This window comes from Bos javanicus, chromosome 13 (assembly GCF_032452875.1).
Source record: "Bos javanicus breed banteng chromosome 13, ARS-OSU_banteng_1.0, whole genome shotgun sequence".
NCBI classification, from domain to species: domain Eukaryota; kingdom Metazoa; phylum Chordata; class Mammalia; order Artiodactyla; family Bovidae; genus Bos; species Bos javanicus.
The window spans coordinates 53,165,244-53,308,375 of record NC_083880.1 but is presented as its reverse complement, the minus strand read 5'-3'; the positions used below and the strand labels follow the sequence as shown (position 1 = coordinate 53,308,375).

General features: G+C 49.1%; 2 protein-coding genes and 1 long non-coding RNA gene across 9 annotated transcripts in view; 1 reads left to right on the top strand and 2 right to left on the bottom strand.

Moving 5' to 3' along the window:
• The first annotated feature begins 38,978 nt into the window (after positions 1-38,978).
• Positions 38,979-82,510, top strand: SIRPA (signal regulatory protein alpha). 6 transcript variants are annotated; one of them, XM_061436773.1, is made up of 9 exons: positions 38,979-39,151; positions 40,190-40,277; positions 58,367-58,723; positions 64,625-64,945; positions 65,507-65,836; positions 67,617-67,730; positions 71,095-71,119; positions 77,480-77,531; positions 79,990-82,510. In XM_061436773.1, the coding sequence occupies exons 2-9, from the start codon at positions 40,199-40,201 to the stop codon at positions 80,242-80,244; spliced, it is 1,533 nt and encodes a 510-aa protein (XP_061292757.1). In that variant the 5' UTR covers positions 38,979-39,151; positions 40,190-40,198; the 3' UTR covers positions 80,245-82,510. The 6 variants fall into 6 exon arrangements, with proteins under 6 accessions (XP_061292757.1, XP_061292756.1, XP_061292755.1 ...); XM_061436772.1 differs by lacking the exon at positions 38,979-39,151 and adding an exon at positions 39,171-39,326; XM_061436771.1 differs by lacking the exon at positions 38,979-39,151 and adding an exon at positions 39,343-39,573 and having other exon boundaries at positions 77,480-77,519.
• On the bottom strand, positions 54,456-56,558 carry LOC133259372 (uncharacterized). Its single transcript, XR_009740378.1, has 2 exons — positions 55,591-56,558; positions 54,456-55,503 (listed from the first exon to the last, which is right to left on the bottom strand). It is a non-coding gene; the product is annotated as an uncharacterized LOC133259372 (long non-coding RNA).
• Positions 82,511-130,662: 48,152 nt separating the features above from the next.
• Positions 130,663-143,132, bottom strand: part of PDYN (prodynorphin) — a 21,095-nt gene continuing 8,625 nt past the window's right edge. For both annotated transcript variants that reach the window (XM_061436765.1, XM_061436764.1), the window contains 2 exons: positions 134,212-134,359; positions 130,663-132,907 (listed from right to left, as the gene is read on the bottom strand). In XM_061436765.1, the coding sequence (XP_061292749.1) occupies positions 132,260-132,907; positions 134,212-134,340 (777 nt within the window). In that variant the 5' untranslated portion in view covers positions 134,341-134,359 and the 3' untranslated portion in view covers positions 130,663-132,259. The remainder of the gene's footprint in view (positions 132,908-134,211; positions 134,360-143,132) is intronic.

Sequence of the window (143,132 nt, the reverse complement as noted above, 5' to 3'; positions counted from 1 at the left end):
CCCTCACCACACCTGTGGTTTAGGTAAGAGGAGCATCTCTACTTTGCAGGTGTATCAAATGGAGGTCACAGAGGGATCAGCCAACTCCAAAGCTGTGGTGTCTGTGACCAGGCTAGGCAGCCCTGGGGGAAAAAGACAGCTCCGAGGGGGTCAGTCCTTGATGGGGAAGAGAGGAAGGGAGAAGAGAGATGCAGGCTGCTGGGGGCCCAAGGACTACAAAGGTCCAGAACCCCTGGATGCGATGCCATTAGACTTGCAGGTGCCATGCACACCCTGACCTTGCTCCTCACCTGACCTTGGTGCTCTCTGCACCCTCTGCCTGGAACACCCTCCCTTGGTACACCTCCTCAGTCAGCTTTCCACTCCTGTTGCTGCTGCCACGCTTCAGTTGTGTCTGATTCTGTGCGACCCCATAGACGGCAGCCTACCAGGCTCCTCCGTCCCTGAGATTCTCCAGGCAAGAACACTGGAGTAGGTTGCCATTTCCTTCTCCAATGCATGCTAGTGGAAAGTGAAAGTGAAGTTGCTCAGTCACATCCAACTCTCAGCGACCCCATGGACTGCAGTCCACCAGGCTCCTCCGTCCATGGGATTTTCCAGGCAAGAGTACTGGAGTGGGGTGCCATTGCCTTCTCCTTCCATTCCTAGGTCACCTTATTAGAGGGGCCTCCACTGATTACTCTATCTAAAAGAGCATCACCTGCCTGTCTCTGCCACCCACAAAACCTACACCCTGCCCTGCTTGGAGTCTCCTTATAGCACTTACACCTCTCTGACTTATATATTTGTTATGGCAGGAAGATGTGCTTCATGGGAGTAAGTTTAGCTTTTGGGTTCACTTCTGTGTTTCTAACACCTGGTACATATGTGATGTTCAAGGCATATGTGTCCAATAAATTAATGAACAAATAATGAATGAGTGAACAAATCTCAGTTGCCCTATGAGCAAGCTGCACAACTTCAGACAATGACCCAAACAATAATAATAACCTTGTTATTAATGGTACATTATTATTGTAACTACCATTTGTAAGGACATATTTCTACATTCCTTTCCTCATTGAAGCCCCACATCAATGATCCAAGGCAGGAAATATAATTATTCCCATTAGACACCTGCAGAGACTGAGGCTCCAAAAGGTCAGGAAAACTGCCCAGAATCAGAGAGAGTAACCAGCAGAGCCAGGTCTTGAATCAAGCCTGTCTTATGCTAGAACATGCTTCTCTATGCACCGCATGGTGCTCCAGGTGGACGCCACCCAGTGAGAGGGCAGGTGCTACTGTTGTGTTATTCATCACTGTATTCCTCATGCCTGGCATGGAGTAATTTGCCCTGGATGCAACTGCTGCTGCTTAGTAACTTCAGTCATGTCCAACTCTGAGTGACTCTATGGACTGTAGCCCGCCAAGCTCCTCTGTCCATGGAATTCTCTAGGCAAGAGTACTAGAGTGGGAACCTGTTGGAAACATTAGTTCTCGGGTCCCACACAATTCAGTTGTTCAGTCCTGTCCGACTCTTTGCCACCCCATGGACTGCAGCGTACCAGGTTTCCCTGTCCATCACCAACTCCCAGAGCTTGCTCAAACTCATGTCCATTGAGTCGGTGATGCCATCCAACCATCTCATCCTCTGTCATCCCCTCTCCTGCCTTCAATCTTTCCCAGCATCAGGGTCTTTTTCAATGAGTCAGTTCTTCTCATCAAGTGGCCAAAGTATTGGAGTTTCAGCATCAGTTCTTTTAATGAATATTCAGAACTGATTTCCTTTAGGATTGACAGCTTTGATCTCCCTGCAGTCCAAGGGACTCTGAAGAGTCTTCTCCAACACCACAGTTCAAAACCATCAATTCTTCAGCGCTCAGCTTTCTTTATGATCCAACTCTCACATCCATACATGACTACTGGAAAAACCATAGCTTTGACTAGACAGACCTTTGTCAGCAAAGTAATGTCTCTGCTTTCTAATATGCTGTCTAGGTTGGTCATAGCTTTTCTTCCAAGGAGAAAGCATCTTTTAATTTCAGGACTGCAGTCACCATGTACAGAGATTTTGGAGCCCAAGAAAATGAAGTCTGTCACTGTTTCCATCGTTTCCCCATCTATTTGCCATGAAGTGATGGGACCAGATGCCATGATCTTCGTTTTCTGAATGTTGAGTTTTAAGCCAGGTTTTCACTCTCCTCTTTCACTTTCATCAAGAGGCTCCTTTAGTTCCTCTTCACTTTCTGCCATAAGGGTGGTGTCATCTGCATATCTCTCAGCAATCTTGATTCCAGCTTGTGCTTCTTCCAGCCTGGCATTTCGCATGATGTACTCTGCAAATAATTTAAATAAGCAATATACAGCCTTAACATACTCCTTTCCCAATTTGGAACCAGTCTGTTGTTCCATGTCCAGTTCTAAGTGTTGCTTGCTTCTTGACCTGCATACAGATTTCTCAGGAGGCAGGGAAGGTGGTCTGGTATTCCCATCTCTTTCAGAATTTTCCAGAGTTTGTTGTGATCCACACAGCCAAAGGCGTTGGCATAGTCAATAAAGCAGAAATAGATGTTTTTCTGGAATTCTCTTGCTTTTTCTATGATCCAACAGATGTTGGCAATTTGATCTCTGGTTCCTCTGCTTTTTCTAAATCCAGCTTGAACATCTGGAAGTTCTCCATTCACATACTGTTGAAGCCTGGCTTGGAGAATTTTGAGCATTACTTTGCTAGCATGTGAGATGAGTACAATTGTGTGGTAGTTTAAACATTCTTTGGCATTGCCTTTCTTTGGGATTGGAATGAAAACTGACCTTTTCCAGTCCTGTGGCCACTGCTGAGTTTTCCAAATTTGCTGCAGGGTTCCAGTGCAGACTCCTGAATCACACCAGTGTACACTGGAATGTGAGAACCACAGGGATAAATGAGTAAGAGCCTGCAACAAATTGCCCTATCCCTAAAGCAGGGCTCATCATCCAGTGGAGTCATTGTGAGGCTAAAACGAAAACCTCACCCAGCCCTGGATCTGGCAGGGCTTCAAGCTCTCCTGATTCCTTCCCACACACAACTGGAGGAAAAGTTTTCGGCTCTAATTTCAGGCCTTTGATTTCGGCCTCATCTGGTTGAGAAGATGCCAGCTTGTCAGAAGGAGCAGGGAGCCGGGAGTGCTCCGAGTTCGAGCAGAAGGATCTATTATTAATTGCCATGTAACATTGATTAAGAGCCCACAGGGCACTACATCTGTGAGGAGCTTGGGAGAAACTCCACTCCTGCCTGGAGGGGAAAATGATTAGCCACATTATGAAAGGAAACATTCATCCTGTAGCAGCCTTGAGCAAACACCTCCAGGGGTGGGGAACTTTCCTCTCCCAGGATCTCTCTTCCGGGAGCAAGGAGCTGCTTCCAGGGTTTGGGGCAGGCTTGCTGGCTGGGGCAGGAGGATGGACCATCTGACCTCTGACTCACCTGCAGGCCTGGGGTGGATGGATGAACTAGAGAGCATACGCTCCTCCACCCAGTTCCAGGGGGCAGAGATGCCCAGCTTGGCCTCTTGAGACAGCCAAGATCAAGGTGCCGAGATCTTTCTGAGAGATACAGGCAAACTGAATTTAGATGTGTCAAATCTCCCAATTTTTAATCAAATTGGACAAATTCTGGGTAGGCAACTTTTCTAGCTACTCAGCTGCCAGTGTCAGACTTAATCCTTTCAATAACCCCATCTCTAGCCTCTCTCTGATAAAAGTGAGGCTCATGGCTCACCACCAAGTTTGTGGAGAGCCTGGGATCCAAGACCACCTGTGCTTCCTGAGCCCTTGCTTTCTCCGCTAGACCACTCAGACACCCTGCTCTTTCGTCCCTCATCCCCTAAAAATATTTCAGAAAGTCTGTTTTTGCCCAGTCCAGGCTATACCGGCCCAAACTGTGTCTCACACCAGATACAGTATAGAAACCCCTAGTCAGACAACACATCTAGGTGTTTGGATTTGAACACCTGGCCATGCCATCTATACTATGTTCCTGGAGATAATTCCCTGATCCTCCCAGAAACAATATGACCACGAACCAGCTATACCCTCTCATGGGGTCTGCTTCTGACCTTTGACCCCACGTTACCAAGAGCGTCAGGTGAGACTGACCAATAACCTCTCACTGTGCACTGCGGAACTCTATTCTCTCTGGCCACTGACTAGGCTCAAGCTTTAAGCAAGACCACTCTTCTCTGGTACTCAATTTCTTCTCTATGCCAAAGAGAATTCTTGGGCTTAGACCCAAGAATGAAGTTTCTGACCTCATTAATTGTACAATTAAGCCACTAACCAAATCATTACTAAACTCTGGAGTGAGAAGATAGACTTCATATGTGGTGATGATGATACTGATGATGACACCAAGTACTAACATTGTTTTGATGCTACCTGTGTGTCAGGCACTTAACATGGATTATCTTATTTAATCCTCATGCCAGCTCTATGAATAAAGTGGTATTATAAGTGCCATTTCAGAGAAGATGAGGTTAAGGCTGAGAATGGGAAAATATTCCAGAGCTCAGAAGCTCTGAGCCACAACCCTAATGTCCTCCTCTCCCATCACCCCAAAGCCACAGGCTTGTTGGCCCCTCTAAATTCCTCCATCTATGGTCCAGACCACACCAGGTCCCTGGGGCTGAGCAAGCTGCTCTGTTTCCCAGGAAACCATTTGGAGCCCCTAGGACTTATTAAGGAGCCCATGAGTTTGGGGATGAGATTTCAAACTGGTACAGTTGACTACAGATCCCCAGAGAAGGAACGAGTTCCCCATCCCTGCAAGTGTACAAGCTGAGAACAGGCAATGAATTTGGGAGAAGTTGCAACAGGGATTCCCACATCAGATGGGACGCAGAGAGGATGAGCTAAATCAATAGCATTCTGGGAGAAAACAGTAGTGAAGAGCAAGCTGCCTGGGTTCAGATCCTACTTTCTTTGCTGTGTGACCTTGGGCAAGTTACCAAACTTCTCTTTGCTCAATATCCTTAGTTTTAAAACGGAATTAGTAAATAGGCCCTGCTTCCCTGCATTGCTGTAAGATTACACAAATTAACGTGTCTGAAACATCTAGCAGAGAGCCTAACACATGGTAAACCTATAAAGCGTCAGCTCTTACTTTCAAACTTTTAATTTTAACTTTGGAGCGCTCTTCCAGTCAAAACTCCAGTGGATGCCAACACAAGAAATAGATCAAAGAAAGCTGCCTGCCTGAGGAGATGGGGGCTGGTGGCACAGGAGCCCTGTTGAAACCACGCCCTGCCCTCCCACAATAGTATCAGCACTACATCAAGGGTCTGCAGGGCCAAGGGGACAGGCGACAACCACGACCTGTGCCACCGCACGTCCTCCACCCAGAGGCTCAGAAAAGTTCCCTGCCTCTCAAAAACCATTGCATTCAACTGCCATACTTCACAGATGAGGTAACAGAGTCCCGGAGAGGAATGGGAACTTGCTGAGGTCACAAGTATGTATTACATACAAGTATGTATTACCGCGGGAGGGCAGAGGGGCTTCCCAGCCCCTTTGTCAGCAAAAGCAAACACCAGGTCACAGAGGGACCCTGGGGAGCCTCTTCAGCACACTCTCCCCAGTGCAGGGCCTCCCACTGTAGGAAGCTGGCTGGCTGACGGTCAGTGCTGGCTGGGATGTCAGCAAGAGGAAGTAAGTTTTGGAGAAGGAAGGAAGGGTGGCAGGAGCCTGAGAGAGGGAGGGTGAGGAGCCGAGGGTGGGGCAGTTCAGGCCTCCCAGAAGCAGGGGGGCCTCCACCAGTGCCAGACACTGAGCTGGTGGGGAGGGACCTGGAGTCAGCACACCCAGCAAAGCCCCCACATTCACCAAGATTCCCCTCCCAGGACCCTGCAACTTTTCACAACAAGACCCAGTTTCAAGGAAGGGACGATCACAGGCGGCCTGACGTGTGGTGTCTGAGTCCCATCAGGGGAAGCCTGCAGCAACCCTCAGGTTCCAGACCCTCTTTATACAGAGGGGACTCCAGCCCAGAGAGGGGCAGAGGCTTACCCAAAGTTACACAGCAAGTAGGGGCAGAGCTAGGACCACCCCACAGACATTGGGTCCTCATTGTTTTCACTGGCATCCAAGCCTTATCCTAGGAACCATAGTCATAATAATAACAACAACAATTTAAGGGCCACATTTTTTGAATGCCTACTATATAGGGCAGGTGCAATTCTAAGTCCTGATGAAACAAACCCATGGGGAAGGACCATGATCCCCATGAGGCACATCAAGATAACACAATCTGCCTGAAACCACACAGTTGGTACTCAGTGGAGCAGTAATTACACAACCCACATCTTGATCAACACTGTGTTCGTGGGACAGGATCTTTCTGGAAGTTCAAGCATTGGTGCACATGTGTACAGGGAACTTCAGGGTTTGGGGAACCATTCTAGAGCTGTTGAAACCATTTATGGGCATGGCCAGCTCCTTTCCACACAGACAACAGCTCTTCTCACACTGGCTACCAAAAACAAAAAAGAAAGAAAAATAGAAACCCAGAAAACTAGTTTTCCCTGCTTCCTTTTTGGCCAGCAGCAGTATGTGACAATGATCTGGCCAATTGCTTTAGGAAAAGCCCAGAGACAGCATTCCTCCACAATTAGAAAGTCCTTTCCTTTGAACTTATCACTTCGCCTTCATCCTACATGGCACAAAGAGGCAATGTCTGAGTCGTGGCAGTCATCCTGGAACCATGAGATACCGGAAATGAGGACAAAGGGCTACACGTTAAAGATGGCAGAACCTGGCCGACAGCAGCAAGAGCCACGCTGGTCCCAGTGACCTTCCATGGACTTCTTGCCATACAGGGCAACAAGCACCCACTGGGTTATACCTAATAGTAGGGTTTCTGTTATATGTGGTTGAGTATGTCTCTACCTTTCCTAATGATGGAAATGAGATGGATGACCCCAGACCACACTCTGGCCTTGGGTTCACACTGCCTCCAGGCGATACTCTTCCTCCCTGTTTCACTAAATGCTGGGCTCAGAAAACTGAGCAACCGCCTCTCAGGCCACATTGCCACCAGCCACCAGGCCACCGATCTAAACCTAGTTGGGAATTATGAGGAACAGACTGGGGGTCCTGCCTGAAAATTACAGGGTACCAAATACCCAGCAAATTGAATTTCCAAGCAGCACATTGACTCGGCCCACAGTGACCACCTGCACTCACATGCATTCCACTGTTAAACAAATATGTATGGAAGGCAGGCTGAGTTCCTGATGCTCCAGGGTGAACATACCAGTCAAGTCCCCACCATCAGATCTGACGTCAGAGGCAGACAGTAAGCAAGTGAATGACAGGTTCTCCTGAATGCCACCCTCACCTCTACAAGGCACTTTACAGTTTACATTATCTAACTTCATCCCCTCAACAACCCTGCAAAATAGGGACCATTTTACAGATGAAACAAAGGCACCAAATGGGAACTAAGAAGAGACTTCCCGAAGAGCACCAGCATGTCTGAGAGGCAGCAGGATTTGAGCCCAGCTCTGTCTGGCTGCAACTGCCCTCCCCAAGCTGTGCCCTCTGTCCACCAGAACAAACAGGCCCCTGTGCTGACCCGAAATGAAGTCAGGCTGGGATGCAGTGTTGCCAGCTACACAGCAACCCCCTGGCCAAGCTGTTGGTGCCTGATGGTGCTTTAATTATTCATCCCATTCATCCCGGCTGAATGCGCAGGCTCGGAGCTTCAGCCACACTTTTCAGAGCTCGTCCGTAGGGCAGCTGGGTAATGAGTCCAGGCCTGTCAGGAAGTTTGGAATCTGTCTGCCCACAGAATGTTCCCCGGTCTTCCCACAGCAGCCCCGTCAGGCACGGTGCAGGGTGACAAAAAACCAGGACGCTTCAAAGACACCAGGGCCCAGGGTGGGCTGCAGTTTTGATGGCCTGATTTCCATTCCTTCCAGGGCAAGGTCCTTCAGACTGACTAAGCAGACTGTCAGGCAAGTTGAGAGGGTTGGTGAGCGGAGAGGGTGGGAATGTCATTTCTTCAGGGGAATGGGTGGGATACAGTGACTCAAAGAAGCATCAGGCAAGGAGATCTCCTTTCTCAGCATGGACAGAGCCAAATAATGTTGGCTTAAATGTTGACTCTGTTACTTGCTAGCTGTGCGTCCTTGGATGAGTTACTCATCCTTTCTGATCAGTTCAGTTCAGTTCAGTCACTCAGTCGTGTCCGACTCTTTTTGACCCCATGAATCTCAGCACGCCAGGCCTCCCTGTCCATCACCAACTCCCGGAGTTCACTCAGACTGACGTCTATCGAGTCAGTGATGCCATCCAGCCATCTCATCCTCTGTCATCCCCTTCTCCTCCTGCCCCCAATCCCTCCCAGCATCAGAGGCTTTTCCAATGAGTCAACTCTTTGCATGAGGTGGCCAAAGTACTGGAGTTTCAGCTTTAGCATCATTCCTTCCAAAGAAATCCCAGGGCTGATCTCCTTCAGAATGGACTGGTTGGATCTCCTTGCAGTCCAAGGGACTCTCAAGAGTCTTCTCCAACACCACAGTTCAAAAGCATCAATTCTTCAGTGCTCAGCTTTCTTTACAGTCCAACTCTCACATCCATACATGACCACTGGAAAAACCACGGCCTTGACTAGACGGACCTTTGTTGGCAAAGTAATGTCTCTGCTTTTGAATATGCTATCTAGGTTGGTCATAACTTTCCTTCCAAGGAGTAAGTGCCTTTTAATTTCATGGCTGCAGTCACCATCTGCAGTGATTTTGGAGCCCCCAAAAATAAAGTCTGACGCTGTTTCCACTGTTTCCCCATCTATTTCCCATGAAATGATGGGACCAGATGCCATGATCTTAGTTTTCTGAATGTTGAGCTTTAAGCCAACTTTTTCACTCTCCACTTTCACTTTCATCAAGAGGCTTTTTAGGTCCTCTTTACTTTCTGCCATAAGGGTGGTGTCATCTGCATATCTGAGGTTATTGAGATTTCTCCCGGCAATCTTGATTCCAGCTATGTTTCTTCCAGTCCAGCGTTTCTCATGATGTACTCTACACAGAAGTTAAATAAGCAGGGTGACAATATACAGCCTTGATGTACTCCTTTTCCTGTTTGGAACCAGTCTGTTGTTCCATGTCCAGTTCTAACTGTTGCTTCCCGACCTGCATACAGGTTTCTCAAGAGGCAGGTCAGGTGGTCTGGTATTCCCATCTCTTTCAGACATTTCCAGTTTATTGTAATCCACACAGTCAAAGGCTTTGGCATAGTCAATAAAGCAGAAATAGATGTTTTTCTGGAACTCTCTTGCTTTTTCCATGATCCAGCGGATGTTGGCAATTTGATCTCTGGTTCCTCTGCCTTTTCTAAAACCAGATTGAACATCAGAAAGCTCATGGTTCATGTATTGCTGAAGCCTGGCTTGGAGAATTTTGAGCATTACTTTACTAGCATGTGAGATGAGTGCAATTGTGCGGTAGTTTGAGCATTCTTTGGCATTGCCTTTCTTTGGGATTGGAATGAAAACTGACCTTTTCCAGTCCTGTGGCCACTGCTGAGTTTTCCAAATTTGCTGGCATATTGAGTGCAGCACTTTCACAGCATCATCTTTCAGGATTTGAAATAGCTCAACTGGAATTCCATCACCTCCACTAGCTTTGTTTGTAGTGATGCTTTCTAAGGCCCACTTGACTTCACATTCCAGGATGTCTGGCTCTAGGTCAGTGATCACACCATTGTGATCACAGGCACCTTGAATATAAAATGGAAAGTCACTCATGTCATAAGTGAGTAATAGACCCCTAATATGTCCCAGGGACTTCCCAGGTGGCGCTAGTGGTAAAGAGTCCGCCTGCTGATGCAGGAGACATAAGAGACGTGGGTTCGATCCCTGGGTTGGGAAGATCCCCTGGAGGAAGCCATGGCACCCCACTCCAGTACTCATGTCTGGAGAATCCCCATGGACAGAGGAGCCTGGCAGGCTACAGGCCATAGGGTTGCAAAGAACCGGACACAACTGAAGCAACTTAGCAGACATAATATGTGCCAGGCACTGGGGATACAGCAGTGAGGGTGACAGTCCCTGACCTCAGAGTGGGCCTTTTGTAAAGGTCACAGTTCATATGTCTAAAGCATTATGTCCCATACATAATAAGGACTCAATGCATGGTCATTATGACTACTTTTACTATTATAGAAAATATAGATTTAATGTATACAATTATTTTCTCTAATTTATCCTGTATTGTCATTTTTACCACAACAGAAAAGAATCCCCCTTATGCCACAAGCACACATACATCCACACACACCCCACAACACACACACCACCCATTTTGAAGGAATTTATTTCATCTTTGAAAGTTGCCTCTGACATTCATTTCTCCTAGCCTGTGAGTTTTTTGCTCCATTCATTTCCCGTAAGTCCTAACCTAGTCTAACTTGTCCTAACCTAACCTGACATTTAGCAGGGAACAAAAAATGTTTTCTTCACTCACTCATTCATTCATTCATTCATTTGACAAACATTTATTAAGTCCTACAGTGTGCCAGACCCTGCCATGATCAAGACAGATGGAGTCGCTGCTCTCCTGGAGTTTACATCCTCTAAGGGAAGACAGACGGCACAGAGACAGAAAGCACACTGCATCCCGAGGCACAGAAGAGAGGGGAGTGGACGGGTTCTTTCGGCTTGACTGGTGAGTGAAGGTCTGGATGAGAAGGTAACATCTGAGGGTAGACCTGGGTGGGGTGGAGAAGGCGGCCTTGTGCACTCCCGGGGAAAGAGAGCTCCAGGCAGAGGGAACAGGAGGTGTCAAGGTCTAAGGCAGACAGAAGGCTGGCAAGGACAGGGAGCCTATTGGCAGCTGCCCTGGGTTTCCATGCTGCCGCAGTGCATGGTCAGGCAGAAGCACAAAACTAGGCACCAGTGATGCCTGGCAACCCTTTAGACTCACTGATTAGTGAGTCTTGGAATGGGGACCTGAGGGGATCCCAGACTCCAAACCCTTCCTGATGAATTGGGAGAACGGGAACCAGAGAGGGAAGGAGTTTCCCAAAGTCACACAGCCAGCAATGGCTGGTTGGACCCAGGTTTCATATGTCCTAACTCCAGCCAGTGTTGCCTCCACAAAACCTCTCGTTTTCTTTCTGGCTGTTAAATTAGGGGTTCTGGTAAGATCTCAGGAGACATAGGGGGTCACAGAGTTTCAGAGACAGACAGGATAAAGATAAACTCAGCCTGCCTCACCCCCAGTGGTGCTTGTCCTCCTGCTCAGAGAACCGCGGGAAACCAAGAGAGATGAGCCCTCATCCTGGCTCTGCATCTGGGAACCATGGTTACAGCTGCCTTTTGATTGGCAGGGGGTCTGGAACGCCTTCGAGCCACCCCTCAGTTCCTAGATGTTGTGTCAGAAGCAGGAACAAGGGCCAGGGGACAGGCGGAGGGTCACCAGTTGCCCTGGGATACCATTCACTTCACCTTCCCCTCCGAGCCGTTCATCCGGGCACCTTGCACCACCGCGAAATCTTTTTTGGAGCTCTGAATTAAAAATAAATTTGCAAGCACACAACCAGATGTTACATGGGGAAAAGATAAATAACTCTGCCTGTCAAGGAACTGCCTCATCTCAGTCAACCCTCTCTCTTTCACAAGGTTTTAATTTTTAATTTCACAGCGGTAACTATAGCAACCTGCAAAAATAATATATTCCAAAGCAAAACAACTTTCTTGGCTCTGGCTCGGCATCTCTGTGTTCCCTCCTTCCCTCCTCTCTACCAACTTCACGCAGGTCTGTGCCCAGAGTTGATGAATGCTCTCAACTTTGAACTCTCTCAATCATTAAGCCATTAATTTATTCACATACAGGTATCTCTAGCCACCCACACCCATTCCACTCCTCAGTTCAAGGGGCGGGATGCTGGACAACAAATCAGGATCTCAAGGACCAGAATGCTATTTTCATCCATTTGGTTAATAAATTTTGAGTAAATAGGAGCAAGAGTTTGGTTAGCAAGGGATACCTGTATCCACAGGAAACCTAATTTGTTTCAGGGACAATGCTGGACATAGAGGAGAGACAGCTGAGGAGGGACTGAGCCCACTTCCAAGGGGAGACAGACATTTAAGCAGATGATTATAAAAAGCTAAGACAAGTCTTGGTTAAAAGAGGTGAATAGTGTACAAAGGAGCACAAAAGAAGGGAGAGTTATCGATAGCTAGGATGGTCTAGAAGGCTTCAGAGAGGAGGTGACAGCTGAGATATGTCTTGCTGGATGAGCAGAAGTTTTCTGAGTGACAAAAATAGGAAAGGGCATGCCAGGCAGATGGAACCACCAGTGCAAAGGCAAAGACATGAGAGACAGATGCACTGAGTCCAAGCACAAGGTGAGCGTGGTGCCTGGAAGGGATGCTGGAGGGACTGATGGAGCAGGAACACAGAGAGGCTGGGATGCTGTGCTGGGACTTTGCTTAGAAGCAAGGGGAAATCAGCGAAGTAGTGGGATGGACAAAACATATCTTTAGAAGGTGTCTTTGGGGACAAGTATGGACTTCCCAGGTGGCGCTAGCGGTAAAGAACCTGCCTGCCAATGCTGGAGACTCAGGTTCAATTCCTGGGTCAGGAAGATCCCCTAGAGAAGGGCACGGCAACCCACTCCAGTATTCTTGCCTGGAGAATCCCACGGACAGAGGAGCCTGGCAGATTATAGTTCATGGGGTCACAAAGAGTCGGGCAGGACAAGCAATTTAGCACGCACGCACGCATGGAAAATGGATTGGAGAGGATAGAGACAGACCTTGGGGAATGCGAGTGGCCAGAATGGGTGGTGCTACAGGGAAGAAGAGGAGGGTAGATGTCTTAGTTTGAGTTCCAGGAGAAGCAGACCCTGAGCCAAGGATTTGAGTTGACGTGGGAGGAGATCCCAGGAAGCGCTGATGGGGGCTGGGGCAGTGAGACAGGGGAGGGAAGGAAGCAAATGAGTGGTTATTGCTAAGTGAGTTTCCACCTGGCCAGCTGGGGCTGAGCCCTGCCGGGGAGTTCAGGGAGCCAGTGCCCAGGGCGCCTCAGAGTCATGCCCCCTGAGGGCGAAGGAGCTGGAGTATTTAAATGCCCATTACTACATTAATTGGTTGAGGGCTGCTCCCAGGAGACATTAATTCTCTGGCGCTTCTGACCTGCCATGCAGGTTAGAGAGGAGAGCAGGCTCCGGGGCCAGAGAAAGTGCCAGCAGACTCCAGTGCTAGCAGCTCGACAAAGGCCAGTGTGCCGTAAAACAGGAAGAAAGGCCCAGGGGCCAAGGGTGAAGCCTCCCCAGCTTCTGCCCCAGTGAGTGTGCACGGTGAACAAGCCCAGTGTCTGGAAGGGTGGGCAGGCACAGGGGCACATACAGCCAGGTACGGGGACAAGGCAATATGCCCAAGGAAGGATGGACCCAGGGCCATGGTGGATGGGGCTGACTCGGGCTGGTCATGTGGAAACTGACCAGTGCTGGGAAGCAGGTCTGATGCAACCCTCAGGACCCTTAAAGCGTGGGCCAAACATTTCCAAACAGAGAGTCCTGTCTCAGCCAAGCAGAGATGTCCCCTCAGTCCCTGATTAAATGTGGAATGTGGCAAGAAAACGTATCGAGTGAGAGTTTGGCATTTTGCGTGTTCAAGGATGTGTTTCTGCAGAAACATATCAGGGATGTGTGACCTCAGGGGAGGGACATCTCCTCTCCTGGCCTCATTTTCCTTGTCTGTAATAAGATGTGGTTCCCAGAAGCACCTGCTGCATAGGCTTGTCATGAGGATGCAATTAGGTGATGTGCTGTGATGCCTAGAAGTCCCCTAATAAATATTACCTGTTATTATTGTTTTTTTTCAACAGTATTTTTTGAGCATGGTACACATGCGAGGCCCTGGGGGCACGGCGTTTATCCAAGAGACACAGTTCCTACCCCACTCTCATGCTGCCTACGGCCTCATGGACGTGCTGAAATGCTTTATATAGAATGTTAAAGAAAGCAGGATAGGAAATTATGCATAAAGCATGAGTCTAATTTTGTTTAAACACACACACTCACAAAGGCCCGAGGGATATACACTAGTAACGACAGTTAACACTAGATGGTGGAATTGAAAGTGGCTTGCATTTTTACAATTCTTTTCTGTTTTTTGTCTTTTAAAATTTCACAGTGGGTTGTATTATCTGAATAGTCATTTTCTGAAAAGAAACGAAAACAAATATGCTTCTTTCTCTGACTCCCTGTCCCTCACAAATTTCATCTGCTTCTAAGGGAAGTAGGAGCTCCCCCCATTAGGGGGCACTTGGTGGTACTTCCCAGGGTCCCAGGGCCTGGCCTTCCCTCCACTTCGGTGCACTGATGGGAATGGGCTGGGGGCCACCACGAGAGCCACAAGCCTGTATCAGTGAGTGGAGAGCGGGAGTTGAACTCCCCATCCTCCTGCCCTCAGGGTCTGAGGACAGCGGTCTGTGCTTGTCTGTCTACCTGTGACAGGTGAGGCAAGCTGTCCAGTGCTGAGGGTGGGCGCTGACACCTCCATCTGCCTGCAGGCCCAGTTCACATTTGCTTATCTCTCGCCTAATGTGTCTCCTTCTATTGATCCCGAACTTAAGCGAGGGAAAAATAAAGGTCATGTTGACACCACAAAATCACCTGGCTCCTAGAAATTGCCTTCTAATAAGGATATTAATTAGTTACTGATTTTTCTCAAATTTCCTGTCCACTTTTTGCATCTAGGACACTGTGATAGGCTCAGTGCTCTTGGAAAGTTCTAGTAAGGTCCTATTTAGTGGACTTGTCGGTATTATCTGTCTGGGTCCCTTTTGAGAAAATGAGACCTCCCCTGTACCATGTGGGCTTCCATCAAGATCAACCAAACAAGGGTGGTCACAGGTCCCTGGCAGGACCTAAATGGTTTTCTGGGCTTGATATACAGACATCCATGTGAATATACAACGTGTGAGGAAAGGAACCCTCTCTTCTGCCAGGCTACTGACATTGGGGCACATGGGCCTGGGCCCCCCTGTGACTGGCCATCCTCCCCACCACACTCTGAGAGCCTGCTTGTAGGGTAAGGCCAAGCCGAAAAGATGAGTGTGTTGAGTCTCTCTGTCCAGCCATTCCTGAAAACACCTTTCTCAACCAGAGCCAAAACGTTCTTTTTTGTGTGTGTGTGAGTTCAAATTGGGCTTTTATTAATATCAATTGACTCCAAAAGAATCTTGATCATGGGGTGGACATCTATTGATGAGAAGCTTGTGACCACCCCCAAATCCTCACTCCCTTCCTAACCATCCTCATTGTTTAGGAAAATGGTCTCTCCAACATTAAAAACTATAGAGGAATGTCTAGATGCTGACACCACACCTCCTTCACTTCTAGAGCTCTACCACGATCCCCAAACAGAGTGGGTGAGTTGGTCATAAGTCCCCTACAGGCCTGCCCTCCTGCATGGCCTTCCACACTCTGCCCTTTCCTCTCCTCTGCTGGGATGACTCAGAAAAGAATCCTAGACCCTAGAGGAGGAAAGAGGCACCAGAGGGAAGGGCCTGGACCCCTGAGTAACTGTGAAGGCTTGACCCATGTTGGACTGATATGAGCGAGAATAAGCACTATGGTGTTAAGTCACTAAGATCTGGCAGCTGCTATTACAGCAGCTGCCCTGTCCTGATCAATACGGCATGGTGGCACTTGGAGATCGTATCTGAGAGCTATGATGCTTCAAGAGACTCAAAGCTTTTCAACTACAAATATATATTCAGCTCCTATTTCTGCGCTTGTGTAGCCCCTGTGTTTCTCTTTATTCGACCCACAATTGCCTCCTTCCTCATCTGTCCTCTCCACCTGAACCATAAGCTCCCCAAGAGCCAGGTCCTCCTCTGCCCTCTTCCTCTATTCTGGGTCCCAAGGACCTAGTTTAGTGCCAGGCTTGATAGATATTGATTGATTGGCTTTGCAAAATGACCAGCTGCCCAAAACTGACATGAGGCTCAAGTGAGATTCTGATGGTAATGCTATACAACACTCAGTAGGTCCTCAGCAAACAGCCCCAGAGCAGAAAAGAGCTAAATAAAGACACATGTGTTCTGGCGAAGGCTTCAGAGGGAATGCTGGGACTCATCCCACCCCACACACTCCAGAGTCAGTGCTCTCTGGTCCCTGGCTGGCCCCAGACTCTGTACACACAGCAGGGCTGGAGAGGGGACCCACTGCTTCTCTAAGGGAGCCCCAGTCCCAGAGGGTTTGCACTTTGATAGGGTGAGGTGACACTTCAGAAAATCATATTCCAAAGGCTTTTGCTGTGCGAGCAGACTTCTCACCCTTGCCTTGGTATAGAGGTGGGTGTGGGATGCCTGATACAATTCTGGGGTAAAGCTTGAAATCTCATCTCAGGAAAGGTTAACTCCTTGTACTCAGTCCTACTTACCAGAGACAGGCTCTGGGGATCTAGAAGAAGACTCCTGGAATAACATCCAAACTGCACGACAGGGCGGGGATGAAGGCGGGCGTCCAAGCAGCAAAATGTAGCATTAATGGCTCATTAGCGAACTCTGGACCAGAACTCCTGGGTTCCAATCCCACCTCTGGCTACTTATTAGCTGTGAGATTTTGGACTATTTAGATTATATGAGTCTCAGTTTTCTCATCTAAGAAGTGAGATGACAGTAATAGTAAACACACTAGAAGGTTGTTGGGAAAATTAAATGAGCTGATACATGGCAGGTGCATGACACCTTATAACCACCGGGGCTTCCTCTGGTGGTGGTGGTGGGCGGTGTGAATTTCATGTCTTTATTCTATGACAGTGCAAACCAATTAAAAACTCTGATTTTATTAACCCTGTGATTGCCCTGTGCTTCACTGTGAATCTCTGCGATTACACGTTTGGATCTTTATGGCTATACCTACTATGTCCCAAAAGCCAGGCAGTAAATCCTCCTTTCCTGGGGGGGGGGGCAGCTGGACACCCACCGCGTTCCTCTACTTGCTCTGTGACCTGCTTTCTCTAAGCCTCAATTTCCTCATCAGCAAAATAGGGAAAATGACTTTGGAGGGGTGATGAGGATAATGTGAGATCATTGTTGCCATTCGTATTGATTTGACACTTGTTCTTGTTGAGCACTCACTATGTGCCGGGCGTTGTTCCAGGCTCCAGGGATAGAGCAGTAAACAAAACAGACAAGAGCCCAGTCCTGATGAAATTGACATCATCACAGGGGCCACCAGACGCTAAACAAATGCACAAAATTACGTAGCATATCAGATGGTGATAATTGTTGTGAAAAAGTAATAATTAAGCCAAGAAGGGGAACAGAGTGAGGTGAAGGGGCAGTGCCATTTTAAATAGGATGTCCAGGGATGGCCTTGCGGAAAGGAATTTGGCAAGGCAAGGAGGCCACGTCCGTGTCTCAGGGATGAGGTTTGCAGGAGGCAAGGTCAGAGGAGTGGCAGGGGTCAATGGGACAGGGCCTTGCAGCCACCCCAGGGACTGTGGCTTTTCTCCACCTGCCCTGGGAGCCACTAGAGTGTCCTGAGCAGAGGTGGGTGTGACCTCACTGTCATCTGCTAACAGAGCTGAACCCATGTGACCAGATGAGATTGCAGCTATCATCTCCCCTCTGCGGAATAACCCCGAGCCCTGTCCGCCAGACCAGATGCTCTGCCCACTCTGCCCTCCAGCCCTCTTGAGCCATGAACAAGCCCGTGCTCACTCCCCATGCCCTTGGCCTGGGACTCTGGCCAAACTCCCCTCTCCTATTTCTCCATCTTGACTTTTGTTTGTCTTCTGGAGTAGGCCATACCCACCTCCTCTGGGAACCCAGCCCAGAGCCCTAACCTGCCTTCATCCCTCCCTTCCCAGAGAAACAACAAGAAGGATCAGGGACAGGTCTGGGCATTGAAACACAAGGTTCAAATCCTCCCTACTTAAAATTCGTATGCCCCAGTGCTGTTCATCTAGAAAACGGAGGTAATAATAACAGATTCGCCCTCATCTTAGAGGAATCCCAAAGGTTCAGTCACATGACATGAAGCACATAGAGCCATAGAGCCATAGAGCTAGTGAACATCAGAGTTAGCTGGCCCGTGCTGCCATAAGAGTTAAGACATGGAACTCCCACTGCCCACCACCCCCCAAGGTTCATTTCCTAACCTTCCCACTTGCCTCCCACTCAACTCAGGACTGTCCACACTTAAGAACAGGTGCTAGACCAAGGCAGGCTGCCCCTCACCAGTCAAATTATGCTCACCACCCGTGGAGGCGGGTAATGGGCCCATATGTGACACACCCTTGGGGGTGGGCCTGGCATGTTTGGTGAGTGTCAGCTGCGCATCACACCTCATGGGAAGGCCCTCCTTCCTCCTCAGCTTGACTTCAACCTGTGAGAGAAATGCAGATAATGACCACGTGTATCACCAATGCCTGGTATACAGCAAGAACTCAATAAATGCTCCTTGGAGGAAACAAGGGCACAGCTAGAGGTGAGTGTTTGGCCTGGGGCAAAACTCTGAGCTTCCACTTCCTCCTCTGTAAAATGGGAGGACTCGCTCCTCCCAGTGAAGTGAGTGGGGCACCGCCAGGGCTCATGTGCCTCAGCTGTGCACTTCACCAAGGTACCCAGAGGATCTCTGGCAGGGGCCCAGTGGATCCGGTGATCCGCCAGAGCCAGCATCCAGGCAGAGAAGATGGTGTGAGCTCTCAGGAGTCACAGGTGGGGCTCCAGATAAGACCCGGTGAGGCTCACTGGAGTTGGGGGGCTGCAGCAACAGGTGGGGGCGTGAGCGAGTCCTTGTTCCTGCTCTATCAAGGATTCTGGGTTTGGTAGGTTTTCTCTGGGATCAGAGAAGAGCAAGACTCACTGGGATCCTCTCTCCCTCCATTGAACCAGTTTAGGGCAAAAGCCCCAAGAAATACCCTGTTAGTGAGGACTTTCTGTATGGACCCCAGGCTCCTAGATAATTCCTAGCAGCTAACTTACTGACTGCAGGGGACAGTAACTGAGCACATATTGGCAGAAGGTCTGCTCTGGGCACATCTCACATGAGGCCTCACATAGCCCTTTGAGCTCAGTCTTACTAGCATCTCCAGGGCCACACAGGTAGTCATTGCTGGAGCCAATTTTGGGCCCATGGCTGACCCCTACTCTGTCCACCTGGAGGGGAACTGAAAGCACGCAGGCCACCAGCCTGTGGCTCCCTGCTTCGCAGTGGCCTTGGGACTGGGAACTCCGCTGCCGCTAGGAGCAGAAACCTGACCCTCCATCTGGTTCCTCCCCCGCCACAGAAGCTTTCTGCTGGGAGCAACCCGGTCTAACGGTTAGAGCCATGACCTCTTCCAAAGCCAGGCACCAGGGTGCAAAGCCTGGCTCTGCCCTCTGTTCTCAGGCCTCAGTTTACTCGTCTACAATGGGAAGACCTGTCTCATTGGACTGTTGTGAGGGTCGAGCAAGGGCTGTGTTTAGAGTAATAGACAGTCCATGGTTAGATCTCGGTCCCACTGGATCACCTTCTTCGCTTAGTCTGCGGACTCCCTGCCACATGTCTCCTCTTGCCTTATTCCTCTCTTGCTCTCTGCCTTCTCTTCATATGAGGCATATCTGTCTTGCTTTGAAAAGCTTCTCTTTGTCACTCTCCTCTCTTTCTCACTCCCTTCTGGGTCCTAAATCCTGGCTCTCTATGGGCTGCTGCATAAATTTAAGCAGAGGGCAGAGCAGCCGTCCTGACAGGGGACACCTCAAACTTTGCTCTCTAGAAAATTCTCCTGGGGCATTCACTAAATGCAGGTTCCTGCCCCATTTCAGAGATTCTGACTCCATAAGTCCAGGGTGAGCCAGGGAACCCTCATATTAAACAGCACCTTCTTCTGCCACCTTCTGCATGAGATAGGGTGGCTCCTGGGCTACACTGTGAGCAGCACAGCAGCTGCCCTGTTTCTACAGTTTCATCTGTAAAATGGTATCAACAGAACCCACCTCCCAAGGCTGTAAAGATGAAGTGATTTGTCTGGAAGAGAAGGCATGCACCTTCATTTTTTTCTGTCATAGCTTTTGTAGGATTTCTTTTGTCTCGTCTTTCCCATCCTCTGTTTCTGGCGTTTACATATACCTTTCTCTCTCCTCTCTCCCTACCCTCTGCCTGAAAGTGAACCCGACTCCAGAGCCAAAGTGGAAAAATTAAAAAAGAGTGACCGTTCTGTAGGAGCTGGGGGCCCCAAGCCCATCCAAAGGATCTGTCAGTTCCTCCTTGCCTGGCACTCTGGCTGTCCCCAAAACAGAGCATCTCCCGCCCCTGCAGCCCCCACAGAGGCGGCAGCAGAGCCCAGGGAAGATGGGGGGAGCCATTGTGCAGGAATGGCCCTGCTGCTATGGAAACCAGTGCTTAGGAACCGCTCAGAGCAGATCCATTCGGGGAGCAGCCCGGCCTTGGGGGAGGGGGAGAGGCCAAACTGCACCTTGGACTCTGCCCTCCCCATTACCCGCCCTATGATGCTGGGCAAGTCACTTAACCTCTCTGAGCCCTTTCTCCCGCACCAGCCTGGGGAGCAGCAGCCCCCATTAACGATGGGTGATAACGGCCGCAATGACTGAACGCCGCTGCGGCTTTCAAGCCTAAAGACACGTCAAATTGCCGTTTGCTTTCATTACTGCGAGCTCGAAATATTCTAGTGCCAGCTTGCTGTGCGACCTTGTGCCACCCGAGGGCTACCCAAACGATTTCCATGATAGAATTTTGTCTCACAGAGGCGCAGGTCCACTCTGAGTCACCCTCGAACACACAAGCACACAAACCAGCCACCGAGCTAAGCTGCCCAAACGTCCTGTGACCCCAGTTGAGAGGAAGGGAAGAAATGACTCCATCTGCAGCCACAGTGCCCGGCCCCTATCTAAGGGTGTGTGGCCCCTTCTCCCTCCTCCCCAGCACCCTGGGCTCCTCAGGCCTCCAGCCCTAAGTCTGAGAGCATCAGCCTGAGGCCCCAAGCACCGGCCTGAGAGGTTGCCCTGTCCCCCTGCTCCACGGCATCACACCCTGAACTTGGTTCACAGAGAGGTGGGAACTGCCTGCCCTTCCCCCACTGAGAGGCATGAGGCCAGGGCTTCCCCTATCTATGCCTTAACTTCCTCATACACAACCCAGTGCAGGGCCAGCCCAGCCCCACGGATGTCTGGCCATCCCCTGAACAAGCCTCCTTGCCTTAGCACACATTCCTCCAGAACTCTCTGGGATCCTCTGCATGCCACCCTTCTTCACTGACCTACCTAGTCTTCCAGAGGACACTGTGACTTGCCCAAGATCACACAAGAAGCATGTGACTCAAGAGCCTGTGTCAAATCCCAGACCTCGGGGGGACACTGAGTCCAGCTGCTCCAAAGAGCATCCATGCATTCATTCAGCCAGCCAGGCGTCTGTTTGTTTGTTTTCCCAGCAAACATTTATTACGCCCCAGGCAGGCTGCTCAGTGCTGGGGACCCAGCCACAAACAAGGCCAGTAGAGAAAGCGTGCAGCTCAGAGAAGCAGACAGATGCTAAACAAGTAATTACAAGTGTGGTGGATGCCACAAAGGAAAAGCAAGCAGAGCTCTGAGAGGGGACCAGGAGGGGCCACGGACGTCTCCCATTTGTACAAGGTTTTACCCCAGGCGTGGTCCTCCAGCCCCTTGCATCCACACCTCTGGGTAGCCTGTTTCAGTCCCCCAGGCCTGCAGACCAGCATCCCCAGGGAGAGATGCTATCTCCTGAACACGCACCCAGGGAAGGCTGCTCTGAGGTGTGAGGACCACAGCTTAAGGGGCCTGGATGGAGTGGGGGGGTGGGTACATGTTTTCTAATCACCCAGCATGTCCTGAGCTCATCTGTCTCTTGCTAGGCCTCTGAGATAGAGAGAATAGCCTCAGTTTACAGAAAAGTTGAGACCCAGAAAAACCCAGTGACTAGTGAGTGCAGAGCAAGGATAACAACCCAGGCCTGTCAGACCCTAGATCTCCAGAAGGCTCCTCAGAGATGGGCCTGCTCCTGGACGCCTAGCACACAGCCCTGCTGAATGTGAAAGAGAAAACAACCACCCCCCAGTGAGGCCCAGATAACTGATTACAAGGCGCTACCTGTACTTCACAATCAAGTATTTGTGTAACACGGTGATAAAAGGCTCCGGCACCAGGACAAGTGAGTATTTGATCAGCTGCCTCTGTTTACCAGCTTTGTGGCCCTAGGCACGTTGCCTAACTTCCCTGAGCTCAATTACCCCATCTGTAAGATGGAGATGATGATGGCGGGGCTGCCTGCAGGATGGTTGTAAGGAGCCTCAGCCCTCTGGCTCCATCACCCTCCCTCTCTCTCTCCATCCCTCCACTCCAGCTGCTCTGACCTGCAGGCTCTTGCCAGACATGCCAGGCCCTCTCCTTGCTCAGAAGCTGTGCACATGGTATTCCCTTCACCTGAGCACTCTTCCTCTAGATACCCACGTCTTGCTCACTCCACGGCACCCGCTGGGTCTCTGCTTAAGTGTCATCTTTTCAGAGACACCCGCTCATCCTTCCAGTAAAAACAGCCCCTGCACCATCACCTGTGTCCCCCCATGCCACTTTATTTTTCTCCCTTAGGCTGTCTCCAGCTTTTACATCTCCCTGCACAAGAAAATAGGCTGCACAGGGGCGGAGACACTGTCTTGTTCACTGCTGTTTCCCCAACCAAGACACTTGACCAGTGCCATCCAAGTTACACAGCCTCAGGCATCCCCATGGCCTGCGCAAACCCTGAGAGCCCAGCGCTCCACCTTTAGCCTGGCAGACAGTAAGGCCCAGGCAGAACATGTCCGCTGCTCTGCAAACCTGCTCAGGCCTCCTCAACCACAGCTAAGGCTCTGGGGACAGGAGCAGTGCATCCCCCGGGGCCCCCTCCCTGAGTGCCCTGGAACCAGCAGGCAGTGGAAAACCAGGCTCAGGCTTGGCAGGGGATTGGCCAGGGCTCAGTGCCGAGGGGCAAGGACCTGCCAACCTCACTCCCCAAACAGCAACTGATTGTCCCAGCAGCTCCCAAGTCCCCTGAAGACCTCCCAGTGGCCACTCTCTCACAGGGACACTTGCTCTGAAAGGGGCCGGCCTCCTGGCTGCTTCTGGCCACAGAAGGGGCATGGTGGTCCCAGCCTCGCGGGAGATCCTGGGACTTCCGGGCCTGCTGGGAACTCACAGCCTGGTGCCTGGCAGAGAGCAGGCGAGGACAGATTCCGGGGCCCGCTGGCCTCTTGGCATTTGTATGCAGGTGCTGGTCCTGTACATGAGCCGGAATCCATCACCAGAAAATAAAACACTCAGGGAGAGCAGGCCTCAGAAGACAAACGGCAGCCGGGTGAAGTTAACACCCGCCCTGGCTTGCTGAGCCCTCACTGTGTCTCTCTCAGGGGGCCTCTGGATGGAGAGAAGCCTCCAACCCTATCAACAGGGAGGTGGGATCCAGCATCTTCCAGAGAAGGTACTGGGGCACAGAGAGCAGAGGCCACTGGCCCAGAAGAAGGAAGCCAGGATTAGAACCCAGGCCTCCTGTCTCAGAGGAGGGCTTTGACTTCTCTGCCACTTCCCAAACTTCCCTGCTGGTGCAGTGGAGTGGGGTGAAGAGAGGCTGGTTATGGGAGTGTTTCCATGGCAAAGCTCTCCTTTATGCCCCTGTGGAGCAGTGGGTTTGTGTTTGGCCTCAGACCACCTATATCAGAACAGAATGCAGGGAACTTGCTAAAAAGCTTATTCCCAGGCCTACCCCAAACCTGCTGGGCTGACTAATCTGTCTTTCTTACACAATTAATTCTGATGCTCATCTGAGTTTGGGAACCAGTGACTTAGAAATAATTCTGACCTAGACAGAACTAGCCTCTTATTTCTTAGATGAATAGACCTTTAAAAATGTAGTTTATGTGGAATGTAGATAATAAGAGTTACTATTTATTGAGCATTTACTATGTGCCAGGTAATTTTCTAGGTGCTTTATGTTCATTTCACTCTCAAAACAACCCCACTGAGGAGGTAATATGATTATTTTACCCATTTTACAGATGAAAAAGGTGAGGCCCAGGGAATGTAAGTTCTGTTATACAATGTTGCCCTGCTAGAAAGTGGCAGAGATAGGATCTGAACCCAGATCCACGCAGGAGGGGGCTCCAGAGCCTGTCCTCTTACTGCTAAGCTAAAGTCAGGCTTTTATCTTCAACTGCCACCCCACCCCCAACCCCAGCCTTGTCCTGAAGCCCAGGTCTGTTGGAAAAGGAAGAAGCAGGCACAAGTTGCCAAAGTCAAGGGGATGTTCACTAATGGAGGGGGATACATGGGCTGGGGAAGCACACGAACGGACTCCAACCCAAGACGGGGAGCTTGTTGGAAAAGCCTCCTTAGAGGAGGATCTGACCGATGAGTAGGAGTTTGCCAGGCAGAAAGGTGCTCTTACACAAAGACAGGGAGGCATATTCAGAGAAGTACCACGACAGACACATGGTCCTGGGGCAGCACTTGATGACTTAGGCCTTCAAGTCCTGATTATGGAGTTGGACTGCACCCCAAGGACACCTGAAGTGTTCCTGAAGGGTGGAGGATGAGCACCACATTCAGAAAGCCTGGCCTATGGCATGGAGAGGCGGGACTGAAGTCGAAGAGTCTGCAGGCAGGAAGACCCTTGGCTCAGGGAGCAGGTGGGGCTGAGCTGGAGCAGCCACAGTGAGAATGGGGCAGATGGACTGACTGGAGAAACACCTCTGAGACAGACCAAGTAGGGGGTGGCTATGGAGAGGAAAGGAGGTCAAACAAAGGGTGTGTGAATGTTCTGGAAACTGGGAGTTCAAAGACACAGGAGAAAAGCAGGAAGGGGAGATGGTGAGGTCCTTTACAGGCACTTTGAGTCCGAGGGGCACCAGGAGGGGCATTCAGGAAGAAGGTGGGGATACTTGAGTGGGAGTTGTCAGAGTGGGCAGAGCTTCAAGGCTGATAATGGGTGAGGTCACCTACTGCGAGATGAAGTGAAGTAGGGGGAGACTTCACCTACATGGGGTGTCCCACCCAGACTAGACCTCTCCCTGCATAGTCTCACACCCTTTTTATCCCTACATTTTTGACTGGAGAAGGGTAGGGGAGATGGATAGGAGGGGGAGACATCACTTGTCCTGCTGTCTGTCCTCTGAGACTCACACCATCATTTGGAGGAGATCTGTCGTCTTCTCTCTGGTGAAGTTCCAGGTGTCTTGTACATGCTTGAGGCACTAAACGTGAAATAGAACAGCTGATTCTGGTGGTGTGGGGTCATGAGATGGAAGTTTCCAAGGGAGCAAACTCTGGGGCCTCTCCTACCCCCACTGCACCCCCACATTCATATGTCTACCCTCCTGGGCTCCCCAGCAAGGGCAGAGTCTCACTTAGCATCAGTGAGCAAGTTGCCTCCTCATCTTCATCTATACACAGATGAAGCACCAAATAGAGAAACAGGGTCTAAAGAGATCACACAGATGAAGCCCTTCCCAATGGGAGATGGAGTCAAACTGTGGAGTGCATGTCCAGACAGACTTTAACTGGACACCTGTTTGAGGGCAACACAGACTTCTGTCTCCCACGTCTGCACAACGCAGGTCGGAATTGCACACAATCATCTGAAAGTTGAAAATGCAAAAGACCAGCATGCAGTGGGCTCATCGTATGGTAGCTAGAAGAAGGGTTGGTGCCTGTCTTTCTGGACCCAAGCACTGGAGGGACTTCTGCTGGGGGGATTCCCCCAACCTGGTTTCAGCTGGAGACTGAAGCGGGAGGCTCGTGGACTAGGTAGCAGAGATGAGCTGCGGGGAGCTGGCACTGGCAACAAAAGGTATTTGCATCAGATAATGGGTAAAGTGTCTTGTTATTCCATTAACTTGTGTAGCAACGACTGCGGCAGAGAGAAGGGAGTGTTGGAAACCCACAGGGTGGGCAGGAGCTGAGATCGCTAATCAGCAATCAGACTGGGGGCTTCCAGGGGGGCTGAGCAGCCTCAACAGAAGCTGCAGCAGGTGGCCTTTGGACAGAAGGGTACGGGCAGAGCTGGGCTTCATCCTAGACCCTCAAGACTGCTTCAAGGCTGGAGACCCAGCTGGAGGCAAAGTCGAGAAGCACATCCTTGGTACCACTGCACCAGCCGTCAGGGGCACGTCTCAGGGAAAGGGAAGAGCAAGCACAGAGCCCCAGGCTGGACTGGACCAACATGTTCAACGACAGGAGCAGGCCAGTGTGGCTGTAGCATGGTGGGCAGTGAGTGGTCCCACCTCATGATGGAGAGGATGGAGGGACAAGGTACATTGAGCAGGGTCAGTTGTAGGACTTGGGTTTGATTTTAAGCACCATGGCAGGCCCTGGAGGTTCAAAAGCAGGGAAGAGACATAATCCTATTTAGATTATTCAAAGGCCTCCTGGAGGCTAGTTGGAGATGGATTGCAGGGACCAAAGCTTCAGAACAGAATAGCTGAGAGGAGGATGGTACAGTGTCTGGGTGTGAGCAGATGGTGGGCAGTAAGAGTCGTCCTAGGGGAGGTGGAAAGAGGCAAATGGACCAGAACTGGGTTTTAAAGGTCAACAGGACTTGTAAATGGACAAGGGGGTGAGGCAAAGAGGGGACAGGGATGACAGGGATGAAATGAGATTATGGATGTGGGTAAAGGGTTTATTTAGCATGGCACCTTGTACACAGTAAGTGCTCAGTAGATACTGCCCATCATAAGAGCCAAACGTTCTGCACCAAGCCTAGCCTGCCACCCAAACCCGCTCTGCCAACTCTGCAGGTAGAGTCTCTGCTTGGTTTCCTGGGCTGGGTCAGACAACCTCTAAGAAAAGGAAGACTCCCCTCGCTGGCAGGGGTCAGGCACTAATGCTAAGTAGTAAGTGCAGTGCATGTGTGAACACCAGGCAGGGGCTTCCCCGGGTCACTAGGCTTGACAGAGGCAGAGAAAGCCCTGGAAACCAAGTCTCCTGACCCTGGAAATCCCCTCTGGAATCTGGAAAGTCAATGACGCCTAGGCATGAATTCCCAGCAGCACCTTCCCCCAGCATCCGCTGAGACACTGGCTCTGAAGTCTGTTTCCTGACTCTTCTCTGGACCGCAGTGGTTCTAGCAGCCCAGCCTCAGGGACTTTGCACTTGCTGCTCCCTCCTCCTGAACCTTCCCATGACTACTCCTCTCTCTCGCCCCAGCAACCTTGCAGAGGTCTGCCTGCGGAGGGAGCTGGCCTCACAGCCTGCAGGATTTCCCAGGACTAGGCAGCTGCTTGGGCAAACCCAAAAGTCAGGTCATTATCATTGCCTCATCCTCTTCCACAGCCCACTTGGAAGGACTCCCCAGCCCTATGCCAGGAGAGGCCAGCACAGCTGCCAACACCCACTCCGTGGCGCCACCAGCCCCCACGTGGACTGGCCCTGGACTGTGGGGGCGGAGCTATACAGGATAGACCCACCTTTCCTGCTGGGACACAGCCCAGGCAGAATCCCCCTTTCTTCCTTCTTGCCCAGCTAGAATATGAGTCAGAGAAGGTCCCATTGACATTTTTCCTCTCTCCTCCTTCCCAGCCCACGAGGACATGAGCAGGCACAGCCCTACATGGCAGGGAAGGGAGGTGGAGCCAGCTGGAGTCAGTGCTCAACCTGCCTTGCCTCGTAAGGTCATTCAGGAGCTTCAACCCAGTGGGCAGTCCCTTCTCCTGTCTCTGAGGCTACTGCCTTATGTTGGCTCCAAACTCAGGATACGGGCTTTACACTTAACCCCAGAGCAGTCCCTGCCTCACTCAGGGCCAAGTTCAGACAAGAGGCAATCAGGGGCTTAAGTAGATGCCAGAGAAGGCCAGCCGCCTAGTTATTAAATATTTAGTGGCAAGCGCCTAGGAACGTATAATTGCAAATAAGACTTTGAAGCAGATGTTGCCAATGGCTTGGACCGGCGCTCACAGTTTGGACCAACAGGGGATTGCAAGTCACCAAGCTTGGCTGCTGGCAACTGCCCTGTGTTTTCTGGGCACCTGCTGGGTGTCGGGCTCTGAATTGGATGTTGCAGGTAAAGGTTAACCAGACATGATCTCAGCTTCAAGGGGTCTAGTAAGGAGACAATGTAAGCAAAGACCCACAGCCTCAGGTGGTAAGGGTTGAAGAACAGAGAATTATTTTTCCAAATGGTATAGGATACTTTCAAGTATTTGTTGAATACCTACTGTGTGCCAAACATTGTTGTAGATTCTGGGAAATCAAGTATTAAATAAGTCAAACTTTTTCCTTCATGGCACTTACAATTGAGTGGGAGCTTACATTCCACAGATAAATGAATGCGCGCCATGAAGAAGAGGCAGAGGGGAACAAGCCTATGCAAAGATTTGGAGGCATGAAGATGTAACATAGATTCAAGGCGAGTAGGGAGTTCAGTGCAGCTGGTTGCATGTGGGAGGGAGAGATGAGATGGTTAGTAGTTGGGGCCTGAAAAGCCGCCATGCCAAAGAATTTGAGTCCTGGAGTTCAAAGTAAGTGAAGTGAGCTCCCTCAGGACCATCCATGGCTCCCAGGATCACTGGGATAGGGCATAATCTGACCTTTGAAGCTGTCGTCTTGAGAAGAGTGGAGTGGAAGGAGACACCTCAGTGGACATCCTGGGGTGGGAAGTAGCTGCCTTGTTGGTGACCACTCCAGTTTCCACTGCCCAGCCTTCAGAGGAGCCCTGCCACTTGGTTCTCCTCACACCTGCAGCCTGTTACACCAGTTCCTGAAGGGCTGAAAACATAGCCTGAGAACATAGGCGCCTTTGTCTCAGTCCCTGCAGAAGGTGAAGGGGTAATATGAGCCCAGACCATTCAGGAGACAACTCCTTGCTAAAGGAAGATTCCAGTTCAACATCCCCAAGAATGTCCCAGTTGACTGAGCCTCTCTCTCCACTGCCCTGCCCTGATCAGGGTGAAGTGGAGGTCTAGGTGGACGAGATGAACCTTCAAAGTCATTCCCTGGCCATGATTCTATACAAAGAAAGGCGAGAGAAGAATGACCTTTGAAGATGCTAATCCAAGAGGATTAGAGTTCTTGAATACACTTCTGAGAGTCTAGAGTTGCATAAGGCTGAGGTTCTAGAATTCTGCAGATGGAAAATTCTAGGATTCTAGGATCCTGTGATTCTAAGCTGCTAGCTTGATTAGGGAAAGGAAAAATCAGCCATCATAGCCTCTTAATAAAAATTATGCATCTGGAGAGAACCTCAAACTAACACTGAAGCCAAGGAGGCTTGTTTTCTCCCTTTCTGCCTTTAAATTGTCTTCTCACTCCTCCTCGGTGTCTGCTCATCTGCATACCCCCACCACAGTCCCTCCTCCAAGCCTGGCAGCCACACATTTGCCATCTGCATATAACCCAGTGATTAGCGCAGCCGAGCAGGAGAGGAGGGGTGTGAAACCCTTGCTGCCTGCCAGTCAGGCGGCCTGAAGTCGACCAGGCTGCAGGGAGTCACTCAGCTCCCTGAAAACGGCTGAGCCGGGGAGGAGAGACACACTCGCGCAGACACACACCAAAGAGCAAAACACACCAAGAAAGGCCCCAGATACACAGACACACAGAGACAGAGACATGCGCACCACACGTGGACATCTGCAGACAGCACACACACGTGCAGCACACACACACAAACAAACCAAAGGAAGGCACACAACCCTACAAGTGACACATTCCTGAATACACAGACATGCAAAGCTTCAGCGAAAAACATGTACCCCACACAGGGATATTTGCAGTACAACACTCACATGCACACACACACACACATCCACAGGGACATGGCCACAGTAGCAAAACACAGGGGCACTCACACAAACACCTGTGTACAGACAAGCACATGAAAACAAGTGCAAACAGAAGCATACTATATAGGTGGATACACGACCAGGAGGACACAGTACCGAGTTGTTAGTGAACTCTCCAAATGAGGAATGACAGGAAAGTCACCCTTCCCATCCCCTTCTCATCCCTCCCCTCTCCCTCTCATTCATGGGACATTATTGAAGGCATCCTATGCACACAGCCTGGCTTAGGGCCCTTGGGAGACTGCAGAGCTATTATGCGTGAAGTGGGAGGGAGCAGTTCAGTTAGACTGTGGGAGCTCAGAGTGGCTGAAATACAAGTAGGCACTGAGTTTAAGAAACTGTTCCCAGAACTGCAATGGGATTGCCCAGAAAGGTAGTGAGCTCCCCACTGCTGGAGGCAATCTAATGTAACAGAGAGATTTGCACATCAAATGAGAGAGGGAATGATGGGGGAACTGAAGGCCTTTGAAATTCCTTCCAGATCTAATATTCTCTCCCAATTTCACCAGGCTTAAAAATCAGTCATGTTTTAAAATGTTTTAATCATATTCCCATCAGTAAAAACATTTTAAATATGCACCCTAATGTACATTTGTTTATTTTATAAATGTGCTATATACTTTTAGACTAATATGTACTTCATAGAACAGACACGAAAATAGAAAAACTTGAACTAATAAGATGAAAATACTTCTGATTATGCACCTTAAAGAACAGGCAGAAATGGAGGGGGTGATGTAACATTTATTGAGTACCTCCTGTGTGCCAGACTTGTTATACATATTATTTCTTTACATCTTCAAAATAGCCCTCTAAAACGGGGCAGTAATTTTTCCTTTTTACAGATGAGAAACTGAACATGAGAGGCAAAGTCCCTTTCCTGAAGGCACGTGACCTGCAGCTGGCAAGGCTTGAATGTGGACCCCAGAAGGCTGGTTCCAGAGTCCACTCCTCCCACATCATGCAGGCAAGGGGTGGGGCTTGCACAGAAGGGAAAGACCCACTGGTTCTTGTGGACAACGGGCCCACAGGTTCAAAGGGCACCGTAATGATTTCGGCTGAAAACTGAACAACAGGTAGGATTCTCAGGCCATGGGCACGGCTGGGCACCTGCTACTCAAAGTGTGGTCTGTGGACAAACAACTACAGCTTCACCCAGGAGCTTGTGAGAAATATAGGATCTCAAGTCCCGTTGGGACCTACTGAGTCAGAATCTACATTTAACTGGGTTAAAATCTGGGAAGCCTTGGTGACGTTAAACTCCCCTGGTCTGTGATTCCGTCCACTGGAATGAGGAGAAACAAGTTTACCCTTGGTCGCTCTAGGGGCTTCCTTCTCTCAAGAGTTTGCTCAGTTCCAGAGTATTAGAGAGGTGGCTTCCAGAAATCTGTCTACACTGCTTTCCCTCTAGTTCCAAGTAAAAACCCAGGGCTTGGCCTTGCCTGTGAGACTGTGAGCCCTACTTCCTGTCCAAGCTTGCCTCCCCACCACTTCCTCTGCTATAGTGTCCTGGCTGCCCATGTCCTTGACCTTGCCACCCCAGGGCCTTTGCACTGGCTGCTCCTTTCATTGTGTGGCTCTCCCTCTCATATCCACCAGGAAACTCCATTATCTGAGCAAGACCTTCACTGCCATCCTGCACAGAGAGCAGCACCCCCTCCCACCATCAGTCTGTGTCCCTCACCCTGCTTCCTTTTTCTCGGCAGCTATCACTGCTCACATGACATGCAGTGTATTTCAAAATTCACACATTCATTTTTCCACCTCTTGCACTAGAATGTGAATGCCTCCAGCACCCAACACACCCCAGCCCATAGTAGGTGCTCCATAAATATCTATTGAATGAATGCAGGCCGTGCCTTGTCCCACCCCAATGGCCCCACTGGCTCAGCTGTGCTGTGGGGCTGCAGGATCTGTGAGGAGACCGGAGGCCTTGGTCAGCCTTCCTGGGGCCACCAGGAAGCCTGCCCTGAGGTCTTGCCCTGCCCCCGCCATCCTGCTGGGGGTAGGGCAGCATCCTCTCCTGTCTGGGACCTGCCAGCGGCCAAGTCCAGTACATCTGTCTCCCTCCAGCCTCTCCCACTCTTCTCTGGCAATTTCTTCAGTTTCAGACTTTACAAAAACCAAGGCCTTACTCTGGGTACCCTTCTGCAAAATCCCTACAACTCCTGTTTACTAAACCCAAATATTTGCTTTAAACTGGGGAGCAGAAACACTAGGAGAACAACACAGACCAATATCGTCCAGTTTGGCCAGCCAGGCATCTAGGGGGAGACTTTGGGCCACCCCATTTCTCTCTTTGCCCCTCAGTCCCCTTATGCATTCCATGGGGACTGTTACTACTTTCCTCCTGGTCAGGGAAGAGACTGGACTGGAGATAAAGATGAGGAGTAAAGGATTTGGTATCATAAGATCGGGGTTCACCATCTTACATCCACTGGCCCAGCAGTCTCTGCCTCTCCTGAAGCCTCAGTTTGTTCATCTGTACAAATGGGTAGACGTAAGTGGAACAAATTCCAGCCAGGTGAGGCTGACATCCAAGCCCAGTCTTTGCACAGCATGACTGTGAGGCTCCCATGAGGTAAGAGGCTGAGGAGCTCTGGAAATGAGCTCTGGGGGTCCTCCAGCCCACCACCCTCCTTGCTCCAGTAGCATGGCACCAGCATGGCCACCTGCCACCTGAAGCCACAGTGCCAACTCCTCAGAAGCTGGGAGCAGAGAGTGGTATGGGTTGCTTTGGCTTCCCCTGAGAGCCAGGCCAGTTCCTGCCTGGGGACAAATACTTCCTCCTGGGAACAGGAATGAGGCCAACTGGAGTCCTGGCCTCCCAGCCAAGGAAGGAAACCCAGGTTCAAGGAAGACATCTGTTTCTTGGGGACACCCAGGCCAAGCAGGGGCAGGGGCAGAGGAACCTGCGCCGCCCGGTGGAGCCGGCAGCACGTTGTGGACAGAGCTGCTCCCTGCCTGGCTCCCTTCACTCTGTGGGCAGCCACTCTGTGCAGCACAGCTCCAGGTGCTAGAGAGCAAACACAGAGCCCGGGTGGAGCTCGAGTCAGGTAGGCAAATCTCCAGCAACCGAAGAGGGTGTCATATTTACATGCTACCAGGAAAAATAAGAAACAATAGGAGACTTTTAAAAAGAGTGGTCAGGACAGGCTTCTCTCAGGAGGGGACACCTGAGCAGAGGCAGAATGAGGCTGGTGGCTGGCTGGGAAGAGTAGGTTCTAGGCACAGGGAGCAGCAAGTGCAAAAGCCCTGAGGTGGGCACCTGCTGGGTGGATTCCTTGAATTTAGAGAAGATGAATATGGCTGGACTAGAGTGAGCTGGGGGTGAGGTGGTAGGTGAGATCAGAGAGGGGGCAGTGGGTGAGATCATGAGGGGCCTTTAGGGTTTATTCCTCTTTCCCTCTCTCATTCCCTTTTACCCATTAATCCTGACCTCAACCTGTTTCCAGAAGAGGAAATGGAGGCTGAGATCCACCCAAGATCACACAGCTAGTGAGGGGCAGAGCCTGAGTTGAAAGCATGCCTCTCAGCCACTGATCAGTATTGTCCCATCACAACTGGAAAGTCAGACTTATCTGCTGATTCTTTATTTCATTCACCAGATACTTTCATTCCCACGACACATCAGCAGGCCTGGTGCTCAGCACCAGGGCCTAGAAGTCAGCAAGCCCCTTGGTGTGATGGAGACCCTGAGAGGGCACTCTGGGGCCTCCAAACTCACAGAAAAGTAGAAGGCAGAATGTGCAGAGGTGAGGAACAGGGGTTGGGGGATGATAACTCCTGGATTCAAAGCCTAACTCTGCAACTCACAGGCTATGTGTTCTTGCACAAACCCCTTAAACTCTCTGAGCCTCAGTTTTCCCATCTGTGAAATGGGGATAAGAATTGTGTCCACATAAGAGAATTGAGTGAGAAGCATGAGAGAATCCACTGAAATCCTTCAGGCCTGGGGCTTAGTAAGCAGTCCTAATATTTTAGCTATGATTCGTGTTATCATTGGGCTGAGTCAGCACTCGAACTCAGGTCCCCCAGTGCATGCTGAGTCAATCAACTCTGTCCTGATGCCATCCTTGCACCCTTCCACCCTGCAGGGGACCCTGCCGCCCAGAGGGTTGGGGGAGGTTAGGTTCTGCACAGCTGAGCTCAGCTCCAAGCAGAGCCAGATCTCCAGAGCCTGAGAACAGTGTTTAGGGCCTGACAGTGCGGTCCCACCCCTGACGAGCTCAGGCGAGCTGCCTGCCTGCCTGCCAAGTCACTTAGTCGCTGACTTCCCCTGGAAAGCACTAATTACAGCACGGTTCTTTCAGGCCCTGGCTCTGTGATCTGTCACAGCCCCTCAGCTTTGGGGGCACTACCTGCAGCCTCTGAACCAGTACTGTTGCCCCCTCTGTTTTCCCCTAGGTGGGGAGGACAGAAAGCAGAAGGACAGACAGACTGAAAACCAGCCAATAGGAAAGCTGAGACTGGGCTCATGAAACAGTCCGACCAGTCTATTCAGTGGTCCTACCAGTCTATCCACTGGACTGCAACATCAGCATCACCTGGGACCTTGTCAGAAATGCAAGTTCTCAGATCTTACCTGATACCTACTGAATCAGAAACTGGGATCCGTGGTTTAATAACCGTTCCAGGTGAGGATGATACCTGCTCTGTGGTGGGAAGGTGGGGGCTGTGGAGAGGTGATTATAGAGTGCATTGAAGCACAGGCTCAGAGAAACACTTCTTCAAATCCAGACTCTGCCGGTGGATGTTTTAGATGTCTTATCGTGGGATTGTGGGCAGGTCGCTTTTGTAATTGAATAGATATTTATTGATAACCTACTGTTCACTATTAAGGCCCTGGAGCCTCAGTGCTGGGAGAAAACTATGGCAATAGCCAATATCTTTCCGCAGATTAACTCATTTTCCTTACTAGAGACTTTTTAGGTCTGATTCCATCAGTTCCTGAATCTGGTTAAGTGAGGCACAGATGGACAGAGAACCTTGCCCCATGACTGGTCAGAGGCAGCGCTGGGAGTTTCACCATAGTATGTGCCCAAGGCCGGGCACTGGGCCCAGGGATAGGCTGACCTGTGGCTCATTAAGGAAATGGACAACATGCAGGACAGAGGCACAGTGCTGGCAGGTTGCGATGCCTGTGATGAACACGAAAGAAAGTAGAGAAGGAGGCAGAACACACTGGGGTAGCGGAAGGGACTTTTAAAAGGATGGTCCGGCAAAGTGACCTGTGAGCAGAGACCCCTCTAAGGCAGCTTAGAGGAATTCTTAGTACCTAGGTGTGGTTTGAATATGTCACAAAAACATGCCAGTAAAGCACAGCAGGAGGCTTCCCAGGTGGCTCAGTCATTAAAGAATCTGCCTGTAATGCAGGAGACCCTGGGTTTGATCCCTGGGTCTGGAAGATCCCCTGGAGAAGGAAATGGCAACCCACTCCAGTATTCTTGCCTGGGAAATCCCAAGGACAGAGGAGCCTGGCGGGCTACGATCCATAGGATCACAAAAAGAGTCAGCCATGACTTAGCGACTAAATAACAACAACAAAGCATAGAAGATGCTGAATAAATGGAAACTGCTATTATTTGGAGAAGTGAGTTCAAATCCTAACTGGCTTGGTGGCTCACTAGCTGTCTGTCCCATGTCCGGAGTAAGTAACCCCATCCCTTTGAACTGCAGTTTCCACAGCTATAAAATAGCCGTGTGACCTCTGGAGATGACCCCCCTGCGGGTCAGAGAACAGGGGGCGCAGTGAGGACGCTCCTTCCTTCAGCCCCCACCAGCTTCCCTCCAGCCCTTCAGCAGCTCCTTGCTGGGGCAGTTGGTTCCCTGGTCCAAGCTGCCCAGGAGTCCTTGCTGTTTTTATTTTTATTGTTCTGGCTCTACAGCTGAGGCCTCTAACTCCAAATGGCTCCTCTTGCCCAGAAAAATAGGTCGTTGGCAGCTCCGGCCTCCTGACAGGCCCCACACAAAGGCGGCTGGCGGGCCTGCCTGCTGACGCCAGCCCAGGGTGATGGGAAACGAGGAGCAGAGCCCGCAGGGCTGGCGCCCGGCAAAGCTGGGTCCCTGCAGGCTCCTGCGTGCTCTGGCAGAGTGACCCTAGTCCAGTCGCTTTCTGTCCCTGGCCTTGCTTCCTCACCTCTGAGGACACGGTGGAATTTCTAAGGCTTTGACAAGACAATCCCTGTAAACGGGCCTGGCACACACAGAGGCGCCGTCACCCTACCGGCCGGGACAAATTCCACAAATGCTCCCACCACAGCAGCTTCACGTTTGTGCCACCACCAACCCCTTGACCAGGGTGGACCTTGTTATTCCTGTTTCACTGATGAACAGACTGCTGCTGCTGCAGACTGAGGCTAAAAAAAAAAATTTTTCCCCCAAGTTGCATGAGTCAAATAGGCAGAGTCTTGGCTTCAAGACCCTGACCCTCCTCTCCTCGTACTCTTTCACATCTTCTTTACACCAACGCTGGACAACAGGAGAGGCACATGGTCTGACCTCTGGCTGCTGAGTGGAGAACACACAGGGTGGGAGATGGCAGAGGACTGGACCTGAGCGGTGGAAGGAAGGGGCTGAGTGCTTGGGCTCTGGATGTGGAGGCATGGGCCAGTGGGGGATGTGCTGACGTGTTATACTAGGGAGTTACAGAGTCAAGGACCAAAGGCTGATGGAGCTGCCTCTGGCTTCATCTCACACCTTTCACGTCTTTGCCCAAATATCACCTGTTTGAGGCCTCCCCTGATGCCCTCCCCTCTCATCATCAGTCCTGCTTCATTTACCCCTGTAGCCTGTCCCCCCTCTGACAGACTAGCTATTTGACAGACTGACTTGCTTGTCCCCACAAGACTGTTAGCTCCTTGGGGTGAGGTTCTTCTCTATTTTTCTCAATTGCTGCATCCCTAGTGCCCAGCCTAGTGCCTAGCACATAGCAGACACTTAATAAACATGGATGAGTGTGTGAATGAATGGGAAAGGGGCAAAGCCATTTTGACTTTAATCTGGGGCAGCCCAGGATGCCTTCCATGGAAGGGGTTGATTCACCTCAATTATCTGCCGTAATCTGCGTGACCTCAGGCAAATTGTCCCTCTACTTCAGTATGTATCCAGATGCCCACTGGTCTCAGTGATCTCCCAGCCCTGGCAGTTGGCCAAGGGTGATTTTTATGTAGATGCTGATTCAGGAGAACAAGGCCCAGACCCCCTCCTGATGAAGAAGGGAGGCTGTTGGGAAGCCCTGCTGGGTGCCCTGGCCAAAGGTGCTACATAAATAGCAGCTGGTTCCATTATTATCCTTCCCTAATCCGCAGGTTCCTAATCCCAGGCAGGTCTGTGTGTATGTGTGCAATGAACAGCAGAGCCTTCTGGAAGCCCAGGCCAGGAGGCTGCCTCATCTCTGACCTTCAGCAGCAGCCCCTGCCCCGACTCCCACCCAGATAGATTCGGGTGATGGATTTACCCAGGAGCCCCACTGGTCACCTTCATGGTTTCAGTCAGATGTGGCCTTGAACAGTTGGAGACTCCCTACCCTCACCTCAGATACTAGGAGGACCCCAGAACATCTCCGTGATTCCACACTCTCCTCCCTCCAGCCCACTCTCCACTTGTAGCCACAGTGGCCTTTTAAACACATAAATCAGACCATGGCGCTCCCCTGCTTAACAGTGCCAATTATTTCTTCCCTGCAGAATAAATGCAGGTGCTTTACCAAGGCCTGCGAGGTCACCCATTTGGACCAGTCTCCCCCATCCTTTGCTCACTCCCCTCCAGCCAAGCTAGCCCCTGGGCCTTTATATGTGCTGGTCCCTCTTCCTGGAACAACAAATCCCCCACCCCTCACCTTGCTGCCCTTTTTTTGTGATTCAGCTCCCAGTCTCAGGAGGACTTACCGTTATCCAAATCAGCGCACCCTTCTCACTGTGTAAGCTCGACCTTCTGTTGTTCATTAATTATTTCTGCTTGTCTACTTATCTGTCTCCCCACTAGAATGTAAATTCTTCATAGACAGGGATATGGCGTGGGTCCCTGCTGCATTTCCTGCCCAAAGAAAATCCCCTTACACTTCACATACTGCCCAGAACCCTGTAGGTTCCTGAGGACTGCTGTCAAATGCATGCCTTATTTATCAAATGCCATGTGGCAGTTTTTAAATGTTGTACAAATACCAACTCATCTAATCCTCACTCCAGCCTTTTTAGGTTGATACTCCTGTTGGCTCAGGAAATGGAGCCACAGAAATCAGGTATTTTCTCAAGTCTACACAGCTCAAAAGAGGTGGCTGGCAGGATTTGAACCGAGGCAGCACTCTGCCTGCCTCCTTGTCTTAGCACCACGTCAAGACCAGGCATTTAACAGGGAGGCTGGGGTAGGGTCGGGGAGGGATGAGGGTGTCACTGTACAAAGATCTTTAACCTGGGAATCAGAAATTCAAACTTTGTTTCTATCCCAGGTCTTGCTGTGTGACATTGGGCAAGTCCATACCCTCTCTGGGCTTCAATTTTTCCTCAGTTTATAGGACTGGCCCTTCTCCCACCTTGCTTCATATCATACTAAAGGCTTTTTGAAACCAAACTGGTTATTGTTTATTTACAATTAGAGGGTCTTTTACTCCATTCCCTCCCCCAGTCTGGAGCCTTCTTTGGCCTGGTGATCAGAGCATTCTCACCCCCATCCCTGACCTGAGTGCTATTGGGGATACAGCTTTCCCTCAAAGAAGGGGACAGAAAGAGGAATTGAGAGAGGGAAAACGGCTGCTTTTTTCTCACCAGCAGGCTCTGTCCTGCCTCCAGGCCTCTGGCTCCTGCTCTCCTCCCATCCCTTCATCTTCCTCACCCCCTGCCATCTTCCTGGGCTTCAAGTTCCCCTGGCCCCGCACCTCTTCCTGGCCCCTCCCCATCCCTGAAGCAGCCATCCTTGACAGAGAGGCACCTCCTTGACAGACAAGCACCTGGCGGGGAGAGCCCACCTCCCTAGAGAGGCCCGGACTCTTCCCCCCGGTTTCCTGGCCACAGCCCCCCTTCAGCTCCCTCTCCTCCCCGCGCCGCTTTTCCAGGCGGTACTGAAGTCCTTCCTACACACACGCTATTTTTGTACCATCACTCTCTCCTTCCTGCCCCCTTCCCCCTACCTTCACTTACTTCCTGCTTTTTCCTTCACCTCGGCCCAGATCTGAAAGGATAGGGGCCCTTCTGGCCCTCACCCACCCCGAGAGGGGCTTTGGTTCTGGGGCCCGGGGACAGGGCCGCAGAGGAGGGGCGAAAGGCAGACTTCCCCCTCCTCCACTCCCCGCGCTCCGGAGCCGCCTCCAGCCTCCCGGGGCGGGAAGCTGGGACTGGCAGCGGCCAGAGTCCGGAGGTGAGGGGAGGCCGGCCGCAACTTCCCCAGTCCACCTTAAGAGGACGATGTAGCCGGCCTGCGGCTCTGACCTTAGAAAAACAAGTTTGCGCAAAGTGGAGCGAGGGGCCCGGCCTCGGGGCAGCCCCGGCGACGCTTCCACTGTCTCGCAGCTCTCGTCCGCCGGGCGGCGCAGGTCCGAGCCCGGCTGGCTGAGGGAGGGGGCGAGGGGGAGGCGGTTCGGGGCCGGGGCCACCGCGCGGGCGTCTGAACTGGCACATTGTCGGAGCCCGGGCTCGTCCAGTCCCGAGCCGAGCAAGGCGCCGGCGGCCGGGGCCACAGCCCGGGCCCGGGCGGGGATGAAGGGGTGCCCGGGCCTTGCGCACCGCCCTCTCTCGCTCCCTCCCTCCCCGGGGCGCTCAGCTGGCGGGCGCTCGGCGGAGGTGCCCGCGGGGCCCGAGCCCCGCAGCCTCCAGCGAGGCCGGCGGGAGGAGGGGAAGGGAAGGAGGGCGGGGGACCCTGCCCAGACTGCGGGCCGGAGGAAGCGAGCCGCGGCGCCGCGAGGAGCCCGGGTGGGGCAGGTGGGCAGCGGCGGGGGCGGCCGGGCCCGCTGCCCCTCGCCCTGCCCTCGCGGTCCTCCCTCTCCCGCTCTGTCTCGATCTGCGCGCCGCCTCGCTCACTCCGCGCGCGCTCTCTCTTTCTCCTCAGCTCTCGCCTCTCTGTGTCTCTGGCTCTCTGCCTGGCTCCCTTGGGTCTGTTTCCCTCTCCTGCCGGCTCTCTCGGGCTGTCCCTGGCTTCGTTTCTCGCGCGCTTGGGGTCTCTCCCCTTCTCCGTCTCTTGATCTCTCCGGGGTGGCGGGGCTCGGGGGAGGGGTGTTCCTCCGAAAACCGCGGCGCTCACGGCGCCTCCTAAGCCGCTCCAGGCGCCCGTTCCAGGGAGGGGGGAAGCCCGGCCGGGAGGAGAGGTGGGGGGAAAGGGGGGAGCCTTAGTCATTTCCCCGCTCCAGCCCGCGCCCGCCCGAGCGCGCACTCACGGCCGCTCTCCCTCCTCGCTCCGCAGCCGCGGCCCATGGAGCCAGCCCGCCCGGCCCCCGGCCGCCTCAGGCCGCTGCTCTGCCTGCTGCTCGCCGCGTCCAGCGCCTGGACAGGTAAGCACCCGCACCGCCCACCGCTGCCGTCCCCAAATTGCCGGCCCAGGCCTCTCAGCCGGCCACTCGGAGCCACTCGGCTAATGTCTAGCAGTAATAGGGGGAGAGGTGCCTGTAACCAGGGTTACAGATGAGGAAACTGAGGCCCAGAGAGGGACAGCGACTTGCCCAAGGTCACACAGCCAAGGATGGAACCCAGTCTCTCTGGACTCTGACTGTGCGCCACCATGCCGGCCATCAGAACAGACCCAGAAGAGCTGGCTCACTGGTCCCTGCCCAATCTGATGGGGGAGGCAGGCTGTCAGTGGCTTTCAGAGCAAGGCGCCCTGGCTCCTCTGGAATCTCTCTCCCAGGTCTTATGTTTTCCATATGTTTGACTTCAGGGTCTGAGAGAAGGGGATAGGGGCAGAGATCCTTCCTGTACTGGCCAGGATGGAACAGAAACAGGCTATGACAATTGGGGAAGAGTGAGCTCTCCCTCTGGTGCGCAGAGTAAAACAGTGTTAGTATGGGGGAAAGAGAAAGGGAGGCCAGGGTAACTCTGGGGTGAGCGGCTGCGATCTGCAGATGCCGATGTGGAAACACAGCGGATTATCCCTGTGGTTGCCAAAGCCTCTGGGTGGATGGTTGTGCTCCTGGCTGCTCTGTGGCCCCCCTCCTTCCTCCCACCTTCCCCAGGTTTCCAGGCAGCTCGCTGCTGCTCAGGTGCTCAGTGGGGCTGTTACCTGTGGCTCTGAGCATGTCTTTTTGTTGGCCTACATCAAACACCTGGCTGTCTCCAGCAGGCGGGCTCTGAAGGCTACCGTGTGTTCGCCAAAGGGTGAGGTCACCATTCAGGAGCCCTGCTTCTTAAAGGGGTTTTGCAGCACCCTGAGTCTCCTGGGAGGGTGTGGAGGGCAGAGAAACTGTGTTAAAGGAGTTGTTGGGGGGAGAATGGGATTTTGTTTCTGGCTGCTTGAAGCCGTGTTGTCAGCAGAGGGGGTCTCTGCACCTCCCTCTCTTGAAGGAGGGAGGTAAAGATGAGCTCAGTACCCACCTCCCCCCTCCTTCTGCATTTGCCTAGAGACTGGTAACCATCTGATAGCGGTGAGAAAGGGAGAACTAGCAAAGAGTGGGTGGAGGGAGAGGTGGGGGTGGACAGCAGCTTCTTTCTGCCCCACTGTTTCCACTGAGCCCCCAGAACCCACGCAGGCACCCCCACACATCCCCACCCCCACCCCCAGTATTTCAATTACAGTTGGGCCCTTGCTGGGCAAGAGGAAGCCCTAATAGATTTCATGTCTCTCTGATGAGCCAGTGGTGTCTCCGATCTACTCCTTCCCGCCTGAGCTGACCATTTACACCCAGTGAAAGTCTGAGGCCCTGCCCTGCCCTCCTTCCTGGCCTGGGATGCACGAGATTCTCTCACAAGTTCCCTGAAGCAGGGAACTGGGCCCAAGTTAATTTCTAAATGTCTGTTTGAGACCCTTCTCTAACCAGGACCCTGTGGTTCCATCCCTGGGAAATTCAGGGTGATGCTGATTAACAAGTGGGCAGCTGCCTTTCCCAAGGCTGCCTTGGGAGCACCAACACCCTTCTCGTGAGGAAATTCTCCCACTTTTGCTATAAAAACAATCTATAAAATGGTAAAGATTAGGCTGTAAAACTTCCGTTCCAATCCATTCAGCATCAATAGCCTGAAAAAGTGGGAGCAGCAGAGAGGCCGAGATTAACTTTGAAATAAATAAATCTTAGGAGGGAAGAATACATTTCTTGGTTGAGGGTGGTGGGGAAGGGGTGTCACTCCCAGAGCTCAAGCTTCTCAGCATCCTTCACTCGGTTCTAAGGAGTCCTGGTCACCCTTGGCCCTGGCATGGAATTCATCTGGTTTGGCTGAAGAATGGGGCTTCAGACCCTTCCCTCGGGTCTCCAGGCATGGATTTTATGACAAAGCAGAAGAGAGGCAGGGCAGAAGAGCAGGAAGGTAGAAGGAGGCAGTTGTCCAATTTTCTAAGAAAATGGATTTGTTTGAGTGAGGAACTCAAATGTCAGGCTTGGGAAGGCATCTTTGGATTGAATGACTGCTAGTGTCTCCGGCAGAACTGTCGGCCTAGGAGGTGTCACATGACTGCTATGGTTTCACATGATCACTGTTTGGAGGGGGCTGCTCATGTGAATTATCTTGGATAGGGGAGACAGGGAAGAAGTTTCTAAAGACTGCCTTCAGCACAAATGTTGCCAAAGAGAAGTTCTGAAAAGAGGCCAGTGAAGTCACCAACTTGTGTTCTTGGAGCCAGTGTTTCCTCAAACAACTTCACCAAGGGAGATTATGAGGTGGCACGAAGGGCAAGGGGCCTGGACTGGGGGCACCTGAGAAGCTGGACTCTGCAGTGGCAGCAGCAGTGCCTGACACCAAGGCTGCAGGCTCCTCACTTGGCCCCTCCGGGTCTGAGGACCTCTGGGACCCCTGCTGGACAGACTTTAGATAAACTCCCATTCGCTCCTTGCTCTGATTTGGAGAAGGCCAGGCCAAAGTGGGTGTTGGGCTTTGGGGGACAGCTGAGCGCTCTGGTGAACCTCTCACCCTTCGGAAGAGGGTAGCATGCTGGTGATTCCTCTGTACTTTCCTAAGTGGTGAAGTTCAACTCACTTCCTCTTTCACAAGAAGAAAAAACGGGCGGGGTGCCTTGGCGCCAAAGAGTTTGTGGAAGGTCCTTTAAGGTCTTGGTGTTCTCTGGGTACTTTCTTGCCATTAATTACTCCTTTCCCAACCCCGTGGAAACTCATGGTGTGATTCATTCCTTTACTTGCCATCTTTTAGCATGTATGAAGTCCTAATGAGATCCTCGTGTTGAGAGAAGGGAGGAGAACCAGCATTCCTTGAATGTTGCCTGTATTCCTGGCTGAATCCTAAGTAGTGCCTTATCTGCCAAGTGATCTGCTATCTTATCAGTCAGCAAAGCAAAGCAAAGCGTGAGTTGGCTATTATCCCCATTTTGCAGATGAGAAAAATAGAGTCCAGACTAGGGAAGTAACTTGCCCAAGGGGTAAGTGGTAGGCAGCTTGGATTTTGAATCTTGACCTTATGGCTGGGTAGCCTTAGAGGGGAGACGTTTGATGACTTAATCAAGGGTACTTTCCAATGGTGTGAGAGGGTCCCCCTATCCAGCTCAGATAGAGGTTTGTGAAAGGGTTCCTTCTGGGGCAGAAGTTTTTAACTGAGCCACAGTTGTTTCTCTGAAAGTGCCCTGAGGATGGGAACACTGGCAGCCCCTTGGCCCTCCTAAATGACAGCTCATGGAGCAGTGTGGCTCCTGTCAGAGCCCCCGATCTGGGCTGCTGAGCTCTGGAGCCCCTAGAGCTGGAATCTTCCTCCCTGCATCTTCCTGGTGCCCTTTGCGACAGATGGAGAGGGGGTGTGTGAGAGGAAGGCAGTCTAAAACTGTTGTATGAATCCCACACGCATTCGCTCACTGCTTCCAATGGCTCCGTGCGACAGATTATTTTCTTATTTGTAGTCCTGAACTGATGGAAGGTGCCCCCCCCACCCCCGCCTCTTTTTAATGCGTTCAGATTTCTGATCTGTCAACACAATTCTGATCATGTCACTCTCCTGCTCAAAACTGTTGAGTGGGTCCAAGTTTTCTTTAAAAAAAATAAAGCAAAACCTACAACAGGGTCTGGGCTCCCTCCCTGACAGGCCCTATTTCTAAGCCACATGTTTTCCAAAGAGCTGACCTGTTGAGATGCTGCTAGATGGCCAGACTTCCGCCCTGCAGCCAGAGATTTCCTGGCAGCTCAAGTGTATCAGCACCTGAGAGGCCCTGAGATGGCCTCCACTTGTAGAAGCCCCAGCTGGACCCTTTTCACTCCAGGGTTCCCCAGACATACGAATAAGAGGCATTGGGTTTGTTTAATGGCCATTAACACAGGACCTAACCCAGTTTGGTAAATGTGTGTCTGTGTGAGTTGCTTAGTCGTGTTCGACTCTTTGTGACCCTGTGGATAATAGCTCACCAGGCTCCTCTCTGTCCATGGTATTCTCCAGGCAAGAATACTGGAGTGGGTTGCCATTCCCTTCTCCAGGGGATCTTCTCAACTGAGGGATCAAACCCAGGACTTCCACATTGCAGGCGTACTTTACCAAAGTTTGTTTAATGCCTTTGTACAAATCCACAGCCTCAGCTGAACTTTCTCATCTCTGTGCCTTTGCTTATGCCGTTCCTGCCACCCGAGATGCCGTTTCCTATATGTCCCTATCATTACATGTCCGAACCTACTCAGCCTTGCCTTTGTGCTGCCTGTTGTTCCATGGATGTCTTCCTCCTCTGAACCCTCACCCCAGGATTTATCGGAGGCTACTTATTACTTTTCCTTTTTTTTTTTTTTTTAATTACATATTAGTGCATGTTTAACTCTGGTGGGCATAGTGGTTCTGCACTGTAGCCTCTCTACGCACAGGCACAGCCTAACCTACTTGGACAATTTATTGAGCCCAGTGGTTCAGTTTCCTCATCTGTAAAGTGGAGATGACATCAACAACTGTATTGCAGGGACTAAGTTAGCCCTCGTTTCATGCTTGAAGCTGTGCCTGGCATGCAGTACGTACTTAGTACCAGCTTACCACACGTTACATTCAGTCGTCATCGTTTCGTTCCGTTTGGGTTTCCTCATCTATGGGAGCGGGACTGATGTTGGTAAAGCACCCTGCAAAAGTCCTTGCGCACAGAGCAGAGGCGCTCACAAAACAAGAGCTGTCGCGAGTGAACACGAGCATCACGTTTTTTCCTGTGGCTTTTCTGCAGTCAGGGAAGACAAGTTGAGCAGAGACTGGCTGGTGTGACTGAATAGTTCCTGGGACTCAGCACCCGCCGTGGGCACAGACTGCCTCTAGGTGTCTCTGTCTCGATCCACAGGGCTGGAATTGTGGATTCCCAGACCTGGAAAGCCGGAGGAGGCCTGTGAGAGCTGCCTTCAGTCAGCACCTCTTTGTGCAACCAAGAAAACTGCAGCCCTGAGAGAGGCCAGGGCTGGCTGGACTCACCCAGCAGATCCCTGGCAAGGCTTGCGTGGCACACCAAGCCCCCCTGTCATTCAGGCCAAGGCTCTTTAAAACCAAGCTGGGTTGGAAGTTTCCATCACTAAAGCTAGACATCTGACAGGATGCCACGTTCCATGGAAAATACCAAAGTGATAATAATGGGAACCATCATTCCCGCCCTTTACTGGGCTCAGCACTTGGCGCGTAAGGTCCCAGTGGTACGTACAGTTACCCTGGGTGATGTGCATGGTTGTCATCAAATCCATCTGACCAGTGAGGAAACTAGGTTCAGAGAGGCAGAGCCACTTGCTCGAGGCCACACAGTAAGTGTTAAGAGTCAAGATGACCACAGCACCTATGATACTCACTCGCTCAGCGTCCCTCCACCCTGCCCGGCAGAGCGACTGGGACACAGGGTTGCTGCTCTCCTGCCCTCTTGGCGCTCCTTGCATATTTTTGTCAGTCAGTCCATCCCTCTGGGAGGCAGAGACAGCAGCTGTTTCCAAGATGTGTTTCCATCCCATACCGAAGAAGGAAACATCTATTTTCACAGCTGAAACTGCTTTCCTGTTAACTTGGGTGTTCCTGGGACAGGTCTTTTGATGGCGCCCTCCACAAGGTGGATTTTCCCTGCCAGGCCCTAAGTCCAGGGAGATGCAAAACAGCTGAGGTGGAAGTTGGCGGTTATACAGAATTGGTTCTTTGTGTCTGGAAGATTTCCTGGCACATCCGATTGGGGGCACAGAGTGTGAGATGGCTGCAGGTTAAGCCAGGAGCTGGGGGAGATCAGGTGTGTGGCCCAGGGGGAGATCAGGAGCCAGGAGTGAGAGGCTAGCCTGCTGGCGGGAGGGCCGGAGCGTGTGGGTGACGATGCCAGCCTGTGGCGTCCTTCAGAAGTGGCAGCCCAGACCAGAAGCAAGTCACGTACGGTGTGCTCGGGCACTAGCTGAGCTGGGGCTCTCTGCTGCCTCTTCCTTATCTTTTTATTTTAGAAAATTTCAACCATTTGTGAGATGAGGAATGGTGTGAGGAACCTCAGCTTCGACACCCATCTGCCACTCATGTTTCACCTGCCCTGCGTTTTTCTGGGAAAAGCGGGAGGACGGAGGATGGGTAAAGACTGCTAGACATGAGGCATCATTTCATCCATCGATACTTGAACGTGTGCCATTGTCTAATCCTTATAATGAGCCAACATGTATGAAGTCCTCATCCTCCTTTTACAGATAAGGAAACTGAGGATCCCCAAAGCTAAGTTGGGCTCCTCCAAAGGTCATGTGGCCAGTGAGAGTTAAAAAGCTAAATCCAAGCCTCGGTTTACTCTTAATCACTTTTCTGTCCTTATTATGGTCATTTTAATTGTAAATATCCATTCAACAAATATTTTTGAGCGTCTATGCGCCAGGGGTGGCTCTAGGTGCTAGGAATACAATAGCAGACAGACAAAAACACCTGCTCTGATGGAGCTGACATTCCAGTGAGAAAGGAAAAACAGACCCAAGTAAACGGTATGTCAGGTGGAGACAAGTGCCATGAAGAGAGCTAAAGCAGGTCAAGAGAATAGAAGGTTGTGGGGATGGGGTGGTGGTGCTCTCCAAGGAGCAGAGGCCGGGGTAAAACCGAGGGAGCAGCCAAGGGAATATCAGGTTCAGCAGGCCACACGAAGGAGTAGCACGTGCAAAGGTCATGAGGCTGGGATGGGTTAGCTGTGTTCCAAGAATAGCCAGTGAGGCTGGACTTAAGGGAGATAGGCAGTGTGGGAGTTTGGAGAGGTCAGGGCCAGACCAAGTAGGATCTAATTCACCGAGCACTTGACATTGAACATGTGAGGTCATGTGATAGGATGATTATACCTCATCTCATTTCATTCTCACCACTGCTCTGTGAGATGGGAACTATTATTATTTGGGCAGATGAAGAAACAGATATTCAAAGAGGTGACGTGACTTGCCTAAGGTCACACAGCTCCTAAGTACAGAGCTAGGTTTGAACTCAGGCCCCTAAACGCTGCAGCATCCCCATCACTGCTATCTTGTTTCCCTTCTCACCCCCTTCAGTCTCTACCCATAGCACCTGGAGTGAAGCAAATCCTCTTGGTCTTTCTCTGAACTTTTCAGTGATTCCCTTCAAATAAAATCGAACTCCTTACTATGATCCCTGAGCCATGGCATTTTCTGGGAAACATCCATCTCTCCAGCCCCAATTAGGACCACACTCATCTTCCTCCGAGGGCTTCGGCCGCAACAGTCTTCCTTCTGGACCTCACATGCGCTGGCTGCTTTCCTACCTCGGGGCCTTTGCACTTGCTCTTCTCACCTACCAGAGCACCTTCCCTGGCCTTTGCTTCCTTCAGCTGCCATCTCACCTCCTCAGAGATGCCTTTCCCAACTGCCCCATTCTAAAACTGGTTCTGCTTGTTATTCTCTTTCGTGGTGCTAGATGTATTTTTCACTCCTAGCCATTTTTATATTTGCTTCATTATTTCACCCCTGTCTCTCCCACTAGAATATAAGCTATCTGAGAGTAGGCACCGTGTCTTATTCACTGCTGGGCCTCTGCTAAAAGTAGGCAGATTAATATATATTGTTTGAGTGAAGAAAGATCCTCAATTTGTAAAAGGGAGCTCAGAACCTTGAGTAATCCTGGTCAGAAAACAGACTTGTGCCCTAACCATTACACAGTTCTGCTTCTGTGAGGGGACCACGACTACAAATCCCTGCCCGTCGTGTGAAATAGCTCAGTTGTGAGAATCCACGTGCAATGCAGAAGACCCCGGTTCGATTCCTAGGTCAGGAAGATCCCTTGGAGAAGGGAAAGGCTACCCACTCCAGTATTCTGGCCTAGAGAGTTCCATGGACTGCATAGTTCATGGGGTCACAAAGAGTCAGACATGACTGAGCATCTTTCATTTCACTTCAAGATAATCTGGAAGCACAAAGTATCAGTGCCATCTAGGATGGAGGTAAGGGGCCAGAAACCCTAGAATTGGTACCTAAATTCTCGCTGTACTGAACAGCTTGCCCCATCGTAAGCTCCATGGTGAACAAGCAGATAAACCATGAAACACGATGCGGTTCATGCTATACTCTCTTGGCCGGGATTCGGCCTGAAGGGCCTGACTCAGTGCCAGCCTCCCCTGAGGGTCTTTGATCACACCAGCCCATCTGATGCAGTGGGTAAGGATGTGAGTGGAGTCAGACTGCTCTGCAGCCTTGTGGCGTGACCAAGTGGCTGTACCTCCCTGAGCCTCAGTCTTCCCCTCTGTGAAGTGGGGTAGGACAGCCTGTGTTGCTGGGTCTCTGTGGAGGGTGGTGAGGCCTGTCATGCTCCTGGTAATACCCATGCTCAATGTCTGTTAGCCGTCGTTACTATTACTGTTATCATCGTGCAGTCATCATTTTCTGGTTGGGGCTCTGGCTGCTCTTTCACTTACCAACCTGGACTTGGAACCCACCATGCTGTCCCTCTGAGCCTCAGTTTCCTCTTCTGTGAAGCAGAGGCTCAGCTTGGCTGCTCTCCTGCTGGTCCCTTCCAGCTCAGATGCTCCAGCTGGGATGCCTCTCTCACCCTCCATCGTGATGGTACCCCAGACCCTCTGTCTAGCAGGGGAGGCAATGGAGAGGCATCCGCTTTGGAACACGTTCCTGAGTGAATCCAGGTGAATGTGCCGCTTCTTGGCTGTGTGCTCTGAAGGAGGTGTCTTTCCCTGCTCTGAGCCTCAGTTTCCTCATCTGTAAAATGAAAATGCTACCAGTCTTTCCTCTTGCACAGAGACCTTTGAGGGTTAAGGGAATGAAGAGCTGTGGAAAGTGCTTTTGTGAACTGCGAAAAGCACTATAAAAGGCATCAGCGAATAGTGTCAACTTGGGGAAAAATCTTGTCCGGAGACTGTCTGCTGTCGGCCGCAGAATGTGCTGAAACCTTGGCAAATGTCATTTAATAAATGTGTGTCGCTTTAAGGGAGCCTTGGTCTCAACTGGGAAAATGTGTGTGTGTCCTTGGCAGCCTGAGAATCCAGAAGCCTGACCTGGAGGGGACCCGGTCACAGAGGGAAGAGATTGCATGTGTCTGACATTTGTGTTTGAGTTCTGCTTCTGCCCCTTCCTGCCTCGTCGGGTCTTAGCTTCCTCACCTGGAGGAAGGGGCTGGTGACAACAACAGTTGCATCACTAGGTCGTGACAGTTAAATAAATGAGGGCTTCCTGTTATGTGGCCTTACCAGTGTGTTGTACCCATGAGAACGTGGCCGGGAAGCACCAGGGCTTGTCCTAGAGGAACAGCTGGGCCTGGAGGTTTGGGGTTGAAAGGACACACGAGGGTTCTCAGCCTCTCCAGGCTTCACTCCTGGGCCTCAGTTTCTCCTTCTGCAAAATGCGGAAGTAGGGGAAAGGTCCTTAGGCTGTCAAGAAAGTGCATGGTGGGTGTTACTGCCCCTGCTTGCTCTCCCAGCCTCGCCTGGCCCCACCAGCCCTGGAGAGTGCAGAGGGTGCTTACAGCACACATCGAGTGGTAGTTCTTTCCCTGCTGCTTTGAAAACAGGGCTGTGCCGTGAGCATTTCTTCATTACATCCAGGTCCCGTCTAAACCCAGCAAACACTCACCAGGGCCTCTGGCCCTCCCGGCCTCCTGCCAACAGTGCACACAGCCTGTGCACGGGTTCTGCTCCAAGTGATCTTGTGTAGACATTGAGGCAGAGCTGATTCTGCCTCAGAGAGAATCTTTAGCTTCTTAGGCTTACGGCTGCAATCGTCTGTCTTCCTCTTCATCCTTAAATATCCACTGCCGTGGTAACGCCCCGCACTGAGCACTTCCTCTGTGCCAGGCACAGCACTGAGCTCTTCACACACGTTAGCCTGTTTCATCCTAGAATAGCCCTGGTGTTATTGTTATTATTATCAGCAGCAGCATCCTCATTCTATAGATGAGAAACCAGAGTTTCAAGGGGGTCAAGACACTTTCTGGGGTCTCATGCATGGCAGAATTAGAATCTAAACTAGAACATACATTTAGCAAATGCCAGTCACTGGTATAAACATGGAGGACACTGCAGGGAACAAAACTGAGTCCCCCTCAAAGGATTGATAAGTCTAGGTGGGGGTTTAGATGCTGATGAAATTGACAAATGCTTGTACTATGGAGGGTGTTGGGTGATATGTATTGTAGAAAAATAAAGCAGAGGAAGGGACATTGAGGAGGGTGGTGCTTTATACACAGTGCCAAGGAAGCTTCTCAGGCCTGAAGAAGGTGAGGAATCCAGCATGCAGATATCTAGAGGATGAGAGTGCCAGGCAGAGATAGTGACAAGTGCAAAGGCCCTGAGGTGAGTTGAGAATCCAGCACAGTTGCGAGCAAGGCTCCAGGAAGGATCCTGGGTCTCACTGTGAGAACAATGAAGGCTGCAGCAGGGTTTTGCACAAAGGAATGATCATGTTACCTTAGGTTTTATGGGCTCCTCTGGCTGCAGGGAGCGTACGTCACAGAGAGGTGAGGTGGAGCAGGGAGGCTGGTTTGGAAGCTGAGATAAGGATCTAGGTGAATGATAGTGGCACAATAGAGGTGGTAAGAAGAGGTCAGATTCTGGCCAGATCTTGGAAAGTGAGCCAGCTGCTCTGCTAATAGCTGGCTGTGGGTCAGGAGAAAGATGGGAGTTGGGGAAACGTACAGATCTCAGGCCAGCTCTTCCAACCACTGAACGTCTGGCCTTGAGGAGAGAGACAGTGGCACCCCCTCGTTTACAGGTGAGAAAGTGGAAGCTTTGAGAAAAGTGACTCTGCTAAGTTACCCCGCTAGGGCTGATATATGCATCTTCTGGCCCCAGCGCCCAAGCTTCAGACTGTCTTGGAACCTTAAGAGTTTACCTGCTACGTGGAGGGGGATACCAGGGTCTGCCCTTTACCTGCATATGGACAGTGTCCAGTTCTCTGAGTCGCCTGGAGTGGCGATGGAGGAGAGAGTACCCTGATCCCAGTGGGCCCCCTCCTGTATTATTCACAAGGCCATGTGTATCCTCATTTGTGCTTGTCCCAAGGCAGGTGCTAGTTTCCACAGCAGCATCTGGAGCATCTCCACCCAATAGGTACCAGTAGGCTGCTCCCAGTGATGGCCTGCTCTTTAGATGGCAACTGAAGCCCTCCTTTAGGGTGCTAGGTAGCTTAGTCCTGGGCTAACCCTTCCCCAGCATGCTCACAGCTATTGAGTATGTCCCAAGGACTCTGCCCTGGTCCCTTAATTGTGCCAAGCCCTTTTCTCTCCTCTACACCCATGCTCACATGGTTCTTCCTTCTTGAATGCCTTTCCTTCTCCCTAGCCTTTGTCAGCTTTCAAGACCCAGCTTAGGGACCACCACCTCCAGGAAGTCTTCTCAGATCTCTTCCAACACCCTGTCCCCAAGCCTCTTCTTACTGATCACCCTGCACATGATTATTGCCTGTGTTCAAGATTCTGCCCCACAAGAGTGAGAACCCATCTGACTTGGCTCTGTGTCCTATGGCATCCAGGACACGACCAGGATGTAGAGTGAGGCTTGAAAGGGTGTACGTGAATCAGCCTGACTCCAGAGGAAAGTCAGCGCCTAGCTGCAGCTGGGACTCCTGGATCAGAGCCCCAGGCTCCCCCTTGGGAACTGCAGAGTCTACACAGTCATCACCCGTGCAACCCCTCCTGAATGCATCCTGGGAGCCGCCCGCCCCCCCAGGGTCATGAGCCCCAGCAGGGCAATTCCAGGCTGGCCTCCTCACCACTGAGCCCTGCGGCTACTGCCTAGTAAGTAGGTGCTCAGTAAAGGTTTGAGCCTCCTGTCAAGGGCAGGACCCTGTGCCAGGGGCCAGACAGGGCCTTGCCCACCAGGAGCCAGACTTGAGGGGGCATCTCGCCCGCCCTCCTTCCTCTTTCACTAGCCCGTGTGTGCCAGGCATGTTCACAGCTGGGCACTCACACACACAGTGTACATGACAGTGGTCCCTACACACTGCGGCCCCTTCTCCCCAGCACTTACGTCAGCACACACACCCTCACATTCACACTCATGTACACCATTCCCATTGCATACGCGCCCTCCCTGCACACATACACACACACTCATGCACACACCCCACTTCTCTCCTCCCCTGTGTGCACCCACATTTGTATGTACCCGCGTGCTCACACCCCCTCCCAGACATCTAACTGTTCACACCTTGGGCATAGACACACACCAACAGGTTCACACCCACATTCAGATACTCTCCTGTGCACAGTTCACGCCCCTGCCTGGCCCTGGTCCCCGGTCCCCTTCTGACACACTCCTGAGCTGCACCAGAGCATGTTCCTGCACAGGTGAGCATCTTGTACACAAGCTTATGTGTGTCTGCACCCCTGCACCCACCCATGCACACATGTGTGAATACTTGTGCTTGGCACACCCATGCATGCATGTGCACATTTCTCTTTCTCTCCTGTGTGCGAACTTCCATCCACCCTCCTCACTACACACTCATACACAGACATCAACTCGCAACCCAGAAGATGCCTAAGGCAGTGCCTAATGAGGTGCTGCTGTGTTGAGGGGGTGGTAAACCAGCACTCCCCACCCCCAAGGATGGCCAGTAACAATCAAAGCCAGGAAGGGGGATGCTAAACCAGGTGGGGCCAGGGTGGATGTTTTCTTGGGATACTGAGCCCCAGGTGCTGCCAGAGCTCCGCCATAGCCTCCCAGGCCCCAGGTTCCTTGGGTTTGTGGAAATCTGAGGTGTGGCCTCCAGCCTGTCCCTAAAGCCCCTGCTCTGGTGACCCACTGTCCAGGCCCGGGCTCCCATGCAAGGGGCAGTGATGCCCACCAGGAAAGGCCGGCTCTTGGGAAATGTGTTTCAGCTTTGCCTCTGCGTCCTGAGGAGGCAGGAGGAATCACACCCAGAGATCACAGTGGCCCTGTTTCCCTCCCAGCAAGTTTCAGTTCTAAGTTGATTTGTTTTTTTCTGTTAGAAAAGCATCCATGCTTATTTCTTCACTTCTGATTAAATTGTTTTTATCTTTTTCTTAATCTCAAAAACTACACATGAATGTTGTTTAAAAAAAAAAAATCAAAGATATTTTTCCAAGTTCAGTGGTCAGTTCTCAGTCCCCATCTTACTTCATCTCTTACACCTTCTTTGGTCTACTCGTGGAAGACCAGGGGGGTTGGAGCAGGTTATGGGGAGGGGACAGGAGATACGGTCAAAGATGCCAGCAGGAGTCTCTTGTCTAAAGGGTTGGGACTCTTTCCAAATGTAAGCTTTGGAGTTATTTCTTTGAAGTCTATCTTATCCGCTTGTGTGCGAGCTCCATGAGGCCAGGACAGCTGCTGCACAGCCCTGAGCTGAGGGCCCGGAGCACAGCAGATTCTCATCATTCATCGCTATCCGCCCCTGTCCTGTGAGCTGCCTGCTCGGTGTCCCCGTGGACACGCAGTTCCTCTCACAACAAATACACGGGGAAGTTCCACCCACTGTGATGACTTCCTCCAATAGATAACGTACATGTTTTATTCATTACTTAGTATTTTTCCAAAAGCAACAAGTTTGTTCGCTGCAAAAAAAAAAGAGAGGAAGACTTCAATGTATTATTTACTATGAAATAGAAAACACGCTCATCCTGGTGCCCACTCACCACTCGTCCCATTTCCCAGTTATAACTCACCTCAGTGTCATGATGGTTAGCACTCTAGGCCTTTTCCCAAGATGCTTTGATCAGCGAGTCTGCAGATATTTATTGAGCATCTACCCTATGCCAGGCCCTATATTGGGAGCTAGGGAAAAAGCACCAAACAAAATAGACAATTCTTAGGAAGGTTCATTCAAATAACAAATATTCATACCCATGTAACATACATATTACATGTATAGGTTTTTCTTATTACAGGTGGGATACTGTAAATATTCTTTTTTTAAATTTTTTAATATAAATTAACTTATTTTCATTGGAATTGGAGTACAGTATTGTACTTTACAATATTGTATTATATTGTAAAAACTTTACAATATTGTATTGGTTTTACCATACATTGACATGTAAATATTCTTTAATAGCTATCCAGTTTAAAAAATTTGAAAATACCCCAAATAGAAGGAATAAAAAAGAAAAAGCCCATTAGATTCACGATCCAAAGAGAGTTGCGTTTTATAGCCTTGTGTGGTACCTTGCAGTTGTTTGTTTACATATAGTTTTAGTTTATTTTACCAAGTCATGATGATACTGAAAGCAGTTTTCCTGCTTCCCTATTGTACAAGTAATGCAAACAGAAAACATAAAAGCAGAATCCCTTGGAAGTCTGCTACTCACAATTAGTCATGTTAGTCTTTAAATCAGATATACATTTTTTTCAAAATTAGAAGTTTAAGATCACATGAAAAATGTCACTTAGTAACTGACTGTGATCTTGTCATCTATTTCTGTGTCCATAATTATAATCCTTATATGTAGGTGTGGTCATCATAAGTTCATCATCTTGGGATCAACAGTCTCCTTTTCTTGGAAATTACAATATTTGCAATTTTTAATTTTTTATAAGAACACCTGAATGCATGATGCAAAATATTTGCAAATATCCTTAGTAATATGAGTATGATTTTACATTGTTTTTATTCACTCATTTTTTACCAATGTCAAAATGCAGTTATCTTTGATGGTATTCTATGAGATTATTATTTTGTTTTTATACTTTTGCTTTCTCTAAATGCTTTGCAATGGACAGGTTTTATTTGCTAACCACAATATCATTTAAAATTATGCCTTGCAAAAATGTCCAGATTACCAGTTTCACAGTTACTGTTTTGTGATGGCTGCTTGTAATTCCATCTAGAGAACAGGCCACAGTTCTCTTAACCATCCTTGTCACTGAGCACTTGAGTTTTTTCCCAACTTTCACAAGATCGTTCCATGGGGACCCCACTCCGTATCTGGGGTAGCGTCCTTGTGGAGCAGCCCAGCAAAGGCTGGGGAACAGCCGCCACGCCTGGGCGCCTCCCGCCACACTGTTTTCCTGAAAGGATGGCCCACCTTCCAGTCCCACTAGCACCGTGGGAGGATGCCTGCCCAGCCGCCCTCCTCTCCCTGAGACGGTGCAGGCTGCTGAACCATTGCCAGGAGGGCAGGAGAGAGTGGGAAATGGGTTTGTCAGTGATGCCAGCGTGATGACCCCGGGCCCAGAACCGCGGGAGTGGTTTATAAGAAGCCCAGTTCCCAGAACAGAACCTGCAGAGAAAAAGAAAAGCAAGCAAATGAGGGAAAGACTCTGCTGGGAAAAAACACACAGAGATTAAAATAATATTTGGCACTTACGTCGCACTTTTAAAATTCTTCAAACGCTTTATAAACACTGGCTAATTAATTAAACCTCCTAAATCTGGCTGCAGTTGGTGGAGAGAGCTTGAGAAGAGCTAAAAAAAAAAGTGGGGGGGACAGCCCTCCACAATGCCAGATTTTGTTGTCGCCTCCCTGGGTGTGACTGCAGGCCTCCGGGTGCAGCACAAGAATAACCCTGCCCCAGCCGTGCTCCTGGCTCCGCACCCCATGTCCTGCTCATGGTCCCTCGCCAGCTGCTGACTCACAGCCCCGTGCAGTGGTATTGATGAGGGTAATAATAACCACCACTGATTACATGCGTCTATGGTCCAGGCCCAGTCCCAGGCTCCAGGCTCGGTGTCTTCCAGACCTGCCTCTAGCAGCCCCTTAAACAGATGAGGAAAGAGGCTCAGAGAGAGGATTTGCCCAGGAGCAAGTGAAATCCCTCCTTCCTTCATTTTTATATTCATTCAGTGTGTGTTTATCAAGGGCCCAGCGTGTGCCAGCCAGTGTCCTAGGCAGGGGGTCAGAAACACTTCCTTGTGGATCCTGTTTGCTGCTTGGGGAGAAATGTCAATCCACAGAAAGTCAAGTATAATGTACCTTTGATAATGATGGGAACAGAAACTAAAGTTTAATCAGCACGTGTGCTGCAGGCACTTATATCCAGCCATTTCCTCATGACTGTCCCGGGGGGTGGGTGTCAGGAGTGGGTGATGGAGTCCCACAAGGGCAGGCGCTGAGCTGGCTGGGTGGGGACTGCACTCTCACCCAGGCCTGCTGGCCCCAGCACCTGTGCATACTCCAAGCTGCGTTTCTAGTGTTGTCTCTGGTGTGGATGTGGACCCATTGGGCACGTTCCTAGGTGGATGCTACTGGCGGCTGCTAATGAGGCCTGGAATGTCTCAGGGTGCGTGCCTGTCTCCATGGGCCTCCTCCCTGTGTCTCCCACACACCTGGCCACCCGCTTCACCCCAAGCCCCTGCCCTCTGTGGATTCTGGTTTCTTCCCTGCACCATGAGGGTCGGGCTGCCCTCAGGCTGCCACTCTGCATCTCTGATCACCAGCCATGAGAACTGGGCAATCCCTGGCATGGAAGTCAGAGCTGGGACTGTGGGCAGAGGGATGAGAAGCCTGTCCTGTGGTCCAGGCTTGCCTGCAGTGAAGGCATACAGGAGTCTGTGGCCAGACAGATTCACAAGGTCACTGTTCCTGCTCAACCAGAGGTGAGGGCCTGCTTGGGGCATCAGCTACAACCCTGTCTGATGTACAAAGCAAGGTGGCCTAGGTCAGGACAGCACAGGGTCACATCGGGTCAGTGGGGCAACCAGGCAGAGGCCATTTGGCCCATCTGCACGTCTGCCAGTTTGACATCACTACGTGTCTCTGTCTTTTCTCTCTTTTTTCTCCCCGCGTATCTGTCTCTCACTCCGTCTCTGCTTCTCCCTCCGCCGATGTCTGTGTGTGTGTGTGTTTCTCCAGGGTCTTCATGATCTGCCCTTTCTCCCCATCCCCACCTTGTTTAGAATCAGGGCCCCAGCTGCACCTCACTCTGAGCAGCCACAGCACCTCCGACAGCATCTTTACCCGGCCTGTCCATCTTCCTTCTGTGTCCCCCTTGCCCCAACCTCCTCTACTGGGAATCCCTGATCATGTACCCAGGCCTCTTCAATGTGGGGCTCGGGCCCCCCTCCCCACTGACCTCCTGGACTCCTTCTACCTGTCCATCCCAGGAGCCCTTGAGGCCTGACCTGGATCCAGCTCCTGTGTGTCCCAGCATCCAGCCTGGACCTGGCCTGCAGGGGCGTCAGTGAGGGCCAGTGGAAGCTAAGTCCATTTAGTCACTGTGCCCAGCTTGGTGCTCAGGGGCTTCTGTGTGTCATCTCACTCTCCTTCCAGAACACACAGAAGGCTGTGGGTGTTCTACCCTTCCTGTGGATAACATAACTGAGACTGAAGCAATGGATAAGCTTGGGTCATGGGTGAATAAAAAGTGAGCCAGGTCTCAAACCAGTTCAGTTGGCTCCAGACACTAGACCCTTCTTTTTGACCCTGTTCTGGCCTAGGCATATTGTTTGTTCCTACCAGAGATCCATGGAGACAGGGCCATAGTAACTGACAGACGAGACCAAGGCCCAGAGGGCAGTAACTCACTCCACGCAGTGCCTGGCAGCATCCAGCACACTCGCAGGCCTCCCTGTGGGATCTTTGTGGTTGCCTGAGTGATGGCCAGGGTCACTCAGCAGGACTGAGCCAGGACTCACACCCAGGTCCTTGTACCCAAGTACTTCACTAGACCATGACCTACCTGGGACCCAACTGCTGAGTATAGTCTCTCTGTCCAGGGCCTGCTTGCTGAGCCAGACCTGAAACAGAATAGAGCCCCTCACACACACTCTGCTGCCACCTACTTCTGAACCTTTGCCCAGGCAGTTCCTTCTCTCAGGAGCACTTGTGCCCCTTTCTTGATTCCTGGTAAATTCAGACTTGAATTCAGAGCCCAGTTCAGACATGACTTCCATAGATGGCTCAGGTACTCAGACTTACTATCTGCCACATTTTTAGCCTCTCTGTGCTTCAGTTTCCTCCTTTGTAATAGGGTCTCAAGTTACAGGTTCGTCGTGAGGGTCGCATGTGATATATGTGCAGTGGACTGAGTTCAAGGCCAGCTCATGGTATGCTCAGTCACTGAAAGCTGCCGTTGATAAACACTTGAGAAAACCTACAGGATCACATGAGGATGAATAAATAACTGCTTTGTGTCTTCCTCCAGGAGCGGCAGGTGACGGGGAGCTGCAGGTGATTCAGCCTGAGAGGTCAGTGTCAGTTGCAGCAGGAGAGACGGCCACTCTGCACTGCACCGTGACCTCCCTGAGCCCTGTGGGGCCCTTTAAGTGGTTCAGGGGAACTGGGCCAGGTCGGGAGTTCATCTACAGTCAAAAAGAAGCTCCTTTCCCCCGAGTAACAAATGTTTCAGATGCCACAAAGAGAAACAACATGGACTTTTCCATCCGCATCAGTAACATCACCCCAGCAGACACTGGTGTCTACTACTGTGTGAAGTTCCGGAAAGGAGAACGTGGTGACGTGGAGTTTAAGTCTGGACCAGGCACTCATCTCACTGTGAGCGGTGAGTATGGCCTGGGTCTCCTTTGTCTGCTGGTCTGTGATAACATGTCAACAGGAATGCTTTTCATTCTGTGAGCAAAAAAGAAGAAAAAAAAAAGGCAGTCAGATGCAGCACTGTGTGCTTTCGCATGATCTGGACATGTTCTGATTTCACTCCCTTCAACAGGTCAGAGAAGTTGAGGTCTGTGGGGGTCATGCTACTTACTCCTCGTCCAGCTCATCCCATCCAGCTCTTTGGTTCCAGGGATGAGGGAATTGAAAGTCTGAGTGACTTTCCCTGTCACAGGTCAGATCCTACCACCTGCCTGCAGAGAGTACTCCCTTCAATGTGGCTGAGTATTCCATTTGCTCAGCACTTACTGAGCACCTCCTGTGTGCCAGGCCCTGCCCTGGATGCTGTGGAGGCAGCAGTGAACAAAGCAGGCGAGGGCTCCTCTCCCGTGAAGCTTATGTCCACTTCCTCCCAGAGAGGAGAAATCCATCCAGCGTAGGGAAGGGAGATGTGTTTATGTCTTCTTCAGAAACTACACACTGAGAAGAAATTTTTGGGCAGACATTCAGTGTTTACTCTGATGGTCCTGCTTGGAGGAGATACCCAGAGGTTGGGTGTTTCCTGGGGATCTGTTGAGAAAACCCTTCACTGAAGGCTCCCAGCAGAGCTGGGTCATCTCAGAAAATGTCCCCATGTGGGTGACTTAGGGGCAGCCCCATTGAGGTAGCAAAGGTGCCCATTTAGGGTTTTCTGCCAGAGGCCCAGGATCCTCTTTCTAACTCCTGAATCCTGGACTGTCAGCACAGGAAGGACCTTTAGACACCATCCTCCAAACCCCCCATGTACACATAGGGGCCTGAGGCCAAGAGGTGACAGGGACCCAGACCACAGTCACATGGTCAGTGAAGGGATCCTTCCAGAACCCAGTCCAATTCCAGGCCAGTCCCCTTCCTGCAGCAACATTGAAACTGGTTTCATGGAAGAGCCTGGTACAAGGAGGGAGCAAAATAAAAGCCCCTTAATTTGAACCATTGAACAGGGCGCCTTTTCATAGGTTTCCCAAAGGTTCATAATGCCCCTTACATGCAGGCCCTGAGACCCAGGATGACTGGGAACCTCTTCCTACTTTTGTTTTAACCATAAATCCTTCATTCCAAATCATCCCCTGGAGCTGCCCAGTATTTCAACAGCTGCAAGGCACTTGGCATATGGAGACAGCATCTACCGGTCTTTGTTAACAAATAAACAAGTTGTTCCCAAACTTAGGCCATTAAAACAGAACTACAGTGGATGACCTTATCTATACATCACTCTACTCCGGTGGGAGACGCCCACTGTAAGTGGCATTGCTAGTTCAGACAGTATGTGGATTTAAATTTGGGTAGCAATTGCCCCAAATTTCTCTCTTAGATGTGGTAACAATCGAATCTTCCTACAACCCCTGGACATAGAAAAGGAAGGTGGCTTTTTCCTGATTTTGCAGATACTACTTAATTTCCCAGATGATGGGCTCCTTGCCCACCAATCACAGCCAGGAAGTGGCCCCCCCCACCACTCGGATCTGCCGCCTCCCAGGAGGCTGCTCTGCCTCTTCCCCAGGCCACCTGCCCAGATGATTCCCTGGGTGAGAACAGAGGGAGGGGCGGGGAGCAGCCTGTCAGATGCGGAATCTTCCTCATGGCTTTTACTCCTTATAACCAGTGTCTGAGGGAGGGGTTCACCTGTTGTCCTTTTATAAATGAGGACACCGAGGCTCAAGGAGGGGACATGGCTGGTGAGCAAGTAGGAGAGCCAAGATTGAACCCAAAGCAGTCTGACTCCCAACGCTGTTCTCTGCATACTTCACCATGCTTGTCAAAGTGGGGAGAAAATTCTAGCCTTGTCCTCTTAAAATCCTGTATTGTTCTATTTTTCAGTATGAAGTATAAAAAAAGAGTCCTGTGTGAGAGGCAGGACTACCTTTATAACCAATTCAGACAAATACTACAATATGTCATGATTTTCCTAAAAAACACACTTAAAAGCATCAGGAGATTTTCTCCCCATTGGTGTGATGTTGCCCCTTCACCAGGGCCCTGAGGAGCAGGTCCGGGAAGGGTGGTGTGGACAGAGCCCAGAGGGGCCGCTGCGACCCCAGCAGCACCAGGCACGCCCACTCCTGGTTCTGTGGACTGAGGATGAGGAGGGGGAGGTGTCCCCTAGAGGGTGGTGGGGCCCCGTGTGAGCGAGAGTTCCTGTTCTAGACTCAGGCGTCGGGAGCCCACGTCTTCCCTTGTGGTTCCAGGGTCCCCAGGGCCGGGCCCTCAGAGGCTACTCCTCCCTGTAGTCACTTGAATTCAAGAATCTGAGGGAAAAGGTGGGGTGGTGGTCAGTGTGGGGGCTCCTGAAGGTGGGCACTTGCTCTGCTGATGGACCTGAAAGCTTGGACTTGACAGGAAACACCAGGACACAGTCAGGGGGTGAGAGGAGACAGACCCTTCATTTCCCTCAGCCTGTTTCCTCATCTGCATGATGGTGGTCATCATGTCTTTCAGGAGAGTTGGAAGGATTTGAGGAGCTCTGTCTAAATCATCAGCACAGAATAGGGACTCCTAACTAAAGGTGTTATTTCCAGGCTGAGACCCAATTCCCTGTGCTGGGCTCCCGTTTCCTCACCTATAGAAAGAAGATAATCACACAGCCTTTGCAGGGTGTTCCAGGAGTATAGTGGCCTGGTGACAGGACAGCCCCTCAGGAAGCGATGGTGCTGGCCTCTCAGGCTCTGTGATCTTGGGCACGTCTCAGTTCCCCCTGCTCCTCAGTTTACGCATCTGTGGAATGGTGGGAATCACGCCATTGCAAGGCTCTGTGATGACTGGAGAGGGTCTAGGAAGCCCTGGATAGGGTGGGTTAGGGTGTTCCTGAGCTCAGTGCACAGTGGTCGAGCCCCCTGCCTGGGCCCCCACCCCGGTTCTGCCCCGTTCTGGCTCTGCGACCTCTGATGAGTCCCTCCCCACCTTGGGGCTCAGTGTCCTTGTCCCCTGGTGACAGCCCCAGCCTCACAGAGTAGCTGCAGGGACTGAATGAGGACACACGTCAAGAGCTTAGAGCAGAGCCGAGCACGTGGGACAGGTTCCACCAATGTGAGCTCTGATGTCCCAGAGCCAAAGGACCTTGAAAGAGTCACTTTCCCTCCAGGACTAAGTGTAATGGGTTGGGGTGGAACTAGGTGACTTTTACCCTCAACTGCTCATTGGAATCACCTGGGAGATGGTGACAAGCTCCAAGGACCCTGGGTCCACCCTAGAAATTCTAATTTAAGTGTGCAGATGTGGTCTGGGCAGCTGAGTGTCTTAACTCCTGCAGAGAATGCTGGTGCCTAGCCAGGGTAGAGAAGCCCTGAGCTACGTGTTCTCTGAGGTCACAGAGGGAGAGCTGTAGTTTTTCCCTGAAAAAGGTAGGTTCCACTTGGTGCCTGGGTTGTAAGAACAGATGTTTGGGGTGTTCAGAATAGTCTGTGATGGTGACAGCTCTTAGGAGGCCCAAGAAAGTCAGCCTAAGTGGGTTGGCAGGGACACCCCTCACTTCCAACAGAACTCACTTAGGCTGAGAGGGGCTTCCTGCCCACTCAGACCACCTGTTCATACCTGGGCTTCATTGCTAGGGAAATCTTCCCATCTTTAAACATGAGTGTGTCTAAACAGGTGCTGGAATCCCCAACAGCACTCCATGCTCAGCCCAGAGCCCTCCTGCCTCAATAACCACAGTGACACTGACGAAATCTGCCCTCTGTCCTTTCAAAATGCTTCCAGCTCTGAAAAGAGCTGATCTGTAGGAAAACACCTGTGATGCCTTGTGTGTTTTGAAAGCCAGTTTCCCCAACTTTTTTCCTGAGGGGGTAGTTTTGAAAAGAGGGAAAGGATCCTAACTTGGTGGTTTTCTACTCCTTTATTCATGCAAGTCTTTCATGGCAACTGCAGGGAACAAGGTTTGAGACTTTTGTTGTTTTTTCCACAACACTTTTGTTTTGCCTTCTTACTGCCTAGAGAATAAATACCTCGGAATGACCTAGGTATGACCTGGTCAGACCTAGGAATGACCAGATATGATAACAATCTTGGGTATGATTGTTTAAGCACCTACTATATGCCAGGCTCTCTGTTTTATATTCACCCTCACTCATCTTACCAGGTGGTGCTTTATCCGCTTTGTCTCGAGTCACTGAGGCTTAAGAGTAAAGATCAGAGACGCTAAAATCAATCAGCCCCACGTGCAGTGAGATGGACTCTGATACTTACTCTCTGGGTGTTCTTGGCCTCATACCGTAATGCATCTTCCTGGGCCTCATCCTGTAAATGGGGCCACACTCAGCCCTCCCTCTCAGAGTTGGTGGAGGGATTAAAGAGCTGAGGTTCCTAGAGGGATCAGCCCAGTGTCAGGCTCCCAAGAAACTCTTGATAAGTGGTAACTAATCACAGCATCTGCTCCCTTTACATTCAGGATGCTGATGATTTTATGACTTGACTTACTCAAGTAACAGCTCTTTACCATGTCCTCAAAATGTTTGATGAGTTTTAAGAAGCAAGTTAAATATTTACAAGCGTAGATATTTCTATAGTTGCTATCTGCCAACGTTTACAGGAGGTGTTAGGTAGTTATGGACAATTTGGAGACGCCCCACAGGACCTTTCTAAAGGGAGAAACTGCCCTCACTTTTGACCTGCTGATTTGTGTATATTTTCAGGACACAAAAAGTGCTTCTGCTGCTTCATAAGCCTGTTTCTGTGTGTCTTCTGATTTAATAACAATTAAGAAATTAACCACCGTTGGTTTCTCAGCACTCGGCGATCTTTGTTTCAACCCAAAACTGATCTAGGAGAAGAACCCAGATTCAGAAAAGTATCTGTTTGCTCCCTTTCTTTCAAATTTAAGGATTGGTACACATTAGTCTTACTGGAATATTTGTGGAAAGAGTGAAAACTATGGAGTAAATTCATAGGTACCTGAAGGGGCAGCTCTGGATATAAGTATGCTGCTGCTGCTGCTGCTGCTGCTAAGTCGCTTCAGTCGTGTCTGACTCTGTGCGACCCCATAGACGGCAGCCCACCAGGCTCCCCTGTCCCTGGGATTCTCCAGGCAAGAACACTGGAGTGGGTTGCCATTTCCTTCTCCAATGCATGAAAGTGAAAAGTAAAAGTGAAGTCGCTCAGTCGTGTCCGACTCTTAGCGACCCCATGGACTGCGGCCCACCAGGCTCCTCTGTCCATGGGATTTTCCAGGCAAGAGTGCTGGAGTGGGGTGCCATTTCCTTCTCTGGATATAAGTATAGTCTGGGTTAAAGAGAAATCTGTGTTTATTTAGTTTGGTGAAGCATATTGTGTTTTACTCATGGCAAAAATGCTTCCACTGACTATTTAACTCTCCCACTGGAGCCCCAGGAGGAATAATGCCTGCTGTCCCACTTCATAGATGAGGAGCTAGGAAGTACCTCGGTCACACCTCTCGTTGGATGGCCAGCCTGGTTAAGCTTCCATGTGGTCCCACTGTGCCCTTGATTCCCTTGCATTCACTTCTATAAATGCTTTCTCTGAACTTAAGTTTTCCAGGAGAGCCCAGCTAGGAATAGCAAATAGGAAGAATGTCTGAGACCAGTTAGCACTTTTTGTTCCTGTGCCCAGACTGGTGGGAAATCACCTTGCAGAGGAAAGAAGGTGGACTTTGCACTCAGACCTGGAATTCCATACTCCTGACTCAGTCACCCCAGGGAACCCGTGTGTCTCCTTTAAGATGAGGATGATGGCAGTGCCCTCCCAGAACTATTTGAAGAATTAAAATAATAATATATGTGATAGTTCCTAACTATGTTACATATTTTTCATTAGTGATGATAATCACAATGGTTTTCAGTGTTTATAAATGTTCCTTTCGTAGCCAAGCCCTCTCCTCCCGTGGTATCCGGCCCTACAGTGAGGGCTACACCTGAGCAGACAGTGAACTTCACCTGCACATCCCACGGCTTCTCCCCCAGAAACATCTCCCTGAAATGGTTCAAAAATGGCAATGAGCTCTCAGCCTCCCAGACCAGCGTGGACCCAGAGGACGACAACGTTTCCTACAGCATCAACAGCACAACCAAAGTGCTGCTGGCCACGGGAGACGTTCACTCCCAGGTCATCTGCGAGGTGGCCCACGTCACCCTGCAGGGGGACTCTCCTCTCCGTGGGACTGCCAACTTGTCCGAGACCATCCGAGGTAGATGCTCCTCATGTCATCCCAAACGCATACCTGCCCCCAAGGCCCCAACCTGCTCCTTCCCCCTGATTTTTGTTCCAGGCCTTGAATTGCCTGGAATCTGCTTCCTGACAATCCTGCCCAGTCACCAGGCTCCTAGCTGGTCACTTATTACTGTTTTCATGGCAGCTGCCAGGTGGATGCCTGTCATGTGCCAAGCACTGTGCTAATAGTTTACCAATAGCTTCTTCAACTGCTGAGCACCTACTGTAAGTCAGGCCCCTGTGTGTTTAGTGACTTCATTTATTTTGCTGCAGTTATCATATTTCAACTGCATACCAGGGCTGTGCTTATAGATTGCACACATGGTTAACCTAACAGGAGCCCAGCCTTTGAGCACCTGCTGTGCGCCCTGCACTGTGCATAGTGACTTCATTCATATGCAGAGACAGCCTCAGTGCTTGAGCCCCTATTGCATGCCTGGCTCTGGGTGACTCCTGGGCTGTGCTGAGCTGTTATCCCTCTCCTCCCCTATGACATGTCTGTTCCATAAGGTCAGAACTTCTTCCTGTGCTGTTTCAGTTCCACCCACCCTGGAGATTACCGGCTACCCGTCAGCTGGGAACCAGGTGAACGTCACCTGCCAGGTGAACAAGTTCTACCCCCGGCACCTACAGCTGACCTGGCTGGAGAACGGAAACATGTCCCGAACGGAAGCAGCCTCAGTCCTCGTAGAGAACAAGGACGGGACCTTTAACCAGACGAGCTGGCTCCTGGTGAACTCCTCTGCCCACAGGGAGGCTGTGGTGCTCACCTGCCAGGTGGAGCACGACGGGCAGCCGGCGGTCTCCAAAAACCATACCCTGGAGGTCTCTGCTCCCCAGAAGGACCAGGACACAGGTCAAACCCCTGGTGAGGTCACCACTGCAACTGACCCAGCTGTTGATCTTTTTTTTTTTTAATATTAAAGGTAGTAATTCATACTTTTTATAGAACAATGTAGAAGTCAATAGATTAAAATAGAATTTTAAAGTGAATTCCCACCTCCAAGAGTAACCACTGGTAAGAGTGTGGCGTATTCTTTATAGATCTTTCGACATAAATATCCTTGAAAGAAAGAAAGCAGAGAAGGAGAGGGATTGTCCTGCTCATGGTGTACTCTCTCGCTTTCTTCTACTAACAGTTTCTGTGTTCACCATTCCCTGCCCGCCCACCTCCTCCCCTTGCTCTTTGTGACCTGAGCCTACTCTCGCTGGCTGCCCCACTGGAATGGGGTCGGGGGCTTCAGGCTGTCTGTGGCTTATCTCAAGTGTGATCAGTGCTGCACTAACTGCCCTTGTACATATTCTGTTACATGCGCAGCTATTTCTATGGGATGATCCCCAGGGAATGTTGCTAGGCCCAAGTGCATGCCCATTTAATATGATGGCGATGCTGCCACCCTCCTGGGAGAATGAAAGGTGTCAGGGTGTCATTCTCTCAGCCCCTGTCCAACTGGTTGTCGGCGTATCTCCCTTTCTTCAGAATGACAGTGCCTGGTTGGCATTTTGGTGCCACTGTGGAATGTTCCAACACCTGTACCCTTGTACATAGCAAACCCTTTGAATGGATTAGAATAGAGGCCGTTTCCTTCCTTCGTGCATCCTGAAAGGGACAGCTCTAAAGAAGCCTTGGGGTCTGTCAAGTTGCCCTTTGATGCCACCATGAGCCCTCCCCTCGGAGACAGGATGTGTGGATCCACTCGGGCTGTCTGTGTCACTGGGGAGCTTGAACAAGTCGGTGCCTGTCTCTGGGCTGCTCCACCTGCCCCTGGAAGTGTTGAAGGAGGTGACCCTGGTGACCTCTCAGCTTTGAGTCTCAGCTGCTGGGACCATGGCTGTCTCAGCATTGTGGCTTCAGGGCTGGGTGGGTAGTTGACACCCAAGAAATACTTTTAGAAAGGATGAAAGAGTGAGTGGTTGGTTGGTTAGTGAGGTATTCCTCAGAGCTATTCAATGAAGTAGAGATGACTATTGACCTCAATAACGTAAGAGGAAGCCAGTGTGTGAGGGGGTTTAAATGACCTGCTCAAGGTCTCTCAGTGAGGGCATTGATTTGAACCTGCATTTCTGTGGCTCGGAGCCCTGCTCCTGACTGCACACTGTCCTGCGGGATCCCCTTCCTGTGTCTGGTGCCAGCCTCTGCACTGTCTCCATGTCAAGTGTCCTAGGCTCAGCCCTCCTGGGCCTAGGCCCCAGGCATGGACCAGGGCACTGCCTCGGGGCTCTGCATGTCCAATGGCAGGTCACTCTCCTCACAACCCTTCCCCCCATCGTGTGTGATGCCCCAGCTGCCATTAGGAGATCCAGGCAGACCTGTGTCCCTGGGTGGCCGCTCCATGGCTCACTCAGGTGAGGAGGAACGTATGTCTATTCCTCAGGAGGGCAATTCCACCCACACCCTGCAGCCGGGGTTCCTCCAAGGCTGACAGCAATGTTTCCCTCCTGGCACCTCGGCACAGTTTTTGCGCTGCCTGTGGGTAACCCACAAGGGGAAGTATGTGCAGATCCATGAACATGCCCACGGGGCCGAAACATCTGAGCCAGATGTTGTCAGTTAATGATGCCTGCCTCGTGGTGAAAAGGGGCAGTGGCTTTTCCTTTTCTTTGTTTTAAATTTTCCTACATGAAGCCTCTATTGTGTGTGGTCCTAGGCCCGAATGACAACAACTGGACCAGCATCTTCATCGTGGTGGGCGTGGTGTGTGCCTTGCTGGTGGCCCTGCTGATCGCAGCCCTCTACCTCCTCCGAATCAGACAGAACAAAGGTGGGTGGGTTCCCTGGTTCCTCCCCGAGAGTTTACCCCTGGGCTGTACTTCCCAGACAGAGAGAGGCCTCTGCTTTGGGCTACACGTAGTTTAAGTCATAAGGACGTCCGGTTACTCCCAGTAACAAGAAGTCCAGGGGTACCATTGCCTAGGCTGTGCAGCCCCTTCACCAGGCTGAAGTATGGGTGGGCAGGGGTACCATTGCCTAGGCTGTGCAGCCCCTTCACCAGGCTGAAATATGGGTGGGCCAGGGGTACCATTGCCTAGGCTGTGCAGCCCCTTCACCAGGCTGAAATATGGGTGGGCCAGGGGTACCATTGCCTAGGCTGTGCAGCCCCTTCACCAGGCTGAAATATGGGTGGGCCAGGGGTACCATTGCCTAGGCTGTGCAGCCCCTTCACCAGGCTGAAATATGGGTGGGCCAGGGGTACCATTGCCTAGGCTGTGCAGCCCCTTCACCAGGCTGAAATATGGGTGGGCCAGGGGTACCATTGCCTAGGCTGTGCAGCCTCTTCACCAGGCTGAAATATGGGTGGGCCAGGGGTACCATTGCCTTGGCTGTGCAGCCCCTTCACCAGGCTGAAATATGGGTGGGCCCCCTACCCTGCCGCATCACTGCTCCAGGCCTCACAGTCTCACAGAACCACTGCTGATGTGGGAATTGGGGAGATGCCAGGGTGGCAAAAGGGTCTCAAGGAGGAAACGGTACTTCCCAGGAGCCCCTGGCAGACTTCTACTTTCCCCTTACCTGTCCAGATTATGTGCCCAGCCCCCCGGCAGGAGGCAGGAAGGCAGTGGGGAGAATACCACCACCTACCTCCCAGGCTGTGGGGAGAATTAAATGAGTAACTGTGGGAACAGCGTTAGCAAGATGCCCAGTACAGCAGCAGGCTCTCGATGTCAGCCCCTGTAATCAGTGTTGTAGGTGAGACCAGAAACATGAACCACCTCCCTGGGAGGCTCCCCTCATAGTGGCAAGGTGTGCGGCCTTTGACTACAGCAGGAGGGTATAAGTTCCAGTCCAGGACATTGTGCCCTGTTTGCACTCATGCGTGCACGTGTGTGCCTGTGTGTGTCTGTGTAGTTGTTTCTGTTGACTTGGAGTCAGATGAACCAGGGTTCCAGATCCTTGTTTTATGCTCTAAAGTTTGGCCTCCATGAGCCTCGGTTTCCTCACCTGTAAAATGGACGTGGCAGTGCCTGCTTTGGAGGATAGTTATGAAACAAATAAGCTCATGTGCAGCAACAGCGCGGACACATTGTCAGACCTAAAAAAATGCACGTCCTCTTTCCCACTCTTGAAGACTATTTTAAGCCAGTGTTTCTGAAACCTTTTTGGCTACAAGTGATAGAAATACATTTCATGTCTCAACCCAATGCACACACACCCCATCTATAAAATTGGAACTCTGATATTTTCCTTTTTGTCATATTTTATACTATATTCTCTTAAAAATGCTGTTTGTGACCCAGCACCACGTGCCACAGCCGGCAGAGTGCCAAATGCCGTCCTGAGCTGCATTTCTGCACCCAGACCTCCAGACAGAACTTGACGGGCTTTCTGTGCCTCAGCCACACACCCCTCCTGCACCCCCTCTCCTCTGGCCCCCAAGTTTCCCTCCCCGCTGGACTGCCTGGAGGACTCAGCCCTGAGAGACTGCCTGAGCCTCAAACTCCCATTTGGGAGGGCTGGCATCTCTAGAATCTAGAAGAGGTTCTTCCAGGTGATCTGCAGGATGGTTTCCCTAACATTCCTGGAGCCCCTACACAGGCAGGACTCCTCTTTGGATGGGGAAACAGGGTCTCTTGCCCACCTTGGGAGACAAGCCAGCCCTTGGATGGAGCATTCATAGTGCCTGTTCATAAAGCCCCAGCCTCCTTTGGAGCTTTATCCCTGGGCACCATGTCAGGCTCTAGCACACAGGAGCTCATTTCCGTGGGCTTGGGCATCAGCCATCCAGTGTTCTGGAGAAGAAATGGGGGTTGGAGAGCTGCAGACGCTGGTGAAAGCCACCCAGCCCTGAATGGTGGGTCTGCTTGTGTGCAGAGTCCAGGTCTCAATGTAGACTTTAGTGACAGTGATGGCTGGCCCTCAGTCAGCTCTTTTGATGTGCCAGGCACTGAAGTCACCACAGACCTAACTCCACTTTATAGACGAGGAAACTGAGGCACGGGAGAGTTATAGAACTTGGTCAGGTCTCACAGCTGGTGAGTGCTGGTGCCAGGATTCACATGGCAGTGGGTCTCCAGGGACCATGTTTGAGACCACACTGCACTTTGCCTCTATCCTAATGAGACACCCCCTCTCCCTTGTCAATCCCTGGAGGTGTCTGCCACCCTCTACCTCATACTCACAGTGAAATATCCTAATTTCAGCTCTAGCACTTACCCGTTGCGTGACCTTAGGGAGTCATCTGGTGTCCTTAGTGTGGAATGGAGATGAGCAGTGTCCCATCATTGGACTCCCTGAGGTGACTCGTGTCCCAGCACTTGGCAGCCCATCAGCCTCCATTCAAATGTTAGATGCTGAGCTGCTACATCTAATGGGTACCACTCACCTAAAAATCCAATACCTGCCCAGGCACCAAGCGTTCATCTGGCAGTGAGAATTCTTGCAGTGTGGCAGCCTCCAGCCTGCTAATATGTGATACAGAGCACACTTGCCTGTGCATGTTGCTTTTTAATTACAATTTTACAGCAAAATCAGAGTCAAATGGTGGCAAACCCCAGTGGCTTCTCTGTGGGATGCCCCACATCACAGGCTCAAAACCTCTGAGCCAGACAGACCCTTTCTTTCCTCCCATGATCCTTTTTGCAAAGGTGGTGAGATGAAAATGAATGTCCAGCCCACCCGTGTGACTTAGAGCACTGAGATCTAACCTGGGAGAGGGAGAATAACCCACCCAGGGTCACGCAGCATGTGAATGGGTGGCAGAAGTGGAATTTGCTCTTGCTCCCCCAATTAGCAGTTCTGCCAGAACCTGTTCTCCAGCAGTGAAGGGCCCTGATGGGCACCCAGTCTGGCTGTAGGGTTTCAACTAATGTGTGTGATGGATGGAAGTGAGGCTCAGCCAGAGGGAGGGCAGCTGGCCCTCTCAGGCTGAAGGTTGCTTTGGGATCTGACCTTTGGCAATTCCCAGAAGTGGGAAAGCTGGCAGGCCCAGCTCTTTCTGCTGAAAGATAATGGACCACCCACCCCACTAGGGTGGGCATGGGGTTTCCTGTGGTTTGGAGGATATGATTGCAACAATTCCTCCCAACATCCCTGGGGGCAAGCCTCTGCACCCTCCAGAAAGTAATTATAAAAGAAAAGTGTGTTTCTAAGTTGAATAACTGGCTTCTTTTTTTGCTTTTCTCTTTCAGCCAAGGGCTCCACTTCTTCTACAAGGTAAGTAGGTCACTGGGCTGGAGTGCTTTTGCAGTTATTTGGTTGTTTGCCCCCCAAAACTGCCAAGCAGAATCTGCACCCACTGACCCTCACTCCTGTGCCAGTCAGCCTTCCTGTGTCTTTCCTTTGTAAGCTCCTCCCACCAGATCTGTCTCTAATTACTGCCTCAAATGAGGTGATTTCAGCACACAGAGGCACTGATTTCCTGACTGCTTCCCACAAACAGTGAGACCCTTACCAAATCCTGTTTGGACTGTGGCATAAACTCCTGCACATGCCATCCCCAAATCTAATTGTATACTGTGCTGTTTCCTTTGTTCATTAAGTATTTATGGAGGGCTTTGACACAGGTAGCCTGGGCAGTGCCAGGGTAGGTGGGTATGACAGGTAGGTATGCACCTGTGCCTCCTGAAAACTGTGCCTTGGTCAGAGGCTAAACTGATGACATTACATCACGGAAGGTACATTAGTTGGTTTTGATTTAACATTTGCCATGATTTTTGCTGAGTCCCTACTATATGCCAGTTCTGTTCTGAATGAACAAGACTCAGTCTGGACCTTCATGAAGCTCAGACACCAATGAGAGGAGCAGGCAGTAAGTGTGGAGGTGAAACAGTCTGTAATGTCATGTCAGGTGGTGACAAATTAAACACGGCAAGGGGATGGAGATGGGGGCAAGGGCAGGGCCTCTTCTGAAGAGGGAATATGAGCAAGGACCTGAAGCTGGGGAGCCGTGAGAGGGCACAGGCTGGGCAGGAGAGCAGGCAAGGCCAAGGCTCAAGGTGGGCTGGGAGGACGGGGGAGGCCAGCAGTTGGGGCAGAAGGAGCGAGGGAACAGGAAGGGATGAGGTCAGAAGGTGCAGCCCATGTGTCTTAGCTGCAGCCCACACAGCAGGTGGGTGACTAATCCAGACTGCAGCTTTGGGGAAGCACTCCCCCCACCAGCATTCACCCAGCAGAGTAGAGGCCGCACCCCATCACCTACCATGTGAATGTGCCTGTGTGGAAACGTGAACGTACTCTAAGTACGATAAATACAAACTATAAACCGCTTCATGTTCGTTTAGGACAGGTTTTGCCATCAAATGGGTTTTGCAGATCTTTTGATTCTTTTAGCACTTTGTGGATTTCAGAATTGCAAAACAGAACTGAGGATGCAGAGTGGAAGCCATTGTCTAGGGGCTGTGGCTGTTAGGACTCCGGATTTGACTCCCAGTTGGATGAAGGGGCGTAAGAGGGAGCTGATCTGACTTTGTTTTCAAGGTGCCACTCTGACCACATGTGAGGACCAAGCTGTAGGAGGGAGGGTGGGTGGAGGCAGAGGGGCCAGTGAGGAGGCTGCTGCAGTGGTCCAGGCGGATGGCTGTGGCCTGGATGGGTTTAGAAATGGTCAGATTCTGGAGATATTTTGGAATTAGAGCCAAGGGGACTTGCTGACAGATTGTAGGGTCAGGGACAACCCCACAGTTGGGGGAAGGGAGTGCTGTATGCTGAGTTGGGGGGTCACTGGTGGCAGGTATGGTGGGGGGCAATTCCAGGCCTGTGGTTGCACACAGCAGGAGCACCTAACCCATCTGAGGAGTCCTGGGAAGCATCGGGCCTTCCTGCCGTACCAGGAGTCTGTGGTACCCTTGGGAGAAAGCCTTGCTTTCTGCTCTGACCTCTACAGGTGGCTTCCTGCTCTGAGCCCTGGCCAGCCTCCCAGCCTCTGGGTCCCCGAACAAACAGAGCCACCATTCCAGCAAAACCGGGCTCCTCACGCCCGCAGGGAAATGTGTTTCCTGTTGCCATGCCTTCACCCGCCATTCTTCCCACACCAAGTACACTCTTTCCCAAGAGCAAGGCTTGGCTTTCGTCCTTTGCCTGGAACCCCTCAGTGATTCCCTGTGGCCCTCCTAACAGTCCAGATGCTCTCCTGAGGCCCCCAAGCCCCTTGCAGTGCAGCCCTGCTGAGCTGGACAGTTTCACTCACTACCACTCCCAGGGCTTGAATTCCATGGCTCAGCCTCGGCCCCCACCTCCTCCCTCACGCTGCATTCTCGTTCTCCTCACCCTGTGCTCCCCACCCCTGCTCCTGAATCACCCAGGATCTGCACAACTGCAGGGCCTGGCAGTCACAGCAGGTTCTGAACAGCGCCCCTGGGTGGTCTGACATGGAAGCTAGCGTGGGTGAGCCTCCTTTTACTTGGTTACCTCCTGCTCTTCCTTCTGGGCTCGGCGAGGGCATTACCTCCTCCAGGGACAGAGTCTCCTCCTGGGAGCTGGGTACACTGGGCTATCCAGGCTGTCTCTGCACTTGTCCCTGTAGTGTGACCTACCCCTCTTCAAGGCAGGGTGGGTTACCTCCCTCACGTTCATTGCTGATTACTGCTGAACTTGGCACTGTGCCTGGAATGGAATAGGTGCTCAGTAATAGTTTGTTGAATGAATAAATGCTACCCCAAACTACTCCAGTAATCCCTGATCTCTAACCTCGTGAATCCCAAAAACTATCCCTGTCAGTGGCTTCACAGCCTCAACTATGGAAGGAGCTCTCTTTTTTGCTTCATTCTTACTGCTGTCACTATTTTTACTTGTCTTGTCTCCCCAATTATCAATACATTTCTGGAAGAAAAGGGCTGTGTCAATAATAATAATGACAACAGCAGCAGCTAACGTTTATTGAGCACTCACTGTGTTCTAGGCACAGATCTATGATTTCACCTATATTAGCTCATTGGTGATTTGATTATCACAAAAATCCTGTGATTTACTATTATCCCAATTTAATTCAACAGAGGTTTTCAAACTTGAGTGTGTAGCAGAATCCCTAGGAGGGCTTATTAAAACGCAGATTACTGGCCCCTTCCCTTGAGTTTCGATGCAGAATTTATATTTCTAACAAGTTCTCAGGTGGTGCTGACACTGCTGTTTCTAAGCCAGACTTTGAGAACCCCTGCTTTAGATGCTTATTATTGTCCCTATATGTGGTTAAGGAAACTGAGGCTCAGAGAAGTGTTGTGACCTTCCCAAGGACCCACAGCTAGCAAAGTGCAGACTATGAGTCAACCCAGGTTTCTCTGACGCTGAAGCTGAGGCTCTTCATCACTGATCCAGTGCTTCTTGCTGCCTGTTTCTTCTTCCCCAGAGAAGCCAACCGTTTTCTGCCTTTTTTTTTTTTTTTTCAGTTTTTGAGCATGATCCTACCCAGGGAGCCGTGAGATCACTTGCTCCCTTTGATCTCTCTAAACCAAAGCGCTAGCTAGTGAGCGGTACTGGTGCTTTTCCATGCAGCTGCCAGCTTCAGCTCGGCTGGCTGGGATCAGACACTTTGCAGAGAATGTTGGCGTGGATAATAAGCCAGCTTCCCGGGAGGGGGAGGGGCAGTGGCAAGAGTTGGGGGTGCCTCTGCTTTGAACTCAAAGGGCCCATCAGGTTGCAGGGCCAGTGGGAGGACTGGCTATTTCTAACTCCCTGGGTTAGGAACGTACAGGAGAACATTGTAATCCTCCCCAGCTCAGATGAGAGGAAAATGTGGCTCTGCTCCCTTAATTGGGCACTGGGGTTCATTTCGTTGGCCATTTGTTCACTTGTCAGACATTCACTGCGTTTATTCTTAGAATAGTTAAGGCTTCCCTGATTCTTTCATTTATTCATCTGGATTGAGCGCCAGGCCTTAAGCTGGGGGGATTGCAAAAAGGAATAAAAAGACACTAGCCCTGGTCGGTTGCACTTTTGATCTGATGGGACAGATGTTTGTTCATTCATTCAACAAACATCTCTAGCGTGCTGATGATGCACCAGCTCATTACTAGGTGTCGAGGCTCCGGTGGTAAACATCATGGACCTAGTCTCTGCTCTCATGGAGCTCATGGTCCACAGGGAGGCAAGTTACCATACTAGCTGGGAGGTTAATACGTGGTGTGCTACAGGTGCGGACTAATGCACAGGCTCAAAGCAGAGGCGGGAGCGGGTGTGCCGTGGGTGGTCAGGGAAGGCCATCTAAGGAGGGGACATTTAGATGACAGCTGAGGGGCAAGAAGGCTCTAGCCTTGGGAACATCAGGGGCAAGGGTGGACCAGGCAGAGGGAACAGCCAGTGCCAAAACCCCAAGGCAGGAGCAGCTGGACATGTTCATGGACCAAGGAGGAGGCAGAACGGGGGAGAGGCAGGGGGAGGGCGAGCAGTGTGGAGTGAGCGAGGCCAGAGACAGGGCTACAGCACATCACGTGGGCCGGGCAGTCAGGACACAGAGATGGATTTCACTGTGTGGTGGGAAGGAGTTGAGGGTTTTGAGCAGAAAAGTGACATGACATCACGTATGCATTTTACATGTGGAGAGTGGAGTGTGGGGGGTGGGGGGGCAGACCTAGAGCAGAGACGCCAGGGAGGAAGCTCTTCAGAAATTTGAAACCTGGATGGTGGCGATGATGGTGTCTGGTATGTATTTTGGAGGCAAATCGACAAGCCTTGTGGTGGATTAGACACGGGTTGTAAAGGAGGAGGAAGGGGAATTGGGGGGCGGTTCCCATTTCTTTAGCTGAGCACAAGGATGAGTAATAGCAATGCCATTCACTGAGACGGGAGAGACCCAAGGAGAGAGAGACATGACAAAATGGATAACTGCTTCCCATCTATAATTATCGCTCTGAGAGAGGAGCCCAGTGTTCTGAGAATGGATTTTGGGATAGTGAAGGTTTCCCTGAGAAATGACCATTTGAAACAACTCTGGGGGAAGAGAAGGAGTGGATCAGAGGAAGAGGCAAGGTGGACTGAGTGTGCAAAGGCATTGGGGCAGACTGATCGGCATTCCTTCCAAGTCTCTTGAGCACCTATACCCACGTGGTGAGGAAGCATGGCAGACACACAGACATACAAACCCGATGGGAAAATATGCAAGGAGTTTGAAACTGTCACGGAGGGACAGCCCAGCCAGCTTAGCACTGTCAGAAGCCATCCCAAATACGTGACAATGTAGTTGTCTTGAAGGATGAACAAAGGTTAACCAAGAGGAAGAGCTGTTCAGGAGGTCCTTCAAGGCTGTTGACATGTAAAGTGCATCACATTGAGTAGCCCTTGAGAAATATTGGGTGGGTGGATAAGTGGGTGAATGAGGATGACGGAGTGAATGAGTCTGGGTTAGTGTGTCGGGGGCAGGCGGGGTGGTCAGCCAGGACCAGACTCCATGGGACTTACAAGCAGGTCAAGGTGTTGGACTTGAACCAGAGTCAGCGGGGACCCAGACAGGTGGGAAGCAGGAGGGGCATGGATGGAGCCGAGTGAGCAGTCTTCTCCAGACAGCGTCCCTGCTCCCAGAGGGCTGTTGCTGTGGCCACGTGGGGCCCGTCATGCCCCAGAACTGCTTTCTGAGCCAAGCACTCATGCCAAATCCATTAATAACCCCGCTGCCAAGCCCCATTGCTCATTTCTGACATGAGCCAGGCTAATGTCCCCAGAGTGGCTGGCTTGAGAATTTACACAACTGCCGAATCAGTGACTCTGGTTTACTCACCACCTTGACTGTGACCCTGCAGTGAGCCAAGCCACAGCCTCCAATTACAGAATCAAGTGCATGAACGGCTTCTTTGATTAATCAGAACACATGGCCCTCCTCTTTTCTTTTCTTAATGATAAGACTTAGGTGTGTAGAATATAGAACATTAGGAAACTAAAAAGAAGAAAAAATACCACCCCAAGACCACTGCTGTTAGCATTTTACTAGATTTCCTTCCAGTGTTATCCACACATTTTTCGTAATTGGGGTCATTCCACAGAGAATTTTATGCTTATCATTTTAATGTAATCATTTGTAATAAAAAAAAGAAAGCCTCCTCATAAACCTCTTAAGTCTTTATCTACAAAATCTATCCTGATTTCCTTAACCAGTCCCAGTTGGTGGAGCTGTGAGATGTAAACCTCCCTCTCCCATCTCATTCTGTGGTAAATGCCTTAGTGCATAAAGCTTTTTCTATATTTTGAATACCAATACCCCCAAATGTGCAGTTATGAGTCAAAAGATGAGGACACCTTCCAAGCTCTTGACTTTGACAAGCTGTTTCCAGAGAGCATTATGCCGGTCAGCCCCTCCACCAGCAGTTCGTGAACCTGCCAGTCTCACCGCAGCTTCCCCAGCACCGAGTACTACAGTTTTTAAAGATCCTTGATAATAAAGTAGGTTAAACAAACAAACAAAAAAAGTAGTGCATTGTTGAAAAGTCCTTTGGTCCAAACATGTGATCAGCAGTTGTGTTTCTGTTGGGAACGGCTCATCCATGTCCTCCACCCGTATAGGAAGTGGAACCTAAATGTTATTCTTATCCGTGTGCATGAGCACTAGAGATAGTGAGGGTATTTTTATCTGTGCGTCTCTTTCCTTTTTAGGCTGCACGAGCCCGAGAAGAACACCAGAGAAACAACTCAGGTACAGTCCTTGGTGAGATGCCCTTCCTGGGAGATCGGTGGTGTGATTTCCTTGCATCAACAGGAGTTGCAGATCCTGTTCTAAATTAAGACTTCTTCACCAGGGTGGGTGGGTGCCGGGGGTGGAGGATCCTTACATTCATTCCTGAGTCCTCCCCTCCCCTTCCCCTCCCCCTCCCCGCATCCTTCCACCCATCTCACACACACCACCACCACCACACACACACCCCCACCCCCGCCCCGGCCCCAGCCTGGAGAGTCTCTCCCAGCCTCTCTCAGTGCCAATCCCTGCGCAGCTTGGAAGGGCACCATCCACCATGTGTTCTGTGTAAATGGTGCTGCTGGAGTTGGCTTTAGTGCTCTTCACGCCATCCGGCCTCCGTGCCTGTGCCTGGCCAGCCCCTCTACCCAGAGCACCCTTGCAGCCCTGTGTCTCTCACGTGCGGGAACACAGCACTGCACTGCCTTTGCTGATGGGAAGGCCCCATGTCATTGATCACCTCGTGCAACGGCACATGCCCCTGGAGCTGGCAGTTCCACCCCAGCATTATTGAGGAGGCTTGGCAGTCACCATGGTTGGTGGCCTGTTTCTGAGAACTCTGGCCCTGTCTGCACTGGCTGATGCTATCAGACCTTGGGAGGCAGAGGGTTCCTCAGCGTCTTGTAAGGAGACAGGCCCAGCCCTGAACCTGGAATGAGAAAAGCCAGCTGTCCTTGACATTTCCCTGGCAGTTGTCATCGCTGTAGCTGTAATTTGTTGAAGAGAGCCAGGCTGGCAAAATGCACAGTGTTTGTAGGCCAGAACTCTCCCGACTCGATGCCAACCTCCCCTCCCCCACCAGCTCAGGCAATGATTAGAAATACAAGACAATTTCCAATCATGGGTCAGGAAGGCTTTTTCCCCAGTCATTTTACTTTCTGGCACTTTAAAAGTCAAAGTTCTTTCTGGAATTTTCCAGGGAAAGAATGATGGTGGAAAGAGCTGGTCACTGAATCCTGTACAGAATTTACAGTCAGTCGGGACTTACTGAGGACCTACTATGTGCCAAGCCCTGGGCAGTGAGCAGGGCTCTTGTGAGCTCGCAGCCCTGTAACTAGGACTCCCAGCCCTTAATGCTGGCATGGGTTTCCCAGAGAGAAGTGAGCAAGCATGCAGGGTTGAGGACAGGGGCCATGTGGTCGGACCACAGCTTTAGAGGCCAGCAGACCTCGACTCTTTTCTAGCTGTATGACTTTGACCCCATTATTTCACCTCCCTGGCTATAAGGTTCTTCACCATAAAGTGGGATAAATATGTCTTACCAAGCAGGGTTGTGATAGCACCTAAATCAGGTGATCCACGTGAGAGCCGTCAGGGTCTGAGGTTATTGTTGTGTGTCAGCTGGGATCATGGGTGTTGGTCATTCCCCTCCACTTCCACAGTTAAGTTGCTAGGCACAAAGAAGCGAAGTATCTTTCATGATGGGTAATTTCAAGATGGCAGTTGTGAGTGATAAGACAGGCACATAGGAGCAGCTCAGGTTTGCCAGGTGGTGGATTGCTGACATGTGCCGCACATCCACGCACCCGGCACGAGCCAGGCTCTGTCCTGAGACCAGCTCATCGGATCCTCCCAGTGACCATGGCAACAGATACTATTATTAGACCTACTTTAAAGATGGGGAAGCCAAGGCCCAGAGAGGCTAAGTGAACTGCCCAGTCCCTCCTCCAGAGAGAACAGAACCCGGATTCACACTCCGACTTCTGCCTACAAAACCTTTGCCTCCTGTTAACTGCTGCCCTCATTCTCACAAACTCCCATCCTCTCTTCCCCAGTCCCCAGCCTCAGCTAGAGTGGGGCTGGAAGAGTTGCCATCCATTTATTCATCTACCACTCATTCATTTATTCATTTAACATTGATTGGTTTTTTCTGTGCCAGCCTTGATTTTTGCATCATAACAAATGCCTAGTGAATACTTGTTTAATAAATGAGTAAATAAATGAATGTCCCCAGCCACTGGGGATCAGCATCTATGCACACCCCTGGGCAGGCACAGGCGGTCCTAGCTAAGGGGTGGGTGCTGTGATGGAGAAGCACAGAGGGAAGTGCAGAGTCACGGTCCTGGACCCAGCTGAGCGGAAGGTCTTAGGATGAAATTGACAGGGTGCGTTGGGCTTCATCACAAGGAGAAAGGGGGCTGGACTTTCTCAGCAGAGGAAAGCGCATCAGGAAAGGCAAGCAAGAACTGCAAGAGGGGTGACATTGAGGCAGGGCTATGAAGTGACCACACTGACATTTAGGAAGAGCCTTCAGGCTATAAGAGGAGGCTGATTGGAAGGGCAAGGCTGGAGACAGGTGACCTCAGCTGGAGAAGAGGGGACATGAATTAAGGCTGAGCTAGTGGAGGCCAAGAGGAGACAGAGCATCCGGACTTGATCCCAGTGGTGACCGGCAGGGGCTCCAGAATGACCTTCTCTCTATCTCATTTAGATCCAAGACAACAATGACATCACATATGCAGACCTGAACCTGCCCAAGGGGAAGAAATCAACCCCCAAGGCCAATGAACCGAACAACCACACGGAGTATGCCAGCATTCAGGCCCGCCCGCCACCTGTGTCTGAGGACACCCTCACCTACGCTGACCTGGACATGGTCCACCTCAACCGGACCCCCAAGCAACCGGCCCCCAAGCCTGAGCCATCCTACTCAGAGTATGCCAGTGTCCAGGTCCAGAGGAAGTGAACAGGGCCGTGGTCATCTCTAGGGTCTGTCCCCATGAGCCTTCCTGTCCCACACGGAGCAGCCGTGGTGAGGACAACCAGCCCAGTTCCTGGGGGGCTAGGGTGGCAGAGGCCCTGGGACCCAGGAGTGAGGGTAGCTCTTGTCTCCTCAACCCAGTTGGCTCACCAGCATTTCCAGGGTAGCCATTACCCTCCAACGTGGCCACACATGGAGGCTGGTGTTGCCAAACCAGGCGGGGAGCTGGCCTGGAACTGGCCAGAGCCACTGTGGGTGCGAGAACTCTCACGCCTCTGTCCATCAACTGTGGGTCTTGGTCATGGTCTTAGAGACCTCTGATTGCCTCCTTGACGCTCCGTGGCTTGATCTTCCAGAGTGAGGAGGGAGAAAACATACCTCCTCCTCCCCCCAGAACTACCAGCTGGGGCTTTGGGGAAAGCTATCCCCTTTAGATTGAACTGCCTGTCCATGGGGAAGCTGGACCCGCCTCCTGAGACCTGGTGCAGTGGCTGCCAGCAGTTCTGGCCTTCCCCGCCCCGGAGTGACCGGCCACAAGCCCTGGGGAGGAGAGGACCCTCTGAGGAACTCCTCCACCACCAAGGACTGAGGGACAGAAACACCCTTTCTCCTCGCAGCCCTCGAGACCTAGAGGACCCGTCATCTTGACTATGACGCTCCATGTGGCCCCACCTCTCCTTTCCAGACCTGAGTTCGCTTCCTTCAGCAAGCACTAACTCACAACATCTCGCTGTGGACGCCTGTAAATTATTGAGAAATGTGAAATGTGCAATCTTGAAACTGAGGTGTTAGAAAATTTGATCTGTGGTGTTTTGTTCTGTTTTTTTTTTTTTTTTTTTCTTAAAACAACAGCAGCGTTATCTTGGCTCTTTGTCATGTGTTGATGTGCGTGGTTGGTCTTGCACAGTCTGGGGCTGAACGGTCAGTTGTCCAGGAGAGAATCACTCATGGCAGAAACTGAGTTCCTCCCGGTCCCAGAGCCCTGAGGGTGGGGCAGACGGTTCCAGGTTGGCTGCTCCATGGAGACACTTAGCCTTCCCTCCACGTGGCTGGTTCTTCTGCTTCCTGAGCCCCCAGTGTGGTAAGTCTGAACCTGCCCCTATTTCTCCAGGCTGCCTCCTTCTCCACAAGGTCTGGTTGAGACCTCATGCCTCAGTATGCTTACCTGTAAAGAAGGGGGAGGAAAGACGCTGTCCCTCCCCTCCATCTCTCACAAGCACTTTAGGGCCATGCAGGGTAGGAAGCTGTGCCTGGCTGTACCTCCCGCCCCATCCCCTGTCATTCCAGCTCTCTGAAGACAGAATCTTTCATTTATGTTCCCAAACCCTATTTGGATCAAACTGGAATAAATCAAAGACAGCCAGGAGGCCTGGACATCTGTGAAGCCAGGAATGACCCACCGTCTGTCCCTCTGTCTCAAGAGGTTGGGCAGAGGCTCTGACCTCATTACCCTCAGAACCCTGGCCCTTCCAATTCAGTGTGGCAGCCTAGCTGGGCCCTGGGCAAGCAGGTGTCATAAGCCCTGTTTATTCAGTTTTCCCATGTAACTGATCCACTCTCAGAGCTGAGATGCTAATCTTCACTGCCCCCTGGGTCCAGCCATTGGATGCCCAAGGGAGTCCTGGCACAGGCTGTCGGAGCCAGAAGCTGAGCCATCCTGCCCATCAGCAGGTCCTCTAGGTGGAACCCTGGGAGGCCAGCACAGACCTGCCTCTCTGGGGAACAGTGATTTGTATTACATGATGGCATCCAGGAACTGGCTGAGCCAACAGGCCATGTGAGCAGCTTTGGCCCCATGAGCCGAGTTGTGGCATCTGGGAGCTCAGTGTCCCAGCCACCTGGCTCGAGCTACTTCCAAATTCCATAAGGTTGGCTTGTAAACCCTGGTCTCCCTCTCTTTTACCCAGAGAGAGCACACGTGTGTGAGCACACACAAGCACATACAGAATTTTAAAAGAATGTTTTCTTGGTGCCACTTTAATTTTATTTTGAATTTTGGAAGAGGAGTAAGGAATGAGGCCAAGGATGTCATGTAGTTTAGACTTAGCCTGGCAGCCTGGAGATTCCCATACCTTGTGTATCGAACCCCAGGAAAAGGAAACGGTCCAAACAACAGTACGGAAGGAGCATGGTTTGGGGAGTTTATTTTCAGACTGTGGGGAAGGAAACAGGCCCCATTTTGTATATAGTTGCAACTTAAACTTTTTGGCTTGCAAAATATTTTTGTAATAAAGATTTCTGGGTAACAACAGCCCCTTTGGATGTTGAGTATCCTTGTCTCTGTGAGTTTGTCCTGTCCACATGAGCTTGGGAGAAGATCGCCTGGGCCCCCGGGCTTGGAAGCAGCCTCAGCGTTTGGGCCTCTCTCTGGGGCTTTCCAGGTGGCTCAGCGGTAAAGAATCCGCCTGCCAATGCAGGAGACACAGGTTCTACCCCTGGGGTGGGAAGATCCCCTGGAGAAGGAAATGGCAACCCACTCCAGTATTCTTGCCTGGAGAATTCCATGGACAGAGGAGTCTGGCAGGCTACAGTCCATGGGGTCGCAGAGTCAGATATGACTGAGCAAGCACACATGCACACTTGGGTTTTATAGACACAAAGACTTTGTTTCCCTTGGTTCATAGGGAGTCAGTGTAAGAAAGCCCAAAGTACCCGCTTGAGCGAAATTCCAACAGAAAACCAAGTTTGAATCCCAGATCTGCCACTTTGTAGCTCTGAGAACAAACCACTCACCTCGCTGAGACTCAGGGCAGGCATCAGCACAATAGGGACAGTAATACCCTTCCAGGGTTAGTGTGGGCATTAAAGGGTTGGCACATAACAGGCCTTCGCTGAGCATTGGTTCTTTCCTTTCTGCCCTAAACACTGCACAGAGGGGACTGGTTGCCCTCACTACCTGTAGGATTTTGGACAAATGGGTCACCCTCTTGGGGCCCCACTTTCCTCTTCTACCAAATGAGGAGCTAATGCTTGTCCTAGACTATCCCCGCCGGATAATTCATGTCTAGTGCTAGTAGGTGCTCAATAAATGTTGATGTACCCTCCATAAGAATATTAACAATATGAATGACAATTATATAATGATGTCAACATAACATTTATAGTCAATGCTTACTGTGTATTGGCACTGTACATTGATTAACCCTTTCATACCTCACAAGTCCAAGTAAATAATAGTACTGACCTCATTTTATAGACAAGGCACAGAGAGGTGATGTAACTGATACAGGGTCACACAGCTAATAAGTGACGTTGCTGAGACTCAAACTCCAGCTGCCAGCTTCAGAGACCAACTTCTAGCCACTGAGTTAATAGCATCACATTACATATTAGCACTGACTATGCAAAATTATTAGCAATTATAAAAGCCAATACCTGCTATGGTAAGTAATATGCCAGTGCTTTGTAATTATTAACTCATTTAATCCCCCAACCATCATGTGAGGTAGGAACTCTTTTTATCCCTATGTTACAGATGAGTAAACCAAGGCACAAAAAAGTGAAGTCCTTTTCCTAATGCCCCACAGCAGAGCACTAGAAGTCTGGCTCTTCCCCATCATGTTTAATTCTCCTAATTGTCCAATAGCAGTGGCAGCTGTGTGCCCATTTTGCAGAGAGAGAAAGTTGAGGCTCAGAAGTACCCATGACCTGGCCAATCTCACACAATGAATCTTCATTGGAGTTTGGACTTGTACTTGGATCCACAAGCCCACCGAGGATCAGTCCTGAGACCTTGGCCTGGTCCATGTGGTCACACAGGAGGCAACGAACTTCCTGCAGGGTTCGGAGAGGTTGCTTGCCTCACAGGCCAGGACCTTGGCAGGTGACAGAGAATTCAGCTCCCTTTCCTCAGCCCCAACCTGTGAAATATGTGTGCGTTCCTGGGATGAGGTGTTCCAGGCAGGAATCCAGGCCCAGTGGGTGGGGAAATGTCTTTGTTCTCTGGGAAGTTGGGGGTGGAGGACTGCATGTCCAGGCAAGGAGAAGTGGGGATAGAATTCACGCAGCACCTGGGCCTTGCTTCTCCACAGCCCAGATCTCTGGGGCTTAGGTTGGTGAGCAACCTCTAGTTGATGGGAGCCAAGTGACCCTCTCCCTCCTGCCAGCATTCGGCATTTATCAGGCATCTCCTCTGCATTCCTTGAGCAAAGGAGAGCGATAACACCCCCACCCTGCCCCACCCAGGAGGACCCATTGGCCTTGACTTCTGCAGCCCCTGCCCACTTTACATTATAATCAGGAAAATCTCTGCTCCTTCTCAAGATTCTGGGCTTCCCTGGTGACTCAGCTGGTAAAGAATCTGTCTGCAATGCAGGCGACCTGGGTTCAATCCCTGGGTTGGGAAGATCCCCTGGAGAAGGACTGGCTATCTCTGGCCTGGAGAATTCCATGGACTGTATAGTCCATGGGGTCACAAAGAGTCTGCCACGACTGAGCGACTTTCACTTCACTCTCAAGATTCTAATGCTCAACAGGAAAAAAAACCCTGCGTCTTCCAGCATGTTCCCACCAGCCAAGATTCAATCCAGATTTCTTTATTTTATTTAGTTTTAACATAAGCCCTTACTGCATGTTAGAAAGTCTCCTAAACTCTGTACAAATATTAACTTATTTAATATCAGTTCATCTGTCCTCTTAACAAAGCTTTAAGGTAGGTCCTATGATTTATCCCCCATTTAGCAGAGAGATTAGGAGTTTTGTTCAAGGGCCAACATCTGCCTGGGCAGTGGTGCTGCTGTGGGTATGGGTGGGCACCAGACAGGCATGTTGGGGGCTGGGGGGTGCTGGTGAGACAGTGGGGGCCACAGACAATGATGGGGTGCACTGGGCTCTACTGGGAGCCAGGAAACACAATGTGGTCTTACCCACAAAATGCCAGGGTGGTCTCGCTCTCCTGCCTGGTCAACAGCCAGCCCAGGCAACTTCAGGCCTCCCCAGGGTTCAGCCTGTCACCACTGGGGTCCCTGCTTTGGCTCCCTTAACCATTACACTGTGTTTGATTAGGGGCTGGATTTGTTTTCTGAATACAGGATTATGAAATTTAAAGTGTTTTCCAAAAAGATATGGGGCCCAGATGTTCAGAAACAGGCAAAAGCTTGGTGACAGAGGTCAGTGGAGGGCTACCCTTGGAGGAAGCAGTGGAGGGGAGGAGGCTAAGGGCCCTCTGGGGTGACAGGAAGCTGTTTCCCCACCCAAATGGTGGTTACATGGGGGCTTGCAAATGTGAAAATCCAAGTACACACTCAAGGTCTGCATTTCTCTACAAACAAGTTACACCTCAGAATCTGAAAGAGACTACTGCCCGGGGGGATTCAACCCCACCCCCAAGTTGATGCCTGCCCCAACCTGACACTTTCTTAAGATAGTATCAGTTCTTTATCTTTGGTCCAGGAGCCCAGCCCTGGGCCTTGCCCAGGTGAGAACTTAGAGAGCATTGCTAGATTCCTTTGAAAAATAACATCCAGGTGACCAAAAGAGCAGGGCTTCCCAGGTGGCTCTGTGGTAAAGAATCCACCTACCAATGCAGGAGACACAGGAAACGCACGTTCGATCCCTGGGTCGGAAGATCCTCTGGAGAAGGAAACAGTAACTCACTCCAGTATTCTTGGCTGGGAAATCCCATGATCAGAGGAGTCTGGCAGGCTCCAGGCCATGGAGTCACAGAGTCGGACACCACTGATCGTCTGAGCAGACACAACCAAAATAAGCACACGAAACAGTGATAAACCATTTATCATCACTTGGTCTAGTGAGACTCCCTTAATTACCCCCCTATCACCCTGTGCCCACACCCCTCCTCTCTCCACCCAGGGGTGTCGAGACAGTTGCTCAGAGCCCTTACCCTGACCCTAGACAAAGGGCTTCACCTCTGAGCCTCCATTTGGTCACCTGTGAAATGGGGCAGGGGGTGGTAGTCTTCACTTCAGGGGGTTCTGTGATGTGCTGTGCTCAGTTGCTTCAGTAATGTCCGACTCTTTGCAACCTATGGATTGTAGCCCTCCAGACTCCTCTGTCCATGGGATTCTCCAGGCAAGAATACTGGAGTAGGTTGCCATGCCCTCCTCCAGGGGATCTTCCTGACCCAGGAATTGAACCCACATCTTTGATGTCTCCTGCATTGCAGGCAGGTTCTTTACCCACTGAGCCACCTGGAAAGCCCAGGGGGCTCTTGTGAAGGTTAAATAGAGAATAGATCAGCCCTTTGCAACCCTGTGGCACAGACAGCAGTCCACACACACATTCACACTCTCTCACACCCACACTCACGTATTTACATATACCTTCACACAGATTCATACCCACACACACATTCACACCTCTACGCTCACACACCACATATACAGATTCATGCACACAGTCTCACACACACTAACACACACACACACGCACACACCAAGGTCAGATTCTCAGAGGAACTCAATGATGGTGGCTCTCCTCTCCTGGCTGAAATGATTTTATCAAGTCCCTCCCTCAGCATAGGATGTCCCCCTCTTACCAACTTTGGGGAATCCAACACGCCAGCCTGGTTTCCAGCGTCTCTTCCTTATACCCCACCTGGTCTATTTAAGGACACTTTCTGCTCTTCCCCAGCCCAGACTTGACTCTCCAGCCAGGCTGGTGTCCCTATCCCACCAAATACCAGGTGGAGCTGCCTTTGGCTGCCCTGGCCCCACAGAGAGTCACCCTTCCTTCGTCCAGTGACTAAGTGTCCCCCCAGCCTGAGCTCCCCACACCAGATCTTCATTTCCTATCTCTGGAATCCAGCCCTGGGACAAGGGGCACTGAAGCCCACAGGATCACAGGGAACTGAAGTCTGTATTTCACTGAACTTTTACTTCTGAAGATGGATGCTATGATGTCCATTTAACAGATAAGAAAACTGAGGCCCAGAGACGTGAAGAGATAAGGCCAAGATTGCTCATTCAGCCAATAATTATTTCTCAGGCTCCTGCTGTGAAGCTGGCCCTGTGCAAAATTCTGAGGATAAAATGTTGACAGACGATAGCCACACCCTTGTGAGCTCCTGGGGTGTGAGGGAGCCAGAGCACTGGTAGCAATCCCAACACTGCTGGAGCACCACTAGAACAAGAGGATGTCAACTTGCAATTTCAGGAAATGATAAAACATGATGCAAATACAGAATGACAAAGTTAAACTCGGGTGTACTTCCCACAGAATTAACTAATCCTTTAGTGGGTCTTTTAAACAACAGTAATGAAAGGAAACGCCACCTTATTTGCCTCATTTCTAAGTTTTGGACACTTTGTCCTATAGCAGAAAGTCATAGGCCTCTCAGCCTGCACAGAACAGAGAAGCTTTCTGGAGGGGAAATTCCTGAGCTGAGCCCTAAAGGATGAGTAAGAATGAGCCAGAGGAAGAGGGTGTGGAGGCACTGGGTAAGGCTATGCCTTCCCTGTGTGGGCTGGCCCAGTGTTACTCCCCCCATCTCGCCCTGCTCTGGCAACACCAATCACCTGACAGTTGCTGGCGGGACCACGGGGCCTTTGCACATGCTGTTCTCTTGCCAGGAGCACTTGCGGGATCTTTCCTGCTAGTCCTCTAAATCAAAGAGGGCTTGGGTTCCTTTGTTGACACCACAATAACAATCCTGTCCACAGCTTCTCCTTTGCAGCCCTGGTCACAGTTTGTAGTATATACTGACCTTGTGATGGCCTAACACCCTCCTCCACTGCCCTGGGAGCCGCCTCAGGGCAAGGGGCTGTCACCTTTGCTTACTAATGTAACTCCTGCACTCAGTCCACAGGGTGCACCCAATAAATATTTATTAGATGAGTGGGTAGAAGGGTCAGGGGGATGGAGGCCTGGAAAGGAGGAAGGAAGGAAGAGACAGGGAAGAAGGTTAGGGAAAGAAGAGAGTGCACAAAGACCCAGAAGTTGGAGACATCACGGCATCATAAGAGAGCTGAAACCTGCACCCACTGGTAGGTTTGGAACTAGGACTCAAACCCCAGTCCGTCTGACTTTCCCTACTGAGTCTCTCTGCCTTTCATCGTGATCCTGGGTTCAGAGTAATCACTTTTTTAAAAATTGATGCACGCTTCCCAACGGACAAGGAGCCCGTGACCGTTCTCTGAGCCTTTGATGCCTCATCTGGGGAAACTGGGGCCGCACTAAGAGAACAGAATGAGAGATTGCAAGATCGTTCTCTCCCCTGAAATCGCATGACCCAGGCACAGCTGGCAAATGGCCCGGCTTGGAGAGCTGGCAGGGCTCGGCCACTCAGCAGACGTGTCCTCCTGGCCGCACTTCAAGGACAACAGGGCAAACCCTCGTGGTGGAAGGGGCCGTTCCCAGGCGCCCGGGCCTCCTGCCCCGCAGGCCCGCTCAGGGCAGGGTCAGCTGGTGCAGCAGCCGGCTGCGTGGATCTGGGACACAGACCTGTCTCCAGAGTGAGGCCGGGTGAGAGTTTAATGGTGAGCAGGCGGTGGCCTGACTGAGGCCGTCGGCTCCGTTCTGCCCCAGCTCTTCCGTGCCAGTAAATGGACCCTGTGCACATGCAGATGAAGGCATTACCGCTAATATTATGTGCGCAATGCGAAAGCGCTCAGGCGGCCAGGCCGGGAGCTGCCATTACCGCAAGACCTTTCACTGGAAAATTTTTCTTGGGGCAATTAAATCTTCAGCTGTCTCCTCGCAGGGAGTGCCAGCTTGCATTTTAATTATCCTTAAAAGAGAGAAGTAGGGGAAAGGACACAAGGCAAAGAATTAAAAAATAACAATCTGCTTTATAAACATGGCCATCATCTCGCAGCTGTGCATCTATTCAGAAGGTCCTCCCCCGTCAACCCTTCGGGCTCCAGGCTTCCTGTGAAGTTGGAAGGGCCCCTCTCTGGGGACCAGGGGGCGGCGATGGGAGAGCTTGGTTGGGCCCAGGATGCAGGGTCCTCCGTCTGGGGATCGGGGATGCGGCTGCACCACTCAGGGTCTCGTTTCTCCTTCACCACATTCTATGAGGTGGAAATTATTAACCTCATTTCCCAGAAGAGGAAACCAAGACTGAGGAAATCACTGGCAATAGCATGAGTTAGAACAGTAAAGAGGAGCAAATTACCGATACTCACAACAACATGGACAAAAACATGTTGAGAAGAAGGAACCCGGGGCTCCCGCACATGGTATAAGAGTCCATTTATCTAAAGTTCCAGAACCTTCAAACTGAGCTATGGAGACAGAGAGCAGACCAGTGCGCCGGGGGAGAGGAGGGCCTTGACCGAAGGACAGAGGGAACATTTGTGGAGGTGGGACTGTCCTTCGATTGAGGTGGTGCTTCCATGGGTGTACATATCTATCAGAACTCATCTAACCATATTCTTAAGACGAGTGCATTTTATTGTTTGAAAGTTACTCTTTAATAAAGTTGATTTAATAATAATAATAAAAGAATATGAGTTAATATTTATCTAGACCTTACTCTGTGCCTGGCCACCTTGTAAGCACTTGCCATGTGCTGAGCCATTTATCTTCATGCCAATCTGTGACGAAGGCACTGCAAGGGTCCCACTTCCCAGAGGAGGAAACTGAGGCACAGAGTAGTTCAGAAACTTTCCTAAGTTGACATGGCTAGTAAGAAGCAGAGTCTGGGTTCAAACCCAGGCAGCCTGACTCCAGAGACTTTCAGCCTTGAAAGCAAAGTTCAAAGTTACCCAACTCGTCCCAAAAGCAGGATTAAATTCCAAGGCCTTCTAACATGATGAAACTGGCAGAAGGGGCAATCCATTCATTTGAGGAGTATTTACTCAGCATTTTCTGTGGACACACAGAGAGCAACCGACAAGATCCCAGACCTTTGGGGGAAGGGGAGGAGACAACGGGGTGTCAGCAAATATCCCAAAAATAGATGTGAATTTGAGGCTTTAGGGGGGAGGCGCAGGAACCCACACACGCAATCCACACTGGGAGCCGCCCAGAACACTCCCTCACCCACTTGTGCGGAGGCCGTGCTGCCCGGCAGGCACCAAGCCTGGACCGCCTGCCCCTGATATGACGTCCTTTCCAAGCTGTGTGTTCTGCTGAAGCAGGACAAGTTTTAGAGTCTCGTCTCTCAAGAAAGATGCAGCAAAGGCCCTTTGAAATCGCCTGCCCTGCTCTTAGCACCTTGTGCCCAGAGCTCAGCTATGTCAAGAATGATCGCTGTGCGTGGTCCCCTGGCTGGGCTGCCCGGGAGTCGCATTCCAGCACAGCGGCAACAGATGGAAGCCCTGGGACCCCACAGGACAATGACCTTGAACCAAACACCCAAGCCCTGGGGAGACCCCATGTGGCATTGGCTCCAAAAAATGGAACAAGGCTTTCAGGCTGCAGGGTCCAGTCTACTTCCCCAAACATTCAGTCTTTGCGGGTGGCTACCACGTGTCGAGGGCCTGTGCTGTGCACTCTGCCTACATTGTCCAACTCATTTTTCTCAGTGGCTCTGGACTGCCAGCCTGGGTTCCCCGGTGAGCACAGAGAAGGGAGCTGACTTGCCTGAGATCACTCAGTGATCACTCTACACCCATTTAGTGAATATATTTTTGGAAGTCAGACTCTGGATCTATTCTATGGCTCTCAACTTTCCAGCTGTGTGACTTTGGGCAAGTTTCTTAACCTCTCTGTGCCAGTTTCTCCCTCTTTTAGAAAGGTGCCTAAAACTGTTACTACCCCAGAGTTTCTGTGAAGATCAAATGAGATAAGACAATCAATAAAAGAGTGGTTACAACTGGGCCTGAATGATCATTAAGCCCTCAAAACCTGGGAGCTATTCTTACTGTATAAAATATGTTAAAAAAAAAAAAAGTCTATGTAATAGATTTGCCGACCCAGGGGTCGAACCCACATCTCCTGCATTGCAAGCAGATTCTTTACTGTCTGAACCACCAGGGATGCCCTTGTATATTTATACATTTGTTAATTTACTCATCCATTTGCCAAACATGCATATAGTGGCAGTTTCTAGGCACCAGGTGAGAGCACACAACACATTAAGTCCTTGCTCTCAGTTCTGGTGGAAGAGACAGTTAACAAGCATACAAATAACAGATTATTTCATCTTCTGCTGAGTGCTATGAAGAAAGCAAGATGGGACAAAGTGAGGGAGAGACCCTGGATTGGGGGGGTGGAATAACGGTGCTCTAACTCCCTAAAGGATACGGCATTTATAAAGCCACCAGCAGAAGAAGAAAGAGAAAGGTAAGGTAAGAACCTAGGCTCAAATATTCCAGGCAGAGCGAACAGCAAGAGCCACGACAGTAAGACTGGACTGAACTCAGTGTGGTTTGGCTGGAGAAGGTGAGCATTTTGAAATGATGGTGGAAAGGGAGGTTGGGCCCCAGGTCGTGGGCCCTGTAGGCCTGGTGGGGAGCCAGGATTTTATCCTGAGGGAAATAGGAAGCCAGTGGAGCAGAGGAGCAGCCTGCTGTAATATGCATTTATACAAACCACTCTGGCTGCTGGAAGGGAATGAGTCGGAGAGGCACTAATAAAGGAAGGAGGAAGGTCACAGATTCCCTGCTGATGGAGACTTGGGTAGTTTCTTTTCTTTCCCTACTTCCAAACAGTTTTGCACAGAACATCATTGTACAGAAGAAACTCCTAGAAGTGGGATGGCTGGATTTAACACACGGACACTTGTTATCATATCCAGATTGCCACGTCGCCCTCCATTTCACTCCTTCCAGACACAGGAGCCCCAGGTTCCAATGGAGCTAACTTTCTCTGCCTGCTTTGCTTCTAGGAACATGCCCCCCTACCTCTCCAGCCCTGGCACAAACCCTCCAGGCTCAGGTGCAGTTATATTTCTTGCTGCGATCTGGAATTACAAGTTGCTAAGAAAAAGACCTCAGAATCAGGCTAAGTGGCTAAAAAGACTGCCCAGGGGGCAGAGAGAGGTCTTTACACCTCAAAGAGGACCAATTTACCTCTATTTTTTCAACCACAGAGAATTTCCCAGCTTTTTTTTTTTTTTTTTGCTGCTCAGCTGTGAAAATGAGGCACAGCACCAAGATGGCTATGGAAGCAGGCCCTGAGTTACAAATGATGAAGGGCCAGTTGGAAAACCGTTCTCCCCACCACTCTCTGGGCACCAAGAATGGAAACAGCTGCTATTCTCAGAGCCCTCTGCCCCTCACCCTCCCCGGCCCCACCCTGCTTCCCTGGCTCACACCTCATCGAGTCCCCTGGACACACCACCTGCTGGCCGGACTCCTGGCTTCTGTTCCATTCTGGCTCTGCTGCCAAACTTTTCCTTCCCATAAGTGGCCTTTATAAAGAAAGTGCCTTCTTCTTACAAGCAGTCACAGCATCTGCAGCAGTGTCGAAGCATAATTTTACTCTGTTCTCATCACTTAGGGCTTATCTGCGTGGTTTATTCGGGGGATGGGGAAGGGCTGCTAGGATCTCAAAGATTCATAACTAGTGCTCATGCAGTGTCTGATTTTACCCTTGGCATTTGGAGATGCTTTTGAAGGTGGTTTATGTTATCTTTCCAAGGCTGATCTAGTGAGTTAATTAAGAGAGGATTTTGGCAGCAGAATGTTTCTTAATATTTTAAGACACATGATTGCTTTTTTCATAGTGAAATAGATGGATAGCAAACTCTTTGACACAAAAGGTCATTATTATTCACTAACTAATTAGAAGGAAAGTTATGACCAACCTAGATAGCATATTGAAAAGCAGAGACATTACTTTGCCAACAAAGGTCTGTCTAGTCAAGGCTATGGTTTTTCCAGCGGTCATGTATGGATGTGAGAGTTGGACTGTGAAGAAAGCTGAGTGCAGAAGAATTGATGCTTTTGAACTGTGGTGTTGGAGAAGCCTCTTGAGAGTCCCATGGACTGCAAGGTGATCCAGCCAGTCCATTCTAAAGCTGATTATACAGAGTGAAGTAAGCCAGAAAGAAAAACACCAATACAGTATACTAACGCATATATATGGAATTTAGAAAGATGGTAACAATAACCCTGTATGCGGGACAGCAAAAAAGACACAGATGTATAGAACAGTCTTTTGGACTCTGTGGGAGAGGGAGAGGGTGGGATGATTTGGGAGAATGGCATTGAAACGTGTATAATATCATATAAGAAACGAATCACCAGTCCAGGTTCAATGCAGAATACAGGATGCTTGGGGCTGGTGCACTGGGATGACCCAGAGGGATAGTACGGGTAGGGAGGTGGGAGGGGGGTTCAGAATTGGGAACACGTGTACACCCGTGGTGGATTCATGTTGATGTATGGCAAAACCAGTACAATATTGTAAAGTAATTAGCCTCCAATTAAAATAAATAAATTAAAAATAAATAAATAAAAAAGTAAAGGAGATCAGTCCCGGGTGTTCTTTGGAAGGAATGATGCTAAAGCTGAAACTCCAGTACTTTGGCCACCTCATGCGAAGAGTTGACTCATTGGAAAAGACTCTGATGCTGGGAGGGATTGGGGGCAGGAGGAGAAGGGGACAACAGAAGATGAAATGGCTGGATGGCATCATGGACTCGATGGACATGAGTTTGAGTGAATTCCGGGAGTTGGTGATGGACAGGGAGGCCTGGCGTGCTGCAATTCATGGGGTCGCAAAGAGTCGGACATGACTGAGCAACTGAACCGAACTGAACTAATTAGAAGGTGTCAGCTGTGAGATAGGTCACCTTGTCTCACTTTATCTTCTCAGTAGCTCTATAAGGGTTGTAAGAGTTTTGTATACATTTTACAGGTGAGGAAACTGAGGCATCAAGAAGTTAACTTACCCGAGATTACAGAGCTAGTCAAGGGCAGAACTGGATGCAAATCCAGTACTCCCTTTCTTTGTAATCATGATTTTCGCTGGCCCCGGAGCCTTGAACTGTGGCTAGCAAAGCTGAAGCTTCGTGTCCCAGAATTCCCCTCCTGTATGGTTCTGGTTTGACACTGGCCACATTCCACATTCTGTTCAAGGTTTCTAAGGCACAGGTGAAGAAGTCACCATCATGTGATGCTCTGGAGTGGGTGCACAGCGCCATGCAGAGCGGCCGCCCCGCATGTTGTTGCTGACCTGCTGCTCATCTTTAGGTGTAGGAGGGTCAGGGGCAGACCTTGCAGCTCCCACCAGACCTCCCTGAATAGCTGGAGGCCAGGCATGGTGCTTGGGTAGCCCTGAGGGCAAGAGCTCTGGGTTCCCCTACAGATCACTGCGGCATCAAGGTTGGGGATGGGGGCAAACAGGTTCCTGTCTGTCCCTGCTTTCCTGTCCACTGAGCTCCTTTCTGACTGCTGGTCCATACAAACCTCAGTTCACACTAGATGCAGAGGTGGCAGCCTGCAGAGATGTCATGCCATCTCCCCTCCTATATGAGGGCACAGTCTTATGATGGCTCACTCCCCTGATCACTTGTAAAGGCTCTTCTTCTCTGATGAGATCCCGACTGAAGCATGGGGGGTTGAATTTTATTTGGAAAGTGGCTTGCTCCCCCTCCCCCTTTAATTTGACAAATTTAGCAAATAAAAATATAGGATGCCCAATTAAATTTGAATACCTTTTTTAGTGTGAAAGTATTTATAGCTCATGTAATACTGGGAATATGTTTTTATGAAACTCATGTTTGTTGTTTATCTGAAATTTGAATTTAGCTGGGCATGGGTATCCTGTATCTTCATTCGATAATAGATACCCCTCCAGGGAGACCCACATAACTGAGCCTCTTTCACTTGTCAGACATGACAAGAAGAACATGCAGCATATTATTCAGCTGTGAAGAACTCAGTCAGCACTCAATCAGCATGCGAGAGCCCTGGAGGATGGAGTAGGTTGAGGGCAGGCTGATGGTCCTGGCAGGGCTCAGTTTCCCCCTCTTAGGCTACAGTGTGAAGCTGGGAAGACCCCATGGAACCTCAAGTGTACACATTGATAATCACTGCCTACAGAATAAAGTCCTGGCTCCTTAATGGTACATCCAAGGCCCTGGCCTGTCCCCCCACCTGACTCCTGTCCAATTCATGCAACCACCTAGGACCTGATATTCGCCAAAGATGATCTCTGCTCACCTGGCTTTACTTCTACTCTCCTTGCCTGAAACGCCTCTCCCTTGCTCGAGTGCCATTTAAACTCCTATTGGCCTCTGCCGTCTCCTCCCGGAAGCTCTCCTGACTGCAGGCAGAGGGCTGGCCTTCACTTCTCTGCTCCTTCCAGCTTCTTTCATACCTTTGAATACACTGCAGCTGCCACGTGTGCATGATATATTTAAAAAGTTTTCTTAAGACAAAAGAAAAGAGAAAGACTAATCATTAAATAAGGCACCAGTGGCCCAGCGGACAGACATATGTCCTGAGTGGATGGGAGATGCAGGTGCTTAGCTGCTCTCTGGGGCTCAGTTCCCCAGGCCTCTCATCCTACAACCATCTGAGGACTGGCTTAGACTTTAAAGATAAGTGTGTTCTGTTTCTTTCTAAACCAGCAGTGTATAATGAGAAATCAGGCAGACCAGACTTGCCTAAATGTAGACTCCAACTCCACCATTTACTAACCTTGAGCAAGTCGCTGACCCCTCTGAGCCTCAGGCTCCTCTTTTATAATATGGGTGTAAGAAGAGCACCAACTTCATAGCATTGTTGAGAGAATGAAATGAGCTTACAATATGTGACATGCTCACAGCATTACCACTTCATCTTACACCTGGCCTGTGAGCTCTGGGGAAGGAAAAGCAACTTCTCTGATAAACAAGTGATCAGGGGAGCGAGCCATCATAGAACTGTGCTCTCATATAGGAGGGGAGATGGCATGGCATCTCTGCAGGCTGCCACCTCTGCATTTAGTGTGAGCTGAGGTTTGTATAGACCAGCAGTCAGGAAGGAGCTCAGTGGAGAGGAGAGGAGAGCAGGGACAGACAGGAACCTGTTTGCCCCCATCCCCAACCTTGATGCCGCAGTGATCTGTAGGGGAACCCGGTGCTCTTGCCCTCAGGGCTACCCAAGGACCATGCCCGGCCTCCAGCCACTCAGGGAGGTCTGGTGAGAGCTGCAGGGTCTGCCCCTGACCCCCCTATACCTAAAGATGAGCAGCAGGTCAGCAACAACATGCGGGGCGGCCGCTCTGCGTGGTGCTCTGCACCCATGTGGGAAACCTGACTGCTCTGGGACCCATTGGGAGATGATGGACCCACAGGGGGATGACATGTCAGTTCCAAGCTGGTGTCTCCTAGGGACGTGTCAAGTGTCATGTTGATGATGCTTGATCTTGCTTTCCAAACTGACTCCACTTTCTAACACCCTCAGAGGAGTATGACCAGCAGATAGTCCTGGGCTAGAATCCCCATTCTGCCATTTCTAAGTGTGTGACCTTGAACAAGTCATGTCAGCCTTGCTCATTTCACCTGTCAATAAATGCTGATGACCTGTAGACAAAGAAAACAGACTTGTGGACACAGGGATGGGAAGGAGAGGGTGGGATGAACTGAGGGAAAAGCATGGAAACATATACATTACCATATGTAAAATACATAGCCAGTGGGAATTTTCTCTGAGACCCAGGGGGCTCTATCCAGTGCTCTGTGACAGCCTAGAGTGGGGAGATAGGGTGGGAGATAGGAGAGGGGTTCAGGAGAGAGGGGACATATGTATGCCTGTGGCTGATTCATGTTGATGGATGGCAAAAGCCAAAGCAATACTGTAAAGCAATTATCCTCCAATTAAAAAAAAAAGAAAAATAAATAAATGCTGATGCCCACTTTGCAGAGCTATAAGGAGTCAACACCTGGGCTAACACATTAAATACTTGGCCACTTTGCTATTTTACTGTGAGTAGTAAATGGCTGTTGTCACACAGGGTTGCATTTTCAGGTTACAAATGGTTTCCTACCTCTCCCCCACCACCCTTCCTGACCAACTGGGAACCCTTAGGGACGAGCTTTAGCTCCAGTCAGCCCAGGTTTCCAAGGCCAAGTCTGTACTCAGAATCAAGGAAGCATCTACATACGTGGAAGGAAAGAAGGAAGGAAGGAAAAAGGATCGACTCCTTTCTCCTTCAGCCCCAGGCTTGTCTGACAAGGCTCTGATCAGAGGAATGGATCAACAGCCCCTGTTCATTCCCATATCACTTTCTGGAATCACAACTTAGGTTCGTAGCTGTCTAATTTATTATTATATGGTGCAGTGCAGGGTAATTATATGCTATGGCATAATTTGTTATAACTTGGGCTGAGGCCTATAACTGTATAATTTATTATTATACAGTACAGTGCTGAATAATACGAAGAGTATATAATTTATTTCAGGCTTACGAGCCTAACCTGTAATCCAAATGCAGCACGCAGCCTCTGTGGATGAGTTAATGTTTCTACGGAAACCTCAACTTGGAGATTTCTTCATTTCTAACTGCTTTCCTTGGCTTCTTAGAACTACTCCTGGTCATGAGTTGCCAAGTTCCTGGAACTTTCTGTCTTGAGTCAGGCTGAAATCTCACTGGGCCAGCCTGAGTGGGACTGACACATCAGGTCTAGAGAAGGAGGCCCAGGGCTGTCTCTCTGCCCAGTGAACATGGGGAGGCCACAGCTTGCCCAGGGGGGTGTCAGCAGCAGGCACAGCTGCTACTGCTGCTGCTAAGTGGCTTCAGTCATGTCCGACTCTGTGTGACCCCATAGACGGTAGCCCACCAGGATCCTCTGTCCACGGGATTCTCTGGGCAAGAATACTGGAGTGGGTTGCCATTTCCTTCTCCAAGCTGGCACAGAACCATGGTCAAAACCCAGTTTCCTGGATCCCCAGCAGGACCCCTCCATATATTTATGTGATTCCTCCATATATTTATTCTTTGTTCTCAGCACTGGGAATACATCCTTTGACCCAGAAAAGGCTTCCCCTCATGGAGCTTGCATTCTGGGAGTTGAGGGCTTACATTTCAAAGTTTCTCAAAGTGTGGTTGGTCCCTGGACCTCATCATCTGGGAGCTGGATGGAAATCCAGAACCTCAGCCACCTAGACCTGCTGAATCAGAGTCTGTGTTTTAACAAGAAGCCTTGCTGATTCATACATGATCAAAAAGCACTGCTTAAGTTTCTACATGATTTAGGAAAACCATTTCCTTCTGTCCATCCCCCTACCCTGCAAATATGTACCCACTCGCTGAGTTTTAAAGGAGGGTTCCTTCTCCCTGGGGACATTTCTTCTTCTTTTTTTTTTTAAGAATGCTTTTTGTTGTTGCTGTTGTTCATAAATGTTCATTGTGAAACTTTTGAAAATAACAAACTAACAACAACAACAAAAAACTCCAAGAAAATAAAAATCACCCAGAATGCCATCATCCAGAGATGATGTTCTTGATACTTTAGTGACTAATTCATTGGACACTTTTTATCCACCTGCATACATTTTTTAAATCCAAACTGCAAGAAAAAGTGGAATAGGGTAGATCCTGGTAGGCTTGTTCAAACATACATCACTGGGCCTCAGTCGGAGAACTTCTGATTGGACGGCCTGGGAATTAGCATTTCTAAAAAGTTCCAAGTGATACTGAGCTCCTGGCCCAAGGACCACATTTTGAGAATTGACTATGGGATCTGGTGTCAGGGGTTGAATTCCTTCACCAGCCTCCTGCCTGCAAGGAAGTCAATCGGTCTCCCATGCTCCAGCTTCTACAAGCCACAAGGACAGCACCTGCCTCAGAAGATTATTATAAGAACCAAATGGGTTAATTAATTAAGCAAAGCATGTGGGAAGAATTAATTATGATGGATATGCATATACTTTTATAATTGAGTTTTCTTAACTCGGCAATTGTTCGTAAACATTTTTCAAGTCATTCTTCTTCTGCATATTTGTTTTTAAAGGCTGTGGCGTTGTCTTTTGAATGGATACATTTATCAAGTCCCCAGTTTTCAACTAATATAAACAGAGCTGCAATGAGCATTCTCCTGGATAAATCATGGTGCACCTGTCCGATTATCACCTTAGGATAGAATGTTCTAGTTGTGAAATTGCTGAGTCAATGGGATGAACATATTTAAGGCTTTTGATAAGCTTTGCTGAATGGCTTTCCAGAAAAATAGTACTGATTTATAATGTCATCAGCAGCATATGAGAGCACCTTCTCCTTGTACTTTCATCAATGCCTGTGTTGTTTTCTTAATTATGCTAATATTTTGTTTGTTAATTTGAATTTTTTGATGACTACTGAAGTTGAATAGCCCCTTGGCAATGTCCTAGGACTTAAAAAAATTTTTTAATCCCTCAAAGATCTTGTTTACATGATGTCAACCACCTCTTTTCCTCTGTAATGAACCACCTCCATCTTGGTGTCACTCCATGCTCCTCATGCCTCTGGTAGCAGAGGCCTCATCTCACTGTTAACAGCTGCCTGATTTAAATCCCACCTGAGCTGCTGGTAACACACCTCCCACTTAATAGACAGGTGTGGACTAGAGAAGGCATCAAACATTAAGAATGCAAACAAAAGGAGAAGAGTCATTCGTTCCACAAAAATTTCCTCATCTTTGCCCATAGGTCAGGTTCTCTGCTAAGTATGAAGAGATGTGGGTGAAAAGACAGGAGTTTCAAAGTCAGAGGGGGAAGAGAAGAAGCACACAGGAAAGACACAGAAAACGGCACAGAACACAACAGTGCAAATCGGGACAAAATGGCATGAAACGGCACTGGCTTTGAAGTCAGAGAGGAACTGGGTTCAAATGCTGTTTTGTCCAACTCCTCACTTTGGGTAGGTTGCCTAACCTCTCTGAGTCTTAATTTCTGCACCTGTAAAATGTGAAGACTATTTTGAGGCTTAAACTAGTTAGAATAACAAGTAAAAAAAAAATCTAGAAATATGTAGGTTATGAGTCTCAAGGCTACCCAAGGGCAAAATATAGCCTGTGAAATGTCCTGTTTCATTAATTCAGTGTTTTTAAAAAAAAATTACAGAGGTTCTCCATCCGAGTTGCCCAGTAGAAACATCTGAATCTATATTGATTCCTTGAGAAGAGATCTGAGCTCATTCATCGACTTTCTTTCTGGCTAAGAAGGAGTTATAAGTGGAGTTTGTCCTCTCACTTGAAACCAAAAACTGGGCAAAATATATGAAACAACAGTTTTCCACACCTCAGACATCAGACAAAGAAGGCAGTGATCCTAGAGAAAGAGAAAGCAAAAGAGAGGGGCCCCCAGCCTCATATCTGGAGGGGCTTTCAGATCACCACGCAGGAGCGGGAATCTAGGTGGAGCCCCATGGTCTCCTTGAGGATGCAGCTGGGAGGCCAAGATGGCTGCAGTTCACAGGGCAGAGTGTCACTGAGCAGAGAGTAGTACAGAAAGGGAGAAGGACTGAGAGGAAAGAAAGAGCAAGAGCCGGCCTTGGATATCTGCAGATGAGCCCTCAAGTCTTCTGAGTACCAAGGAACACATCTGCATTAGCCAGGGTTTTCCAGAGAATCAGAAACAATAGGATACATGTAGAGAGAAATACAATTGACTCTTGAAAACCACAGGTTTGAACTGCCTGCCTGCTAACTTGTTTCAGTCATTTTTGACTCTTTACGACCATATGGACCATAGCCTGCCGGGCTCCTCTGTCCATGGGATTCTCTAGGCAAGAATATTGCAGTGGGTTGCCATGCCTTCCACCAGAGGTTGAACTTCCTGGGTCTATTTACACACAGATTTTTGACTGTGCAGGGAGTTTGCACCAAAGGTCAACCATACACATAAAGATGTGCATATAAGATTTAACTTCTATGCAGAGTACATCATGTGAAATGCCAGGCTGGATGAAGCACACGCCAAAATCAAGACTGCCTGGAAAAATATTAAAAACCTCAGATATGCAAATGACACCATCCTTATGGCAGAAAGCAAAGAGGAACTAAAAAGCCTCTTGATGAAGGTGAAAGAGGAGAGTGAAAAAGCTGGCTTAAAACTCAACATTCAAAAAATAAAGATTATGGCATCCGGTCCCATCACTTCATGGCAAATACATGGGGAAACAATGGAAACAGTGTCAGACTTTGTTTTCTTGGGCTCCAAAATCACTGCAGACAGTGACTGCAGCCATGAAATTAAAAGACACTTGCTCCTTGGAAGAAACGTTATGACCAACCTAGACAGCACATTAAAAAGCAGAGACATTACTCTGCCAGCATCTAGTCAAAGCTATGGTTTTTCCAGTAGTCACGTATGGATGTGAGAGTTGGACCATAAAGAGGGCTGAGCACTGAAGAATTGATGCTTTTGAACTGTGGTGTTGGAGAAGACTTTTCAGAGTCCCTTGGACTGCAAGGAGATCAAACCAGTCAATCCTAAAGGAAATCAATCCTGAATATTCATTGGAAGGACTGATGCTGAAGCTGAAGCTCCAATATTTTGGCCACCTGATGCGAAGAGCTGACTCATTAGAAAAGACCCTAATGTTGGAAAAGATTGAAGCCAGGAGGAGAAGGGGACAACAGAGGATGAGTTGGTTGGATTGCATCACCGACTTGATGGACATGTGTTTGAGCAAGCTCTGGGAGATAGTGAAGGACAGAGAAGCCTGGCGTGCTACAGTCCATGGGGTCACAAAGAGTTGGACACAACTGAGCGACTGAACAACAACACATAAAGATGAGAGGAGATTTGTATAGTAATTGGCTCATGTGGTTATGGAGGCCAAGAAGTCTCACAATCTGCCATGTGTGAGCTGTGGAACCAGGATAGCCAAGGAGCAATTCAGTCAGAGTCTGGTGCCCTGAGAAGCTGGGGAGCCAACTGTGCAAAACCTAGGCCAAGTCCAAAAGCTTGGGGAAAAAAGTGCCAAGAAGAAAACCAGGAGCGCTGAAGTCTAATGTCCCAGGGCAGAAGAAGATGGAAGTCTCAGCTCAAGCAGAGAGCAATTCACCCTTCTGTCCTGGCCCAGTCCTCTGTGGACTGGATGAGGTGCACCTGCATCGTGAGGCTGTCTTCTTCACTTAGTTCAACAATTCAACAGAAACAGCCTCATGGCCACACCAAGAAATGTTTTACCAGCTCTCTGGGCATTCCTCAGCAAGTCAGGTTGACTAAAAACTAACCAACACAGCATGCGTGTGTGGGAATTATCTGAGGTTGTAAGTCTTCCCCTTGTCAATTTGGCAGACATACAGTTAATCCTCAGATAAAGACAATACAAGATCAAAATTCTTCGTAACATAAAATTACCCTATAGAACCAAAAATGCATTCATCTCTTCTCTAGAAGAGGAAATAATGTTCTTGAGTGAGTTTTACTCCTCTCCTGGTATCCCATAACTTAAATACTTTGATATAAAATAGCAATACTTAAACACTGTATAAAGTCAATACATCTTATGTTACATGATAAGGTAATAAGAAAATAAAAAAACAAAGGTATTTACTTAATACATGTGCATACACTCACAAACACATTCATAATAAAAGAAGGAGGAAATACAATTGAAGTCCTCATTTCTGTAACTGGATCTGCTGGACCACATGGCCTGAGTATCCCCGCAGCTTGCACAGCAGCCTGGACCCACAGCAGAGTGTTCTCCTGTTCAGGGCCTCACTCAAAACTAACAGCCTTTCAGGTCACCTACTAAATGAGCTGGAGCAACAGCCCCAAAAGAGAAATACATTTCCTCCAAAATTTAAAGAGATGAGGTAGGCATGTGCCCCTTTCTTGGCTGTAGGAGGGGCAAAATGCAACAACTTATCCTTTTAGAACTAACACCCAAAAAAGATGTCCTTGTCATTATAGGGGACTGGAATGCAAAAGTAGGAAGTCAAGAAACACCTGGAGTAACGGCAAATTTGGCCTTGGAATATGGAATGAAGCAGGGCAAAGACTAATAGAGTTTTGCCAAGAAAATGCACTGGTCATAGCAAACACCCTCTTCCAGCAACACAAGAGAAGACTCTACACATGGACATCACCAGATGGTCAACACCGAAATCAGATTGATTATATTCTTTGCAGCCAAAGATAGAGAAGCTCTATACAGTCAACAAAAACAAGACCAGGAGCTGACTGTGGCTCAGATCATGAACTCCTTATTGCCAAATTCAGACTTAAATTGAAGAAAGTAGGGAAAACCACTAGACCATTCAGGTATGACCTAAATCAAATCCCTTATGATTATACAGTGGAAGTGAGAAATAGATTTAAGGTACTAGATCTGATAGAGTGCCTGATGAACTATGGTCAGAGGTTCGTGACATTGTACAGGAGACAGGGGTCAAGACCATCCCCATGGATAAGAAATGCAAAAAAGCAAAATGGCTGTCTGAGGAGGCCTTACAAATAGCTGTGAAAAGAAGAGAAGCGAAAAGCAAAGGAGAAAAGGAAAGATATAAGTAAGCATCTGAATGCAGAGTTCCAAAGAATAGCAAGAAGAGATAAGAAAGCCTTCCTTAGCAATCAGTGCAAAGAAATAGAAGAAAACAACAGAATGGGAAAGACTAGAGATCTCTTCAAGAAAGTTAGAGATACCAAGGGAACATTTCATGGGAAGATGGGCTCAATAAAGGACAGAAATGGTATGGACCTAACAGAAGCAGAAGATATTAAGAAGAGGTGGCAGGAATACACAGAAGAACTATACAAAAAAGATCTTCATAACCAAGATAATCACGATGGTGTGATCACTCACCTAGAGCCAGACATCCTGGAATGTGAAGTCAAGTGGGTCTTAGAAAGCATCACTATGAACAAAGCTAGCAGAGGTGATGGAATTCCAGTTGAGCTCTTTCAAATCCTGAAAGATCATGCTGTGAAAGTGCTGCACTCAATATGCCAGCAAATGTGGAAAACTCAGCAGTGGCCACAGGACTGGAAAAGGTCAGTTTTCATTCCAATCCCAAAGAAAGACAATGCCAAAGAATGCTCAAACTACCACACAATTGCACTTATCTCACACGCTAGTAAAATAATGCTCAAAATTCTCCAAGCCAGGCTTCAGCAATACGTGAACTGTGAACTTCCAGATGTTCAAGCTGGTTTTAGAAAAGGCAGAGGAACCAGAGATCAAATTGCCAACATCTGCTGGGTCATGGAAAAAGCAAGAGAGTTCCAGAAAAACATCTATTTCTGCTTTATTGACTATGCCAAAGCCTTTGACTGTGTGGATCACAAATAACTGTGGAAAATTCTGAAAGAGATGGGAATACCAGACCACCTGACCTGCCTCTTGAGAAACCTATATGCAGGTCAGGAAGCAACAGTTAGAACTGGACATGGAATAACAGACTGGTTCCAAATAGGAAACGGAGTACGTCAAGGCTGTATATTGTCACCCTGCTTATTTAACTTACATGCAGAGCACATCATTAGAAATGCTGGGCTGGAAGAAGCACAAGCTGGAATCAAGATTGCCAGGAGAAATATCAATAACCTCAGATATGCAGATGACACCACCTTTATGGCAGAAAGTTAGGAGAAACTAAAAAGCCTCTTGATGAAAGTGAAAGTGGAGAGTGAAAAAGTTGGCTTAAAGCTCAACATTCAGAAAATGAAGATCTCGGCATCTGGTCCCATCACTTCACGGGAAATAGATGGGGAAACAGTGGAAACAGTGTCAGACTTTATTTTTTTGGGCTCCAAAATCACTGCAGATGGTGACTGCAGCCATGAAATTAGAAGACGCTTACTCCTTGGATGACCAACCTAGATAGCATATTGAAAAGCAGAGACATTACTTTGCCAACAAAGGTCCGTCTAGTCAAGGCTATGGTTTTTCCAGTGGTCATGTATGGATGTGAGAGTTGGACTGTGAAGAAGACTGAGCACCGAAGAACTGATGCTTTTGAACTGTGGTGTTGGAGAAGACTCTTGAGAGTCCCTTGGACTGCGAGGAGATTCAACCTTTCCATTCTGAAGGAGATCAGCCCTGGGATTTCTTTGGAAGGAATGATGCTAAAGCTGAAACTCCAGTACTTTGGCTACCTCATGTGACGAGTTAACTTATTGGAAAAGACTCTGATGCTGGGGAGGATTGGGGGCAGGAGGAGAAGGGGACGACGGAGGATGAGATGTCTGGATGGTGTCACCAACTTGATGGACGTGAGTCTGAGTGAGCTCCGGGAGTTGGTGATGGACAGGGAGGCCTGGTGTGCTGTGATTCATGGGGTTGCAAAGAGTCGGACACAATTGAGCAACTGAACTGAACTGAACTATCCTTTTCCTTAGAAAGGATATCTTGACATACTACTGCTGCTGCTAAGTCGCTTCAGTCGTGTCCGACTCTGTGTGACCCCAGAGACGGCAGCCCACCAGGCTCCCCTGTCCCTGAGATTCTCCAGGCAAGAACACTGGAGTGGCTTGCCATTTCCTTCTCCAATGCATGAAAGTGAAAAGTGAAACTGAAGTCTCTCAGTCGTGTCCGACTCCTAGCGACCCCATGGACTGCAGCCTACCAGGCTCCTCCGTCCATGGGATTTTTCAGGCAAGAGTACTGGAGTGGGGTGCCATTGCCTTCTCCTGACATACTACTAGACATACTACTAGACCTCTAGAAATTTCACTGAGGTCAAAGACCCTAAATTTTTGTCAGAGTTATTTCCCACCCTCTGATACACAAATGTCTTACCAGTAAATCTAGAGTAGCTGCTACTTCCTACTCACTAGGTCCTATTAGTATAATGTGATCAATGTAATGGACCAATGTGATATCTTGTGGAAGAGAAGGGCAATCAAGATCCCTGCAGGTGAAACTATGACACAGAGCTAGAGAGGTAATGTACCCCTGAGTTAGGACAGTAAAGGTGCATTGCTAGCCTTGCCAGCTGAAAGCAAACTCTTCTGGGGACACTTTCAGGTATGTATGAACAAAAAGGCCTTTGCAAAACCAATAGCTGCATGCCAGGTACCAGGGGATGTGTTAATTTGCTCAAGGAATGAAACCACATGTGGTACGGCAGCTGCAACTGGAGTCACCCCTTGGTTAAACTGATGATAATCTACTGTCATTCTCCAAGAACCATCTGTCTTCTGCACAAGCCAAATAGGAGAGTTGAAGGAGGACACAGTGGGAATCACCACCCCTGCATCTTTCAGTTCTGTGATGGTGGCGCTAATCTCTGCAATCCCTCCAGGAATGTGGTACTGCTTTTGATTGACTGGTTTCCTAAGTAGAGGCAGTTCTAATGGCTTCCACTTGGCCTTTTCCACCATAATAGCCCTCACTCCACAGGCCAGGGAACCAGTGTGGGGATTCTACAAGCTGCTAAGTATATCTATCCCAGTTTTGCATTCTAGCACTAGGGAGATAACCACAGGATGGCTTTGGGGACCCAGTGAGAGATGGAGCTAATCTGAAACTCCATTGATTGCCTGACCTCCATAAATCCCTATCCTGACTGGTGAACCACTGTGATATTTTGGGTCTCTTGGAATTACCATCAGTTTAGAACCGGCGTCCAGTTGTCCCCAAAAGGTCTGATTATTTCCTTTTCCCTAATGAACAGTTAGCCTGGTAAAAGGCTGTAGGTCTCTTTGGGGAAGGCAGGGAGAAAGATTAACAGTATAAAATTTCAGTAGTGTACTGGGATCCTTCCTCAAGGGGACCTGGCCTTCTTTTCATTCAAGGAGTTCTGAGGCTGTTCATTGACTTATCTGGAGATTAACTGAGAGGTCATGACTCCGTTTCTTTGATTCAAGTTTGAATTTGTTTCACTTGACTTAGAACTCTTTTGCTTACATGGATACAGCAAGAATTTAGTAGGTTCCCTATCTATTTCACTTCTAGGAACACCACTATTAACTAGCCTGATATGGGCTAGGTGTACTTGAGTCACTGGGCTTCCGGGGTGGCTCAGGGATAAAGAATCTGCCTGCAATGCAAAAGACATGGGTTCAATCCCTGGGTCAGGAAGACCCCCTGGAGAAGGAAATGGCAACCCACTCCAGTATTCTTGCCTGGGAAATCCCATGAGCAGAGGAGCCTGGCAGGTTACAGTCCATGGGATCACAAAGGAGTTGGGCACAATTTAGAGACTAATCAACAAGTCACACTATTTTGATGCTTTGATTCTGCTTAGGGTAAGGTGGGGAACCACGCCCACCTTGACTTTGGTGGTTGAGTGTCACATTTGGCCCTAGCCACTCCAGGATTCAGTTGTTCTTATTGTATCCAGGTTTTCCAATTGGTTGGCTTCAGTTCCCACCATACGGTCCAGCCTACAGAGAAGAGTGATCACGGAGCTCTTCAAGGATGCTGGGACTTCTCTTACAAATTTCTTTCTCAAAGCATTGATGAAAGATATGTCTTCTGGACCCTCCCAGTGTGATTGAGTGGCTGCTGCTGCTGCTGCTGCTAAGTTGATTCAGTCGTGTCCGACTCTATGCGACCCCATAGACGTCAGCCCACCAGACTCCCCTGTCCCTGGGATTCTCCAGGCAAGAACAGTGGAGTGGGTTGCCATTTCCTTCTCCAATGCATGAAAGGGAAAAGTGAAAGGGAAGTCGCTCAGTCATGTCCGACTCTTCACGACCCCATGGTCTGCAGCCTACCAGGCTCCTCCATCCAGTACTCCAGTACATCCAGTACTCCATCAAGAGTACTGGAGTACGGTGCCATTGCCTTCTTCAGAGTGAGTGGCTATTAACTGACAAATCCACTCTAACATTCCAATATCCCTAGGCCTCTGAACCCCTTCCTCTGTGCTGTGCTGTGCTTAGTTGGTCAGTTGTGTCAACTCTTTGGAACCCCAAGGACTGCAGCCCGCAGACTCCTCTGTCCATGGGGATTCTCCAGGCAAGAATACTGGAGTGGGTTGGCTTGCCCTGTTTCAGAGGATCTTCCCAACCCAGGAATCGAACTCAGGTCTCCCGCATTGCAGGAGGATTCTTTACCATCTGAGCCAGCAGGGAAGCCCATGCCTCTGAACCCCTTCCTCTACATTAAATCAGTTCACCCACCACTTTTTGGTCCATGTTTCAGCTGATCAACCAAACCAGTTGTTCGAGGTCTTTCTACCTCCCCAGACTGCAACATTAAATGCAGAATCTCCGCTTGTTGTTGTTCAGTTGCTCAGTCATGTCTGACTCTTTGCGACCCCATGGACTGCAGCACACCAGGCTTCCCTGTCCTTCACCATTTCCTGGAGCTTGCTCAAACTCATGTCTTTTGAGTCGGTGATGCCTTTCAACCATCTCATCCTGTCGTCCCCTTCTCCTCCTGCCTTCAGTCCTTCCCAGCATCAGGGTCTTTTCTAATGAGTTGGTTCTTCGCATCAAGTGGCCAAAGTATTGGAGCTTCAGCTTCAGCATCAGTCCTTCCAAAGACTATTCAAGGTTGATTTCCTTTAGGATTGACTGATCTTATTGTCCCAGGGACTCTCAAGAGTCTTCTCCAGCACTTTGGAGAAACTGCAACATTAAATGCAGAATCTCCACTTAGTGAGCCCATTTCAGTAAATTCCACCTGGTCCAGCTTTCCATTCCTTCCACCATTATCCCACTCCTTAAGCAACCATTTCTACACATGTTCCCAGGAATTTTTTCTGTACAAATCAGAGAATTTAACTAGTTCTTTTGAAGTGTGGCTCACCTCCTCAGTGGATCCACACTTTGTACCTCACTTTTGGGGGCCTGGTGGAACTTTAGTCTGGTTATAGGTCTAGAAGCAAAGAGGGGTCATGGGGGTGGGTCCTGAAGAGAATCAGAATCGACTTGCATGAAGACTGCCTCCAGGAAGGCCGTTATAGTTTTCTCAGGCAGTATGGAGTTTAATCCCCTCAGCTGGTGGCTCAGATGGTAAAGAATCTGCCTGCAATGTGGGAGACCTGGGTTGGATCCCTGGATTGAGATCCCCTGGAGAAAGAAATGGCAACCCACTCCAGTATTCTTGCCTGGAGAATCCCATGGACAGAGGAGGTTGGCAGGCTACAGTTCATGGGGTCGCAAAGAGTTGGACATGACTGAGCGACTAACACTTTCACTTTCACAGGGTTAATCCCCTCCGTTGGAGGTGAAAAAGCCTATACCAAGGGGGTGGAGAGGCCACTTCCTCCACTAGGGGTGGGGAGATCTCATCCACTGGCAAAGAAGACTCATTAAAATTTAGGGGTTTAATGTTCCCCCTTCCCTTTATCAGGGTCTTCCCACACATCCCCAAACCAATTTACAGGATCCTGTTCTTTCCCAATCAATGCCCTCACATTAATAGCACTTACTGGGTGAGGCTGAGTTCAACTTGCATTGCAATTCATCCAACCATAGGATGATGTTCTGCATTTGATTTTCAGCAATTTCAGACCACTGGCTACAAGAGATAAGGCTCTCCTTCAAGTCACACATAGATGCTCTTAGGCCATTTATGCAATGCTTGAGCTGGGAATTTGAATCCCTGAGCTCATCCTTTTCCTTCACCACCTTGACCAACAGCATTAGAAGCAACCAACCAGCATTATTATATTCTTAGTTTTATAAAAAATGTTTGAAAATATCATAATCAGAGTCACCTAGCTTTTTGATCCTTAGAAATGGTTGTTTGCTGCTGCTGCTGCTAAGTTTAGAAGTATCCAATGCAGATATTTTGTATATCTCTATAAGCTATTCACATCAAAACTACTACTGCTATAAAGAGCAGTACATGAGCAATACATGAGTATCGCCGTACTCATGTAATCACTTCAGTTGTGTCTGACTCTTTGCAACTCCGTGGACTATAGCCCACCAGGCTCCTATGTCCCTGAGATTTTTCAGGCAAGAATACTGGAGTGGGTTGCCATTTACAGTCATTAGTATATATAAATATGAGATACAGTCATTAGTATATATAAATCTAATCATATTAGAGAATCAGTTCCAGAAACCTCAGAACCAATTCACAAAACTTGAAACTCTGTTCCTATAGAACCACTCTTGGTATCAAAATCTGTATTAGTCAGGGTTCTCCAGAGAAATAGAATGAATAGAATACACACACACACACGTGTGTGTGTGTGTATGTATGTGTGTATATATGTGTGTATATATATATATATATATATATATATATATATATATATATAAAAAAGATTTATTGGGTTGGACAAAAAGTTTGAATTTTCCCGAACAAACTTTTTGGCCAACTCAACAGTGTAAGAATTGGCTCATGCAATTATAGAGGCCAAGAAGTTCCACTCTTGTCAAGCCAGAGAACTAGGAAAGCTGGTAATCTAATTCAGTCTGAGTTCAAAGATCTGAGAACCAGGAGCACTGATTTCTGAGAGCCGGAGAAGATGCTCTCAGCTCAAGCAAAGAGCAAATTCGTCCTTCCTCTGCTTTTTGTTCTATTCTGCCCCTTGAGGAGTTGGGTGATGTGCACCCACCTTGGAGAAAGTGTTCTTTACTCAATCTACCTACTGATCAAATGCTAATTTCTTCCAAAACCACCTTCACAGACACACGCAGAAATAATGTTTTACCAGTTTTCTGGGCATCCCTTAGCCAGTCCAATTGACACATAAAATTAACCAGCACAACACACATGTATGGAGACTACATGAAGCCACCGAAAACCTGCTTTAAAAGGTTAAAGAGAACGATCTCAGGGGCCCACACAGGACTGGGACTGATTTCTGTTCCCAGGAGACTGGGTGAAAAATCTCATAATTCACAGGGCAATAAGCAGAGTGCTTACAAGGTTTATGTCTCAGTGAAAGAAAGAAAGTGTTTGCCACTCAATTGTGTCCAACTCTTTGTGACCCCATGGACTGTAGCCTGCCAGGCTCCTCTGTCCATGGGATTCTCCAGGCAAGAATACTAGAGCGGGTTGCCATTTCCTCCTCCAGGGGATCTTCTCCACCCAGTGATTGAACCCCAGTCTCCCGCATTGCAGGCTGACTCTTTACCAACTGAGCCACCAGAGAAGACCTATGTCTCAGTAGTGGGATAAAATTAGCTCTAAACTAAACATCGCTCTGGTCCTATTTTCCAAAGCTTGAAAACAAAGATTAAACAGATTCCAAGTTACTACATGCTATGGATTGGGAGCGATAATAATATGTCAATGTAGGTTCATCAGCTGAAACGGATGTATCGCTCTGGTGGGACACATTAGTAACAGGGGAGGCTACGTATGTGTGAGAGCAGAGGTCTGTGGGAAATCTCTGTACTTTCCTCTCAGTTTTGTTGTGAACCTAAAACGGTTCTAAAAAATTAAGATTTTAAATACGAAAAAATAAAGTTAAAGCTAAAAAGACAACAAAATAGATGAAAATGGAATAATAAGAAACATCCCATCCAAAAGAAAACAGAGGGGGAAAAGGAGAAAGGAAACAAGCAACAAATGGGGCAAATAGAAAACAAATAGCAAGATGATGTATTTAAATCCAATCATATTACTTATCACATTAAATGTAAATGGTCTAAATGCCCCAGTTAAGGGAAAGAAACCGTTAGATTAAAAATCAAGACCGCATAATATGCTTGGCCCCTTAGGGCACTGAGTTTTTCTCTCCTTGCCTGGAGAATCCTGGGGACAGGGAAGCCTGGTGGGCTGCCGTCTATGGGGTCGCACAGAGTCAGACACAACTGATGTGACTTAGCAGCAGCAGCAGCAGAGACTCAGAAAATGATGAAAGCTAACTTTTACTGAACATCTCCAGTGTGTGCCTTGTAGCTTTTAAGGGCTTGAGATGTATTATCTCATCTAATCCTCACAAGAGCCCCACAAGGCAGGTACTAATGTCATCCCTGCAGTATGGCTGAGGTTATAAACTGAGGCTTAAAGAAGTGAAGGAATGTGTCAAGGTCACCTCCTAATCCGAGGTGGACCCAGGCAGCCCCAGCAGCTGCTCTAACACTACACTCTGCCACCTGTTGGATGTATGGGCCCTTCCCTGTGGGGCCAAAGCAGAAGGCAGGACCATCTGTGCAAGGCTGAGAAGGGAGAAGACTTCCCAGCATGTGCTACAGGAATGTCAGTATAGAATAGCAATGAGTTAGCCTTGAGAAGCAGCTGCGGGCACACCCGAATGAATCTTCATCTGCCTCCATCTTCTTCCCGCAAGGCCTTGGTTCTGATTCCAGAGTTCAACTGACTGACCACCCAATACTTGGGTAATCTCTCGGTGGCCTGTCCCACCCTCAGATGGTTATTCTGCCAGCCAGTACTAGAGACAGGATCTCTCTGGGAAGACAAGTCCTTGGAAACCATTTCCAAATGCCACAAGCAACCAGATTATCCTAGCAACCCCAGGGAATTCAGAGTGGGCCTTTATCAAAGGTCTGCAGAACCGCTCCAGTGGCAGGAGAGACAGTCCTCAGAGGACCCAGGAATAATATAAAGTTATCTTGTTCATTCTTTGTTTGGTAAAAAATTTATTGAGGACCTTCTATGTGCCAGGCACTATTCTTGGCTCAAAAACACAGTGAGAACTGTGAAAAGGCCTTGCCTGCCAGGGCCTCACAGTCTAGTGGAGGGAGAAAGACAGATGGAAAATAAATATTGGCAATAAAGCATGATGACTGATGAAACAGCCATCATGAGAAGGTACAATGAACACACCCAGTCACAGTTTGAAGGGTGAGCAGGAGTCTTTTGGGGATTCAAGGCAGGGAAAGCTGTCACAGGCAGAGGGCTGGCAGGCGCAGAAGCAGAGGCATAGGAGTGGGACGTGGTGGGGAGCTTCTGAGGCTTCTGTAGGCATGGAAGGTGCGAGTGAGGAGGTGCAGCCAGGCAAGCCAGAGAAATGGAAGGCGCCAGGTGAGAAAGGGCTCTGCAAGCCTGGCCAGGGAGTCTGGACTTGCCCTCCTGGTCTGGAACAAGACACCTTGAAGGGTTTCAGCAAATGAGTGACATGAGGCTATTGGCGGTTCAGAGAGGCCACTCTGGAGGCAGAGGAATGGCCACGCAGGGACTGAGGGAAGGCACTAAAGGCAGAGAGAGGAGAAAGGAGGCTGGTAAGGAGATGTTGGCAAGAGATAACATGGGTCTGAATCCAGTAAATGTCAGTCTGGCTAAGGAGGGTGTGAATGGAGTGAAGGGGTGGAACGGGCAGGCCCTAGAGGCTTATCAGACTCAGGGAGAGAAGCGGAAGCTGGCAGGGGTGGAGGTTTGTTCTGTGATTGATCTAAAAGATATTTCTGCAGAGGCAACACTGCCCAGAGTGTGACCACAGGCAGATGGAACAGCTAAATATGACTCTTAACCACTGGCTCTGACACCGATCGGGAGAGGTGGGCTCTGTCACTGAGGACACTGCAGAAGCCTGAGTTTCTCACAGTCCTGCAGGGTTGATAAGAGCTGATGGAGACCAGAAGCTGCTGGGGGCAGACAGAGCTCCAAACGTGGCCATCCTCACAATCTTAAAGGCCTAAAGTCACCTGGGAGAGACAGGAGTGATTCCAGGCAGTGGGACCCACTCTTCACTGCCTCTCTATCTTTCTCTAGGTTTATTTCTAATTCCCAGCCACACCTACAGGTCCCCTTTCACAATGCCTGCTCTGCCTCCAAGCCTGTGTACATGCTATTCCCTCTGCCTGAAATTTCTACTGCCTCTCGGATTTCTTAAACCCCACTCCAGATGACAGGATTCCTTCTGTGCTCTACCATCCCCTTGTCATAGTTCTAATGACAGTGAAGTGGTGGCCTTTCTTTTATTCACTGGATTAAACTGGATTTTGTCTACTTCTCAATTTTCAGAGTCAACTTGAGGCCTGAAAGGACGGAGGTTGATGGAGGCATGGATGAACAGAAGGAGGAAGTGATGGAAGAATGGTTGGAGGAATCAGTAGATAAAAAAGTAGCTGGATGGATGAGTGGATGGATAAATGGAGATAACAGTTGGAGAAAGGGATGAATGGATACATATGGGAAAGGCAAAGCAATGAATGGATAGATGGAGAGCTATATAATTAAGTGAATGTATGAATTAGCTAAAAGATTAGTAAAGGAGTGAGTGAACAATAGAGTAAGAGAAAGAGCAAATAATGAGTATGCAAATAAGTGAATAATCATAAAAATAAATGAGTGAATAAATTGATGAGTGGGTGAATGAATAAGTAAATGGGGAAATAAGTAAAAGAATGAATGAATGAATGAATAAACTCTCTGCCTGAATAAAATAAAAAAACAAGTAAGTGGATGAATGAGTTGATGAATGAAAGTGGTGCATGAGGAAATGCCATGGGTATCTGGGCCGCCCAAGCAATGTACCTTAGGACTGTGTCGGATGCATAAAGTGAAGTCGCTCAGTCATGTCCGACTCTTTGCGACCCCACGGACTGTAGACTACCAGGCTTCTCCACCCATGGGATTTTCCAGGCAAGAGTACCGGAGTGGGTTGCCATTTACTTAATTAAGCGTCTGTTGAATGAACAGAAGAATGTTGGTAGACCAGTTGACTAAGTACCGTGGCAAACACTGAAGTCAATTTAAAAGATTTGGATTCTAATTCCAATTTTTTATTCTTCAATTATGTTATTTTGAATTTATCATATTCCTTCTCTAAGCTTCTGTTTCCCCATCTGTAAAATGGGGTGATCATTTTATTTGTCAAGGTTGTTATAAAGATGTAATAATAAAAGCCATCTGGCAATGATAGGGGTTTAACAAAAGCTACTCCAGTACCCCCAGTCTTTTTGTACCACTTTAAATATCTACTGGATATTTTTTAATATTAAAGCCCCCAACATGTCTCCTCTCTCACAGAAACACACTTTCTAATTTATACATCTGAGCAGCTGAATTTAACCTGTAGCACCTTCCAGGATACCGATCCGTACTCATGAATGCTCATCCACTCAAGCATTTAAATCTCAGTTGAGAGTCCTCGGCATTTACGGTTTATTATTGTTGCTTTTATCATCATCATTATTATCTAAAAAATTCCCCCAGAGCTTTAGATAAGGATAGATGGACAAAATTAATTGGGTCTGTTTTTATCTTATTTTAAACTTTGAGTGGAGGAAAAAATGGAACAGGTGGAGAAAGAAAAATGCTTTGTTCTCGAGTGAGGCTTAAATTTCTGAAGCCAATTGCCCAAGCTCACTCTTTACTCATGCAGATGGGAGCTCTGGCAAGCCTTATATTCTTTACTTTGCAGTAAGGAAATTGCTTAATCATTTGCAGCCAAAGAGAAAAGACGGCACCGAAGAACAGCCTATTTTAATAGGAAGCACAGAGACCTCTCATCTTAATGCTAATGACTGCCCATTTATATTAAATAGGCCTCTGAGCTCTGATCTTAAATCTTCATTTTCTTCTTGTCTCCTGGAGTTTGAACCACAAGACCACCAGGATGGTGGGGAAAAAACCCAAATCCCTCAACATGTATTGCTGAGTCTCACCACCAGGGGGCGCTCCCAGATCAGACACAGGTGGGTGCTGGCCACCTGCCTCTCTGCTGCCACCTTCTGTGGATGTAGCATCTTTGCAGACTTACCCAAAAGAGGTGGACCAGAGAACTCCTGCCTTCTGAAGATGACCATGAAGACCACATGCAGCTTTGAAGACTGGAAGTCACTACAGAGGAACCAGATGTTCCTTGAGGCTTCTCTGGATCACTGTGAAACATACCGGGCCTCAAGAGGAAGCGATGGGAACTAAACTGAGGCCCTACTATGTGCCAAGGCTTTACATACCTCAAGTTGTTCACTCTACAAACACTGAGGGCCTATGGGAGGAAGCTGAGGGTCGAGGCAGAAACTTGACCCTCGGATGAGTTTCATTGGCAGCCAGTACCACTCTCCACGTAAGTTACTAAGCAAGAAAGCAGTCTCGGATGCGGACTAGCCTCAGCCTAATTCCAGGTGAGCTCTGGAGCGCGAAGTGCACCACACAAGGTGAGGGGCTTTTGCACCCCAGGCCAGGGAAAGGAAGGGTAGACTTGCCGGGGAGAGGGCAGTTTTATGGAGAAGAGGGCACAGTGGTGAGCAATGGACTCGAAGCACTGAAAGAGAGGTGCGGCAGCCTCAAGTGGGGGTTTGGGTGTGGCGCGCATAGCACTGACTACGGAAGTCAGCGTGATCGCTCTCAGGTTATTATCACGTCCTGGATTCATCCCTTCCCAGCCACAGAGTGCGGAGATGGCTCTCAGAGAAGCCCCTCTTTCAGAGCTCCTCTGAGGACCTCGCTGGCACCCCAACACTTGCACAAGCGTCTCCCATGACCTTTTTCCTTGCTCCAAAGGAAAGCTTCCAGGAAGGTCAGTGTGTGACCTCGGGAAGTTGAACTGAGTGAGGTGGGGCAGTGGGGACCTGCGTGGGCTCCCTGCGCTCACACACCTGTGCTGACCTGAAGCAATTCATTCTTGATGCCTTTTCTCTTGCCTCCTCTCATGCAGTCAGTTGCCATGTCCTGCCCATTCCATCCTTTTCATGCTCCCCACGCAGCTGGCATCACTAGGTAGCCAACAGGGACTTTGAGATCACCCACAAAAACCTCAGCTTAGCTCCTGAGTAAGCCTGGGAATTTCAGTGTCAGAAAGATTTTTTTTTGTATGTAGAAACGTTTGCCTATGAGTGCTTATTATTTAATTAATATTCATTGTATTACAGTAGCTTAAATAAAAAACTAGTCATTCTTAAGTTTGAAGTTCAATTTACAAACCATTATTCTATTTTTATGCAGTCACTTTTAAGGGGCTTTTGATTAATGACCAATCCACTCATAGTCAGTTAAATGATCCATCCCATTTGCAAACTTGGTTAATTAAATTATCTTCAACATTTTTCATAGGACTTACTAATTTAACACATTCAATTTCCTTTTTTAAACACTTTCATTGCCTGACCTGACAAGCATAACTTTCCAAAGTACTTAAACTATTTTGGAGAATCTAATTTAAAAACTTATACATACAGTTAATCTCAAGATCGTGTATACATTCTGGTATCATTTATAAATTTAGTATAAGAAGATTTGTATGCTTTCCTGCAGAAGAATCACGAGTCTAAAATCAATTACACATTTTTAAATTGGAGTCACAAGGCTAATTTGTTCATACTCTAATATGCAAAAAAAAAGTCTCTTCGATGTTATGAATACTTTAAATACCAAATACATAATGATATGGGTTTGATTTCTAACCTTTGCTGGGTTGCAGGTATTTGCGTAGTGAAGGGACAGCCTCCTTCCTCAGTGAATTGCAGGTGACTTCCTTCAGTTTGCTAGGCCATCTCAGGGGAAAAGGTTTCATGTTGTGGCAGAAATTGCTGGACCCCCATATCCATACTCTCCTTCCTCTTTAGAAACAGAACTTCAGTTTCTGAACTGGCATTTGGCCACCTGAAATAAAGAAAGTATTTCCCAGCCTCCCTTGCAGCTCAGTGTGACCGTGTAACAAAGATCTGGCTGGTGAGAGAGAAGCAGAAATATTAAGTGGCGACTTTAAGAAGCCTTTCTGAAAAGACAGTTGGTGTGTGTGTCCTTTCTCTCTTTTGTCCATTCCTCCATCTTGCCACCTGGACTGTGGGTGTGATGGGTAGAATCTAGCTACTTTTGGACCCAGAGGACCAGGGGCCCCCTGGGAATGGTGGAGGGGTTAGCTGGAAGGATCTCCTGGGATTGGAGGACTTCATGGAGCAGAAGGTCCATTTCAGCCTGTGGTAGATTGTTAGGAAGACCCCTGCTGTCCCAATACCTCTGGGCCACGTGACTTTGCCCTCTTTCTGTCAAGAAACAAAGTCTATTTCCCTGCCCTGAATCTGGACTGGTCCTGTGATTTGATCAGTAACATGTTTCAGAATTGGCATTGAGTGACCACAGGGGCTGCACAGCTTCCACATTTGCCATCTTGAAGGGCTGACGCAGGACCCCAAGAGAGGATATGAGGGTCTCAGCCGGGAGCTACAGCTGCAGGGACGAGAGTGAGGCTGCCCTCCAGCTGAGCTCAGGAGAAGCCCATGGGGGAGGAGTTCCAACACCACCCAGAATGGAAGAGATACACTGTCATTGTTTTCAGCCACTAAATTTTAAGACAATTTGTTTATGCAGAAAAGGCTGGATAAAAGAGCCCCTAGGCTGCCCACCTCTGACCTTTTCATGAGAAAGAAACCTTGTTCTTGTTGAAGCCATTCTTGTCGCAGGTCTCAGGTGGGCCAGGTCGCGATGCACCCGTGGACCAGAGGTGTACGCTGGGATGTGACACCGCAGAGGCCAGGGTGATGCTCTGTGGCCGCTGAATGACAGGCTGAGCCCTTTTTGAATTGGTTGCCATGACGACAAGGGACTCCATTTCCTCTAAAAAGGTTGGTCTCATAGACAATTTGATTCTGGCCATACCCATTACCTAATTCTTCTGACTGATCTGAAACTACAAACCCCCCTCACACTCTGAGCCTTGCCCGGGAGGTCAAAGCCGACTTCCTCTGCTAATCTCCTTACAACCTAATTGAATTCTTACCCTTGCTGTCTGCCCAGGCTTAACTCTGATAGATACTCAGAGGCTGCCTCTTGGATTCTGTATCTCTTCCTGTGCTCTCTGCTACATCATCCCTGAAGCTGAGTTAGACAGGGACGGCGCACCTTCTCCTGCACTGAGCCTTAGTGTCCTGATCTGTAGGCAGAGACTGGATCAGACCTAAAGCAGTTGCTGGGAGATCCTTGAGAAAACATCTACAAACAGCTTGCAGCCCTCAGTCCCTTTCTCGGTGTTCCTGAATGACGCCCCAGGGCACTGGCACATCTCAGGGCTCACCAAGGCCTGGAGGCTTGGGTGGCTCTCCACCTCTGCCGCTGCAAGCCCCTCCCACCCTCTCCCCCGCTCTCACCCCCACCCTGCACCCCCTCACCCCACCCCTGCACTGGCCTCATGCACTTCCTCAAGCCCCTGTGTGTTCCCACCTCTGGGCCTTGGCCCTTGCTGTTCCTCCTGCCAGGAATGCTCTCCCCTTGGCTCTTCTGTCCCTGGCTCCTTCCCCACCCTTCAGGCCTTATTTTGAGAGTCATTTTCCTGATCATATTGTCAAAAGGTCCAGTCTGTCCTATCTTACCCCAACCTAAGAAAATAACCTTAACAATTAAATTATAACTTTAATAAAAAGTAAAGCTCTTAGTTGAAAACATGTCCACACAAAAACCTGCACACAGATATTTATAGCTTTATCCATAATTGATAAAGCTAAGATGTACTTTGGTAGGTGAATGAATAATAAACTGTGGTACATCTAACAATGGAATATTACCCAGCACTAAAAGGAAATGAACTATTAAGCCATGAAAAGACATGAAGGGCTCTTAAATGCCTATGACTAAGTGAAAAAAACCAGTCTGAAAAGACTACCCACGGTGTAAGTCCAACGACATAACATTCTGGAACAGGGAAAACTATGGAGACAATGAAAGATCAATGGTTGTACAAGCTAGAAGAGACAGAGATGGAAAGATGAACAGGAGATTTGGGGGAGTGAAACTATCATTCCAGACAATACTGCAGTGGTGGACACACATTATTACACATTTGTAAAAACCCAAATACAGCACAGTGAGCCCAAATAATAATGTATCAGTATTAGCTCATTAATTGTAACAAATTCATCACACTAATGTAAGACATTAATAATGGGAAACTGTGTGTATTTGGAGAGGTGATGGGAACTCTATACCTTTGTTCATTTTTCTCTGTAAACTTAAAACTAAAAAAAGTCTATATTAATTTTAAATATATTTTTAAACTGCACTTTTAAATATATTTTAACCACACATAAATGTGTGCAGTTAAAATGGGGTTCTATTGTCACTGTCTCATCTTCTAGAGCGTGAACCCCAGAAGAACAAAGAGCTGGCCTTGAGCCACAGGAGGGATGATCAATGACCAAGTGAACTGACTGACAGCTCAGGGCAGCGTCCATCCCTTGGAGAGGGCCTAACCATGCCGCTTTACACTTAAAACCCTTGGAGGAAATTCCAAACTCATTGCCAAGTGCACGAAGCCATCATCTCAGGCCACCCCAGACCTCAATGAAAACCACTCCTTCAGGTTACGATGGGCCCAGCTTTGCCACCAGAAACCGGAAGGTAAAGGTTTCTTTGAAACCTTCTGATTCTGTTAAAGTGAAAGGTTCTGTCAGATGTTAGAATCGTTAACATGCCTCCATGTTTGCAAAGCTGCCTTCTCACTGCAGGCTTGGCCCAGAGCTGGTCCTTCACAATATTGTTCTTTGAATGATTGTTATACCATTTTATTTCTATTAATAGAATACAATACTGGCTTTCCACTCATGCTAGTAACATAACATTTCCTTCTTTAATCAATTCATTCACAGAAGTTTTTAAAAACTAAGTTGAATTTAAGGAAAACATTAAGTACAGGCCAGTGTTGGCAGTAGGTGGCTGAGCAGATGGCATGTGAATGTTTGAAGTTTGAGAAACACAACCAGGGAAATTCTGAGCATCCTTTTAACAAGGATTGTTTGTGATTATATGGTTTGTTGAAGCTGATTGGCTGAAATATATCCATCACTGGGTTATTCACAACAGCAATAACATTACTATTAATAATAATGTAAGCAACTCAAATGTTCATCCCATAGGAAGGGTGGCCATATAATTGTTTATCCAAGGCTCTCTTAAAAATGAAAGAAGTACTATTAATGACAACAGAGCAAAGGTATCACAGGAAAATCAGACGTGATGTTCAATCCCTTTATTATCAGGAAATACTTGAGTAAATTACAGTGGATCCAATTTGTGAACTATTATGATTATACAGATTTATAAATGACACTTATGAAGAATATGTAAAATATGCTTAAGACATATAATGCTAATTGAGAAAAGCATATCATTCAGTGTTCAGAGACAAGCAGAGAACCCAGCCTGGGAGGAGACATGCTACAAGCAATTGCAACTATCACTAAGAGATGGGATCAAAGGTGGTATTTTTTTCTTTGTTGGAGGTTTACGTAGAAATACGTATGCCTGATCATCTTGTTCCAGAAAACTCTGATTCAGCACATTTGACCATGTCACTTCTTTGCTTAAAATCCCCTACTTACTCCCTTGTTCTTAAAATAAAGCCCACCCATCACAGCATGGCCTACGGATCTTGCAGGATCAAGCTTCCTCTCCATGTCCTTGCTCAGCACCCTGGCTTTCCTCTAGACTCTCCTGTGCACAGTGCTCCTTTCACCTCTGCCCATGCTACTCTTTCCACTGAAAACCCTCCCAGTCCCCATGCACACACCCACTTGGCCAATCCCTCCTCTTCTGTCAGATCTCAGCTTCAAAGTGGTATCTTCAGGCCCCTGTCCTCCACCCCTGCTGCTTCCTTTATTTTACACTCATCCCTGGAGTAACTCTTCATTTATTTTTCATACTTGCTTGCTTTACAAGTTCTTCCCTGCTGAAATGTACACTCCTTGTTGTTGTTCAGTCACTCAGTCATATCCGATTCTTTGCGATCCCATGGACTGCAGCACACCAGGCTTCCCTGTCCTTCACTATCCCCCAAAGCTTGCTCAAACTCGTGTCCATTGAGTCAGTGATGCCATCCAACCATCTCATCCCCTGTTGTCCCCTTCTCCTCCTGCCTTCTATCTTTCCCAGCATCAAGGCCTTTTCCAATGAGTCGGCTCTTCACATTATGTGGCCAAAAGATTGAAGCTTCAGCATCAGTCCTTCCAATGAATATTCAGGACTGTTTTCCTTTAGAATTGACTGGTTGGATCTCCTTGCAGTCCAAGGGACTCTCAAGAGTCTTCTCCAACACCACAATTCAAAAGCATCAATTCTTTGGCACTCAGCCTTCTTTAAGGTCCAACTCTCACATCCATACATGACCACTGGAAAACCATAGCTTTCACTAGACAGACCTTTATCAGCAAAGTTATGTCTCTGCTTTTTAATATGCTGTCTAGATTTGTCATAGCTTTTCTTCCAAGGAGCAAGTGTCTTTTCATTTCATGTCTGCAGTTGCCATCTGCAGTGATTCTGGAGCCCAAGAAAAGAAAATCTGCCACTGTTTCCACTTTTTCCCCATCTGTTTGCTGTGAAATGATGGGACCAGATGCCAACATTAGTTTTTTTATCTTGCGTTTTAACCCAGCTTATTCACTCTCCCCTTTCACCTTCATCAAGAGGCTCTTTAGTTCCTCTTCACTTTCTGCCATTAGGGTAGTATCAGCTACATATCTGAGGTTGTTGATATTTCTCCAAGCAATCTTGATTCCAGCTTGTGATTCATCTAGCCAGACATTTCACATGATGTACTCTGCATGTAAGTTAAATAAACAGGGTGATAATATACAGCCTTGACATACTCTTTTCCCAATTTTGAACCCAACTGTTGCTCCATGTCTAGTTCTAACTGTTACTTCTTGACCAGCATACAGGTTTTGCAGGAGACAGGTACGGTGGCCTAGTATTCCCATCTCTAAACATTTCCAAATTGTTGTGAAGCAGAAGTAGATGTTTTTCTGGAATTCTCATCCTTTTCCTATGATCCACCAAATGTTGGCAATTTGTTCTCATCCTTTGCCTTTTCTAAAACCAGCTTGTAAATCTGGAAGTTCTCAGTTCATGTACTGTTAAAGCCTAGCTTGAAGGATTTTGAGCAGTACCTTGCTAGCATGTGAAATGAATGCAATTATGTAATAGTTTGAATATTGTTTCGCATTGCCCTTCTTTGGGATTGGAATGAACACTGACATTTTCCAGTCCTGTGGCCACTGCTGAGTTTTCCAAATTTCTGGCATACTGAATGCAGCACTTTCACAGCATCATCTTTTGGGATTTGAAATAGCTCAGCTGGAATTCCATCACCTCCACTAGCTTTGCTTGTAGTAATACTTCCTAAGGCCTACTTGACTTTGCATTCCAGGATGTCTGGCTCTGGGTGAGTAATCATACCATCACGGTTATCAGAGTCATTAAGATCTTTTTATACAGTTCTTCTGTATATTCTTGCCACCTCTTCTTGATAGCTTCTGCTTCTGTTAGGTGCATACCAGTTCTGCCATTTATTGTGCCCATCTTTGCATGAAATGTTCCTTGGTATCTCTAATTTTTTTGAAGATATCAGTAGTCTTTCCCATTCTATTGCTTTCCTCTATTTCTATGCATTGTTCACTTAGGAAGGCTTTCTTATCTCTCCTTGCTGTTCTCCGGAACTCTGCATTCGGTTGGGTATATCTTTCCCTTTCTCCTTTGCCTTTCACTTCTCTTCTTTTCTCAGCTATTTGTAAGGCCTTCTTAGACAACCATTTTGCCTTTTTGCATTTCTTTTTCTTGGGGATGGTTTTGGTCACCACTTGCTGTACCATGTTACAAACCTCTGCCCATAGTTCTTCAGGCACTCTGTCTATCAGATCTAATTCCTTGAATCTATCTGTCACTTCCACTGTATAATCATAACGGATTTTATTTAGGTCATACCTGAATGGTCTAGTGGTTTTCCCTACTTTCTTCAATTTAAGTCTGAATTTTGCAATAAGGAAGTCATAATCTGAGCCAAGTCAGCTCCAGGTCTTGTTTTTGCTGACTGTATAGAGCTTCTCCATCTTCAGCTGCAAAGAATATAATCAGTCTGATTTTGGTATTGATCATCTGGTGATGTCCATGTGTAGAGTCATCTCTTGTGTTGTTGGAAAAGGATGTTTGCTATGACCAGTGCATTCTCTTGGCAAAACTCTGTTAGCCTTTGCCCTGCTTCATATTGTACTCCAAGACCAAACTTGCCTGTTACTTCAGGTATCTCTTGATTTCCTACTTTTGCATTCCAGTACCCTATGATGAAAAGGACGTCTTTTTTGGTGTTAGTTCTAGAAGGTCTTGTAGGCCTTCATGGAACCATTTGACTTCAGCTTCTTCAGCATTAGTGATTTGGGCATAGACTTGGATTACTCTCATGTAATCTCAATGGATTGCCTTGGAAATGAACCTAGACCATTCTGTCATTTTTGAGACTGCACCCAAGTACTACATTTCAGACTATTTTGTTGACTATGAAGGCTACTCCATTTCTTCTAAGGGATACTTGCCCATAGTAGTAGATATAATGGTCATCTGAATTAAATTCACTCATTCCAGTCCATTTTAGTTCCACTCATTCCTAAGATGTCAGTGTTCACTCTTGCCATCTCCTGTTTGACCAGTTCCAATGTATCTTGATTCATGGATCTAACACTCCAGTTTCCAATGCAGTATAGTTCTTTACTGCATTAGACTTTACTTTCATCACCAGCTACATCCACAACTGGGCGTCGTTTCCTCTTTGGTTCAGCCTCTTAATTCTTTCTGGAGCTATTTCTCCATTCTTCTCCAGTAGCATATTGGACACCTATCAACCTGGGGGGGAGGGTGGTTCATCTTTCAGTGTCCTATCTTTTTGCCTTTTCATACTGTTTGTGGGGTTCTCAAGGCAAGAATGCTGAAGTGGTTTGCCATTCCCTTCTCCAGTGGACCACGTTTTGTCAGAACTCTCCTCCATGACCTGTCCATCTTGGGTGGCCCTACAAGGCATGGCTCATAGTTTCATTGAGTTACATCAGGATGTGATCCATGTGCTCATTTTGGTTAGTTTTCTGTGATTATGGTTTTCATTCTGTCTGCCCTCTGATGGAGGAGTATAAGCAGCTTGTGCAAGCTTCCTGATGGGAAGGACTGGCTGTGGGAAAAACTGGGTCTTGCTCTGGTGGGCAGGGCCTTGCTCAGTACATCTTTAATCCAATTTTCTGTTGATGGGTGAGGCTGTGCTCCCTTCCTAGAATTTGGCCTGAGGTGGCCCAGATCTAGAGTCTGCAGTCTCTATGGCAGGGCTGTAGGCTCTAGGGTAGAGGTAATGGTGACCTCCTCCAAGAGGACTTATGTTAGCATGCTGGACCTCCCAGGACTGCTGTTGCCAGTGCCCCTGACCCTGCAGTAGGCCCCTCTCAACCATGCCTCTGCCAGAGACTCCCAAACACTCACGGACAGTCTGGCTTAGTCTCTTGTAGGTCACTGCTCCTTTCTCCTGGGTCCTTCTGTGAACAAGACTTTGTTTGTGCTGTCCAAAAGTCTCTGTTTCCCCAGTCCTGTGGAAATTCTGTAATCAAATCCTGCTGAGCTTCAAAGTCAGATTCCCTGGGGATTCCCAGTCCCTTTGCTAGATTCCCCAGGTTGGAAAGTCTGTTGCGGGCCCTAAAACTTTCACAACAGTGAGAGAACTTCCTTTGTATAATGGTTCTCCAATTTGTGGATCACACACCCATTGGCTCTGTGGTGGGGCTAATGACGACCTTCTCCAAGAGGACTTATGCCACACACACACAAACTTCTTGAGGGCAAAGATTATTCACATTTCAGTCCCCACTGGGCCTTGACCCCATGGCTGAGTAAGCACTTGATATCTGAACCCTGATGCTTTTCTGAGTTTTACAAATGTCCCTAAGTGGGCAAGGAACCCTGTTGTAATATATAAAGTGAATAAGAAAGTTAAATGGCAATATTCCCTAGTGTATTAAAATTTGATTGCAAAAATTTAATTTATATACTTTCCAAGAGCCATCTTTTATATAAAGCAAGTCTCAGTTCAAGGACTTTTCTCCCCGTAAAGTTCAAAGCTCAAAACACTGAGCCTACATTTTTCATGGTTGAGATGGTCAGGGGGTGGGAAGTGATCACGGAATCTGGCTTCTGCAGACTGATTTCCTACGTGCAACCTACCACCACTTCCACTCATGATGGGCCTGATGCCCATCACGGTCTGTTAAGGAGAGAATGCTGTGCCTAGAGCCTTGTTCCCATGACAGGAAAGCTCCTAAGTCATTCCTGGCATCCTGCGGCCTTGGAGTTCACTTTAGAGGGCATTTGCCAACAGGACATTCCTTCATGCTCCCTGCAACCTGCTGTCCACCCAGAAGTCAGCCTGATCCCCCTAAATCCACATCAGGTAATGTCTCTCAGTCATTTCTGAACTTTTCAGTGTTCCCTCTCATCCAAAGCAAAAACTCAGGGTTCTTTCCATGGCCCATGAGTTGGGCAAGAATATAATAGATTGCCCAGACCAGGGCACACTGAGAACAGACAGGGCTCTGTTAATCCCATGAGGTAACAGTGTAAACCAGGATGCTGTGCCGGGATCTGGGAAGCCCTAGGAGATTGGTGCCTGTCTGCTCTACAGCCTGTTTCCTCCCCTCTGCCTTCACCAGTCCCCTTTGCTTCCTAACTTCTTTATACAACCACAGACCCGCCTCTGGGTCTTTGCCCTTGCTCTTCCCCTGCCTGGCATGCTACCCACCCCCTGACACCCACAAGTCTCCCCAACCTCCCACACATCTCTGATCAACTTCTCCCCTGGTCAGACAGGCCTCTGTGACCCCTCTGAGTCATCACCGGCATCTTTCTACCCTTTTATTTTCCCGCACAGCCCTCGTGCCCACTAGAGATATTGACCCATTCCTTCGTTTATAGGCAATTGGTTTCCCCAGTAGAAAGTTGGCCCCATGAAGTAGGGACTCTGCTTAATCCCTATGGAATCCCCTGCCACTACCCCAGGGCAGGATATACCACAGGTGCTCAATAAACATTCATCAGGTTCTGGGATGAATTTGAATGGGAAGGGCATTAGTACTAATTACACAACAACTTTGGGCCACAGGCCCTGAGTCTTCTCATGCAACCTCTGCACTACCTGCCAGGGTAGGACTCATTACCCCCATTTTCAGACAAGGAAGCTGAGGGTCCTTTGCTTTGTTCATCAATTGCTCACTTAGTGCCTGAAGCAGAGCAGGTATTGCATGTCAGTTCTCAAAAAGGCAAAAGTCCTTATGAAATCATACACGTGGTTTCACAGATGAGAAACCTGTGTCCTACAGGATTCAAAACCCACCTCCCACAGCAAGTTAGCACAGCCGGGACCACTCTCAGACCCCAGGTCCTCAGACTCTCAGCCCAGTGCTTCTTCTGCAAGTCCAATTGCTACATGGATCTCACAGAGAACAGGAAACTGCTCCTGCCTCGTCGGCACCATGGCAGGTTGCTCAGGAGCTATGCTGGTGCAATGGGGTTAAGAGTGAGACAGGAGGGCATTTTCAGATGGCAAAACTCAAAGGTGATTAAGGATGAGGGAAGCCCTGGAGACAAAGAATAATGGGGTTTGGCTTAAGTTAGACAGAGGTAAGACAAATAGGGTGGGAGTGCAACTCATGTAAATTTACATATTAGAAGAGTAATTATAAGTCTTTGTTATAAATCTCTTACTTCTATAATGGGAGGCGACAGGGACTCAGCACATGAATCAGAAATGCCGAAATGACATCTATTAGGGCACCATTGTTCCTGCCACTGTCATGGGGATTTTGTTGTCTTCAGCTTTGGGGCCTTTAATTAATAGACAAGCCCCATTGCTGGGCTCTTATTGTGAAGGGCCTGGAGTTGAGTGGGGGAGGGGTGATCCAAACACAAAGGATCGTTAGGATTGTCATGATCATTATGACAAGACTTTCCTCCCTGGCGTTGGTGTATGGCGTTGTCGTGGAAACCCCACGCTTATTAGGAACACACTCTTTTAAGGCCACTGGGATGTTGGCATCCCTTAACCAATGCCTGCTCTGTGATCACTGCCCAGTGTGGCCTTGGTGACGTGGACAAAGAACCAGAACTCCACCAGGCCTGTGATGTCTTTATTACAATTGTTCCTCTGGCTTACTCTCCATTGCCGCAAATAGCTCATAAAAAAAGATCACCCCCCTGGGATGTTAGAAATGTTCTACATTGCGATCTGAGTGGTGGTCACACGGGAGTGTACATATGTAAGAATCCACTGAGCCATGCATTTAAGATTAAGGACACTTTACAGCAAGTAGGCTATAGCTTGATTTAAAAAAAAATTTTTTTTTAATATTCTTTTCTTACTACCAGGAGAATTTTGTCCTTTCAACAGGTGTGTGCCTTGCTCAGGTGACATCTGAAATACCATAATCAGAGGCACTGCTCCTCAAGAGGAGGCAGCAACCAGTGTCACATACCCTGGGGCGTAGCGTAAGTCAGCTGTTACTAACCCTTCACCTCTGTCCAGAGAAGTCGGGATTTTTCTCCCCATTTGACAGATTGGAAACTGAGGCTTGGTGAAGCACAGTGGCTTTCCCAGAGTGCAAAGGGATCTGAGCCCAGGTCTCTGACCCCTTCCTTGCCATACTCTTTCCACCTTATTTGGGCAACCCTCCTTGACCAAAAGAAATCCATCCAAAAAAGGGAATTCAGAACAATAGTGTTCTACAATCCATAGCATATGGAGAAAATCTTAAAACCAAAAAAAGGAATGTTCTCATTAAAAAAAAAAGAATTACAAAATAGTGGTGAGAATAATGAACATATTATTGCTTGCTCTGCTCAGTACCTTTAAAAAATGTTACTTGACTACATTGAAAAAACCCACAACCCATATTTCTAGTCTTAAAAATAAAGTCTGACTACTCCAGGCCCATGTTCCCCTGGCATGCACTCTCCAGTCTGTCTAGTCCCCACCCAGCCACCCTCACTCAGTCGGGTGATGGCCATCCTATTTGGTGGGCTGGCATTCACTCACTGTCCTACTGGGAATCAGGCTCCAGTTTTCCTCTTAAGAACCACCCCTTTCTTCCTCCTTGTCCAGCTGCTTTGAATTGGGTTGAATCCAACTCTGTCTTTGGTGGTGATCATGTGATTCAGTTCTGACTAATCAAGGCATCATGTCCATAATGATTGGCATTAGCTGAAAATTGGACATTTGACCAATTTACAGCCTATGGGGGCAATGAAACTTAGGTTGTGATTTTCTGTGAAAACAGCATGCTAGATCTGAACCTTGCCTGGATAGCCTGGAGCTGCTGTCACCCATCTTAGGAGCATGTTCAGTCTCAGAACTGAGTCCAAGACAGAGGAGAAAAGAGCCTGGTGACAGAGAGGTGCTAGTGTCTTTATTGAACACTTGGGTCAAGTTCCACCTGAAGCTAAATATCCTGGCTCTGTCTTTTGTGTGAGTCAACAAATTACCCTTTTTTTCTTTGTTTTTATAATCTATTTGAGATGGTTAGGCACCATTTGCTTGCAAGTAGCAGAAAAGTCTGAATGGCTTCTCTGGTTGTTTAGATGGTAAAGAATCTGCCTGCAATGTGGGAGACTCAGGTTCAATCCCTGGGTTGGGAAGATCCCCTGAAGAAGGAAATGGCAATCCACTCCAGTATTCTTGCCTGGAGAATTTCATGGACAGAGAAGCCCGATGGGCTACAGTCCATGGGATCCCAAAGAGCTGGACACGGATGAGCAACTAACACTTTCACTTTTCAGGCATCATTTGTTTGCATGTAACAGAAAAGTCTCCCTTAGAGAACTTCCTAGGCTAGCAGACAGCAGGATCAGGACCCAAGGGGTAAAAATAACAGAAATCTAAATTTTAACCCAACATAAAGATGGAAACTTCCAGTATGGAATTATTAAGCAGCAGCAATATGTTGTGAAATCTAAGTCAATGCAAGTGTTCAGGCAGATCAAAATTTCTTAGTCTGTCAGTTTGGGCAGAGAGTAGGTGGTTGGAGGAGATAATCTCAACCTTATGTTCTTTCCAACTTGCTAATCCTATGAATATCAAGAATGGAATATTTCTTGAGAAGGATTTCCTGTATACCTTAGGGAGATTCTTTTCCTACCACAGTTTTCCATTATCACCAAGCCCCAGTTGTCTCCTTCACAGCAATTACGAATGTTTTAAATTTTATTTATATTTAAATTTATTTTAAATTTTAGCTTTATACTAATAATTGCCTACTTGTTTATTTCTGTCTCCCCCACCAGGCTATAAATTCAATAACAGCTGAGACCTTATCCATCTTGTTTTCTTGTACCTCTAGCACCTGGCAAAATGCCTTCAGTTACTACTTTGTTGAATAATTGAGGAAATGAATGAGATCTCCCTGACTCTGCATTTTCTATGAATTTACTCAGAAAACCAGTGTCCAAGCAGAACCCATAGGTCGGTAGCCACTGAATCTTCCAGTCTTAATTAAAGACATCTCATCTATGTTGCTTAATGAAAGATATCATTTTAGTAAAGGACACTGTGCCCACATTTCCTAGAGTAGTCTTCATCCCTAGGACACTCCCCCTTGTCTGGAGACATTTGCCCTCCAGCCTGGTCATGCAGCACGGGAGACAGCACCCCTCTTCTCTCTCCCCACTGTGTTGCCAGATGTTTGAGCTTTGTCACCATTCCTTAAGGCAGTGTAAGAAAGAAAACCCTCATTTACTGAGTGCCTACCATGTTCTAGTAGCTTTACATATGTGATCACACCTGACCCTCACAGCCACTTTACAAAACTGGCATTGTTCATCTTTATTCTACGGAGGAGGGGACAAAGGCTCAGAGAGGTCATGTGACTTACCTAAGTTCAAACAGATTTCAAAATTAGGACTAGGGTAGTCTGAAGTTTGTGCTCTTTCTGTTAGCCTACATTTAGTTCTTCAACTTGAATATGTGTGTGTGTATGTGTGTGTGTATATATATATATATATATATTTTTTTTTCCCCCTTTCCCCAGCACTCTTTTCTGAAAAGGATCTTATTACTCTTGGGGACTAAGGTACACACACACACAGAGCCCAAGTTATCAGCATCTTTTTTTTATTTATTGTACTGGAGGAGTTGGAAATAACACAAGCCTGTTTTAAGAACTAAGGAAATTCCAAGTAAGTTGAAAAAATGGGATGTTGAAAAACACACAAAATAATTCTAAAACAATCTATACATTTCAGAACATCATGAGAGGCCTGAGGGTTATGCATGAAGAAGTGTGCTCAGTAGCATCTTATACAAAATAACCAAAGTCAAGTTCATTTCCTCCCCATCTAGACCAGACTCCTGGATCCACAAACCGAACCATAATTCCTGGGGACAGTGAAGAGAGAGAGAGAGGTTTGAGAGACAGACAGGGACAGAGGAAGGCAGAGAGACAGGGAGAGAGAGAGGACAGGAGAGGACTTAGGTTAAGATTGCTTCCTCTGCTTCTGTGTTATTTGAATCAACTCATTTGGCCTCAAGCACTTAATCATTTCATTCCTCTTTCTAGTTTTATTTTGAGGCATTAAGAGGAAAGAATCGCCATGGGAGCTAAAGAGGGCCTTTTCCTCTTTCTAGCTGTTGCTTCTGGATTCCCTTACCCAAGGCCCAATGCATATGTTTGGCCAGATGGCTTGGACTCTTGGCGGCGGATTCAGCTGCTCAAGAACATGGTTGTGCTTAACCTCATCAACTTGACTCAGCGTCAGTTCATCCTGGGGTTGGAGTGTGATACCGATCAGTTTAATTAGTTTAATGAGGGCTGAGGGAACTGGTCCACATTTTGAATCTGTTGCACAGAACAAATTGGTTTGTCTCACTCCTGCTTGATTGTTTCAGCATTCAGAAGGCGAGCGGCTCTCATTAACCATTTTGGAAAAAGATTTTTCACTCCCATCCTCTCCTGTGAGAAGTTGGGTGCTGTCCAGGGTATCAACAGGGACTGGAGTCCAGGAACCAGGTTCTTCAAAAGGTGTGTTTCTAAACAACGCAAACTCAGAGTACACTGACTGAACATTTAATCCACTGGGAGACCGAACTCTGTAGCGTAGGAATTCCTGCTCCAATAAAAAGCAGTGTTTGAGCTTTTTGCCTAAAGCGTGGTCTCCATAGTAGGGAGAGCTTTTGAGGTTTGAGAATAAACTGTTAGGATTTTTTATATATCTATTTTGTTTTAAATTTCTACCTTTTATATGTTTTATGCTATCTATCTATATAGAAAGATATATATATATATATATATCTGCATGGGAGGGGAATGTTCATTTTTCTTCTGAGGGGCATTGATCAGAATACTTGATCATAGATCCAGAGGGATAAAGAGGTCAGTCTGGATTCCTGGGACTGGGGAGTCATATCAAGGGAATTGATAGCAAAGCTGCTGCTGGTGGTAGTTTTAGAGATGTAGGGTTGAAGCCAAGCACTAAGCCTATTGGAGAGGGAAATGTCTCTCCTCCCTCCTCACTGACCCAGACAAACACTGCATCTGGGCAGAAGAGAGGCAGACAAGGTTTGGAAGTCTTGTAGACAATGCTGAACTGAGCACGGGGAATGGGGACCATAGGGGCAGATGAATGAGTTCACTCCAAGCTCCAGGGCATTATGGAAAGCTCCTGACTCAACTTCATGATGGGGAGGTGTTTACACATCAAAAAGCTCTTCATAATAGGCACTGGGGTCTTCCTGAGACCGAGTGACCACCTTGAACTGACGCCGGAGGAAGCCACCATAGCGCTTCTGGTTGTCCCACTTGAGCTTGGGACGGATGCGCCGTAAGAATCCCCCGTAGCGCTTGTACAGGTCCTCATGGCCCACCTCACCCCCCTCCCCTTCCCCAGCCTCCTTCCCGGTCACCTCTGAGCTCCTCTTGGGGTATTTGCGCAAAAAGCCCCCATAGCGTTTGACCTGCTCCTTGGGTTCCTCCTCATTGGAATCCCGCGCTTCAGCCTCCAGGGCACCATCGTTCAGCTGAGCATCCCCCATCAACTCAGACTCTGCATCCTCCCCCAACCTGCCAGAGAGACCCCTGAGCTTCTCCACCAGGCTGCTGCTCAGAGCATTCTTCTCTGCTGGGGTGCTGAGAAGGAATCTGTTTTTCTCTAGTTCCTTCAAGTAGGGCCTGATGTGCTTGGCTGGCTCACTGCTGGACTCTTCCAAAACTGTCTTGCTCTTCAAGTCTTCCTTGCCATTGAGCCCAACGGTGAAGGGAGTGAGGAAAGACAGAAGGCCCTGGCACCTCTCCCACTCCTGAGCAGGCTGCAGGGCAGCCTGGCATTCCAGGGAGCAAACCTGCAAGAAACCCCAAAAGACCACAGTGGTAATGCCACCTCCATCAAACTATCAAGCCATAAGCTCCTGCTCCAGAGAGCCCCCTGTCCAGTGTCTGAGAAAATGAAAAAACCATTACTAAGCAGCAGGCCACCCACTTTCATGCTCCCAATGGTGCCTAAAGGTAAGTGACTTTATGCCCATGTGGAGGATGAGGAAAGATGAACCAGCTTTTCCAAGGGCCCATGGCTACAGATGACACTGTCAAAATTGGAAGGAAAATCTTCCCATAGTGCTCTGCTGGGCTCACCCATAATCTTCTGCTTCTGACTCCAGAGGGACTAGTTAGTTCCCTCAACCTTTCCTGGGTATAAAGGATGCTGCACACACTTTACACAGAGGAATAGAAGCAATGCAGAATGGTGGAAAGAACACATGTAAGGAGTTGTTTAAAGGCTCACCAAACCTGGGATGACTATATACTTCATAAAAGTAGGGAGGAGTCAAACATGATGACGATGGTGTTGATAATGACAGTGACCACAATGACAATACTAGACAGTACTGGAACTTGAACCCACGTTCTAATGCCACGAATCACCATACTTAAGCACTGGGCACTTCTGAGATCAGACCAATACATGGGCAGCACATGGTGTGCTGTGCGCATCTCAGTGAAGAGTGGCTAGAGTTAATACTTTGCATCATCAGCTCATGGAATCACTCCCATTTTGCATGCAAGGACACTGAGGCTCAGAGAGGGGGTTCCAGTGTCATGGAACTAGAAATTGGCAGAACCAAAGCCCATGTTCTGTCCACCACACCCTTGAACCTTTATTACAGCTGTCTGCTGTTGTGGGAGAGGCACAGGGAGGGGCTTGATGCAAAGTATAGCCAGCAAGGCCAGCCAAGTGGTGGTGTAAAGAGCTCCTTCCATGAGATTGACTATATTTGGGAGTGCCCATCAGCCTGGTTGTGAGAAGCCCTGAAAAGTTCATCTTGGGTTGCCAATACCCAAAGTCAACATCACCTCATAAATGACACTCCTTGTTATCAGGCAACAGGCTCCCTGGAAACCTGAGCTTTGCTCCCAGACCTGAGTGAGCCTATGGTGGTAAGGTCTAGAGAGGGAACATGAGTCTGGAAAACAGTTGTCCCTAGCTGCCCAGACTGACCACAGGGCAGCACGTAGTCTTCACATTCTGGGATGAGTCTACAGAACAGGCTCACAGCTGCCCAGGCCTGCTACCTTCCCTCTCTGGGCTCCACACACAGACTGCCCCTTCCATGCACTTTGGCATTGAGGAGCCTTGCCTGAAACTCACCAGGGGGTTGATGGGTTGGGGCCCATCCTGGGTCTTCACAGCACACAGGGAGCACTGGGCCAGGCAGTCCGCTGTGACAGAGGGGAGTGCAAGCAGGCAAGCAGCCAGTACCAGACCTTGCCACACCATTCTGTCTTGGCTTTTCCTGCTGGAGAGGGAGAAAGAGGAAAGGAAATCTGTGATCGCCTACTCTGTGCAGTGTGTCCTTAGCCTGCAAAGCCAACTTTCGCTGGCAGCACTGCACTGCAAGGCAACCATTCGTGTTCCCATTCTACAGCCAAGAATACAGGCCTATGGAGGAGCAGTGGGTGCCCAAGGCCAGTGGTCAAGGAAGGGAACTAACATGCTGAGTGCCAGCAGTGTACTAAGAGCTTTCCTACATGCTCACATTCAATCTGCCCAACAGCTCTTAATGTGGGTTGTACTGTTAGACAGATAGGAAAGTGGAGGCTCAGAGAGGGGAAGTGATTGCTTACACAGCCAGGAAGTGGACAAGAATCAAAACCCACTCTGACCATTCACCAAGCCAGACGTGGTTATCTGTTTCTCTGCATCCTCTGAAGCTTCTACCCGTTACCCGTTTCCCCTTTTCCCCAGGCTGGCCCCAGCCCAGTCCTTTCTGCTGTGGGCATTCCCCATGCCAGCACTCCTCCTTGCCATGGCTCCACCTTCACCAATCTCCATGCTGGCCCCCCTGCCTCCACTCATTTGCTGGTCCCTCCTGCCCACCTTGACATGCCCTTCTTGGTGTATCAATTCTGGGATCAGAACCATTGGATTGGGTCAGGCTGGGCCTTCTGCTAAATGTCAGAAAAGTGAAGATGCTCAGTCATGTCCAACTCTTTGTGACCCCAAGGACTGTAACCTACCAGTCTCCTCCATCCATGGGATTTTCCAGGCAAGAATACTGGAGTGGATTGCCATTTCCTTCTCCTGGAGATCTTCCCAACCCAGGGATTGAACCTGGGTGTCCCGCATTGTAGGCAGATGCTTTACCATCTGAGCCACCAGGGAAGTACTAAATGTCAGAGACACCCTCAATTCTGACCCTATAGCCAGCTCTTCAACTCTGTATTCTGACCACATTTAGCTACTTGTAAATCCCCTAATGAATGGAGCGGCACCTGTCCCACCTCTGGCCCTTTGCACATGCTAGGGCCAGAGAATCCTCCTAGAAAATCCTCTTCCTAGAAAACCCTCCTGTCCTCCCCTGTTATGTGTCATTTTGGCCCTAGAGTAGATGTCGTCTCCTCCAGGCAGCTTTCTCTGATCTCTTACGTGGAAGGGGTGTTTCTTCTTGTATTTTTCCCGAGATTTGTGCCTCCTCCTTTAAACTATTCCACTTCTCAGTAACTATGTATGTGAGTCTTTAAACTTTGGTTCCACGAAGGCAGGAGCTGTGACTTGTTTTCATCTCTGAAACACTTTCTCTGTGTTCCCCAAACATGCCAGGCTTGCCCCTACCTCAGGGCCTTTGAACTCCCTGTTTCTCCATCTGTGGTACTGTGGCCTCAGATTTCTACCTGGCTCACTCCTGTAACTAAAGGAATTCAGTGTCACATCCCCTGGGAGGTGTTGGCTGACCCCAGGGTTTAGCATGGCTTCCTGGTTTTCTTGCATTCCCGTGCTTTTGTTTTCATCGGAACATTCACCATCTCAGACTATCCTACTGTTCGATGCTTGTCATTGTTTATTACATCTCTCCCCTAGAATATTAGCTCCCTGCAGGCACAGACCTTAACTGGCATGTTTCCCACTATAACCCAGCACGCACAAATCTGACCAGCAGATAGCAGGCCCTCAATAAATCCTAAGCAGATGAATTAATGCTTCGCAAAGAGTCTATTAAAGGCTGTTCCTTTCATAGTTAACTCCTTATAAACCAAATATCAAGATGCAAAGCTGCCAAGTAGGAGCACAGAGCTGGAAATGGGCAGGGCTGTAACACTCTCTCCAGCTTGGTCTCTGTAATCTGCTGCCTCCATCACTGCTCTCAGAGACAGCTGTCTCCTCCCTCCCCGCTCCATCCCCCAGATCCTCCTGCACATTGCCCTGTTTGCTCAGGTGATGAGGGGGAGTTATAACATTCCACCTGTGGCTCCAGGGCTCCATGCCATAGCCCAGAGCTGGTCTCAGAGCACATAAGAGGTTTCCCTCTAAAGCATGCCTGACGAGGAGCCGGGCCACCATCGATGGAGCCCCTCCTGTGCTTCGGGCCTTGACTGAGCCCCTACGTCTGTTGTCTCATCCATCCATGCCCAGGGAGAAGGACACTTCCAGTTCTGTGAGTTCCCCGTGCCCTCCAGTGAGTGGTGAAAGTGGGGTGTAGGCCCATTCTCTTGGACTCACCACATGTGTGCTTGTAATGACTACAGTTTCTAGAACCATTTTGATTTATTAACAGCTGAACCTCCCTCCAGAGGGCCTCATGCACAAGGCTTTTACTTGCATATTATTCCCAACCCACCTGCCAAGTGTAAGAGGTGGGCCTTCTTATCCCCACTTTGTATATGAGAAAGTTGGTGCTCAGAGAGGCTTGGCAAATCTCCTGAGGCCACACAGCGATCAAAGGTGAGAACTCAGGCTCATCTGAGGCTGGGCTAGTTCTGTTCTCCTAGGTACAGAAGCTCAGAGAATAAACCTCACGTAGGTGGGCCTGGGTCCATCCCACGCCTCTCTCCTTCCTCGAGTTTTTCTCATGCTCTATCAACTGCTGAGCGGATTTGGGTTCCAGGTCAGTGAGCTGTGCTATTTATGTGCAGATATAAAGCAGCAGCTCATGTTTTCCTCCTATCAGCGATGGCTGGGCTGGCCTGGTACAAGATTAGCAAGGTCTTGCTCATCCACTGGGGACGGGCAGCAGCACCACCCTCTCTCTCCTGGCCGGAAGCTTCCTGTCAGTGGCTACAGTAGGAAGCTGGATTTGAGATCTCACCGTCCCACACAAATACAGTGACAATATCCCTTCCTTTCATCCATTTCCTTTATATTTAGCAATGATCATTCTAGCCAATCTGATGGTTGGTGAGCATTCATGATGTTCTGAGTAACGTTCATGAATGAACTCATTTATACTCACAGCAACTGTGTGGGGTGGGTACTATTGTCATGCCCACTTCACAGAGGAGAAAACTGAGTTAAGACGCCTGCAAAGACTCTAGAGCTAGTTAGCAGAAAAGCTGGAATTTGCACCCAGGCAGTCTGGCTCCAGAGCCCACCTTCCTAACCAACAGGTATGGCCCCAGCTCCTTCAAGGCACCCCAGCCTCCAGCTCCTTCCTCCTGCTTCCAGAACTGCCTCTAATCTTGCCCCCCGAGAACCCTGCACAAGCACCCAGAGGACAATTCTGAATCCAGTCTGACTGCACCCTGCCCTGCATTCAGCTTCTCCATCACCTTTGAGAGGACCTGCCCCTTAGCCAGGCTGTCCAGGGCTTTCCTGCCGAGGAGAGCCGCCATTGACCAGCTAACCATGTACTGGACCCTCTGCTGAGTCCTGTATGTGTCTCAGTATAAGGGGTGCTTGTAACAACCCCCTAAGGCTGGAACTGATATTCTCCCCATTCTACAGTGAGGAAGTAGAGGCACAGAGAGATCACACCATTTTAGCAAGGAACCCCAGCAAGGACACGCAGGCAGGCTGGGTGTGAGCTCCGTCTGATCTGGGCCTGACCATATCACCTGCAGTTCTACAAGAAATGCCCTCTGTGCCCTGTCCCCCAAACTTTTGCACATTTATCACCACCTCCGCACTCCCGTCTCCCTCTGACCTGCCTGCCTCTCATTGTTCTTTGAAACTCAATCTTAGTTACCTCCTTCAGGAAGTCTGTCTAGATTAGGCTTCTCTGACTGCTCAAAGTTCTCTGTGTATCACACAACTGCCTCCTTCTAAGTTCCCTGCCAGGGCAGACTCTGTAAGTGCAGAGTCCCTGAGGTGAGAGAGGCTGTGTGTGAGGATGACAAGGAACAGCACAGGGAGGAGAGAGGAGATGTGGGCAGAGGCCACGTGGTGTCAGACCTTGCAGGCCAACGTGCAGCTTGCATTTCATTCTAATGTGATGGGAAAACTAAGGAAGTTAGATTGTTAAATGAATGAATGAACGATGATGTCCCCTGCAGCGAACACAGAGCTAGAATAGGAACAAGAACATTCTACACATGTGTAGAATGAATAACAGGCAACCCTGGATCTCTCAGAAACCCAGTTTGAATTTTTCTGACTCACACTTCTGTGCCCCCAGAGAAACCCCACTGATCCATAGGACTTCTAAAACCAATACCTGCTAAAGAAATTCAGCAGGTGTTAATGAAACCATGGGGAGAGGTGGGGGCAGACCCAGGGTAGAGAAGAGGCAGAGTGGAAAGGGGAGAGAGGAAGAAGGGGAATCAGACCAAGGGAGTGAAGTAAGGGAAGGAGGGGACAGGGAGGAAGTGAAAACCAGTCAAAGACAGAGAACAGGGAGAGAGAGGGGGAAGTAGTAGCTAAAGCAGAGACACAGAGAAGCAGAGGAGAGAGAGGCAAGGCTGTCGAGGGGAAGACGCAGAAAGAGCGGATGGGGGCAGAGGAGGAAACGGGGAGTATGAAGGATCCATTCCAACTTCACTTGGGCTACAGGAGATGGAAACGAAAAAGGCAAAAAGGGGTAATAACATAGGACCTAGAACATCGGAGAAACAAACAAAAAAAAGGTGTTGAACGAATTAAATGCCATGAGTAGAGACCTTACTGATCTTTCTAGGTGGCTCAGACAGTAAAGCGTCTGCCTACAATGCCTACCATGTGGGAGACCTGGGTTCAATCCCTCGGTCAGGAAGATCTCCTGGAGAAGGAAATGGCAACCCACTCCAGTATCCTTGCCTGGAAAACCCCATGGATGGTGGAGCCTGGTAGGCTACAGTCCATGGGGTCGCAAAGAGTCGGACACAACCGAGCGACTTCACTTCACTTCAGAGACCCTACTATGTACTGATGGGTTGAGAGCTCTGTGTTCATCAATCCAATAACAGAGCCTACTCAGTGCCAGGCTGTGTGTTACCACTTTACACGTGTTATTCTCACCCCCACAACACTCACGCTGGCATACCCACTGCATGTGGGGCAAGACTGAGGCTGAGAGAGGAGTTCCTTGCCCAGGTTTCCTTGGCTTGTAAGGGGGAGAGTTAGACCTTCGAATGGATCTCTCTGGTGTCTAACAGCAACACATCAGCCCTGAGGTTTTCCTAAACAACCCTGCTTCCTTCCTTGTGTAGGATAAACAAATTATTGAGTAACGTCAGTTGAGTCCCCCGGGAGCCTTTTCGCCTTTGCTGTGAGGATTAGCTTGGAAGTCATACATCAGAGATAGCCCTGCCGGCTCATCCCCGACTTGGGAGGAGTCAGGAGAAAAGGAACTTTGCTGTTCAACTCTGTGTGAGACGCGGAAGTGAGTCTGCTGAATGAGCTCGAGGGGCAGTGAGTCAGCGCACAGACCCCGGGGACGGGGCCGAGGTATGGGGCTTGCAGAGATATCTATGCTGAAGGAGCCTCCGAAGGGCCTCCCAAAGGAAAACCTCTGCACTTGCTAGTTTAGGAAGCACATTGTGACAGCCCAGCCAGGAAAGCAGGGGCTGGCTGGGGAGAAGGGTGACTCTCTCCTAAGGGAAAAGGACATTTTGGACTCGTCAGCCTCCATAATCACATGATCCACTCCCTCTAATAAATCTTTCTCTATATGTACACATCCTACCATTTCTGTTTCTCTGCTGCTGTTGCTGCTGCTGCTAAGTCACTTCAGTCGTGTCCGACTCTGTGTGACCCCATAGATGGCAGCCCACCAGGCTCCTCTGTCCCTGGGATTCTCCAGGCAAGAACACTGGAGTGGGTTGCCATTTCCTTCTCCAGTGCATGAAAGTGAAAAGTGAAAGTGAAGTCGCAGTCGCTTCAGTCGTGTCCGACTCTTAGCGACCCCATGGACTGCAGCCCACCAGGCTCCTCCGGCCGTGGGATTTTCCAGGCAAGAGTACTGGAGTGGGTTGCCATTGCATTCTCTGTTTCTGGAGAACCCTGATTCATACACCATCCTGTTTCTTTACTGTCTTGTGACAAAAGCACAGCTGAGCACTGAAGCAGGTACCAGACTGCCCAAAAGTGTTCCCGTCTAGTCCTTTACAGAAAAAGCTTGCTGATCCCTGCTTTCATTATTTTATAGCCCTTTTATAATTCTAATTATTCTAACAGTTTTGAAGCTGATTTTCTTGGGGAAATCAGAGACTAATCACCCCCTCCTCCCAGCCCCTGTCTTCTCATCTGTCAATGGGCTGTGTGTCGCCTGCCATCGTGGCTCCATTCGGACCCCTGGACGGACCCAGTAAAGGCCAGGGCACCATAGATCTTTCTTCACCAAGGGCCCAGAGTTCCTTCAAAGGTAAGGGACTGCTTGCCCTCTTCTCCCCTCTCAATATTTCTACCTTATAGTTAGAGGGCTCTGAGGAGCAGTGAGCATTTTCATTTAAAAAGCCAGCAAGGAATAATAATGGCTTGATTTAACATCACAATTATCTCTCTGAGCACTTTATCGCATATGATTATCCCTATTTGATAGAAGAGGAAATGGGAAAAGGTAGAAATGAAGTCACTTGTTTAAGGTCACAACATGAGTCAGGAGGGAAATGGAGACAGAATTGGAGCCTCCCACACCCAGGCCACGACTCCAGCAAGCGCTGCGCTGCCAGTTTGGGCCAGACCCCAGTCTCCCATGGACCCTCCAGGGTGGTGCTAGTATTATAGGCTCAGGCTCCTGGTGGAAGAGGGAGGACCATGTGACAGAGCCCCCCACCCCCCACCCCAACGCCTAAGCAGGTGTGTAGCTGAGACAGAACTCAGTCCTCCTCATGGCCTTCTGAGGGCCCAGCAAAGGCCTGTATCTCATCAACATCCTTTAGTAGCCTCTGGTAGCCTGGGCACTATTAGCTCATCTACTCGGTGGGAAAACAGAGGCTTGGAGAAACAAAATGACTGGGCCAAGAGGCCAGGGCACAGGGCGCAGGCTGCTTAGCGCCAGCCTGAGACTCTGCTCCGCAAACCACCTGAACTCTAGGCTTGATCACGGTCCTGAAGACCAGACTGTTCCAGGACTTTGACCCCACTCAAAAATACATAAAGTTCACCTTTGTGGGTCTCCAGTGGGCTGGCTAGCAGAATCCCCCCACCCCAGACTGGAAAACGGCACTTCTGTTAGGCCCTTAGAGTCATTAACAAAGAATGGATCATCAACCTAGAGGCTGAACAGAGGGACCACCCTGCAAACCATGGTCATGACTGGATCATTAAGTATAGTTTTGAAAGAATGCCTTTTGAGAGCAGGATTCCTATGGAATTCTGACCCTTTGTTATCAGATGCAATTAAGAGATGGAGAGAAAAGCAGTGGAGGGTGGACAGAGAGATGGAGGTGAAAAGACAGACAGAGGGAAGAGAGGATGAGAAGTAAGAAGAGTGGCTAAGGGTTGCATATGGAGAGAAAGAGATGAAGTGCCTAGAAAAGCAGAGAGTAAGATGACAGGCCATGAGGGAGAAGAAAATACAGAGGAGACGCAGAAATGGGGAGAGGGTGAACGGGAATGAGAGGGAGAAGGTACAAAGAAGAGGAAGGCGGAGGAGAGGGGACAAGAGGTGGGATGGAGAGAAAGCAGAGAGCAAGTGGACCTTGATCAGGAGGTTGACCTCCTATGTGAATCACAAACACCAATTCCCTTCTCCCTCAATCCTCTGTTCTGCCCTGCATTTCCAGTGGCCAGTGGACCAGAGGTCCAATCACACAATGATTGCTCTGTAAGCTCTTGTCAGGTTAAATCAAACTGTCCAGTAATAGGCCAAGGGACCCAATGCTGATGAACACGTTGGCCCTGGTGAGCAAGCCTGTGACCTGCCGTAACCACTCCGGCCAGGGGGATGGCTGGAAAGATCCAGGAAGAGGCCTCCTGAGCCAAGAGATGTGCTTCATGGCCCTGGGCCATTGCCCTGCCCCCAGGAGCTTCCATCTGGACCCAGGCTGGAGGGATTAATGACATCTAACTTCATAGTAGCCAGGGACACTTCTCCATCTCCAGGGCCTGATCCTGGGCTTACCTGAGTGTCTCCGATGTTTACTGTCTGTCACAAAGGCCAACTCTGTCGCAGTGAAATCGTTTTAGCCCTTTGTCAGATCCAGTGAGATTAGCCAACATTTATGGGCTAGGATGAGGGAAAACGATGAAAGATATCAGCTAGCTGACTGCACTTTCTCAGACATGCGATGGAATCAAATCACCAACTATTGATCCCGCTTAGAAGATGGAAGACATCTAATAAATACAATAATTGTGCAAGAATGGCCCGAGAAGTGGGCAGTGGGCGGAGTGGGAGAGAGGATCAATCAAGAAGACACTTCAAGCCTGAGGCAGGAGCTGAAGACATAAAAGTCTTCTGTTGGTGTGGAGAGAAGGGAGGGGGCAGGGAGGGGAGTGCCAGCCCCACAAACAGAAGTATTAGACACTACATCACATTTCCTGGCTGTAGCACACAGCGTGATGCAGTGGGATGATAGGCTGGGGGGCGGGGATGGCTCCATTTCTGACACTTTGAACAGTGAAAACTTGAGGAGTCACAGGAGCATTTGCTGAGCACCTACTAAATGCCAGGCATCTTACTGTATCTATTCCGTGAGAATCTCACAATAACCTCAGGAGGTAAAATTACTGTCCTTATTGCCCAGAGGAGCAATTGCTCAGTAGGGAGCACTACTGTGCCCAGTCACACAGCAAATGAGTGGTGGATCTGGGACTTGAACCCAACACTGTCTTGGGTGTTGTGAGATGCTCATTTAGATGTCAAATGAAAATCTCCTGGCTCTTCAAGACCCTAATTCCTCTCCATATGCTTAAGGGGACAAGCCTCAGAGCTGGTC

Bases quoted from the DNA above. Each gene is read 5' to 3' on its own strand.
- SIRPA (XM_061436768.1), top strand. From the start codon at position 39,490: ATGAAGGGGTGCCCGGGCCTTGCGCACCGCCCTCTCTCGCTCCCTCCC. The intron at 40,278-58,366 runs GTAAGCACCCGC...GTCTTCCTCCAG, and splicing joins CGCGTCCAGCGCCTGGACAG to GAGCGGCAGGTGACGGGGAG. The intron at 71,120-77,479 runs GTAAGTAGGTCA...TTTCCTTTTTAG, and splicing joins GGCTCCACTTCTTCTACAAG to GCTGCACGAGCCCGAGAAGA.